We start from the raw sequence: 144,179 nt of genomic DNA, 5'->3' as shown, positions 1-144,179 counted from the left end.
GTTTAGCATTTTCTTAATTTGATTAGATTAAATTTACGGTAAAAGTTTTTTCTATGCAAATACACTAGTATAATGAAACACAACGCTGTTGTGACATTGTCTTATTACAATTTTTATTGGATTATAAAATACTTATTTATGACAAAACAACTTGTTCCATAAAATCACTAAAGATTAAAAATAACCAATTGTTGAACGTCAGTTATTAAATTCCAAATATAAATTATAATTTTAGTCGTTTTACATTTATACCAATGTATAATATAATATGAAGCTTTAAGTTTTAAATATAAGAATATATAATCTCCTTGGTAGTTTTTCAATTCTATAACTGGATTGCAATCATTCCTTCTTATGAAATCCAAATATCCTTGGTATTTATATTGACTTAATATAAATTATTAACTATAAGGTAAAAATAATGTAACTGTATACCAAGTGTACTTTAGTTCTGTGATCGACTAAGCTGCATTATAATTACATGTTACTTGCCATACTGTTAATCAGTAATTATCAATGACGAACCTCTACAGTAAGACGGACGTAAAGCATATAAAAATCAACCAGGAATATACAGTAAGGTATACTTACCTATTTAAAATAAGATATGCAAGGATATTTATAATAACACCTATACGTTAAATCAACATTGTACAATAGGGTGTGATAACATAATTTTATTAATTATATATTTTTTTTAAATTGATATTTTTTGATTTATGACATAACTATGAACAATTAATTAATAATAAATGTAGTAAATATAGTGTTTTAAAATGTTACCATATGTTACTTATATATTATTGTGTATCATTTTATTAAATAATTACCAACGATGTAGTATACTTTTATATCCATATTATGTATAGCTCTCTATGCAGATAATTACATATAACATAAAATATTAGTATCATAACTCAAGAGCTAATATAGTAATTTGTTAAGAATTAAGAATTAAAAATTACAATACATACTAGCTATACGTAGTTTACAAGGTGATTATTTTATACCTGATCGCCTTATTTTTATGCTGAAATTATGCATTTATTCAAATTCTGATTTATGGAATTTTAATTACAGACCATATTTTCTAATACTTGAGATCTTTGTACCACTCATAAAAAACTTCTGTTTTTCAAATAAAAACCCTCCTTTTTCACTCTTGGTTATTTAGAAGATATTTTTCTAAAAAATTTTTATAAATCGAAATCTGAACTAGGGTTTTTGAGTTGTATAATTTTGTGTACTAAAGAGAATATGTCTATGGTATTGGGTTAAGTACACATAGGGCTTAAATTATTTGAATATGTTAGTAATTACTAATCCATTTATAAAAGTATAATGAATGCTACAAATAGTTCTTAGTTTTGGAAAACCATTTTTAAAGATTACTATCCTTATTATAAGCACTGTAATAACTCGGAAATACTCATAAGAATTTTATCTTTCGATTATAATGCATAAAAATTATTCATATTCGGAGGTGGGAGTACCTGGAAATGCAATTATTATTAAATAATAAAAACTGCAATGCACTCCCCCTCCCCCGAGTGATTTTTATTGTTATGCTAAACCTCAGAACCAATAGTAAAATGTTATTTTATTTTATTTAAACAAAACGATTCATTTTTCACAATTTGGGAAAATAGTTGATATTAAGTTCATTTGCCTAACACCAACAGTGAAAAAAAGTTATATTTTATAATATGATAAATTTAAAAAAAATCATTTATTGAACTTTACTTGTGTTCTTATTTCACATGTATAATTATTGTGTTTTATACTTTATAGATAATACACTCTAATGAAAATCATTTTAATGAGCTTTGATTTTTGCAACCTCTTCAGTATTATTCAATAGGCCTCTAACAACGGCTTGTTAATAGTTGCTATTTTATTTTTATCATTTCTGATAACACCACTAAATCCGTGTACAATATTAATAACCTGTAATTTGCATATAATTGATACTGTGTGCAGCACAAACATTATCACGAGTGTATATACCATACAATGTATTAAGAATTTCTTATCCGACAAGTAGGCGGCGCATTGCACGGTTTCCATCAGCGATTGTTCTTGAAACCGATGTGAAAACTTTACCGGACCGTTAAGTCGGGTGTATGGGAAATACAATCCCCACGACAGTCGTGGCATGCAAACCGTGAACTGAAATAATATTAAATGACGGTGGACTGGAGTCCGGTGGCCGTGGCGAGGGGTAGCTATTGAATGGATTTTTCATATTTTTCTTATCTTTGTATATTATTATTTTAGAGGCTGTGACATTATAAATTTGCGTTTAGTACAATCAATGCGGTTTTGTTATTTTTTTATATTAGAGTCTTAAATTGACCTATATATCAAACATAAAGATAAGATATGCGAGATCTGTGTTCTCTTGTCGGTTATATTTATTTTAAATCAAATTTTATGAGTACTTAAATAGATACAATATTACAATTTTACAACATTTAAATCCCATATTGAGATAATATTTTTTTTTTTAAACACGAGAGGACACTGAAAGTGTTTTAATTTTTGAGTTCAGTTTTATAGGTGTACTAACTTAATAAATATAATAATAAAAATATCAACATTGAAACTAAATATACATTTATTTTATTATTTTAAATAAATTAGTAGTGGACCCCAAATTCGTACAGAGCACAATGAGCACAAAGTATATTTATAGTCTATATACTACTCTTCACTGCTCATCAAATCTTTCTTCTTCTATTTTCTTCTTCTTGCTTGTTTTCGACCATTCAAGACCATACCACCAAATACTGTTACTGCCATCAGTCTCTATCCTTTGCTAATTCTTACCAATGACTAATTGGTTCCACTGTTCTATCATAATCTTCCCATCTTAATCTCCCAAAGGATCTCTTTAAATCTTTACAAAATGTACACATAAGAATAATATTATTTCTAAATATTCTTGTTGTAATGGACGTGTTTAATTTGAAAAACACTTATAAAAGAATTGCAACAGTGTATTTTGGATATTTTTGATTTGGGTAAGATCAACTTATGAGGGATTTTGTATTAAATTCCCAAGCTTTTTTTCCCTCAAAAATAAAAATGTTATCATGCATTAACTACAAAAATAAAGAGCCAAATTATTTTAAAAATTATATGAATTGAGATTCGTTTTTAAATAACAACAAAAAAATACAATCGATTTTGTCAAAGACTGGTTAAAATTCTCGGGTTTCAATAATTGTCCCAAAATATTTTTAAAAGTACTAAGAATTGTTTACTTTTGTGCCCTTTCTCCCACCAAGAAACAACTAGATCTAATTGACAAACGGAATCCAAAAAAACACATAACATCGTAAAACCAACACATTCATCGCTCCCGGCTTCGCTCAGAAACTAAAATTGTTGTTTTGCAACCATTCAACTTATGTAAAAAAAGTTAAAACTTTTCGAAATAATACGAGTGTATAAACACATTAAATGGATTACCTTGTACCTATAACTGCCATAACTATTTTATGTAGATACATTTATACATTATTAATACATGTAGTATATAATATGTAAAATATATTTTAATGTAAGATCCTAAAAATAAAGAAAAGAAAAACATTTTTATGAGTGTTTCGAACAGTTCTTATTGAAGGTTACATAATGCACAATTTGTAAACAGAGCTTATTTTTTATGATATAAGCATCACTTTGGGCGCAGACCGAGATCCAATAAATGTACACCGAACATGAATCTATAGATCAGACAATCAGTGACATTGAATTTTGCTATTGCAAAATCTTAATCGCATCATACGCTCGAGTTTTAAGTCATTTTCATAATAATAATAGTAATACATGCAAACTTTCGACATTTTATACCCGCTTCGCAATTGTATTTTGTCTGTAACGTACGCTCGGATGAGATATATTTTTTCCGATATTGAAAACATTTTCAGGAGTCATTTGAAGATACTAAAAAGAAAAATTATTTATTTATTATTCTCGTTTTCAATTATTTAACTAATTTTGTGATAAACAAATAAAATACATAACATAGTTTGATTACAAATAATAATAGTAGTTTAACATATATTTTGCTTATAACTTAATAATTACTAGACGTAGTATAAAGGTAATATATCTAAGTGTAAAAGACAAGTTTAAATTTTTATAAAATAGCACTTGTCATAAATATCGCAAGTAATACATTTATTATGCAATAATTAACATTAATTTATTATATTACATATTCTGAAATAAAGAAAGTCTTAATTACAACTTTTAATAAGTTCTTAAAAATATTTTTTGTTGATAATTTGTTTGTAACAATTGTAAGAAATATTATTTAAATAGAATACAGTTGTTTTTATTAATTATTATTGACAAACTTAAGGCAAATTTAAAATTGATGATTCTTTCTAAAATGTCATGACAATATAGTATAAGCTTATTTAATAGTTTTAGTACAAATTTGTTGGTTAGGTTAAGGGACTCTTGAAGTAAAACTTCTATTTTATGAGAAATGTATGTTTTTAATTTCACAAATGAGGTTCTATTATATAAATAATATGATAACCATATGGGTAAAGAATCCCTTAAACCAAATCTAAAAAGTTTCAGTAATAGAAATGTATGGTTGATTTATACTTTCTTAAAATCTGTGTTTATTTTATCCATTTATAGGCTTACTAATTAACGAATTAACTATAGATTGTTAAATATAGTTAAATTCGTAATTGTATAATAATGGGTCCACTTCTTAACACATCATATGTTGGATCTTAGAACATACTCAGGAAAAATCTATTGTTAATTTATAACTTAAGAACTAAGAAACTATTTTGGTAAAATCAAAATAGGCTCTTTTTTAAATAATAAATACACTTTATAAATTAATACTTCCAGATGTTAAGAAAGATGTCAGATTTCAGTGATTTATCAAACAGATATGAAATAATTATTAATATGTGTGTAAAAATACATTTTCTTAAAAATATTAAAAATATTATATTGTAAGGTGCTGAAACTAAATCAATACAGTTTTCGTTTTCATTTATTTAGTAATTTAAAATATACTATTGCTCCGAAAAATTTAAGGGGGGGGGGGGGGTTCAATTTTTTGATTAAAAATAATTTACAGTTAACGAACGAATAAGAAAAATTGTAGGTAAAAACAAATAAGAAACTTTCATTTGCATATTTTAAAAATATATTAACACTACTATACTATTTACGTATATGCATTTGGAACATACATATTAAGTTTAAACTTCAATGAGCTTAATTAATTTTAATTTAAAAAGAAAACAAGTTTTATATAATGTTGGCAATCAGCCATTTGGCTTAAGATTAAATAAGTAATAACTATTAAATGCAACTGTTTATGTAGCTCACCTTTCATTTTCCATAATGCAAATGAAACACGATTCATTATTTACGCTTTACACAGGTTCGAAATAAGAAACATGATAACAATTATATGATGTAAATACCATCATTTTCTTACAAAATATAGATATTTTACATTTTGAGTCAAGTGATAAACAATGATATTTTAGATATTTTTTTCATCTTAATTTTTGTGAACCACTTATTTGGAATTTTTCATTTTTTAAATGATTTTGACTTTTCAAGTTTCGGTTGTATACATTATAAATCTTATGTAGATAACAGAACGTAAAGAAAAACGGCGATAGTATCTGTAGTCTTTCTAAGACAAAGAAAAATGTATTCACATCAGTAAATATATTTGAAAACATATAATTTAAAATTAAAATAATTAATAACTTTTATTGTACCTATAGGTAATATTACACATGTCAATTAATTGTTATTATATCATGCACATAGTATAATTATTTGAAATGCCTTATAAGTTGTAAGTATGGAAAAATATAATTACATTAGAATATTTGTAATAAACATAATAATATACCAATAATTACCTATTTTTCTGTGTCGTATAAATTATTGAATAGATTTGAAATTAATCTATTTTTACTTTAAAATTATATACTCATATCAATTAGATATTACAGTGAGAATCGAAAAATAAATTACTTCACCATTATTTGTCATAATAAAATTTAAACATAATTCAAAATTATAGTAAATTACGTATGTGCCGTAGGTGGTAGGTGTATTGATAAAAGACGTTGAATTAATTATTGATTTTATAGATGCTTGCTAATACTAAATACTAATTATGCATAATTATACAGTAAACTCGATATACTTAAAAAATCATAAAATGCAAAATGTATTAAAATAAAAATAAAATAGTATTTCCTATTACACTTCAAAATTATTTTCGAGACTTAATAACACTAGTCATTACCGGGATTTGATTTTGCCATACCACAATTAAATGATGAAATATATGAAATAATCTATTATAAAATCCACCGTATGTAAAACATAATTTGTGCTTTAGTTCACGATTATTATATTTATTTGGGATTAAAAAAATGGCACATTATGCATACCCAGAACTCACTCACACGGTTTAAGGTGAACTAAATATTAAAAAAAAATTTGAAAAATTAGTTTACGAATAAACAAAGTATTATATTTCAAACGATTTATCATTTTTGACCGTATAGTTATGGTTGTGAATATAAATCGTCCTCATATTCGGTGTATTCGACTGTAATTTAATACGTTGATGACCCTCAACGCGTATTAAAAGAGCCGAAAAATGAATATAAATATATTACTTGTATATAAATTGCTCATAAAAAATAATAATAATAACGACAACCGAAAAAGTAAAAAAAAAAAATAATAATAATAATCACAATCGTAAATCGTATATTATGAAGAAACACTTTGAACCTACAACCGCGATCAGATCTGTCGCATAAATAATACTCAATTTATTATGACGATAATAATTTAAGAGATCGTTTATACTAGTCGCAGAATTGTCGTCGTGGTACGCAGTTTAATACTATAATGTAATGTTAATTAAGATAACACCTTCGTCTGTGCGTAGTGTATATTTTTATTTAGCATATTATTATTATATAATATAGTATATACCGTTCAGGGTACAGCGTCTAAATAACCTTTCTATAAATCGTCTTCAGAACGACTTGACACTTGTCTGGCGCCGTAACTTTAGTCTTTACAACGCATAATATATTATTGTATTATTGTGCAGTGTAAGTTATTAGTGGTGGCTTTTATTGTATTCCATTTCGGTGCATATTATCATCGATGACATTCCCGGTCCAAACCCATAGGTGTAACTAGAGGGGGAAAGCTTGGGGCAGCTAATCCCCAGCCCCCCTGTCATAATTTCTATACTCCTACCAAAGGTAATTACATTAATACTTTTTAATTTAAAATATCGTTTTATTTTTTTATTTAAACTATACCATATCATTTGTATGTGATGAGCCTGTGTAGTTGTCAATAAAGTAAAATAGTCTTCATCCAGAAGAATGGATTCAAGGTCTTATTTTTGTAACATTAATGAATAAACGGTGGTACGACTAACGAGTAACGATGATCTGACGCCGATCGCTGATCGGCAGCTTTAGGGGTGTTTTGCTAAAAACAAAATCGGATTTTATAATATTTTATTATATTATAATTTATCTTCGTCTTTTGATCTTCATAACTATGCAACGGTTGTGTGCTTGTCTCTGATAGTTAGTATTCTGGTCAACGTCATTATATTTTTGTAATAATAAATTAGTCAAATTTTGTTTTCTTATGTATTCAGGATTTAATAAATATAAAATAAATGAAACCGAATAAAAATCAAAAATGTTGGTGACTAGTCGAATAATCAATTGTTAATCATTTAACAGTATTTATTTACAATATTTGCTAGACACAGTAAAATAGGCTATCACACGTCGATCCTGTAGTGCCAAACCTCCTTCATCGTCGTAACCGTATATTGCGGCTAACGCGTGGTTGTGTACATACACAGTGATAATTATATATTAAATATAATATGTTGTAGGTACACTGGCCACTAGCACATTGCAGATAGATATTACTCGTATATGCGACGACGTAATAACTTAAGATAATGTTGCAGTATTTATACACCGTGTGAATCGTAATGTTCATAAATCATAACAAGCGCGCATTTTGGGGATGTTTCATCTTCACTTCACCTCCTCTTGGTACACCATAGCTGGGTAATGCCAAATGAACTGGGACGCACATGGTCTATAAAAATATTATTTTTATGTTGAACCGTGATCGAGATAATATAGGTACCTACATATATTTTATGGACATAATTGGAAAATTATAAAAAGGTTATATTTCGGTGGACTCAGTCGACTCGGGTGTTGCCAGTACCATTATAATAGAATAATTAATGGCCAATAGCTTGGGCTTTCTCTATCTATTTCTGATGTAATTGGTCATACATAGGTCTTCGACTGTACTACCTATGAGGTTTTGCCGTTAAAGTTAAAACTGATTCGAAACACGTCAGCCATATAAAATAATATTAATTAGACGACCGAAAATACGTGGCCACGCAGCAACCCACAACAAAAATAATATTATAGAATACACTCGTATACACTCGTATACGTCATAGTAATAATATAATCGTTTCGCAACACAATATAATCGGGTATCAGTTATTGTTGTGGATATGAATATTAGTTCACGATCCGGAGAGAAAACCGCGTAAGTTAAATCGGATTTCTGTCTTTTTGGTCTTTATTATGACGTCTCGTTCCGAAAATCCGTACACACGAGTCTCGCAAATATTATTTATTAATGTACTTGTCACCTGTGTGTCAAATGTCGATAATATATTTTACTCTAGTCAAATGCCACAGACGATACAAAATAGCACAGGTACATCAACAAGTCCAAGGAATTTGAACTAATCTATTTACGTATTTTTGCAAAACGTATGGCACTGTTCCCCATAGTTAATTCCTTTAAGCTCCAATGCAAATGCTCGCTCAAGCAAATAATAAAATTGTTTTATATATAGCATGCATATACTTGTTATTTTAAAATACAATTTTCAAACTTTAGTAAAACGCAAATACTTATCAGCATTTTAGTCCAGGAATACGGAAAATATAAATTATAAATGAAAAGCGATACATTTCAGATTTAATAAAACAACAACTTATTTATATTAATGCACCTAATGTTATAGAGGTGCATTATTCGCATTAGTTGATTTTTCCGAACTAGTTTTTATTACCTATGATGGAAAGTGATAAAATGATAAACATTTTCACTTTAAAATGTATAATTTTCAACATGTTTCTTATGACCAGTTAATATAAATTACGAGTCAATAATACTATTAAAATATAGTAATTATTAATTACATAAGGTAGGTAATATACATATTATATATGTAAATTAAATTAATCATTAATCAATTATCAATACTGAAAGAAAATGTTTTTAAATTATGTATTATTAAAGAAGCAAAATCTGTATGAATATAATATGTATACATGTAGTTTAATAGTAATATAAGTTATAAAAATTATAACCAGTTTAACCAGTAGTATGAAATAGAATACCTAACGGAATTCAAATAAATGTTTATAAAAATATGTAAAATTATATTTTATGTGTCTCAAAAAAAAAAATTGTTTGTTTTGAATAGTTAGAAATGAAATTATAGACTAATGTATTTATTTTATACACTAATTTCTTAAAAACATAACTTATAAGTCATCAAGAATAGGGTTATTATCAACAATCTCTAACTCCGGCAATATATGACTAATATATCATAATATATGACGTAGAACAAAATTATCAAAGTGTTTTAAAAGGTTAAGAGGTTTTTTTATTCACATTTATTACCTATTTGTATGTAGGTATAAGGAAGAAATGTCATAGTTATAAAATTAAAACTTTTTAAAACTATAAATCTTTAGTATAATTTCGATTAAACGTATACCTAATATTACTGTTCAAAAATTTTCCCATAACTATTTTACATACCTACATGTTTATGAAGATAGTTATGAGTTTATGACTTATGAATCGTTAATATTTTAAATCGTAACTTGATGAAAAAAATAATTTAAACCCATGCGAAATACTAAAACATATAATATATAGTAGGTACGTACATATAATATGTGTCTATATTACTATATATATTTGTGAAGAAATCATTACACATCGAAGGAATGAAGCCTAGCTACTATTGAGCTATATTACGAGTTCATACATTGCATATTTTTAACACGAACTCATTACACAAACTTTTATTTAAAATATGTAGTCTATAATGCACAATAACTGACTCCGTTTGATCGCACACTTATATAAAAAGTGTATGCATAGTAAAACCAGTAAATATTTTATTTTTCTCTGTATATGACGTCATGTGTATATAATATTTGGATCAACGAACGCACAAAAACACAACGTTTTCGGTAAAAGTCTCAGTGTTTTTCCTATATTATACTTATGTCTGTGTGAGGAAAACGAAGTTATCTATTACGTACATGCACTGAGATAATATTTATACGTTTATCTGGAATAAACGCAGTTCAGTGAACACTGTCATTTTTGCTCGCTTTTAAGACATAGACATAATACACGTAAGGCGACTGCAGCTGGCGAGACTGTATTATAGCCGTGCCATACCCAGACTCTTATCGGGTAAAATATTTACTATTTTACCGACAATCCGAACGTTTACATGCTCGTGATAAATGTCGTGTCTCGGCCAATCGAAACCAATAACATAACAGTATTATAATACGTAAAAACATTTACGCAGACACGTTCCGGAGGAACGCAATAGACTTGCGAGTGAGTCGACGACGCGCGGACGACTGATTGCACCACCGGGACGTGCCCACTCTCCGAGTGTACCTACATAATAATAATATTATATCCAGCACGTCTGACGTCCCTGATGATTATCCAGCAGCGCAGCTCGGTATAAACAACAGCAGACTCGAAGACGTTCGTTAATGATTTCGACGCACAGTGGATTATAGTCTGAGGAAGATTCGTCTCATCGGTTTCTCTCACACTCACCATAATACGTGTGCGCGTGTGGGTAGGTAGAGGCACATCCATTATATTTTATACACCCTCCGAAAAACACCTGTTCGTATAATCATATCATTGACCTACGCCATTAATTTTCGGGAAACTAATAATGGCTTATGGCAATATAGCAAGATGCGAGGTACGTATTTATAATATCGAAGGATGGAATATTTCGTCTTATGGAAGCTACGTTATACATGTACCTATACAAAATTGATGATTAATTTTTCTGAAAATATCGTGTGTAGGTACGTTTATACAAAAACGTATATGGTACCTACCTAGTACATTTGTTTATACTTTATACACTCAAGAATATCGCATAAGATTCATAATTTATGTTTGCACAACGTACGCATTATTTGTTTTGTACAGCTTATATTTCTTTACCTATTCTCTTAGTATATAATAAATTCATAATTATTATATTTTACTTTAATAATAATGACAAATCGTTTAGTTTTTTTTAATCTTTTCGTTTTTCATAACTAATTGAAATAAATAGTATTCAAATATTTGGCACGAGTCCAATAATGTTAGTAACATTAGTATGCAGCATTAAAATTAAAATAATAAACGTTTAGTCATAAACTAAACTTAAAAAGGTATAAAATAATTTTTTCAATTTATTTTCATTTGTGTACTAAAATCGTATCCATATTCAGACGCCCGTAATTAATAATATCAACCTCGATTACAAAACAAATGTTTTAAAATGAATACTGAATCATTATAACTCAATTAAATATAACTCATTTAATTTGTATTATAAATTAAAATGTACGTTAATTAACGGAAATTATAAATACAACACGGTTTCTATAAAATGTATAAGCACTGGCGTTTGATATTAAGGACACAATTTTATACTAATAAGCATGCAAATTAATATGGGCACAAAAAAAAATCAAAAAAAATCGAAAAATATACAAACTTAAAATTTTAATACGATACGGTATAGGTATATAAATATAGTACATATTACACAGCTAGCAGCGTATTTTATCACCAGTGTATAGTATAAAAGCACCTGCCTGCTTATCGTCAAACTGAATTCTATGAAATAATATTGGTTTTTTGTGAAAAAAAATCAGTTAACGGCAATCACTTTGTGGAAAACAAATTCGTAAACACGGTTACAAGATGGTAGTATGTCGAAAGTGTCTGTGCAGAACAAAATATCTCTAGCTGGCACAACTCTTGGACTTGGCAACTGACCGTACCAGCGTCGACAAATTTATTGGATAGGTCACGGGTATAATACGAGTATAATATAAGTACATGAGCTACGATTAAACGCGAGTGGTGCACCGTGTCGTGTGTTCGTGAAATCAATACCAACTGCACGTTTCGACGTTTCAACGCTGTCTTGAGTATTATAATAACGCAAAAAAAAAAAATCAAAGACGTTATATTATTTTCTCCGTATATTATGATCCACCGCAATATTCACAATGCAACACAACACACATACCCTATATTACACAGTCGGACTCGGACAACTGGACGCGTTGTTGTCCGGTAGATGAAAAAAAAAATAACCTATACTCATAGGTACTCTGAAATGTTTACAACTGCTATCATCTTGTCTGTTCATTAATCATTGTTGGTATCGCATGAAAATAAAATACAATGCGTTAGGTGCCTAATCATATAGAGTGATACCTATGATAAGTACTATAAGTCTATAACTAATACATTACAAGTAGGTATCGATTTATTACAAGAGGCGAAGTACGATGTTTAATTATACAATTTTTTTTTATTTTCCCGATTTTTTAAAAATTAGCATGAACTGTATACTTATATTTTACATATTAATCCCACACTCATTTCTTGTTATTATACAGTAAATACCTATTCGTATGTATACATTATAATTTATACTTAACATTTATCACTTACTTTTTATGTACATAAAAAATAGATTTATGTATTTTGTAGCTATGGCAGAAGTTGGCTACTAGAAGTTTGAAACAAACGAGATCAACGAGTATATTAGAAACTATAATAATAATAAATATAAAATATAATAATTTATATAACAATTATATGAATAATACTAATTATTATTTATTATAGTTTACCTACGAATTACCAACAACTTATTACCAATTAAATCTTATCAAAAAGTGAAAAATATAATATACAATAAATTATTATCACTTTCTTATATTAAATCTAAAAATGATGATTAACTGTATGTACAATCGGGTACCAAAATCAGTCCATCTAAATAAAATATTGTTTCGCATAAATTTGAAGGGATAAAAAAAAGGTATGAGAAGTTCTTTTTTCATTCGTACAGATGACTATAATTATTTATATAATATACAAATATCTTATAATAAAAACATTATTTCATTTAAAACTGTTCTATTTCCTTAATTTAAATGCTTATAAAACATTATATATACGACTTTCGAAATGACGTATCACGTATCACGTATTATATATAGTTGTTAAAATAATGTATGAATAACCTTGTATTAAAATTTAAGATATTACCTACTTCAACAGTTCAACACTGTATGATTAATGTAACAGATTATCTACAGATTAATTTGAGATACAAACCGAGGCGGTCAGATGAGAGTTATTCAACCCACTACTCTATGACTGTGAAGTAAAGCCCATCGTCCCTAAAATACATCATAGTCCATTAGGCAGTAAATGTTACTGCAATAATTAAAAACTCTGATATTTAATTTTTCTTTTTTTTATACATCGATTTTACATTAATAATATACTTAAAAATATTTTTTTTATAGTTAGTAAATGAAAAAATAGGAAGTAATTAAATAAATAAATTGGAAAAAATCAACTATACGTTTATGCAAAATATTAATAATAAACATCGTATATTAATTTACACAATAATATGTAAAAAACACTTGAAAAAAAAAGAAATTTAAATAAAACGCTATAAATATAACACTAACTATAATAACTGTTCGATTTATTTTTATGTACAAAAAAAAATAGAAAAAACTGTCGTTGTGTCATTACAAAAATAATAACAAATTACCTTGCTTATGGGAATGTATGTAGTTCGCTATGACGCTATATTATAATATATTTATGTACCAACATTATTATTTTACACATACATATTAATATATTATACGGAATGAAATTGATTCGATGGTGTCGACTTGAGAATATTACCGACTTGGCGGCGGAGTGTAATTTCTTATCTACAAATTTATTTACAAGAATAAGGTAAATTTTTCTCAACCAACATTATATTTCATTACTTTTGACACTGTTTGTTAACATGAAACTAAAAGTAAAACGGTTTATATTATCCGTCAGTTGAAATATATTTTACAAACGATTAATAATGCATAAAGTAGGCAGGGGGACTTTGGGAAATGACGGCAGTGGGTATAATACAAGTCAGTGATGTATCTAATGAAATCTGATAGCTAAATTTTAGATTTTCGAGTTATTTGATAAATGTTATTATCAAAAACTAATACCAGATATCTCAAAATAAAAGTCAAAAATGTTCCCTCAAAACGTTTGCTATCAATTTTATTTATTATTCATTTATTTATTTACAAAATTTAAGCCATGAGGTACATTTTAAGCCATGTACATTTATTATTATTTTTGATCTAATATTTTTCGAAACGGAAAATCATTTTAAGGTAAGAACTTTTTTAACATTAACAGTTTTATTCATCTCTAAATATTACGAGAGTTGCAATAATGTACTCATCATTCACCTAAATATTATAGTTTTTATGTTGATGTGTGTATTTAAAAAGTGTAATAGGGGTAGAACCGATCAAAACTGATAACGGACTTGTACAATTAAATATTTTTTTACTATTTTTTTTCTTATAATGTGACAAGAATACAAACAAATAGTATACAGCGCATGCGCTCGTGTTTGTGTAAACTCTAATTAAACAGAAAAACTAACCATTGCACGGCCGTTTTCGCGACCAACCCCGGTAGACTGGTGAGTGGGCACACGGCTGGCAGATAACATTGTTTTGTCAACTTGGACGACCAAGATAGCCGATCTCCGGCGGCGGGAAAACACGTGACCCCGAGTAGAGAGAGATGGAGTGAGAGAGACGTATAACATAGTTTACGGTATAAGACGTCTGAGACTTAGGCATACGAGTCCGCAAACAAACATACGGTGTGTGTAACTGCGTAGTTAAAAATTAAATCGACGAAAGATCGAAAACTGTGATGCCCAACCCTCCCAAAAATGTTTCAATTAAACCTGTTAATAAAAATAACAATTACAAGGGCGTTAAAGTCACTTTTTGAAAAAATTTCTCCTTTACTATAGACATGGCAATTGACGAGTGAGTATAGGTATTCAAATTGTAATCGATATACTTAATATTATCAATGGTGGTTCGGTATAAATGTATAGTATTTTTAAGATTAGGTTTGAATAGGCTACATAAAATAATAATATATTTTGTGAAAAATGCTTTTATTTGATTTATTAACATTGTGAACGCATTTAATTTCTGTATTTTGATTTATTAAAAATGATAAAAAAAAAATAGCTATACAATACAATACCTATACACATCAAAATGATTTTTTTGTTATATGGACTAGTAGTAACATATAAAACATATTTAATTCTCTCTTCAAATTGCTGGAAAAATGTAAAAAACATTTGAATGCATTAAAAATTTAAAAAATAAGTTCATAGTTATAAATATTTCAATATATTCACGCTACGGCAGTATGGACTAACTCCAAAGATATCTAGTGTATTTATATTATAACTTGTGTACACTGAACATGCAAAATTGTTTACAATAATTATTTCCCACGTATGAACAATATAAATAGGAGCACCCGTTTAAAAAAAATACGTATTATTTGGATCAATTTTTTGGAACTCGTTTAGACCAAATACTAATGAAATACTATTACGTGACATTTCACTCGTTACAACCAAACTTGTTAACATGATATATATTTCGAACTATCAGTAGATAACGTATTATTGTTTGGACATGCTATATTATATATTTATATACTAGCACATTTTTTTAAAATTGACTCTTGGGAACAAATATTTTTACATGCATAAAATGACCTAAGAAATATACTAACAAGTCGGTGTACAAATAGTTTATACATTAATTTAGAAAAATAAATGTTGTGAACTCATTATATTGTAAATACTAATTTTCCAGATATTACACTTTTAACTTACATGTTATTGACTACGCAATTAAACAAAAAGTATATAAATTCAAACTCTCGAAAGTTTGAAAAATTGAACACATCTTGGTAATGATGTATGCCATAACCTTAAAATAAAAGATACATTTTTAAAAAGGACCAAATGTACCACACGAAACAAAAAAAAAAATAAAATAAAAAAAAAATATGGACTATTAAATATAGTATAGATATACCTTCTTATTATAAGTAATTATAATAGGTATTAAATATTAAATGTTTTATCAGTATATAATTATTTTAATAAGATCCCATTCTGCACATTCTCAAAAATAATCTAATTTCAAATAAAAAACACGAATATAATTATATAATACTTGGACTTATACTACGATGTCAAACGCTTGAAGGAAAAGGAATACCTCATCGGAGACTTAAACCCAAACATGTTCATTGTTCACGTTTACATAATATATACATATTTGTATATTTGTATATTATTTATTGATTATCATGTATACACCCATTAAGTATTGTTGTGTTTATAAAGATTTCTGGTCATTTAAATAAATATGCCTCTGGGCAGTGTAAAAAAAAAATAGCAATATAAGTATAGGTATAATAAAATATACTTAGAATACAGACTGACAGACAGCTTCCTCCCAGAATCTTTTTTCGTACCTATACACTATTATTTATTGTTAAATTTAAATTTAATACATTAATAATTATTACAGCAACCTATTCAATGTCGAAATACCACTCGACACATACCTGCTATACAGCAGACTGAATACCTCGGCTTTATTTCTAACGTTACTATACTTACTTTTGTAATTAAGATTTAAAAAAAGGTTATTTTCTTAAATATTATCTTTTTTTCACAATTTCACATACTGGCCAAGGAAACAATTTTAATTTATATTTTATTGATAATTTCTTACCGATACAATAATTACAAGCAATATTCATAAATCATTACAGATCCTAAAAAAATGGTAGGTATTATGATGATATTTTTACTAATTCTAACACCTTCTTCGGTGTTAAGTTGAAAATTTGAAATAGTTGGACACTAAAAATGTCATAATACCTCATCACTTTACGATTATATTATAATAAATGTAAAGAGGGAATGGAAACTTGCACTTGTTGTATGCTCGATAAAAATCCTAGAAACAAATCGATGAGGTATTATAGATAATGTACTCCATTTTATTTTTAGAATTAAAACATATTGTTTTATATCAACAGGTACTTTTAATTTTTTGATATGTTATATAATATATATTTTCTGTACTCGTCTGTAATGAAATCGTGCGGTTTGCATTCTGCGCCGCAACAAATGTATAATTATATGTACCTATTCATAGTTGAACACAGCAGAGTTTAACAATTCAATATCAATTACATTAAAACATGTTTAAACAATAAAATATGTAAAATACGGTTGAAAATGGTTTTTATTGAAATAATATGTGTACCTATCTAATAGGTATAGTAATATTGTCAACACTCTATTGAGCATTAAGTCTGTATTACTCTTTTAACTAATTCTCCCAAGTACATAAACAAGTGTTCTTAGTAAGCAATTAATTTCTTTCGTTAATTATTGGGAATAAAGTTATAGCAAAAAGTTAAAAGCAAAACAAACACGTATGAAACACAAACATTTGAGACGTGATCTTACCTTAAATTAAATCCTATACAAAAACTAAAAGTGCCTACAAACAATCGGGTTATGACCTCGATTTTGGATCACTGCAGTAGGTATAGTGTATCCAAGTAATAAGCAAATTTGATTGTTTTGACAATCCCCTCGTCGTGGTAACACTGAATTATCACGTACACCTTAAGATTCGTATTTTGGACAGTTTAGGTGTGTGAGGAAAACAGTCCACGAGCTTGGCCCGGCGTGTCAAGACCCAGAGAATGAGACTTTAGACGAAGAGCTAGGCCGTCATCATTGAGTTATTGTATTAATATTATTTAATAGTTAATATCATCGACACAGGCCGTAACCGCACAACACGTTAATAAATTACGACCGTAACGAATTTCCGATGAAAACTGTGTAATAGTTCTTTTGTGTATACACATCCGCTAGATAACCATGGTGCACATGCATAGCACACGTACATAATTGAAACGATCGAGCGTCAATATCATATTATGTTGTTCCATGTTCATAAATCTTTTCGTACATCGATCATAGTCCAGGCAAATTAGACTCATTTTTGACAAATAGCGGAAAAAAAAGCTGGAAAGCTGCATTTTGGTATACACCTTTATTGAAGGGTACTAAGTAACATACTAAAAGTCCCCTAAGATTTGATGACCGCTACCTCCGCTAGAGCGCGCTTTGTGCAAGAAAAATCAGTTTTTCTCAAATAACTCGGTTGTTATTAAGATTATAAGAAAAATACCTATATACTATATTATAGAAGAGGTAATTACCTATAAAAAATGTACTTACAATATATTTCGTGGGATTAATATTTACCTTGATAATCGGACATCCAATATTATAGAATTGGTAATTTCTGTCTTACGGCGTCCGTAATTGTGACTAACACAGTTTTTTTTTTGTATTAATTTTGTATAAATGAGCGGTTTATTGTTTTATAATTATTATCTTAACATAAAATAACTATTACATATAGAGGTAACCGGTAGGTATATAATAATAAAAATTAATATTGGTTAATATCGCGATGACACAATTGCGGTTACTGCTTGACAAACAAAATATTATTTATTTATTAACTTAAACAAAACTTTATTTATAACATAATCATCTTAATTTTTATGTAATTTTGGTTGTTTTTGAACACTAGTAGTAGGTGTATCATCATCACTGCAATGTACCTATTTGAATAACACGACATCGAAATAATTTATATAGAAAAATAATCTATTATTTTGTTTAAAATATATAATTATTATCTTGTTATGTTAAATGCAGTTTATCAATTTTGACTGATTTGTGTTACTATTGGTTATAAATAGTATATATTTGTATGTCCTGTTATAATAACTACCATCATAAAACCTATTACTCTTACTATAGGAATACTCCATAGTGGCCCGTACATAGTATTTCTTTAAAAATAACTTTGACTATCGCGAATCAGTTCGTGTCGCGCTAATCTACTTCAGTAGTTCAGTCGTGTGTCTGTAATGTAATAGAGCTTATCGTGTCAATACGTCGCTATATACGACGCGTATTTTTGATTATATTGTTTTCGATCATGTATTATATCATTTTAATTATTATTCATCGATTATTTTTTATTTGAAATTAGTTAATAGAAGTAGATAGGTATGTCTTTAAGTAAGTTCTGCATTTGTGAAAATCTAATTAACTTGGAAAGTGAGGTGGTAACTTTAAAATCTAAAGGTTTAGATTCATTAATAAGTTCAAGTAAACAAAGATTTGACGACAAGTGGTTAAAATTTAACGAAAATATAAAAGTGCACCCAAAATGTCGTAAGGATTACACCCTACCGCAAAGTATCAAAGCTGCAATCAATGCAGTAAATGCAGCGAAGGATTTACGCGGTACCAGTTACACCTCACCAACAAAAGGAAAATTAAGGTCAGCTATACCAGAATTTAATTTTAAGTTGCAATGTTTGTTTTGTGATGAAGTTATAGATGACGAGTTTTTTAAAAAAGAGAAAAAAAAGAAAATTGAAAATAGGAGGTCTGTTCATGATTTCCAGAGTTTAGAAATAAAGATTTCAACTTTAGTCATTGCGATTAAGAGGGGTGATGATTGGGGTAAAAAGATTGTTAATCGTATTACTAATGTGTTCGATTTAGTAGCGGTTGAGGCTAAATACCACGGAGACTGTCATAAAAAGTTTTTTGCTCTGCCTAAACAAGGTACAAAACGTGGTAGACCCGCAAGTGAAGAACTAAATATTGCGATGGAAAAAATATACAACATTTTGGAAAGTAGTGATGAATGTCAATATGCAATTGAAGATTTGATAAAAGAGGTTCAATGTGATGGTTATGAGCTCGAAATAAAGTCTGTTGTCGCTCGTTTGAAAATAAAATATAAAGATGACGTTATAGTGTCAACTTCTAAAAAACAAAAAACTACTATTTGTTTTCGTGATACAGGTTATAAAATTTTAACTAATCAATGGTATACTGAAAAAAAAAGTGACGAAAATGAAGAAAAGTTACGGATTGTAGAGACTGCAGCTAAAATTATTAGGGAAGAAATTAGATCTCAAGTTTATGAGCTAGATACTTATCCTTCATCTGACAATTTTTTATGTGATTTGCAAAATCAAATTCCTGAAGCTTTCAACTTATTTCTTAAAACGCTTATTAAAGAAAAAAATGAAAAAAATGAAAAAAAATTAAATAGGAAACGTACCGCTGCGGCTCATATTATAATAGCTGCAACTAGACCTAGGTCATTTAATTCTCCATTACTAATTGGAACCTCCATTTACTTACATAGAAAATTTGGGTCTAAGGATTTAATATCAATGATGTCAAGTATGGGACTTTGTGCAACATACAATGAAGTAATGATTTTTGAATCGTCAGTCCTAATTAGTGCACAACCAACTTTTATTTCGGGCGCATTTTGTCAGTATGTTTTCGATAATGCGGATCATAATACTAATACATTAGATGGTTTAAATACGTTTCATTCTATGGGTGGTATACGTTGTATTACACCAAAACAGTTTGTAAAATCGAATGGTCCGATAAATCGATTAAAATCAATTATACCATCAAGTAAAATAGGTACAATACATCAAATTGCATTTCAAACATTTGAGAAAGAAGGAAAAATGGGTTTTACAAAAATTATTTTAGAAGATTTATCAAGACTAGGAAAAATTAGTGATTATAATTCATTAACACAAACCTGGGATTTAATTTGGATGTGTGGTAAACACTTGACATTAATTAATATTCCTAATTGGAGTGGTTTTATGGATAGAATAACACAAAACGGACGCCGTAAGACAGAAATTACCAATTCTATAATATTGGATGTCCGATTATCAAGGTAAATATTAATCCCACGAAATATATTGTAAGTACATTTTTTATAGGTAATTACCTCTTCTATAATATAGTATATAGGTATTTTTCTTATAATCTTAATAACAACCGAGTTATTTGAGAAAAACTGATTTTTCTTGCACAAAGCGCGCTCTAGCGGAGGTAGCGGTCATCAAATCTTAGGGGACTTTTAGTATGTTACTTAGTACCCTTCAATAAAGGTGTATACCAAAATGCAGCTTTCCAGCTTTTTTTTCCGCTATTTTATTTAATTTGCCTGGACTATCAGTCTTTATTTCGATTGACACCAACGATAGGTACGAAAAGTACAGATTTACGAAATTTAAGTTTTAATGTTTTTCGTTTGGTCTTAAATCTCTTTTTGATAATTTATTATACCATCAAATCATATTTATTATTTAGTATACGTAAGTCTATTAAGTATAAATACATTATATAATTGATTTTCATAACGAATTTGAAGTCTATATTTCTCGAAAATGTACATCGTCATTATAGTTTAAAAAAAAAAGCTAACAATTTGATTTTATCTTCCTAGTACCTACATAGAACGTACATTTATTAAATATTTATCAGTCTATAATTATATATATATATATATACATAAATAGAACGGCACTTTTATAGGTCGCTTCTTTAGTGAATATAATTTAATGTAAAAATTGTAATATTTTTTTTTTTGTTTTATAGGCCGGCGACGTAACCTTAAATTTTAAATTTTAAAATACGATGTTTGTTCTGTAGAAAATATGATTTACTTGTGACTTGTGAGCAGAGCCATTTGTGAGAGAACTCTGGGCGAAACGGAAATCATATAAAAACAAAATTTGGGCAAAGCGGGTACCCGGGCGAAACGGATCCCGCGCTTTCTGACCTGTGCCTATTTTTTTTTGTTTTTTTTTTTGTTTGAACAATTCATCAAAAACTAATAAAAATCAATAAACTCAGTATCTGTGTTATAACAAAGAAACTTCTAGTATCTATAGGTATGTTACTAAAGATATTATCGTGACGTGACATAAGCACGTTGCACGTATCTATACTGTTGAGGGTTGAAAATAAGTTTATAATTCATATAAAACTTACAGAGACCAATGAAATTCAATTGATCATAATTTATAAATATTATAATCTTTGTAAAATCTAACTCGAATAATTTAATCATCCTGAATCTTGAGTGCACCAGTCATGTTATAAATGTATTTTCAAGGTGTTAGGTGTCCTCTGGATATTTCCAAAAACTATCAGAACTAGGTTAAAGTAATACGAATATTTGAAGATAAAGATATCAAAATAATGTATAGTACAAAGTACCTATAGAAATAGAATAGAAGATATAGGCTAAAATATATTATACAATTTAGTATTGCATATATATTTAGTAACAACTAATCAATGCAGTTAGCAAACAAATATATTTAAAAAATGGAAAATAAACAGATGTTTCTTGGCTGGAACATAAGTAATTTAACTAACCCGTGTCATATCATAAACGAGTTACATATTGATAATTAATTAGATTGCAATTATTTGTGTCAGATGTATTTTAGGTTCAAGGTTGGGTCAATGAGTTCCATAAAAATAATAATATACTTATGTAGACATGTAGTGTAAATAATCACACCACAAAGACTTCCAAATAATTGTAAATAGATGTTTAAAATATGTCACATTAATTACAAAGAATCATACGAACTCGTTTATCCGAGGTATATTTTTTCAAATAGCCCATTTGATTTTTGAATCTAATAGCTGTAGATTCTAGTAGGTAACTAATAAGTAATAATTTATATTCAAGTTTTGGAATTCAAATAATTATTATATTGTTATTAATAATAAATTAATAAATATACTAGATGATAGTGAACCGAAGATGGAAGAACAATGTTTTGATACTAAAATAAAATATTTTTTTATTATTGTCAACTGTCATACTTTTCAGAAATAATATTCGAAATTCAGTATAAAGAAACTCCAAAGATCCAAGTATAAATGAATCCATAAATAAATGTTGTTTCCTGTTCTGCTATTTTCAGGTGCATGTTTGAAAAGAGGGGACTAAGAGCAGAAAGGTTAATAAAGTAAACAATTTACGATTGTACGGGGATATACGGGCATATGAAAAAATTAAATAAAAAAATATTAGTGATCGTAAAACGGATGTTTTAATGACAAGGTAATAATTTTATAATTCGGGGATGCTTTCAAATGTTAATCACCAAACAAATCTAAGGAAGATAATAAAAAATAAATAAAACGTATGCTGTAGGTACAAACCAACATCGTTTCAACGTTGATGACGAGTTAATAATTATGGAAAAGGATTAATGATCGCAATCTTTGTATTAGCATTTTATTGCAAAGTGAAAATGTAGGATTTCAATTTTAATAATCAAATTTTTAATTTTAAATAATTTACACAAACATTTGTATGCTAATTTTACATTAATATTCAGAAAATTTAGTAATGTAACCCTTCAAATACCATTTATCTACAAACCTATATAGGTACAATATGCATAATATATTATAATTATATTAATTTTCTTTATAAAATTATTATATACTTATAGGTTATAGCTATTAAATATACTTCTATTCACTGAGAAATCTGATTTTTCACTGAACAAAAGTATTAAGATTTAAGACTTACTAAGCTATTGAAATAAAATGCTAATAGTATTTTTATCGAAATTATAAGTCATTTAGCATAAACTTCATATTTTTCATAAATTTACCGAGAGTTGAAGAGAGTAACACTAGTTTCAGATCTATCCGCCTAGTTTCCATTATTGGTCATAATCTCAGTAATATCAGTATAATCAGTAATACAGTGACATCAGAATCAATCTCAAATTAGCTTACTGCCTACACGAAGCTCTAGTTCCTGATCCGGACAAAATCGAAAAAATGTTTATGACAATAGTAGATGTTAGAATAAATTTTAAGAATTATTGTAAAATCAATACAAATACATTCATTGCTTCACTCAGAATCTAAAATTAAAGAAAATTTTTAATTATAATTTTTAAATGTTAAAAAAACTTCATTTGTATGGCCTGCATAGCACATAGAGATAATATATTATACAATATTGATAAATGTATTTTATAAATAATATATATAATGTTTTTTATTATTATTTTTATTAGTCTTTTTTACAGTTGAAAAATATTTTTACTGTACTGCTATAACTAAAATACTAGCAAAACAATTGGGAAATTTATATTTATTCAACATAATATATCATTATGAAGCCAAGTAGATATAATTACTATAATACTAGATATCGACTGATTATAGTCTATTTCATCTACTAAACTTCGTGATATTAGTTAATAATTAATTAAATTGAAACATTAAATCGTTTAACGAAACAAATAGTACATAAGTATGCTGGAAACCGTAGACAATTTAAAAATGTTCAGCTGATTTATTGATAATTTGTTTAATTATATAAATCATGTGTATCAACTAGCGTGGAATTAATATTTACAATATGAACAAACGGTATTAAATCATGTATGTATTTATTATTATAAATTTATCTAATTTATTAATCTAATCATGGATTGTGATTTCTATTCATAAACCAATTATGCACTGTAATCTACTGTCAACTTTTCAATACCATGTTTACCTTTCTTTTATACTAATATTTATTATAATGAATTCCAAATAGAAGATAAATTATATCGATGAAAACGTTCACCTCCGAGAAAATTGTATATTAGAAACATAATGATGTAAAAATGTTTTATATAAATAATTGGTCGAAATTATCGTCGAGATTGTTGTAAAATATTTATTTTATCCCATTATCAAGCTATTTCGTTTAAGAAAACATGCAACATAATATAATGGTTTCAGTAATATATATATATATATATATATATGTATAGATATATGTATAGGTAATAACACGGTTATCCATTGCAGGAGTATAATATATAAAATAGGCCGTACGGCGCGGAGTACCTGTTGTATAAATTTTCTAGTAGACAGATTTTAATGATAAAATTTTCATAATGATTTATAATCCACTTTTTATGAATACCGAAAATAATAAATACTGATTAAATTTAAATACCAAAATAAACGAATAAATACAAAATATAACATGATATTAAAAGTTAAAACAATCAATTTAACATTATTTTTTGCGTTTTCAAAATTATACAACAATATACTATTTAGATTATTATAAAATATGATTGTACACTCTAATTGGTGAGTTTTTTTTTGGCTAAGGACACTTCTTGTAGTGGACGTAATGGTACGATAATCAACTTAAATATCATTTCCGGCAGGAAAATGAATCTAGTTAGCATTTTAGAGGGTCAAAAGTAAAAATTCCAAGTACTTTTCTTAATAATTATTAAAAACAAATTATGAAAAACGGGAATTTTTAAGTAAGCCCGTGTTTGACAAAATAGATTTTCTTATTTTAATGTAATTTAAAAACCAACAACCGTAGATACTTGAAATTGTCCAATTTATATTTAGGTATATTGGCATTTTCTATCCATGGTATGATTATAGGTACCAAATAACATGCTTGAGTAAAAATCTTCTGCAGAAAGTTCTGTTTACCAAAGTACTTTGCTAATAAATTACCAATGTATTTTTACTCATAAAACAAAGTATACAATCAATAGGTACATGTAAATTATAAATTCTCTTAAGTTATAAGTATCAGTGTGTTGGTACACATATTATTTAGTTTTCTCATACAGTCGTTCACTGATGTCATCAATTATTCAACATACTTACATCCAAGACTCAAACAAGTTTTTGTTTATCCAAAAATAAAGCACAATCAACACGGATGACGCTGTAAAGAAATTCTTTTCAAATCTGAAAATAACATAATATTATTATTCTGACTGATATGTGAACTGTGCCAGTGAATCGAATAACCATACACTATACAATCATTTTTAAATATCATTACCTGTATACCCCACATGGCACCATTGAACCAGCAGCTTATGTATCAGAGTAGAGATACCTGTGCCTAATACTCTCTAGTAGAAGTCTCACCGGCTACACTGATGACTGATCAATGACCATAGTGGAGTCCTACGTGGACATATTATATTATACAGGTAGTTTTCAGTTCTATAACAAACATAACATTATCTTATGTAATGTCCAACATAAACATAAAGGCTAAAGAGTAATATTTAGATGTATAATATATACTAGTATACCTATATTCATATACCTAGTATAGTAGCATATACCTACCTATAATACCTAAGGGTAAAATAAAATAAGTTCAATTATACTCATAACTCATGAGTTCATACCAAGTCAGAAAATTATCAGTCCTTTACAGTTCAAGAAATAATTTATTTAGGTACATATTCAATGATACTTATTTATTTATACACTTACGGTTTAAAAACCGATATTAGACTTTTCAATAAATTCATAAAGTAAGAACATAAAGAATTTAAAAAAAAAATGTTGTATCAAATTGTATTCATATTTCATGGAATTAGTTTGTAGGTATGTGGTAATTACATTTAAAAATGAAGGGATCTTAATATTTTATCTATATGGCGAAATATGTTCGATATGAATACATTTTTTCTGAAATCATTTAATTTATTAAATTATTTATTATAAGTTATTACAAATATTACAAATATTTACGTAAATATAAATTTTAGTATTTTTCACAATTCTAGAAATTTCATTAAAATCATCATTGTAATAAATGTAGTCTTAAAAATGTAAATACAACTCATATGAAATATATATTCGATACTATGGAATGACCAATGATAAGTTTTATTTTAGAAAATAAATATATAGTAATAAATTACCTAATGAATAATAAACTTAAGAACAAACTTTTAGATACATTTATTTTTTGAATGAAAACGTTATGCAACTACTGTATGGCTCTATGGATATATTTATGTGAAAAAAAAAATAATATGCATATAAGCATATTATAAAATTATATGAATTTAACATTTGCATTCAAAACGTTAAAACAGCTAACTTCTATTAATTCCTATTGCTTAACAGGTTATCGACTTATAGGACAATAATTAATTCTCATATTTTTGTAATTATATAAACGTACAAGAAAGAATTAATGCATTATTATTATTCGTATTTCTTACGAAGAGCTGAAGCTAAATATGAAAATATTTCTCATATATTTGTCAAAAACATAATCAATATTTGAATAGTTTTGACGAAATAGTTTTGACTAGACTTACTAATTAATAGGTTTCTCGTCAATCGTCATATATTTTTTGGTAGGCATGTATGAATTCACTTATGTCGCAATATCATACATTCATACTCGATCGATTCGGCCCTATGCCAGCATCCATCTTGTTTTTTTCTTCTGTATAAATAACGATGGTTAGCGGTCATGTATGAATACAGACGATTTGTGGTTTTTTTTTTCATCTCCGTCGTATAGTGGTGTTTTTTTGTTTTAGATAAAAATCGGGAGTTCCCTTCTCCCTACTTCTCTTGCTCACATCAAGAACCCATGTCCAAACACATCGTCCATTCTTTACCCGGGATTGATTTCTTATAAATTATCATCATCGTCGTCCGGATGATAATATACACACACACACACACACACACACACACACACATAGGTACAAAGAAGTATTTTTTAAGTCATCGAGATCTCGGCGTACACGCACATGCATTAATCGGCCGGTGCCCGGTTCTGGTGTGGGGATAAGAGCGGGGTGAAAAGACCGCCTGCCGGTGGTTTTTAAGAGGCGACGGAGACAGACGTACAACGCAGGTAGGATGGAGAGAAGGATTGTAAAAAGGTTTTGAGAGAAGAAAAAAAATATATATAATAATATATAGGTACAATATATATGCCGGTCGGCAATAAAACGAATACGTATATAATATTAAGTATATATATATATGGTAGTGTGTGCACGTTCTTGTGTGTGTGTGCATATAGATGTATGTACAAACGTTCAGGTGGAATAAGGCTGATCTCACACCAGACGAACCACAGGGTAATTTTTGAATTATTTGCGACACAACGCTTTACACACTATAGTGGAGTCTCGATTAAAATTAAAACATATAATATTATTGATTGTAAATTCAAAAGTTATGAGTGCATTTTCCACTATGACACAGCAGTGGTTATAAATAGATGTATTATTTTAATTTTCAATTTCTCAGCCAATATTAATGCTAGTCTAGGTTAAGTAATTAGTCATTTTTCAAAAATTACATAGGTATTTGTATAATATTAACACAATGCGCAAGGATAAATAAATAATGCGCATTAATTATAATTAGGTGCAATACCTACTGTTCGGTGAAATAATGAACAGTGAACGGACCCTAAATGCCAAATGGACCCCAATATGAATCCTTTACTTCGTGTTAAAGAAATAAAACGGCTTATATTATGTAAGGTCTTTACTCTTCGTTGTGCAATGAAACATTCTCCAATAATCATTTTTGCAAACTTTGTGTTCGACATTAGCTTTAATTTAAAAATTATACATTTTAATGCATGAGGTAGTCATAACTGTATCATTAAAAATTAGTGTTTAAGCTACCGTGAAATTAATCCCTGACCCAACGTACTCCATGATACTAAATGAGACACGAGTCTATTGTAGGAAGATATATAATTTTTAATTTAAAAATCAAACACCTAGTTAATTTACATTTCAGATAAATTGTCAATACTTACAATTTAATTTTTTTAAATAGTTACCCTATAGTAGGTATGTTGACCATTCCAATTTCCTTAACTCTCTTTAGTTTGCATATAAATATTTTTAATTAGCTCTAGATAATTTTGTAATGTCTATTGGTTAGGAACAAGTCAATAATGTGACATGATTACTACAATAAAATTAAAATAGTGTAACGTATTCCTTAAAGTTATTGGTTCACATAATACATAATTCATAAAATATTTATATTTGTATTATAAAAATTACAAAATATATTTTATTTCTATTTTGTATTAAATTCTACGAGAATAATAGAATTCGTGTTATATTATGTAGTGTGTATATCTGGCTATATTGATGATAATATTGCTATTTCAATAATTATCAAATCATTTAGATATTGAGATATATACCTACTATTTATATAATATGTACCTACTTATATGACTACTGTTCATGCAAAATGTTATAATATTATGACGTGGTCAATAGGTCGATACAGTAAAAAACGTGAACATAATATTACGATTTACGACGTATTAATGTATTGTTCTATTATGTATAATAATTGTAGAATATATAAGTAGTATAATACATTTTTTTAACAGTTATAATATTAAAAACAAATTTAATAAAACTTATTTAGGTCTTGATACTGTGGTTGTGGTATATTTTTTTATGTTTCATTTCAATCTTAAAATATTTATTTTTCGAAACTACTGACCAAATATCTATGTGTCTTTTATGGAATTAGGTATATGTTTATAAAATACCTATACGCTATGTCCGTCCATTAATCTTCATAATAACCAAAATGTAACCATACCAACCGACAAGTTAGAAATAATAAATTCATATAATTAAAAATATCAGAGTGTCCGTTGTGATAAAAATGTCAGTATTCAAATTTTTGACTGTGAAACATTTATCTTTACTCTAAATCTTTAAACTCTAGATCACGCGGAGTTACATATTATACACATTACTATAATAATAGTAGGTATGATGGTAGAGCAGTGTATTTTTTTTTCAAGTTTTATTTTGAGATATGGTGGAAACAAAATGATTTAAAACGTTGAAACGATTAGTTCGGGTCGGCTTTCGGCCTTTGTAGCTTTTTGAACATGCAAATGCGTTTATCGGCCATTATTTATTATTATAACTGATTTATTACCGACTTGTCATGTAATTTTTAACACAGAATACGGATCGTCGTATCATTTACTAACTCGATCAGATATCAACATCACCACCACAATCGTATGTATTTTTATCTTTAATGTAATGAAATTCCAAATTCATTTGTTTTTCACGACTGTGTAAATAAATAGTAAGCGTTATATTTTGAAACTGACATTTAAAACCAAAATAATAAATTATCGGACACAACCTCGCTTCCACTCGCCAAGATTCTGAAATATTTTTTAGACTTGACTATGGCTATTTTATCAAATACCTACTTATATGTACGTTGTCAGTTAAATTACTTATGATATAGAAAAATAAATGTATTGAATACATACATTAAATAAAAAAATGTTTGGTACACTCTCAAATCTGGTAAATAACTATACCTACTGCCTACTGATAGTAATCAGTTAAAGTATTATAAATTAAAACCTTTGGATATTCATGTTGATTCAAATTAATTTAGCTATTTGAAAATGAATAGAAATTGCAAATCCAAAACCAATAAATCAAAAATGACTTACACACATCTAATCTGAATATCTAATTTACCCATCGAATTCTCTTATCTTAGTGGTTTAATTATGTTCAAATCTCCTTTCGTTTTTAAAAATAATTCAAATGGCTTCCTCGGGCGATCTAAAGATATGACGTATGCTGCTGAGTGACAGCCAGATACCCGTAATTTTTGTTATCTATAATCGTTACACGTCGTCTGTGTTATGGTGGGCACATGAAGTTTCTGAAACTAGTGACCTAACAAAACGGTTTATCCCTTCTAGCGTTTTAAAACCCTATTATTTGTAAGTTTTTATTACTATATGGTGTATGCATTTTTTAATTAAATGTCTGTTTAACATTATGTAAGGCATTACCAAGATAATACTATATGAGATATTTAATTTTATTGTAGGTACCTCTTAAATTTATGGAATTCTTTGAAAATTTAAACATTTTTTTGTATCAAATTTTAATATGGCATGTTGATGGCCCATGGTATTATTATCGTACTTCGTATTGTTGTTAAAGATACGTTTTTATATAGAAGTTTTAATCCGCAGTTAATGTAGTACAAAAACTAAACAACTCAATATATGAATCACCAATTATTATAATATTATTTTTGTTTTCAAGGTAAACCGACAAATATTTCCTACCAATTAGAATTGAATTATTGGAGTATAGATAGTAGGTTCCCATAATAACAATATTGAAGGTTAATGATTTTTAAATTTAATTTAGGAGATAATGACTAATGGATGTGAAATAATTAAACTGATAAGCTACCGATACAGTGTATAAGAAGGTCAATTTTATCTTTTAAAGGTACATTTGAGGATTGAACATAAGACTTCTGTAAAAATGGATGTGTCGTAATATAATTGTAAATACAACGAATGATGTAAAGATCGAAATGGAAAAAATCCACCAAAATAAATAAGAATACCTATAACTAAATACAAATACCTAAGTAAAAAAATACGTACATTTAAATTTTGGACACACGCTAGTTAGGTATATATTTTTATTTTAGTTATAAATGTTTTTTTAATTCAAAATAATCAAATAATTTATTTTATATTTTACATCATGAATAATAATTATTATTAAAAATTATATGCGTTATCGGGATGAATTTTTTTGCTCAGAATAAATTGTATAACATTTTTTTACACGCGCATATCGGACTCGCAAAAATCTCAAAAAAAAACATTGTTATCTTTGTGCATCACACTGCTATTATAAGATTAGTTATAACAATATTTATTGCTAGAATCAAATATTGCTTACAAGTAAGATTCATACAGGTGTTAGATGAGATATATCTATTACCTATATTGAGCTCCACTTAGGTAATACGCATCTAATCCTGTGAATAATAATAATATTGTGTCTATAAACTTCTTTTAAAATTTAACTAAATATGCAATTAATACTATGATTTGTAGTTGGTGAAACAGTATAGAAAAATGGCTTTAATATACGGTTTTTGTAGCAATTGGACGTGGCTCTGCATCCGGAGCATACGAGTTGAGTAACAAATACTAGGAGGCGCTAATCGCAGGTATGTACGCATTAGTTAGATCACTTAGATCCCTAAAAGGCGTTTCCGATTGGCATTTTTACTGTTTTCACTAATCAGAAGACGTCAAAGTCTCCCATTCCGTTTTGCAAAGACATGAACAAAATTCCGTTTGTTGTGAATTTGTGATCATACCTATTTACTTCGTCATGGTTCTGTTGAACTTAGACATGGACGAAACAATTAATAAACATCAATAAATTAATTATACTGGCAGAATTTACAAATGTTTTGGATATTAATATATTTTAAAATTGTAACCAACAAATAAGTAATAACCTGGTGGCTGAATGAATAATATAAGTTATCCATTTATACTGAGTAGAATTCTTCTCAAAATAATTGGATAAACTATATTTGGCACATAATGATATGAGGTAATAATACATCATAATATTATAATCTCTATAATAGTACATAGTAATATAATTAAAAACAAAGTACCTATATAGTTAGTTTATCATATTATATAAATGCTTTTGTAAAATTATAACTTGCAAGTGTATTGGATTAAGGCCAATCGATAAGGCACGGTTGAACGCTTTAAAGTAGTTCATTCAAGCAAAGAAAATCTATCAAAGATTATTTATAAAGTCACGATACAAATTATAGAATACATGGTAATAAAAAGTATTTGATTAAGAAAATCACTATAAAAATCATATTATATTAAATTATAAATGAAACATGTTCGCATGACTTTTAAGTTTTGTTAATTTTTACATAGGATAATTATGTGGTTTTTAATGTATGCAGCATAATGAGGTATAATTCTCAAATTACAAGCGAACATATGGATTATGAGTGCAGATGGCATGAACTTGTTTTTGCTGTGTTGCAAGTGTAAAAGATAAAATATAACGAAATTTGTATGCGTTTTTTCCTTAATAATTATTCTAATTAACTTAAATACTGAATTATATAGTTTTAAAATTAGATTTATAACTTACTTTTTATAAATTATTAATATAAATAAATGTAGCATTTATTAAATAGGTATATAATTATGTAGCATCTTACTGTAAATTGCACAATATTTGAGTGTTGTGACATTTAAATTTTTTTCCGCTACCAAACGCTCAATTGTATATTATACTATCATTATTCATTAATCAATCTACCTATAACTCTAAGATATAATATTATGTTGGTATTGCAATGTTTTTAATTACTTTTGTGTATAGGATGTTGCCATGTTGGGTTAATTGTTTGAGTTTACTTCTCTAAAATTGCCTGCAGGGTTCAATGAAATACGTACACACATAAGTAAATGTATTGGTAATACACACTAATAACTAATAAGTAATAATATGTAATAAACTCAATGCCTTAATTAATAATATATACGTCACCGAAATGCGGTAGGCGTAGCCATCAAAATAAAAGTTCAAATACTGTCGAACTGACCGTTTTTCCTATTTCGTAATGTATTGAGCACTACATCAATGATACGATATAATATATGTATAGATACCTAATATCATGCTGAGGTTAATTCAGTATACAAATTAAAATATTATTAAACATTATATGTTTTGCGTACATTTTTTCATTACTTATACAACATAAACACAAATCTGTGCAGTATAAACTATTTACATTTTACACATAATATTATAATCGAATATTCCAAAAACATATAATAAGTACCTAGTACACATAAATACATACATAATAACGTAAACGCGTACCTAATAAATATTTTAACATGTTTATAATCACGAAAACCTAGGCGTCGCAGAAGTAACCTTCGCATAATCGCATAGTTTTCCGCCGTATGGTATATAATTTGTGGGTAGGTACATTGTACACAACTGTATGCACATATAACATATATAACATTATAAAATAGAATTAAGTGTGTAAAAAAACTGAATGTTTTTTTTTTCAAACTCATACTATCATTATTGTATCTTCAGACGATGCCAAGCTATAATATAGTACCGAGGTTCGCTGTTCGGAGAAATATACCTAATAAATATCAGTTTTTTTCATTTTTGCTAGGCAGAGTTTCACACTACTTCGAAGTCGTTTGCACACAAGCAATATAACAGAAATTTTGACGGCCCCAAACGGAGTGTATTATATAGTGTAGGTAACGACGATTATCGATCGCTAGTTTACAGGGTCGTGGAGAGGAGAGGGCAGCTTCCAAAGACGCAACAAAAATATGTTCTCACCTACACGGGGACAATAATCATAACAACAATAATATTATTATTGTTGGTACCTGGTTAGGCGGTGGTCACCCCATACCAGCGGCGGCGAGGAATCCGGCGCAGCGAGACCGCCGCGCGCACTTATCGCGTATGGCCCTCGGGGCTATAACATGGGTCCACCGCCGCCGCCGCCGCCGTCTCTGACGGTTAGTCTTGACCCCTCACCCCCTGACCCCCCACCAACGACAATCGACGACCATCCACCGCCACTGCGTCGCGGCCGCGTAGGAGTGTCTGAACGTGTGCGCGAGCGAGCGAGACGGCCTGGTCGGTTAACCGCCGGGCGCCCGACGGAGACAGCCGACCTGCACCGCGTCGGAGCGGCGGCCATCGCGCGCACACGCACACACGCGCGCGCGCGCGACAGCATACGATCACCGCAGAGTCCAAGACAACGGGCGAAGGAGGCGGCGGCGGCGTCGGCTGCTGCTGTTGCTCAGGTGCGCGGCGGTGGTGGGGGTCGTGTTGCGAGGCGCAGAGTGCGCGCCGCACTCACACGCACGCACACGTACACGGACACACGTATAATAATCGTACACGCAAACGCACACAATAAGACCATAGACGTTGCTGGCCAACTCGCGTGCGTGTGAGTAAAGGTGTGTGTGTATGTATGCGTGTGTGCGTGTGTGTGTACGTATGCGCGCGCGCGATTCCTAAATAAGAAATCCGACCAGTGCCATACGGACGTAGAATGCACCACACGTATTCGGCCGCCGCTGCCTGTTGCTCCGTGGTTACCGTGTAAACATAATAATAAAAGCCGATATTCTTTGTTGAAGAGTACGCGCACGTACATAACGATATTCTATTCTGTATATACATATAAATGTGATATTATTAATAGTATACACGTATACATAACATAGTATGTTATAAATCGTTTTTCGTTGGTATTGTATTAATTTTACGTTTTCACGGTGAAAAATCGTCAAAATAAAATTTCAGTCGTTTTCCGAGTGCATGTGTGTGTGCGTTTTTCGTCTGCGCGCCGAATCGATTTGCCCAAAAATTAAAAACGGATTATACACGTCCGAGACCCGAGGTAAGAGACAACTGTAATAATAAAATATCTGCTATATTACACCACAACGACTGCAGCCACTATTATAACTATGACATTATACATCGCTTCTAACTAAACTGCAACTATGTACCTACTAACGAGTAGCACGTCATGCACAACATAAAACAACAACGATCGATTTTATACGTATTTTAATATTAGATTGTAGACACTACACCGTACGGAATGACAGCCGAGACGTTACTATTGTGCACCGTGCAATATACCATACCGATGGTAAAACAATAATGCGACTGACTAGTAATATCATAAATTGGTGACCGTGCACGCCGTCCACTATATACAAAACAAGCCGCGATACTAGTTACTGTGCGGCACGCGCGCGTGTGTCGCCGCCGTCGTTACGAGTTATTAATTGAAAACCTCGACTAGGACTGGGCCGGCGGTGGCCCCCCAACAAATCCGAAACCTGTACTCTGTAGTAGTTTGTTGTTTCCGACGGAACCTGCCGGGCGCGGAGACCGGCCCTGCGCGGCGTCTACCGATAACGCGGCGCGTGCTCGCGTATATCATAATATCGTCGTCGTACACGAAAAACTGGTTCTCCGCGGAGACCGTGTGCGCAGTGGCATTTGTGCCGCCGCCGCCTCCGCGAAGGGGTTTCGGGTGGCAGCGCGTGGCGAAAAAACCCGGACCGGAACCGGAACCTAACCTGCAGGTTCGACCGGCCGGCCGGCCGGCAACCGTCGACTATCTCCTGGCCGGTGGGGGCGCACGGTCTTCGGCCCAACCGGAGGATTTCGTTTTTATTTATTTACTTTTCGTGTTCGGTCCAATCCGTTGCATAACCTGTTGTTCACGTCGTACGTACGCTACGTACTCGTTTTCGAGATCTTTTTGCCGCCCCCTCCTCCTCGTCATCTTCACCGTCCACAAACCAAACCCGACCGCGTGTCGATGGACCATCGTCCCGGTGTCGCGTAACTGTACCAATAATAATATTAAATTATTATTTACTTTTTTCTCGAAGACGCTAACTCGTTCGGCCGAAACGTGTCGGCGCGCGCTTTTGTCCATTGTTGTTTGTTGGCTCCACTGGTGCTGGGCCGAGACACTTCCGACACCGGCGGTGATGACCTTGAGCCCCGTCTCCCGCCGCCGCCGCCGGTCGCCCGGTCCGGTCTGTGCCGCAGACACAAATACACAATGCTCCGACCGCACAATAGCCACAGACAAGTGTATTTTCCGAACGGGTTGCTTGTCGCATAGACTTTGTGACTACGGTACATTCGATTCGCTATGAGTCACTGAATCGCGAAAGCTACTCGTGATCTTTGACTGACGGTGGAACCACGCGGTGTTCCGTCTTCGGATGACGGCCATAAGTCGTAGGGGTAATATATTATTTAATATTATTCTCGTTGCTATCAACAAGTGCGTTTATAACCTGATACGTGAAGTCCCAATTACATAACTTTGATTTCGTCCGGTACTCGACAAACGCACATTAAATAGTTTATATAATATAAATATAGAATGTTTAGATTATCGACTAATAGTTGTCATGAGCGTAACACAATAATTACGACGTAATTGAACCGCGCATCGCGACAACAATAATTGTCGTTAAATATTGCAAGTCGATAAGTATTACGCACAGTATAATATAGGTACCTACCGTTTGGTTTTCTATATTATAATATTATTATTATCTAATTCCAATTTAACGTAAAACGGAATGTTGTGTATAAAATATTATTATGTGTATTGTTATTAATATTATGATATCGCTGCCCGCATTTATATTGGACGTTTACCCATGACGGACTTGTGCAGTGTACCTGCACTAGCACAAATTTCGTCATGCATAGCGTTCGGGTCGCTTGTACATTTAATTATGGATTATCCATTTATCCAGAGGGATTTCAAGCGATTATTGCAGACATCTATAATAATAGAAAACGTCTAAATATATAATCATGCTTAAAAGTATTCATTTCATTATTGCCACATGTCACGTCATGTCACACTTGTTACTTATAAAGTTATAACTTACAAGTTGAGCTGGGTTTCCACTATACGCGTTTGCCGTATGCACGAAAAATATTCATCTAAGTCTGACAACACGGTAACGTGGTTTTGTGTGGTAACCTGACCTAACCAACCAATCACAGCAAAGGATTTAAGCAAACATGTATACTGGAAACCCTCCTTTATTAGGTAGGTAGGTGATACATAGAATTTACAGAGTTCCGATAACACTATAATAGAATATTTCGTTTATTGTTGTTATTATAATAGAGGGATGTATTTTGAAGAATTCCTTCCCCTCCTTACTACTTGACCATTATCGTGAAGGAAACCTTATTTATGCAGAGGTGTCCATAGTGTATCTAGTACCTACGCTCCGACAGGCTACAACACTGACAGTACACGAGCGTCGAGCGTTTTATACTTTTATTTTCATGCTACTAATGAAACGTTTGTGATCAAATCGATCGTAATAATGCGGATTCATTCCTATATATTATTAAAATACGTTTTAACCATTAGTACACGAAACAGTATTCTTCATCTTCATTTACTTTCTCTTGTCTGTAATCGTAAACAATTTTCGAATGGGGTGTAATTCGGACGAAGGTCGTTGTTTTACGGTTGCCGTGTGTGTGTAAATATTATCAAGTATATTATTCAGGATCTAGTTGAAAAATCCGTCAATTTTTCGACAGTCATCCGTTGTTAAGTGTACACGCATACCTTATGCCTAAAGTAGTTTCACTCCAAATCGAGTGTCATAATAACTGTAATATTGTAAAGTGAAAAATACTATTACTAGATTATAACTTTATAAGGTAGGTCCAAACACGGTAAACTAAGTGTCTCGGATTTAATATCATAAAGAAGAACATACGAGTATATGTTATTTTATTTGTGAGCATAAGTGAATCTATACACTCGCTGCTTTTTGGAAGGGAATTCCTATTATTACAGATTTAAAAAATATACAAACCTACCTACTTTCAACATATTTTTAAATATGGGAATCATAAATATTTAAGTTAAATAGTATGTGCCCCGATGACTGTCCGTGATGTGTATGATTATCATAGAATTATAAATTATAGTGCAATAGCGAAGTTTTAGTCCATTTTAATTTTGAGTAACAAAATTTGTTTGCGTTATTTCTTATTCAACGTTTGCAGATACTTATAACTCATATAAGTACTCAATACACGATTATTTTATCGTTCGTAAAGACCATGTGTTATTCGAAACACATTTAATTTTTAATTAATAGCTTGTCAACTTTTTACGATTTTAAGTCTATAATGAACTGGAGATTTTGTTTTTCAACAGTTGTAGATATAACTTATAATAAGTCAATGAGCCATAAAACATGGAAACAAATAATAAATATTTAGGCACTTTTTACGATCGTTCCCTTTTACTATTTTTTTTTTTTTTAGTATCATGTCAATTCATTGATAAACCAGCGTTGGAACAACGAAATCACGACATTCTTTGTTACGTACGAGTATATCTATATATAAATTTGAAAATAAATTATTTTACTGTCTACAATTTTGTCGCGAAAAGTCTATTAAAAATAAAATTCCTTTTCATAAGTGCAAATTTGTTTAATTGTTATAAATAGTAAATAATTGAAATAATATTTTTTTCTCCTGGTCAATTATGGTTTTCTTAATGCAAATTATGGCGAGAGGAAATTTTTATGTGCAATAGTCATATATGCATTATTTATAAAACTAACTAATAAAAAAATCATAATGTTCTATTGTATAATAATATTGATTGTTCATATTTTCATAATTTTTAAATGCATTCCGTGCATTTCAGATAATCGTCCGATAATAGTGAATTTCACAATTATTGTTGTTAATACATTTTTGAATGTAAAATAATCGTTGGATATTTTAATTGTGTGTTTTATTTATGCATTTAGAGTGACTATAACTATAACTTGACTAGCTAGAACCTGGTATTATTACAGCGTTTTGAAGAACACTTTTTAATTTTAGTTTTTTAATCATTATCGTTATGGGAATGTAATTTATATAATTAGGTTATAGACTTACAGACAAGCCTAAAAAATATAAATCTACCGGCTTGTGTGTTTACTTTTGTTTCAAATCCACTGTGGTCTCTTATAAACTTTTCCATGTTATTATTATTGAGGTACCCGACTCCTTTATTTAATATATTATATTACATCCTTGGTTTCTGTATCCGTTAATTATTCCAACCACAGCTTCGCTATGCAGTCGTACTATTCAGTATTAGAAATATTAATTTGTATAGTATCAAAATAATTTAACAATATACAATTAAAATTTACCATAATATTATGTTAAGATGTTTAAATATTATATAATATATTAACAATATATTCGTATGATGTTGTAAAGTTATATGCATTTATTATAGTATGCATTTTGTGTACGAGTTTTTTTTATTGATAATTTTATTTTTTTTAAATGTTTACAAAGCCAATTGTTAGTACTTTGATACCTACAACTTCGTTACTAACCATTCATGTAATTTTTAATTTGATAATTATTTTGATTGAGTCCACCCGAAATCCTGTGATCGAATGCATTTGTTTCATATTTACCAACAAATCGTCAAGTATGAATTCGATAGGCTAAAGAACACTTTTACAGTTCATATCGTTTATTGGTTCTGCATATATATCATTCCTCGTCCACTTTGGCTAACTTAACGTCCATACGTAGGTATACTACCAACGTCGATCTATTCTCATATATTATTTTGAATATGTATTTAATATGCAATTGTATATTGAATATCAGCCGAAGCTCAGTACCAACCCTCGTAATAATATAAAACAATCGAAAACGGTAAACATATGAAAATTGTTTGACAAATAATTTAATTACAATCAAATTATTTGATTACACCTTACTGTCTTAAGAATCATGTAGTAATATTATAGTATCATAGTAAGAATTAAATTAATATAACATATCTGGAGTATAGAATATTATTATTTAATTGTTGTCAGTCTCCACACTTAAATAAAAATATACTTTATTAATCTATTTATTTCTATAATAATTTATAAGTTATCAGAGTCTGCTCGTATAGTGATCGGGTCTTAAAACGAAGGTCGTTGTAAAATGTTATTCGAGATGTTATTACTTATTATAAAAATTGCGTTTTGGTAGGTTAGAACCCCAACGTTAACATGTGTCAGAAATTTTTTCGACCCTTATCGATTATCATTATATACGGCACCTGTAGTCGCGTTTCGATGGGATCGGTTGGTGGTGGCAGTGGCGTCGGCTGCAGAGAGCCAGTGACGGCGTTGGCTGTGTTGGGGTCATAAACTTGGCAACGTACGACTGACTACCTACCTACCTACCTGTGTGTATTTTTTTCAGACAGAAAAGGAGGAGAACAACAAAGAAGTATAATATATAAATGTGTGTGTTAGTGTGCGTATGATTGAAAAATCGCCCAAACACCACTGAAAGAAATTTGTCCGCACGCTCGTTTATATGCACACGATGCTCATAAGCACACTGTGCACATATTTCTGTATAAATTAATTTCTTCCATCGCCCCTATCGTTGCACCTTTTGGTTATCGTCGCTCTCGTTCTAAGTTTTATAGAATATTAGTTATTACTTGTAGATTATATAATGATATTATTATAATATACCATTTAAGTGATTTTTTTTCTTTCAAACTTAAAATAATGTATTTTTCTAATATATTTACATCTTCTATACTTACACACACACACACACTTATATATACATACATATACCTAATCTGGTCGGTTATGGTAATAATCTTCGGATTCCTTTCGTGCGGGCCATTAAATTTACATATTATTATTATTGCCCGGCAGGTCGTTTCACCGCTGCCAATCGCTGCCCAGCTTCAGCCGCTGTCGTTCTTGCGTGTGTTTTTGCGTGCGCATCCGTGAGAGAGTATAATATATGATATATATATGTATACCCATATATATTTATATATAATATATTATATATGTGTGTGTGTGTGTGTGTGTGTGTGCTTGTGTGCTTGTGTGCTTGTGTGTGTATACTATACTATATACTCGGGCAGATACATTATCGACGACAGCGGCTTAAGACCGTTATATTAAACGCGATCGACCTTGGCCCGTGCGTTTGAAGAAAAAAACAATTTTAATGTCAAATACGGATAACGACGATGGCGTTTCTTCTTTTCGGGTAGAAATCGAATAAGTGTTTTTTTTTCTATTCGTTTTCTTCGTGCGTTCAATAATTATGTGTGTAAAATAATAATAAAAACCACTCAGATTTTATTACCCCAGAGATTTGTTCTTTTTTAATTCGCACCTGTATAGCCAGCTGCTGCCTTTTTTATATTCACGAATTCGGAATACTTATTTTATTCCCTGTAATATTATTCTGTTTGGAATGTTTTTCTTTACACCAAATGCAATAATTGCATGTATTAAATATCTTATGCAAATAGGTTTCTTTTTTTTGTACGAATTATTATTTCTAAACATGTGGCTAACATACTACGCAGGACGAACAATATTTTAGTATATAATATTTTCAACAACATGGCCATAATAAATTACTCATTAAAACGAATTGTAAAACGCAAATAGTCTTTAGTAAATACCTAACTATAAATTTACCAAGTAAAATATATTTGGGAATCGTTCAATTGTAAATTATAATAGAATAATAGATACCTGGAGGACTTGTGCGAAATATGTATACTGCTCTGTGCTCATTATCCAAACATTAACACCTCGAAATTGTTTATAAACGTATACTATAACTATAACACCTATAACATCGTCAATCGACAATTATTATTTAATACGATTTAAATTTGATTAAAATAATATTTCACAAAAGTTCTCGATACCTGAATAACATACTATTCATAACTATTTTCTATTTATCTAACGCGTCATAGTCTCCAGTTCTGTAAACAAATACAAAACTATAGCAAATATCTGCTCATTTGAACAACTAACTGGATGCTATTGAAAATTTAAATTCAATTTCACCGACATATCATTAAGCTATTGATACGGTCAATCAGTTCTTTGAAGGTTTATGTCGATGACCAATTGTGCATTTATACGATCACGAAACACTTTGGTGTATCTATATCTATATTCTATGGAGAAGATTAAGATTTACGTATAATGATGTTTAATTGGTTTTGTTGTATGAATTGTATTAATCTCGGACAGATGTTGTATGACGTTGCTCTATTTCATATAACTACTGCCGTAAACCGCCGAAGACTGTGAGCGTATGGGTATATTGTTGTGGAAAAAAAATGAAATATAAATCTATTGTTTCTTTAATGGCTTCGGCTGTTTCAAATAACTCCAGTGTTTATTGCTCCTCAGAGTACACAATTTCGTCTCTTGAACTTGAAAGTCGTAAAATATCTTTTTTGAGAACTATTAATTAAGGCGACGCACTCTAAAAAAAGTATTTGTACCTGTAGTATTTTAGTAGTCGCCCTGGCGCCTATCATGTTTTGAGACTGTTACGGTCTAACGCGCGCAGATGCTTTCTGGCAATAAAAAACGTACGGCTAATAATAAAAAAAACATATTCTATTGTATATGAAAAAAATAACAATAATAAATAAATAACAACCGCAAGTAATTGTATTATACCGACATAGTACCTATATATGTACTTCTTCTTATACATTCTGAACCGATTTTTTTTACTTTCATGTCGTTACTAGGAAGTTACTATGTAATTCCTCAAATTTTCTGTTATTCTATTAAGAACTATAAATGCATTAGTCGTCCAGGACACATGAACAGCTACGTATTTATTTTAGGAATAAATATATTTTTCACTTAATGTCGGAACTCTAATATGAAGTTCTAATAGACTGTGTCTGCTAATAGGAGAAAAAATACCATATTGGTCTATCAAATTATATACACACGTAATCAATTTTAACACCGAAATCAAATAAGTTCGATTAATCGACAAGTAGGATGATTCTGCGTCTTATTGTTATAGTTTTTAATTTCAACACGGGCATTTACTAAGTTAATTACTACTATTCATAGCTGCAAACAAAAAGAGAACAAGTCAACTATACTAAGACATTTTCTTTCCCCCCATAGCTCCATATTATTTTCTTAAATAATCATGGGAATAATGGGATAACAAATTAATTTATACTGGGAAGTCCATTATACCTACAACTCTTGTTACAAAACAAGAACACTGTTAATTTATCAGACTACTCGCCATTTTATTCTTTTTTCTTATGTACGCCAGCCGCAGCAGTTAACAGGTTAATAGATATGTTTTACGACAATTGTCGTAAAAAAAAAATACATTTATATTAAGGATTAATGTAGGTTTATATAAGAGGCAGTCGCCCGGAGAGAAATGTCGGTGATTGTCTTTTATCGAAATCACTATTCGTTTTGACCATTCGGTTGTGTACCCACCGTTCTCCGGCGCTGTTGGTGACTATTTCCACAGCAGCTGTCTACTGAATAAAATCATAACGAACGGTTGTCATCGCTGTGACTACACAACCTTTTATGGCAGTTTTCTCGATCTCGGCAAGATTTATTGCTGCAGGACAAGCGCGACGTATCTATATATAAATATAAAAATAATAATAATAATGTGTATTTTATTCGAGAGCCTATGATACAACGATAATATGTAATTAAATGACTACATGACGACAGTATAAAAACGATATTTTAACTCCTTTATTGTTCACTGCCTATGATTTCGAACAAAGACTTCACTCTAACCCAGGTCTTAAGACAACACAGACGTATAATAACATTAAAAAAATATCAGATGGCTATGAAAATTGTGCGTCGGCCCTAATAATGATGATGATAATATTGTATCGTAAACGTTACAGGCAATATGTGGAACGGAGCACGGGAAGCAGAGACTCGGTGACTCAGTGATAGTTTCCGCGAACCAGCGGAAGAAACCGTCATCGACGGTTTACCGACACGACACACGGCAGAACCGGAACAGTACCGAACAGCGCTGTCTTAGCGACGGTGGTGTCGCCGTGTACACACACCACATAGCCAAGGGGATAGTCATACATGTCATCCGCGGTGGACGGACAGCAACAGCAACCGCTGGCCGGTGGTTCGCCGCCCATGTCAGTGGTGTTGGCTCGAGATTCACCGGGCGTATCGCCGCCGCACCCGCAGTCCGTCATGTCGCCGACGACCGTCCAAGACATGCCGCCCGAGAGCACGTCACCGGTGATGCTGGCCACCATGCAACCGGTGAGCGTGGACGAATTTCAAGCGTCCGATTACCACCATCAAAACCACCATCAGCAGCAGCAACAACAGCAACAGCAGCAGCATCACCACCACCAACAGCAGCAGCAACATCAACAACAACAACACCACCACCAGCAGCAACCGGACGATCCGTTGGACCAGAAGACCGTCATTTACATACCGGGCACCGATCCACAGCAGACCATCATCTACGATCCGCAGAACCCCGAAGGGTCGTTGCCTCCGGGCATCACGATCCAGCAGGATCCGGCCAACGGTTCAGCAGTGTCCGTGTTGGTCCAGGGACAAGGTGGACACCACCAGTACTTGGGAGCGCCGGGTACCACAGTGTTGGTCATGCAGGAACTGGTCGACGACATGGGTCACATATTGCACAGGTTAGTCTAGAATAATTGATAAAAATCAAATTAGTATCTATTATAGTATAGTGTATAGTCTGATATTAGGTTTTGTTTATTCTGCGAGCAATTATATACCGGACCGGTTATATATAGGTTAGACAGGTATTGTATTAGGGTACATCGTATTGCACGAGGTTTCCCAGGCACTTTTTATTAAATTCAAATGTTTCCAGTATATTATAAATCTATAATTTATAATTATATAATATATTAATATGTGTGTGTGTGTGTGTGTGTGTGTTACGGCAATGCCAAAAGTATCTTATGCCGGAGTAGCCGTGAGGTCGTTGAACGCGTCGCGCGCGCGAAACGAGCATTGCGAGTGTGTTGAACCGACGTTGCCGCCGCGTTCACAAATGTCAATCTCGCGTCGATCGTTTGAAAGTTCTGCATATAATAGTGATATAAATCGTCGCTTAAGAATAATACAATTTGGCGAAGGTCTTTAAGAAGATGGCACACCCGCATGTGCTATCATCTCTGTCTTACAAACCTACAACATACCAATTTTGTGTTCAACAGATCCTATTGTGTGTTTTTAGACGTAATATTAGAATTAATTGACCAAAGTCAAAAAATATTTCCTGTTTTCGATCAGTCAAAATATATCATAGGCTTGATTTGCAGTGTTCATTGCTATAGATTTCGATCAGCAATAGAAATATTGTATTATGTGAGTATGTAAGAATAATGTGTATCGCTCGCTCGTTTAATAGTAATTATAATACAATAATACATAATATTATACTAATCAGCTTGTGCGTGCTGCAGTGCGGCATGTGTGATGTGTGTGAGATTTTCACTGTGTTTTTCCACGGCATTCGTATAAACACACGCTTATAATATTATATAGATGTTTGTGTGTGTTAAAAAGAATTAAACGTAATCATTCCCAAGGTCGCGTTACCGCCGCTCAAGAAAGTTCAACATAATATTCCTATATAAACTACATGGCAATAAGGCGACCGCGGCGGCAACAATATAATAATAATATATATTATAATATGTACAGACAAGTACGAGCGCTTGTTACGATGCATTTATGTGTATGTATGTATGTAATATAATATATATTGTTATGTACATGCGCACTGCGCACGTACGAAATACGACAGCGACTATTTATATTATAATATTAACGCTCCATTTGGCTTATCGTCCCTCCAACACCTCACTATAGCTTTAAAGTGTTTAATATATCCCTGATATAATACGACATCCAATATATTTAACGATGATAAAAAATGTGACTTAACGATTAGGATCAATATTTTCGTTGATTATACTAAAGTAAAATAAACACATACTCACACATATATTATACTTATAATACGCTGAGTCTCCGGCGTAAGTTTCACTTTAATTCGAGTTTAATACGATGCCCGGGGAAATCTAGTGTTTTGTTAAATGCGCGGTCGATATATAAATATATTATACATATATATAGGACAATTTGAAGTGTAGTTATAAGCCAACACAATGGCTTGTACGCCGACGGTTGACAATGTATAAATATATTATACCTGTAGGTAGTAGGTACCAAAGATCCACTGCGATTATCATTTAAACACAAAACACGCCGTCGGAATCGAATAGGCAGACAATCAAACGTTTTTTAAATTTATTAACAATATTCGGTAATCATAAAAGAAAACGAACGCGTTTTCGTACCAAACTCGTCTAACGAAAAGGAAATTTCGCCGATTGTACAATTTGCACTGAACTCGTGCACAAATCTATGTTTACTTACATATACGTCTTGTAGGGATGTGTGATATATTTTAACTGTGTTACTCAGCTTCCCACCTTATCGAAGGATGCGGGTAACATTCATTAATCAGATAACGCATATATTTTTTATCGTGATTCGTATATTGATATCGGCGTGGGTTGTCGTGTCGTATACGTTCATATATATAATATGTATATATTGAGTTAAGTGCACCTGCCGAAAACGTCTTACCTGCAGCTCTCTGTACGTATATAATATAGAGGCTGTCATTTTTCAACAAATATATTTACTCCCCCTGATAACGAATTGCTGATAAACATGTTCAAATAAAATATATCGATTATCATGCTGCAGGAGCTGTCATGACTTGCTAAATAATTTTCCCATATTTAATAGTCTGATACACCTATCGACCAAGATACCTATATATTAAATGTACCTATAAATGCATACATCACGCACTGGTATTTGTGTGTAATATATTTATTGTATTTGTTGATATACTTTTTACTTTGAATTACAAGAACAAAACTAACTGATAATTGTTTTTGAAATGTTAATTTTTTGTAAATCAACCATCTTATTTTTGATAAATTATACGAAGTTTATCTACAGAAATAATGTCTAGAGCAATAACGATAAGTGACCTATACTTTTATCTATAACACTCTATGTATTTATATCTATAGAAAGCATTTGTTTTGGGAAATTGACTTCTAGTGAGGGTATATAATTATATTCCTGAAGATATTGATGTAATTATGCGATGACTAAGTGGCTCGATACAAAATAAGTAATGGTGGTCCGTTCAAGACTTCAAGGTGACGTCAAATGTTATACTGATGGTTTTTTATTTTAGTCAGTTTGGGAGATGACGTAACGAGAACGACGGGCATCGAGTTGTCAGACAAAAAGGGTAGATCGTATTAGTAATAATTACATGTAATTGATTATTGTCAGGCCTTAATTCGTTAATAAATGTACCTACATGTAAAATTTGAAAATATGTGATTTCTCATACCTGCATACAACAATGAGTAATAACAAAAGAGATATTTGTCATGTTAGACAAATTTTAAGGTTTGCTGCATATTGTATATTATATATTTATAAAAACATTAACCAGCTAAAAATAAATATGGGGACGGGTGCCGTAGCCGCTCTTATTTTTTAAACGAGACCCGAACGAACGAACATAGTCGTGATATTAAGGTTGACCTCAATAATATGGTAAACATTTATAACGACATTGATCCTTCGTAGGCGGCAGCCAATGTATTTCGTACAAAATTATGCGCAGAAATCGTTGATGAATGTGTACATACATAATATGATAGAGATTGCAAGGTTACTTAATTGATATCATCGAACGTATACACGGAAGGGGGGGGGGCAACCTCACCCAGATCTGTTAAAAATATAGAAATTATGTTTTCGTATATTTTTGTTGAGAGTTTAATTACAAAGAAAATTATTTGCTCTATACGCGCTATAATATTCTCAATTGTTAGAACTTCGAGCGTTGAAGTCCCCGATGACGGCGGCACTATCATACGAATAAAAGCGTTTTCACACCATCGTCCCCGTGCTGCAGTATTGTGGCATTACGCATTGTATAGGTTTGTAAACGACCGTTATCTCATCAACCCTTTGCGATTAAAATTATCTTTTGTTTTTCGTTCGTTCCCCTAGGGTGCAGCGTGCAGAATTAACATCACGTGTCAATATGATTAATACCTGGTAAATACCGCTAGGTACGTGGGTTTTTTACTTTTAATCTCTCCTCGACCTTTCCTTAATATATCGCCTGTTACGCGTAACCCACGACAACTTGCAACAGCCCCACCAGCTATTCTTGCAGGAACGATGAATACCTACGAACATCGTCGAGTGACTTTACTCGTCGTAAATACAATATAATAATACATTTATAAGCATTTTTTTCTTCCCAAGCCAGTGCGACGACGAGGTCGTATTCATTCGGTCGTCGTCGCACGCACATTGTCCAATGTTCTATTGTGTTTTAAATTAATATATATATATATATAGATGAGCGTGGTTCCGATATAATCACAATAATGCGTGCACTCCGCCGGTGCAATATCTGTTATCGATTAAATCGTTTTTCTTTCGAACACGGCATCACGTAAAATATATTATAATTATTGTTCCCTTGAAACACTTATGATGCGCCCATATGGCATTCAGATATATTATAGTACATACATCTACTTTATTGTAATTAGGTATAGTGTGTATGTTGCAAAAACCTTGGCCGATTATGTTGATAATGAAATTAATATTTTCGTCAGTTTTTATGTTTCTTATATTTTAATGTGAACAACATGACCGTCGTCATGAACAATAGCTGTGTATAATAATCATTACGAAACCCCTGAAATACTTGGTCTGGCGCCGTCAAGACTGCGCTCCCGATACGTGATGCTAGGTAACAGGTATGCTGGAGTCGAATTGAAGGGCCCAGACAGGAAGTCTCCCGCACTCCCGCCCACCATAGTCCCATACCATATTGACAAATGCAGACGATAATATTATAATAATGTAACATATTGTTGTTGCGTTCACATAATAATATGAAGAGGTGTATAATCATATGCTGCGGCGTCCGCGTGATTAAAATGTCATATTATCACGGCGGGTCCCGTGTCACGATCAATTTGGCAGCATAAATCGCACACGTTTTTGTCGTGTTCGCGCCAATCGCCAAAAGAAGGGGAATTGTGTGGCGTACTGGCGTGTGTATATCGTTGTATATAGGTACATATTGCATATTTTACTACCTTGACATTGACAAATTGAAATTTTTACACCGATGTGCCGTTATATACCTATGTACGATCGCCTAGGACGGACGGCCGTCCCTATAATATTATATTATAATACGCAAATCATCGGTCGTCTATAATATTATTATCATATAGTCGAAACTTGCGGTCGAAGTACCTCGAACAGTCGACGGAGCATGATCACTATACAATATATTATAATGTCTGTGAACGATGTACGGTAGACGATATTATATTAAATAGGTACGAGTGTTATTAGATTTGTGTTTATATTTTGAAAATCGTCCATTGCGTATCGTTCGATATGATTTAAGCGTATAGTATTACGTTCGTGAACGAGTAGACGATGAGCTAATAAAAATATATCTTGGACGCGGGGTTGTTGGTAGCGAACCGCGTGGTTTGTTAACCGGCGTCTAATCGCTGCATGTGCGATGTATACAATATGTGTACATAATATTATATCGTTTGATAAACTAAATGTGTGTGTGACCAGCCTGCAGCTGTCCATACGTGCACAATGGCGACACGACTGTACAATAGTAATGTGTAATGTTATTACGACCCGAACATTTTGGGAACCCCTCTGCCGTTGCGTTGCAGTCCAGTGAGTCTCAGAATCCGCGGCAATCGGCAATTAATAAATCCCCCGGTGGCCCCATCGGTCCCACTCGAAGATTCCTCGCCGTCGTCGAACATTCGTGACCGCTGCGCCGCTGCCATAAAGATTTCATGTACAAGGTCGTCGTCGTCGACGAGGATCGCCGCTGCGTGCATTATTTTTAAAAGCGCGAAAATCAAAAACGTTTTGTTCTCTCATTTCCATAAGCATACGTCCTCGTAGTTTTGCAGTGATTTTATTTATATACTGTACGAGTCGCGCCGACATAACAAAAACATTCGCCAATAACCATACCGTAGCACGTCATCATGTATATAGTTATATATTATTATTTATATTAACGTATACAATATGTATATAGATACACAATATACTTAAACATACAGTGGGATACTAAATGGCAATCATTTTCGCAAATCCACTTTATCGACGTCGTATTACATATTATAACTCGACGGTGGACAAACAAATACCGTAACTATTCGTTTGCAATACATTCCGATCGCATATTTCCACAATAACTACAATAATCATAATTCCTTACAAAGAAATCTACTAGTCATCAGCATCATCATCATCATCATCATCATCATCATCAACGTCGTCATCCGATGGAGTGTACTTAATGTATATGGGAAATCGTTATTTTATTAATCATCGCACACCATATTGCTGTCACATATACTGAACACTATATAAGTGTATAATATAAATTTCTCGTTTCGAACAGAAAATACCTTCGAGTAGATGTTGTGACTTGTGGGGCCGCTCTTTAGCAAACCTTTTTTGTTCAGTGTCGTTGACGCGTTTAATTATTTGAAAAGTCGTCAAGATTAACCTAAACACGCGTGTTTTACTATATTTAATATATTAAACGCATTTAAAACGCTAACATGATTTTAGGTACAAGGTTATTTTATACCTATCTATCATTTATTATAGCGTGTGACTTTGAGTGCCAAAAATATAATAAAAACTATTTTAAAATTGCTGTACAATTGTAATTTTATTTAGTATAAGTATACAGTTTCGTGGATTGTAAGTAAAACTTTATCTTTGTTTTCATCACTGCGCTCCGCATGCAACAAAGAATAAAATTAGCATCCTTCTATAATGACATTATTATATTATTAAACATTGGTATTTTGTTCTTTTGTGCAGTGTAGGGTGCCTAAACGGTTAAATGCACCTGTTATAGTTGCTTCTTCTATACATTACAATATACAATTTTAAATAGAGATTAAATTTCAAAACCTGCACAGATACGTTGCCAACATAGGTGGTTAACAATATTCTATTATATTCGATGTGCGAGAAAAAAATTGCCGAATTTCGAAGGAGCGATTATTACAATTCACATATTATGTTTAAACCAATACATGGGCTATATGCAATATGCATATACAGTCACGATGTGCGTATTATAATACGTTTGCAGTGAGGTCATATTATTATGATGTGATGGTGGATTCGGCGAAATGTACGAAAATATACACGGCCCGCCGCAATGTAAATTATTTTATTTTACAACCTATTATACAACAAATATTGCCGCGTATGGGTTTTGCATTATTATTTTTTGTTTTTACCGTGTTCGTCACGATCGTAGTTGGTTGAAATGATGAAGTGAAGTATTACCGAACATTGCGGCGCGGGGGCCAACGATCTCCAGCGATAATAATATATAGATAGATAGATGTGTGTACAATAATGATGATAATAATAACAATAATAGTAATAATAGTAATAATAATAATAATAATGGTAATTATTATTATTATTTTAAACGCGTGTGTATAATATTTTCGAATGGCTTATGTATCATTTCCACCGAAACTGTTTCGCCTACGCCGCCAACGACGACATGATGTAAATTCTTGGGTATATAGACATATAGTATTATATACGGTCCATTGTGGTGACTCGGCGGGATGGTGGACGGAAGGGGGCAGGCAGGACCACGCCTGGTTTAAAAGTATGTCCGTGTTTTAAAAAATATATTTATAGCAGACATAACACCATAATAATAATAGTAGTAATAATCATATCTCGATTGTTCTCGCGCACTCTAATACGCGCCTTTTATTCGGTGGCGGTGATTTAACACTAGAAGCGAATAAAAAACCGCTTCGAAAACACTGAAACACATAATTTATACAATAAAATACGCGTACCTATACCTAATATATAATTATCATGTACCGTCGTATAGGTATATGCCATATGCGTGTGCACACTGCATACGTCATATACATACTAACTGTTGCGGGTATGGCGCAATGGGAACGCTTTATTATTATTTTATATTATAATTTTTTTGTTTTTAATATTTCTAATAATTTTTCTGTTTTGTGAAAGTGACCGACGGCGGCGGCGGCGGCAGCGCGCGTATGGAAATGCGTCCGTCGCACGTACCTCTTATATTATACACGTGTTATACCTATATATGTATGAGGCGATTTAGTTCACGGTGGAGATACATCCGCCGCCAACCCGATAACAACATATAGAATATAATATATACCAACGATCGAAATACTTTCTCTGTAATATACGCGAGTATGTGAAGTGTATAATATGTTGTGCACCGGATCATTGGGGAATATTATAACGACACTGCAGCACCGCTCTCAGTTCAAATGCAAAACACCTAATTTCCCCGCGAGTCGTTTTCGTTTCCATCGTGTATCGTTCGAGTCTCCGTGACGTCTCGTTTAATTTATATTTTATATTTGTGTTTGTGTGTATGTGTGTGTGTATCGTACAATTTATTATATTTAAATATATGTAACACGTATATTATTATTATCATGTATGAACAGAAAATGAGGTGGTCGCGGGCCATAAATTTTCTCAGCTTCTGTCACGAATGTTACGACCCCGAGATACGTATATTATTAAACTATAGTGTGCGGTGTCGCAGTTTGCGCACTCCTCGTTTCCAATCATATACGCCACTTATATATAATAAATATTATAGTATACGATAGCCTACGAAATTCGAACCTTTTCGCACGCGGCAGAGAAATTTTCGATGTGTCTCGTTCGTTGGTAACGCGATCCTAGAACCACAATACGTATATCCATCGAATATTTTTACAGATATTATACTATATTAATAATATAATACGTACACCGCCACCACCACCATCACCCACGCCCATACGGCTGGTTTTTATCGAGTTTCGCGTGTTTGACACATGGCCTATATGTATTTGATTACGAGTTTAGAAGTCGTATAATCCTGTAGTGTGTTTTATATTGTGCTTTAAACATATTATTATTATCATCATTATTATGTTATAATATAGTCGTTGTCATCATTACTCGTTGCCATAGTTGCGTTGCAGTACACACGGATTACGAGCAATTAACTGCGACTTGCAGTCACGCTGTTAATTGGTCGTATTGTACATACCTCGCGGCTCGCGGTTCGTGAGACTTTCGTATGAAGCGATAAAAATATTCTATTAAAGTTATTATGTATATTATTATTATTACAATTGAATTATAAACCGTTTGGAAGCTGGTGTGCATTGGTTATATATAACCATATAAGTGAATATGCATTCCTCGCCGACGACCCGCATAAACCTTGTTTATATAATAATATATTTGCGCATGAGATCAAAACGTTTCCGAGCCCACGTATATCGGGGCCTCATGCGTATGTGTGGTGCGGATTAATCGCGCAAGTTCATCTGGCAAAAATATGAGTTCTCAATTTGCCCACAAGTCCTTTGCCGCCGGGTCGAATCGAAATAACGACATCGTATCCACCTTCCGCCCGACTCATTGATAATAATAAAATAACAACAACAATATAGATAGTCGTAACCTCGGGACGTAATAACATTATATATGAGTAGATAGTGTTATAGGGATATAGACGCAAAGCCCTAAAAAAAAAGAATTTAAAACAATAATAATTGTCGGTTACGAAAGGATCGTATGTATAGATTTTGGATAGAGATCGGAAAGCTTGGTGGCACCGCCATCACCCCCCCCCGCCCCAACCCAAACACACGCAAACATAACCCGGAGGGTTCCCGGCGTGCATCGGTTTCACGATAACGACGGTTTACGTTACACCGCTGCCCGAGGGGTTACCGTCGACGATGACGATGACTGCGGCGGCCAACATAATCGCTAGCGCAGCAACGACAAAAAAACAATGAATGTATCTTTCGGGTTATTATATTATTATTTTCGTTCAGCCGATTATCGACCGTATATTATTTATATATACGGGTATAATGGGTAATATACGCACACGCGTTTAGTGCTCTCAGTATAATATATTAATAGACGTGTGTGTGTCTGCCTGGTGCATAGAACAATGGCCACAATCAGATGGCGGTGAATAATAAGAAACAATAAAACGGTCGTATGAAAAACTAAAGACACGACTTATTAATTTGTGGAATCTGCGTAAACTGATACTTATAAGTTATCTATATATTACGTATTATATACTTTTACGAGCTTCAGCGGAGGGGTACACAAACGGGTGTCCGGGACGGAACGGCGACGACGGCGACGACCTACTTTCGGATCGTTACAGGACTGACGCAGTTCGTAGTTCCGTACATGGACAAAACGATTTTGACGTAGATAACGCGTGTTTTTCCTAAATATGTGTGTAATGTGTATGTGTTAGGTTGAGTTTTAGTGTGCCGTTTAAAAGTCCAAAATTAATATTATATATTATTTATTATAATTTATTCGTCGTATAGTCCTAAAAAACAATGCGTTTGAGGTATTTCAGATTTTTATCCACTAGTTTTTCAGTTCTAACTACAGGTATCAGACATAAGCACGTCGCTGTTTCTATATACACGACATGACATTTTCTTTCTCGATAAAATTACACTACTATAAAAAACGCGTGGGTGATGTTAACGTTTTAGTCAAACTATACAATTAGATTGTAAAATGTTTATCACCGTCGTTATTTATGTGTGATGTTCAAAAAAAAACTATAACTATTAATATAATAATTTTACTGTAGGTCGTAAACTCATAACATAATATAGTAATATTATATACGATAATTGTTTTTGTTTTATCGAAAGATTTCGATCGTAAATTCAAATCGAAGCTGAATGTAGATTTTTCCGCTAATAAATAATATACAATTTCTATTTCATCGCTTGAAATTTTAACCGGAATTTATTAGTTGCGCAGGTATATATTATTATAATATGTGCTTTCTTTGGCTCGGTTAAAAATTCGATTCCAACTTTACCTGTTACTATTCACTATTATCGACTCTCTATTACGAGGGTAAATTGTTCGATTTTCGAAATTGAATGAGTTGTGCATAGTCTCTTGAGGCTCATTTCAAATGATCTAAAATTGTAAAACAAATTGTTGTCGAATGGCAAATTTTCTGCACACGGAGACTGTAACACTCATCTGAATATAATACGTATTTTATGCCATACCTACAATCGGATGTAATTCATTATCCCAATAACGGAATGACAATCTACTAATAACATCATGACACTTGAAATATTATATTATTATCTTTTGGAAATCCTCAGCGCAAGCTACGCCATGTTTTTTCCGATTGCACAAGAAAACATGACAATTACCAATTTCATTTTTATACATAAATATTTATTATTTATGTGAACGGATTTTTTTCTATACATATATTTTGTGGCAGTGTGTGCAAAATAGGACGTCATCAAATACACTTGTAAGATGTCTTTCCCTTACATACAACATGCATACGATGTTAGACATGCGTTCAGTGTACACTGCATATATATAATATATTATACGTACATTATACGTGTATGCAGTGGGTAGTTTTCGGACTACACGACTTTTAGTTTTCTACGATGAGGACCAACGTAACACACATTATAAACATAAATACCTAACCTAGGCTTATATTGTTATATTTGTAATATGTACGCACGCTTACATTTAATAATAATATATAGCAACCGGTTTTCTACCCGGCGCGCATTGTTGTAAATTCTCGTGCAACAGATAGAGTCATCTTTTTCCAAACGGGATAAAAAATAGTTCTCGTCGACTTTTTTGACGTCCGCATTGGACACGGGCAGTACATTATATTTGAGCGGATTTTTTTCCTCTCCAAAGTTTTTTCCTTTCATTTCTTTATATAAATGTATGTATGTAAAATGTACATCATGCAATACACATATCTGTATGTATAATGTATATACTACATAATATATATATATATATATATATATGCACACAATCTTCCCGAGTCTTTGTAACGCAGACCATAACTCATGCCATTTTTTTTTACTACTATAAATTATAATCCCAACATTCACGGATTTATATAAATAATGATGATAAAAAAATATTTCTCCCTCCCCGTGTATCTACCCATATTTATATTTATGTTGTCCTCTGCCTTTCCGCCTTTCCGTTTCTTATATACGCATATAATAATATATACGCTGCACAAGCAGTAATAAACATGTATAATACATACCTATATTTATATAATATATACGTACACAAAACTCTACCTATGTATTTTTTTTTGCTTCTTACAGATACTTTAATTTGAGATATCTAAAGTATACGGTTAAATATAAAATCACCCGCTGTTAAATTCGCTGCAGCACTGTATATAGGTGTAACTTTTAGTGACATTAACTTCGCGCTATACTCACGCCAGTTGTTTTCGCATTATTCGCTTGCAACATAATATATAATAATATGTATTATAATAGATTTTGCTAAAACATTTTTGACGTTTCGGAAAATGTTGTCAATCCCCACTTTCAAAACATAATAATATCATACTTCTCAAACACCACGGTTGCTTGTTGCTTATAATTCGTTTGGACTGCCTTAATGAAGAGGTTTTTTGGCACGTGGGACGCGTATAATATAAGGAACGCCATCGATGATCTCATTATCGGACGTCCCACAGTGTATAATTATGGTAAAATTTGTGTACTCTCTGTCGTTTTCTCGATACCACGCGGCACACAATTTTCGTGATTTATTTTAGAATCCTACACTGTTGTAACTGTAAAGCGAATAACGTATTTGCGTTTAAAAATTGTAATTGACCGTGTAGTTGGAATATTTTGTAAGCTGTATATATTATTATATAGATTTCGGTTTGTTTAAGTTGAACGAAAATTATACCATTTAAAACCAATGGTTGTACATGCTACCTGTGACCATTACGAAAATCTGTTATGTTTTTTATGTGAATGAATAGATAAGTGCATAATGTTATAAATATATATATTATGTATGACATGTAGAGAGAAAGAGATTTGTGTTTGGGCGTTTGGCTATCCATCGCGTGATGTAATTATATTTTTTTGCAAACTAATAGCAAATCACTGGCCTCGAATCAGGGATTCTGATGACTCTCTAAACAAATATTATAATAAAGATCGGCATTGATGACTTAACATTAATTCCGTTAAAAAAACTAGTTTAATATCATATTTCATGGCGTTTATGCAATACAGTATCTGAAAACAGGATTAAATTGAACCGTTGAACTAGGTATACTGAGTAATAACTAGTACTATATGTAAACAATAATAATAAATACTTAAGTGTGATATTAATTATTAACGTATAACTCATACATAATAACCATTAGGTAACTATTCGGTATACATTGTGTTATATTTTTTAATATTTATTTTATCCGGGAAATTTTGAAAATTGAGTTTGGTTTATATAACAAATATACCACGAGAGGCCACATCCCCGCTCCTGTCTTAATATTTTTACAAATGTAAAAGGTAATAGGCATTATTTATTTTTTGTTCTTCGTATTATTTTTCTTTATAATAAGCTGCCGACTTTTATAGCTGGCCACCCGTGTATATATAGTCATACAGAAACTAGGAGAAGTGTTATTAGTTTTATAATAATAATATATTCTCATTGAAGGAAAATAGTTAAGTCAGATAAACAAACTTAGTTTGGGTAATTGCTTATAGCCTATAGGTATACACTATAGGTCATGTAATTTACACTACGTCGAGTCAATCAGTCATTTGATTTTTTTTTTAATTGGACCGGTGAAAGTTTTACAACTCCGGCTACTGAGCCAGTAATAGTACACATCTCCCTTATCACCGTTTTCCGAGAAAACTTATTGGACAAAGTAATCAAATCATATTTAATAGTTTTAGACTGTAAAAACTGTATAATTAATAGATAAATAATGACTCATTATATTCGGCATTCGATTTTTACATATATATCTATAAGAAATATTAAATAAAATAATTGCACACCAAAAAATGTGCATATAAATATAGGTGTATCAATAATTACAGCATACTTTCATGATATTAATAATATTATGTTAAAATATCTTAACCCATATTTTGTCTAATTAATATTTATGAGTTAATTCTAGATTAATGAGGGATATACCTATTAGATAACATGTAATTGGTATATACAAATAATGTTTACCAATCTCACTTGGCAAATACTAACATATTATACACCCTAGGGTACACTTCCATGCCCTCCCAAATCTCGCCTATGTACGCATATATTATGCATTTAAATAAATAAAAATATTCTAAGACATTACATTAAATTAAACTGAACGTACAAAACAGTTATTGACCAGTTTATCAACATAGTTTGTTGTTTAAGAGATTGCAAATAATAACCATAATAATGTCATGTAAAAGGTGTTTAATTTAGGTAAATTTATTTAATTATGTTAGGAAGTGTATATTAGAGATATAAAATTAAATTTATAAATTACTGCTCAACAGTACACGTTTCGTATACCACAGCTATACATTGGCACAGCTTTAAGTATTAAAGCTCTATGTCTATCTTTCATTTAATAAATGCTTGTTCGTCTTTTCATGTAGATAATAATATGATATCGTACATGATTCCGGTTAGAATACGATTATTATACATAATACTTTCTCCAATATTAAGACAATAACTTCTACTGACATTCGACATTATATTATTGTATAGTTGTTGATTTTTATCTGAAAAATGTTAACAATATTTAGTACTTAAGTTTTTGTGCGATAAAGCGTGTAACTTATACTAACATGCATATTTACACGACGTATACAGTTGCTCAAGGGACGGTAGATATATATCAATCATTTAGACGATTCATAGTATGTATTTTTCGTGTTGACTAACAGAAAAAAAATCACAAGCACGCACGTCAACCTCACGTCCTTGCTGGTATATATTAATAACAATAATCATTATAAGTATTATAATAGTACCTAATAGTAAAGCACATCCGTTTTAAGTTATAACATAGCGGTCTAGTTTTGACAACGGCGGCCTAAATGTATACTATTATTATTGCTGTAGTTCATAATACCACCAGTGTGATATGTATATTATGCATGGGCGACAGATGCCTCGGGTGGCATCTGTACTCTACAGATAGAGTTTTTGTGATGTACACAATATAATATACATCGATATCGGGCAGAATAGACTACAAATCAGTGCTAATTGAACGACGGAATATAGGTACGTCACGACGATGACTCGTGTATATTATTAAACTCGTGTGTGCTCGTGTGCGTGTGTGTTTTAGACGGAGAGTTTTAATCCTTACGTGTTACATCTATTATATTATTATTAGGTATATGCTTCATAGTTCATGTGCCTACGTGTTGTCCGTCTTATATAGATGTTTCACGGACAATTAGATTTAATTACAATTATTAAGTGTTATATTCGCGTGGTAGGTATGTATATAGTATTGTAGCCTACTGTATAAATTAGAGAAATAGACACAGTCTCGAGTAGTGACCTAAGATCAAGAAACTTTTCTTTTTTTTATCGGGCTGCTCTTATTTCTTTTTCATGTACAACCGAATTTGACATTTATTAGTCGTAATAAAATAGCATTTTCTATTAATAAACAAACTCTGATTATAAAGTACATATAAGTAACCAAACCTCACATTACAAACAAGTACGAGTTTTTACAGATAGCATATTTCGCCCTTATATATTTGTATAAGAAATACGCAAACGCATATAGTCTACAAAACTATTTGACAATGTCGATGAAAAGTGTTGGGGTAATGGGGTGGTGTAGGCGGAGTGTCGGTTGGTCCTACCTCAACTCGGCTCGTCTTCGTGCGACGTTTTGTATTAAGTATCTATTTTGTTTTCGGAGATGATTTCGCGCCGGCGCTACAGGAACAAAAAGAAACTCGAAGTCAATTAACTTCCGCCGACGATAACAACAATGACCGCAGTGTTTACGACGGACGCCCTCGCGCTCGTGATGTCTGTGCGCGCTTGTATGATATTATGTTTACGGCGTTTAAGCATAGTACTCGGATACTGTAGTATAATAGAGTGTTGTGGTATTATCGACCGTGACTTGACCGAAACGTCTTTACGATGACGAAACGCCATCACGGCGGTACAATTATTTATTACGCAATCGCGTGAAAACCGTTTGTGGGCTGTGACAGTACATATAAGTATAAAATATATATTCGATGTGTTATATATATTCACTATATTACTATTTTTTAGGAGTTAAGTGATGAAAATTCCAGATTTTTCTCCCTCCCTATCTACAACACCCACTAGCGGGCGCACTATTTTTTCGTCATAACGGTGATTTTTTGAAATTAGCCAAATAAAAAATAATAACTAATTATATAACTACAGTTGTAGATTTGTATAAACAACAAGCATGAGTACTTATCAAATTGACTGGAAAGAGTTATGTTGCTTCAATGGATAACCTTTTTTTTAATAGTTTAATTAGGTATTAAGTTATTTAGAAAATTAAGTAGGTAACTAATTAAGTTGATGCCATCCTTTTTGGAGTACAATTAATAGTAAGACGGCAGTAATGACACTGTTTCTCCTAATTATTATATTTCGGTAAATACGAATTGTAATCGAAGAATCGTGAAAAACAGTATATACAACAATACTTTCATTATTCACAATAACAACAATATGAATTGTGCGTGCACGGAGCACATCATAATAGTATAATATAGGTTGTTGGCCGCCGACACACTACACTGACACACAGACAATAATACGTCAGTGCATAATAACAGTGCAATTGTGCGTCACTTGGTCGTCCTGATAAACGTGTTGGTGCATTATGATTATGACGGCAGTAGTTGTACGCGTATACAAGAGTGCCTTGTGAAGGTAAACTTGTTGCGGGCAGCCCATCGCGCGCCCGGACTAGACGGCGGCGGCGCCGGCGTCGGTGGTCGCTAGCAACAGGTACCTAATCGCCGACGCTATTGTCATCGTCGAATCCGCGCCCTTGTGGCGGTCGCCGCCGCGCGGGTGGCTGACCCGCGATATCGCGCTCGCATATTTGACCCGATCCCGAGGGCGGTTTATTAACAGGTGCCACCAAACCGGCTCGGTCACTTCGTCGACGACCGCGCTCTCGTTATAATAATAGTAATAATAGTGATATCATACTTCCTCGTTTCGGTGCACTTTAATGCAGCTGCATCTATTGTATCTACTAGGGAAATGTAACTCGTTGTGGGTTGGAACATTTCAATATCAGCTGTATCAGTTTGAAAGTAGTACACCCAACCCCCGGTATTTAAGTTGTTCGTGTTATGTTTATAATTCTTCAATGTTGCTAAAATTAAACTAACATATTTGATAACGAATCTGAACCCAAACGAAATAAAGAAAATATTATATAGAAGATATAGTAATAGATTTTTAACGCAATAATTTACCTAATATAATAATATTCATGGACGGTGCTTGTGACAAATTCATTATTTTTAGTGAGGGTGAACCAAACAAGTCGTTTAGGGATCGTTGTAGCACCTATAGGATATTTACAATAATTGACGTGTTGACACGATATGCATCGGAATATTAAGAATCATCAGGGATCGTGTACTCTTAGTGACTGCGACATGATCCAAAACTCGAGGTTTGCACGTGTCTCGCAAGATATTATTTATTATAATATAATGTTTTAAGCACCCTTGACGATTATGCCGGTGTCGTGTGGCACGTGTACGGACAATCGGGACAAATTATGAATAATATGGTACTAGTATGAGGAAACACACGTGTACAGTGTATAAATAATATAGGAATTACGTTATTATATTTTATAGGTCTATACATTCAATACTATTTTCAGTATAAAGTAATAATAAGCATACGTATGTAAGGATTGCAACTAATGTCTGAAGATGATTGTAAACAATAATTACTATTACGCTAGGTATATTAATTGCCAACAACAACGACGATCGTGTGTGTGGGACTCACGTAGCTATTCGCCGTCTCCGCCGTATACTTTACCTATGGACCCCGCCTAAAACATAAACCTTTAGCATAAATCCAAGGATTGCGCGCTATTTCGACGGCCCTATTACACGTAACGCGTCATTAAAATAATATAATATTATTACTTGTTGTTTTTTTACGAACACGTGCGGAAAAGTAATACATTCTGTGTACAATAATATCAATGTATATCGTTTTGCAATACGATTATCTATGACTACAGCACTATTGTATGAAAATATTTATCATGCGATTTTCATCCGCAATCGTCCATTTTTGTTAGTTTTTGTTGATTTATAATTATGCACTATTACTTGCACGCGTACAGCTTACCTGCTAATGTCAGATACAGTGTAACCTCTAAGTACCGGACACTGTCGGTCACTGAAATTTTGTCCGCTATTCGGTGGTGTCTATTATTCAACAGTGTTCACTATTCAGAGGTTTCAGTTTGTAGAAAGTTTGTTGTTGGTTCTCAAGAAGATGTCCGTTATTTGAGGATGTTTAGAGTTGTCATTTAGGAGAGGTTTCTCTGTATTAAGCTAGGTAAATAAATTTAATATGTAAAGCGTACCCTTGTATATGATAATGTACGATAATAAGCATAACGAAAATTATACTAAACTAAACCATCGTGTGCACATATCGCGCGACATGCTTAATATATATTTTTTATCTGATCCGGGACGCACTATTAGACGTGTTAAAAATAATAATAATTAGCCGTTAATTATTCAAAAGCGTTCTAATAACTGTCTTTCGTAAACCCTTAAATTTACCCTTTTTCTCGACCGTTTCGTCTTTATCCCGAGAATCGTCTAAAATAATGCAGTTATGCTGAGGCGCCGCACCTTTAAACACTATATACATATTTATATTATAACATATGTAATACAATATGTATGTATAGATAAATTTATTCCTCATAACGCCGCAGCGTCACACGTGTATACTACAGAAAGAAAAAAAAACGTGCTGTTATTTTTGCGCGCGCACAGATCAAACGAACTGAAAGATTTACGTTTTCCTCCTCCGATCAACGTGCAACGTATAATATTATGTATATTTATATTTTCTCTGTCTGGTGTCGATTCATTATGACGTGTTGAGCTTAAATATATGAACATGTAACCTGCTATTTTGCTTACGCGAAAATGAAAATCCTCAATAGTGTTTATCCACGATTGTAATATTTTCTCGGCGTATTCAACTCCAAATATTTTATTTATAATCATTAATAACCATGTTTAGTTTTACGTCGTTTCAACTATGGCCGCGATGTTAATTATGTTATTATATATTTTAAAATGTTGAGCAATGATAGAATTTAATATTTTGGTCTATATCATAATATCATGTACCTTAAATATGGCTGTATACCTGGTATATAAAGTATAAACACGCAGTGGTATAATGCATACGAACTATTATAATATTATGTTTTATATAGGTACCTATGTTTATATTATATGTCATGCTGCATGTCGGCGCCGAGATATAATTTAGGTTTAGGCTCGTGATTTATGTAAATTGCTTTTGTTTAACCACTTAAATGATTCTTGGGCGCCACTATATGTAAATAGGTGAGTGACCCAATCGCATGATTGTAATTTGTATTCGTGCGTACATAATTTGTGGTGGAAGTGGTCTGAGGTCATCTATAAAATACAACTTTGGGGTTTTATAGTTTGTATGTACCAAATTAAAAATACAACGAAATTATTTTATTACTAAATACTAATAAATAGTGTTTCTTTAATTTTGTATTGCTAGATATATTTTATTATTTTTTTCGATATCGATATTATATAATCGTTAATTTCCTATCATTTAAAAATGCATATAGATATTATAATAATTCTTATTTTCAATCAAATAAACTGGTTGTCTTATAGCTTTATTATAATAATATAAAAATTACATATTAAAACTTCTTTTCAAAGCAAAAACACATTTTTTTTTACACGGTGTACAGTAGATAGACAAATGATATATTATGTACAATCGGCAGTACTTACTACTTATATATTCAAACACATAAAACATAAAATCGTGACGTATTAAATATTTTGTATACAGGAGTACGATTAGTATAATATGATATCTTTCTATATATTTGTTAAGTACAAACCTAAACGATGAGAAAAACTTATCCTGCGCCCCTGGACCCTGGCACTAATCGCGTGATGTAGAAGTTTGCCTTTGCAGACTTCGCGTCTATGACCTTATATAATAAATATATTTCAATAACAATAATAATAATAATAATCTGACGTACATCACATGCGATGTCACTTGATCGGTCGCTGCTCGCGTACCGTTATTAATGCGGAGGGTAAAAGGTTAAGGCGTTTCGCTGGCCCGGTTCCAGCGCAGCGTCCGCGACGGTGACTGCCAATTCATATCTTTGCCTATAAATATAATATATAATATCATATAATATTATAATCCCCATGTATATGTTATAGGTATATCGTATATTATGAATATGTAAGTTCTGTGCTCCTATATGGCCGGTGCGCGCTTACAACAGTCCGCTCGGATATATACAACATTATATTTATACTCACGGACAGACGCGATTTGTTATCTAGCGCCCGGACGGTTAATTACAAAACGTGACCGCGGGTCTCACTCTCTTTCTCTCTCTCGTGAATCCATCGATTACTAAAGTAGCGTGAATTTTAATTAACTGTTTTTTTTTACGATTATTATTACTTTTTATTCCTTTCTTCGGATATTTTATACATATTATATATGTTTATAACGTGGCCGTTGTCGTGTACGGCCCGGCCCGCCTATATAATATTATATATGTATTGTGAGCTGGACAACCGGGCAATCCTTATACACACACATGCACACATGCTCACATGTACACGCACGCACGCACGCACGCTAAACGAAGACTATATAATATAATACGCGGCGGTAAAGAGTAAAAAAATTATTAACGCATGTTTATCTCGGGCTAAGGTTAAGAAGAAAAAAAAATAATAATAATAGCGTGCCTTCGGGTGGTTCGGCCCCCTGTTATTATATCCAGGGCGGAGGGTTGGAGAAGAACATAACACTCGATATCCCATAGTCATAATACATATATATATATATATATATATATTATAACGCGTGTGTGTGTGTGTGTGTGTGTGCGAGCGCATATTTATTATGCGTGCGAGAGTGAGTGTAAACCAATTAACATAACTCGATCGTTTTTCCGCCGCCCGATAACACACCGAAATATGATTTTCGTCAATTAATAATGCGTGTTTGTGTGAGTATAAATTATGTACCCGCAGCTGTACTATTATTATTATATATGCGCGCAAATATCTACAGGTGCTTTATAACGCCCCGTTATATATATATATATATATTTATTAATACGCTATTTCGTATATTATTATATGATACGATTTATAATGCGAGTAGTAATAAGAGTATTATGTACACCATACTGCATACAGTATGCTGTATGCACGATGTGGATATCTAATATTATTATTTATAATGCATCGCGTATGTAATAAGTAATAATATATATATACAGTATAATATAAACAACTGATTTTTGCCACTGACGTAGTGACGCGACAATATTCAATGTTTTTCCACGATCGAAATCATTTTCCCCTCTTTTTAAAATTGTTTTTAACGCGTCACGCAACCCGACGTCGAGCTGATGGACCTTGATCGCTCCTGTGTTACCTACCATGTATAATAAATATATACTATATTATATTGTACGGATTTGCTCCTTCGTCGCGTACCAGTCTCCCCCCCCCCCCTATGTACCGTCTGCATTATCGTCTGGTCGACGTCTCGGCGTGGCCTAATCTGCAGGATCAGGGTGACATCTTCAGGTCGGTAAGTCGATTTAAAATAAAAACATTCGATTGAATACCTACGGACGAAACTACTTCATTCAAATTATTATTACTTTGCACTTGGCAGTACTTGTATTCCTTAACAACTCGATATTTGTTTAATACGGGATCGCTATGACTGATGGTGATGATTATTACGCCATGTGTCATATTTTTTAACAAAAATAAGATAAGAGTGTTTTTAATATACTTGTACGTTTCATATTTTATTTTGAATATGTTATAATTTTACGGTACACTTTATATAGCTAGTTTCCAATACATGATACCTTATGAAAAAAATTCATAATCTTTAAAACTGCGCGTGACATGTTTGTGTATCGTAAATGCGTGTGCAACGTCAGATCGCAGAACTGTGCACTTTTAACAAATGACTTATTTTTGTTTTGTTTTATCATCAAATACAATATATTATTATAATATTATATATATAATCGTGGATAAGTTGAAGAAAGAATGTCTCTAGTTCAAAAGTAGATATTATATTATATAATATATATAAATATTTAACAATATAAATGTCCTTATCATGTCAACATTATGGTGTCTTAATACGTTAATAATAGATACTTAGGTATAATTCCTCAATATATTATATCTTATTTAAATAATTAAATGCATCATGTCGATACAATATACCTATTATTCTTGATATTTTCTCTTTGGTTTTGTAACAAGTGAATGATGTTTGTTAATAGCATGATAATTTATAATATAATTTTATTATAAATGAATAGTAAACTTAACGTGCATAATATTTTATTGAAATGAATGAATGAATGAATGAATGCTTATCAAATTATCATCGAATATATCACCATGTTTTTCTTATATAATAATATATATATATTATACCACTTTGCAATTATTCTTAAAAGCAAATATGCAGAACGCGTCAGAATAACTGTGAAATTATGTGCGTGTGATATAGAAATATATAAACTGTTCGAATCGTGGGCGTTCCATTATTGAAAGTCACCACATTTCTTCTAAATTTCAGTTTTTTTGAACATACAATATACATGTCTGCAAATAACACAATGAATGCACATCCGCTGTTTAGGTTTTTGAGTATGACTTTTTAATTAGTCATTTTAAACTTTAAAGTCATTGTACTATCTTTAAGACATTATAATATTTCGGATGATTGCATTAGATTTAGATACCTATTAAAAGCAGAAAACTCAATTCCGAAAAAAAATTACTCCGCGGTTATATCTTTTAATTATCTACTTCCAATATGTAAATTATATAATATTACGCTTATAATATACGAAAACCGGAGTATAATTGTTATTATTACTATTATTATTATTATTATTATTTATACTGTAATGGTGTGGAACAGCATTACAGTATCTATATATAATAAACACACTAGTCGTTGACGCCACGATATACATTTAATACAATGCATATGTACAGTGCACAGTATACACTATATACGTTAACGTTATCTGAAGATTCGGAAGTGCAAAATGCCTGGCTAATGTTGACTTCCGGTGTTGTAGAAGTCCGAAAAGCTATGATCGCTAAAGTCACGTTCAGCGACACGAAACCACAGCCACAACCTTCACCGGTTGTCGAGAACGCATTGCGTGCCCGCCGCCAAAAATGCACTTCAAGCACGTGGTGAAGTTCACGGCCAAGTCCAACCGGACCGAACCAGGTATTTCGAAATCGCGCTGGTACGACTTGGCAAACTTTGGCGACCAAACTTTCCTTTAAACTTCGTATAATCGCATGTGACCTGACGTGTACCCAACGACAATTCAATAATATTAATTATCATTATTGTGGAATTTTAGATTCTATTAGTTTTATTTTAGAAAACGTTCTGTTTAATTCTGTCTTAGGATACATTTATCGTATGGGTTGATCGCGCAAATTGCAGGTGCCTACATGTAATTGGACATTAAAGTACATCGACGAGGACTTATATTCTAAAATAATATTACCAGTCGATCGCTGATTTAATTCAGATTTAACATATTATAAAAAATATTATAATATGAGCGTATAGGGCGTATAGCGTAGTGGCTGCAGGTGACGGTGCCCATTGCTGCATCCAAATATGCATAAATTAAATAGATTATACATAATAATATTGTTACAATGTACATAGTTTAATAATATTCTCCCTCACCCGTCACCGAGTGGGACCAATTACGGTTTTATATTACGACTTTATCCAAACCCCAGCGCGTAGTAATTTATTTTTGTGGCTTGAAATTGCGTTGTTTAACGATTTAAAACCTCGTCCGCGTTTACTGATATGTATTTTTTTTCTTAATGGACAATTTATGGACTAATCATAACCTAACTATAATAATATATACTCTATGCTGCCCGCGGTCTAATCGACGGGACTACTGCGGCTATATATGAATATCATATTATATTATTATATTATACACGCCACTTCACTGTAAACAACATCACACGCATACATGATAATATTAGTAGAATCTAGCACATTTTACTAAATCGCATTCTGTATAAACACAAATATTATAAGTTTTGGAATTTGTTTTCACTTACTTATCAGTTATTGTCATAATAACTGCACGGTGCATTCGAACCTCCTTCTCAGAGCTTATTATTAAAGACAATAACAATATAGCATTGTATAATGTGAAAGTCGGCTTTTAACTCGAGCACATGGCTTGTCGTTTTCTGGCAACAAGTGTCAGCCCATAAGTAGCCAAACATCTACGCACAAGTCCACTGTCTGGCCGGCTAGGTATCGCTCGTATTCACTGTAAGTCGTAACCATTTCCGCTATCCGACTGTCAACGCAGTCGTCCGCTGGAGAGCTCCAACCATATCGCAGGGCATCCGTTAGTGTCTTGTACTCAACCATCAGCTGGTTGAACGTGGTCAAAGACAGCATCAGGTCGAGTCGGTGGCCAACTTTTTATTGGCTTCCGAGTTCCGATGTAAATTCGGCCCACGCGAACAGCCAACGATACGTGTCTAGGTCCTGGTTGGCCATATTCTAGTAATCCGTTATCCGTTTATTTTGATTTCCTTCCCACCATCACCGTTCACCCATAGTCACCGAGACTGGTTACCAGCATGGTAAATAACGTTTAGTAGTTTTTTGTAAAATAAAATATAGGTAATAACATCGTAAACCTAAACTCGAATATTTTATGACAAAATACGACAATAGCCCGACATGATTATTATTCATACGTCATTGTAATGTATGTGTTAAATTTGAATTCAATGATAAATCATTGCATACCTACGAAAAGCCAAGACGGTCTGTCAAGTTTATATAACTAAGTACCTATATTTCACTATTAGTAATACGGTAGGTTGAATTAATTTTTCCGAAAAATAATTTATATATATTTCATTTATTATTATTAACTTTTGAGTCAATATACCGACTTATCGCAGAAATGGTTCATGGTAGTTAATACTTAATAGTGCATATGTCTAAAATCAATCTAAATGTTTTAAAAATGTCATCGTGTATATACAATCATATGTAAATATTTCGAATCTCATATTTTTGAATAACAACAAAATGAAAAAATCAATATTGTCAAAAACTCCCTTAAATTTGGTTTGTGTCTTTAAATTAGATAGACATGTATAATGTAGAAATAAATGATATTTATAACCATTCAAACTTATAATGATGTATGTTTCAATAAGTTAAATTATTACTAATTATATTTTATGGCTGTATATAATAGGTTTCCACAAAATATTTATATGTCACATAAAAAAACAGCTTAATATGAATGTCATTTGATAATATAAATGTGCGTATGTAATTATGCAAAATATTAAAAACCTAATGGTATATTTGAACATTTCCACAAAATTTATTGATGATTTGGATTTTCATTTGAAACCTGTTTTGGTCGTTTTAAGCTCTCGACCATTCGAAACCGTTCGTAAACCGAGCGAAATGGTATTAAAAATAAATCATTAACGCACGAGTTTATTATTCTGTAAAACTGTGTCATACGCACACGCAAGTGGTAGGTGTATACTGTATAATATATTATATCAGACTAATAAATAACCGAACATATAAATGTCTGTGATTCGAATTCCTACGCACATAACGTCAATATAATAATACTATAATATATACGTATGTATGTACGCGCTTAATTTACCGATCGTAACCCATCCGAACGACGCGTTTTTACACATTTGCGGAAAGGACACACTTTAAACGCATGATGACGTATACATATTAGTATATTACCTACATATACAATATAATATGGTATAGGTTGTGTAGAAGAACGTCGAAGAATTTCACACGCGGCGTGCATTGTAATTTATAATAAAAAGTAGCCATATAGCCTGCCCAAAGATTGGGTATCTCGGTATACCGTCGGAGACTATTGGATTATGTTTTTTCATTTTATTTTTTCGTTTAATTTGATCGCTTCGTCCGATAACCTTTCGCTGTCGACCAGGGGTCGTCGTTTATTTTACGCAGCCGGTATACCTGATACGTGCATGGACGTCACTTATAGACATTTAATAATAATAATAATAATAATAATAATATAATATAATATAATACTATATACATGTAAAGTACTATCGGCGGTCGCGAATCTCCCGCTCCAGGTATATGCGCTTATTCGTCATCGTGTGTGCGTGGTAAAGGCGTCGCAAGACTCACGGGTCGAATCAAGCAACCGTTAAGTCTCGCAATTAAATACAAATATACGGTATCCTCACACCATCCCCCGACTTAGGGGCACGCAAGCGATAACCCCGCATCTAGAATTGGCGGCGAAAAAGAAAAATACATAACGACACGCACCCCATAAATCTCTATCTCTCTCGTCGCCGTCTCCTCCCGCCACCGCCGTCCCCGGGACGACCTGTTGCTGTCGCGGCTGCTGTGCGGACGTTTTACGCATTGGTAGCGTTGCAGCGGTGCAGGACGTGCGCCTAGCCGGTTTAGGTGGCGGACGGCGCGCGTAATCGTCGCGGGATCTGACGCTGCGGCACGGCGTGGCTCGTACTCGAGCTTATAACAATATAATAATAATATAATATAATACGCGGTTGCAACATTGATCGTGAAACACTAAATAAATTCCCATTCCTTGCATCGATTTAATACACGACGAATGTAAAAATCGACAATAAAACCGTGTGCGATAATATTATTATAATGTCTCAATTAAATTATACAATGCATAAAATAATGGTGTACGATTTACTATGTGTATAATAATTGCAGCGCTACATATATATACTGCAGTACTATGTATACTGTATATAGAGGTACCAGGTATGTAGTATCTACATTAATGTAGTTTGTACAGATGCGTATTAGGAATAAGTAGGTATTTGTGTAATAACGTAGGCTGCAGATCAACAGAAGCGAGATCGTATAAATATTGATCCAACGAATTATAGATATTTAGCTGTCCACTTTTATATAAAAAACAAGTTCACTGAGATCTGTCGTAAGCGATTCGAAAGTGATTTAAGACGTTAATTTAAAAATTTAAAGGAGACTTTATTTTCTAGTGGATTTTGTAGGCTTTGATTTATTAAGTATATTAAAAACGTATCTCTCATCATAAATTGTTTTTATTGATTTTTTTTCGGATTATATTACTTATACATTTTTAGAAAACAAGTGTACAGTTCAATTTTTCTTCTAAGATATTATTTTTAATATTTAATGTTTTATACTGAATGATTTTAAAAATTATTCACTTTCCAATATTTTTTTGACGGACATCTTGTTTTTGCAATTTTCAAAGTATTTAATAACAAACATTCTAGTGACGTCCCTTTTAATTGGTATACATATTATGAAATAGGTTGTGTATTCTTCTAATTGTATCAAGTATTGCTGTATTGCCTTGTTAAAATTGGCTGAATGAAATTAATAATGCGTTTTCGTCTGAACGCGACGGTTGGAGAAGACGTCTTGGTAAAATGAATAACGGATAAGCCAAAGGACAAAAAACGCAATCATATTTTTGTGAATACAAGACGAATAATAATAATATTATATAACCACCCTACGACAGCTATTATATTATATTCTCTGCATAATATAGCTCGTATAATATATAATAAAATAATAATAATAATGGTCGAACGATTTTCTTTTTGCCACGGATGCCGAACAGTACGTTACACGACACCCTCCGACTTCGGGTTACATAACAATATTTCATCATAGTCATCGTGTACCTATATAGTTACTATATGAGCGTTGCGCAGTGGTCTTTGACGTGGGTGGAGGTAAAAAGACCTGCAACAGCAGCAGCTTCAGGATAATACACCTCAGCAGGAACCCCTTGATCGTACATAATTTATTCATTGGCTCTTTTTCTCCCCCTGCGTACACGATACGAGGAATATTCTCCCTCGCGATCTTTTTGTATTTCTTCAGCCATGCATTGTATCGTAAGCGCGCAAAGTCGATTAGTAGACAATGCATGCCACACTACACACCACCTAAGATTTTCGTTTTATTCCTTATATTATTACACATTTATATTTATATACACACTGTATACGGTAGGTATCTACAAGACATTGTACATAAGAAAAGATAACTGTGCGTGAACCCCAGACCCAGACAAAAAATAATAACAATAATCGTTTTTCTGTTTTCTCATAAATAATATAATACAGCTCGGCTATACAATACATACATATTGTAACATAATAATATTGCACTACACGTCATAGGACAATAGTGCCGCGTACAATCACTAATAATAAGATAATAAGATATTTGAAATATTTGGATAGTGTTATTGTTGCTGTAGGTAGGACTATTGATATTTGCAACGATTAGCTTAACCAGAATATGTTTACATTATTGTTTTGGAATAGTTATATAACGCATATACCACTGCAGTACTCTTCGATGTATATAATAATATATTCTCTAGTGGTCTAGTGAGCGAGTAATGTTTGTACGAATGACTGCTTAGGTCGAGCCGATTATATAGGCACAAAATTATTTTAACAAATCTCATATAACAATAACATAGCTTTAACTATTAAGTGATAATATTTCGTTTGAAAAGAATTCGGAATAAATTGTATACTATGGTTTTCTGCCATAACTGGCGTTACGCAATAATAAAACTCGTGGCTGTATTTTAGTTTATGGTCTTGTTGTTTCAAATACTGTACTGTTGATCATCACGAACGTTTTTTAGGTAAAGGATTTTAGAATCCTAATTTAACATCCTAGCGTTCGTCTTGACTTTTTACGAGCACTTGGTTCGGCGGTGCATTGTTTATGACTATGCCTTAGTCACGGTGAAAAATGATGGAAGGGTTCATGTAGGTTTGGAGTGTTTGTTCAGGACGCGGTTGCTGTTTAAAAATTATAATAATAATAATAATAATAATAATAATAAATAGTGATTTAAAAGGTCTCCCGCGTGCACATGCATGAGTAATAGGGGAAAATTATGTGTTTAATGAATAAATAATATCTCAGAATATATTTTCAAAGGACTCGAACCAGAATTATTCGTAAACAGAATGATTGATGAACCGCAAATGACAATGACACGAGCAGGCTGATGTCTATATACCTATACTGTTTTCTACAAATACCGTTTTGTACAACGGACTTTTTTTTGCCTCTCCCGATAGAATCGATTTTTCTTCTTCTACGGTGGGAACGAGAGATGTATTTTTACATGCTCCGTTAATGTCTTTATAGGCTGTGTGTGAACTGTGAACTATTTACTACTTACGCGTTTGCATTGGATGGTAAAAAATATAAATACAGTTCTTATATCGCTTATGAATCATCTGTATGGCGTATAGTCCGAAGATCGGCTCCGTTGATCTCGGCTCTCGAATGAGCTACCTACATAGGAATGTAATATTGTGTGACGTACTCTCGTGTTTAATATTTATATGCTACATGTGAGTTATAAATTTTGAATTAAAAATTAAACGAGGTTATAGTAATAATATATCATGCACACAAAAAGGGGTCATCGTAAGTTTTTATCTATAACCAAGTAGCCGTCCGGCGTTGCTCAACGTTTATGATAGTATAAAAATTTAAACCTAGCTGTCTCTTTGAATTATTATACTAATAATTATTGTTTTTTGTGTGTTTCAGGTAAATACGTTATTACAATCGTTATATTATAAGGACGGCCAAGAAACATGTATGCGTGATTTATTCTACGGCTTGGTAAATTATTTTATTTTTTTCATTACCCACACCTCGTGCTATATAGTTTTCTAGCTATCTGTCCTGCACGGCGAGGCGCTATTTCGGTCATTAATTTTTTTCTGCGTACGTTCTGTGTTTCGTAGTTGTGTGCATTATTGTTATTATTATTATTTAGCTTCGTGATTCGGGGACAAAGCACGTCAAACTATAAAAACGTATACTACCATAATATGGACATCATTGAACCGAGTATATTATTTTCTAATATCGCTGTATAGTGTATATGAATTAAAAGTAGGTACCTATGTATGCCTATAATAGTACCTTTAATACTCAGTTAGTACTAAATAATATAATATGTCCTTATGAATTATTTATTTTGGCCAGTGAGATGACGTTTTGCAGCGGATTTTCGAATTTTCTTTTACGACTCAGTTGATCGGTCCACATTATTGTAAGTTCCGCGTAATATGTCGACTTCACAATACATTTTTATAGTTGACATGCAATAATATTAATTAATTAGATGTAATAGAGCTGCAGTGAGTAGGCTAACACGACAATACACACGAAAAAACATATTATTGATATTTTTTTTTCGATAAAAATCTGCCGTGAAATTGTGTGTATCTACTGTGTATACAACAACTCTTCTGATTCTTAACTGAAATCTCCAACACACAACGTCGAACTGTAGCTCTATTCTCAAGTATGATTAAAATTATTTATTTATACTTTATGTATGAATAAAAGAAAAAAACTATGTCATGACGTTGACACTTGAAAATAATAGTCCAGTAAATGACGACGTACAAATTGTTATCCATTCTATAATAATATAATACGTACGTCATAATAATATTATGTGCACTGACTACAACTGGGTAGTTATAATATAATATTATTATTTATTACAATAAATTTTAAAGTAGCGACCGCTCGTAATCCTAGCATATATCGTGCACCATATACCTGTATAGTGGCTTCATGGGAAAACTATTAAACCCGGAGCCCGGAGGTACCTATCTTTAAAATGACTTAATAGCTTTGCGCCCAGTACGTATAATATAAACCATAATATTATAATAGAGCCTACATTAAAATAATAAATTAATAAAACTATAAAATACGAGACCTGCTGCAGACGTCGTACTAAATACAGTCTGAGGTTGTCCAATTCTATAGAATATGAAGTGAATTTGTTGTTCTGCATACGTCATAATATTATACAAATGCAATAACAGTGAATAATAACAATATTATAATATCAAATTAACCTACACGTAATAGCATAAGGAAATTTTTTACCAGCAGTCGTAAAAACCGAGTGGACAATAATGTTATTATTGCGGTAATATATTATTATTATATTATTATGAGTTATGGGTATGTTTATGACGAAGTTGTTTCAACTCGACAGTCGACCGCGAAACGTCACAGGGTGGCGATTATAATAATTGTTGTCGGTAGGCACTCACTGAAATCCGGTCCGATAAGTTCGTAATGTAGTGCTCTTGTTTTTTGATTTCCGTTCTAGTCAAACATATTAACATCAACGACAATGTCCATTACTCATCATTAGTTACATTTTTTTTTTTTTTGTTAAATTATGTTAGTATGTCACACAATTTAGTTTTGTTTAAGAGCTTTAAAATGTGTATGGTGATGTCCGGGTCAGGTCTGATTGCTGTGTCTTGGGTGTTGGGTATGTTCAGGCTGCTGAGTTCAGTTTCACATGAATTGCACCTTTGCACCTTGTTTTTTCTTCTTTTACCATATGCAGATGAGTGTGGTCGATGTGGAGTCTATTGATAATAACCTTATCCCTTCTGTCCATAGGGAGGTTAGGCTAGCCGAAAAAAGTTTTGAGAATTTTTCTTAATTTAGTGTTCTGGGTGAGCCAGTGTGTCTGCCAACTGATTTATATGAGTTCTTTGATGATATGGTTTTTTAAATTTGCATATGTTGTATTAAGTTTTGAGGTATCTGTGAATTTGACTGCTTCTTTGACTTCTAGGTTTGCCTTTTCGAGATATGTTTATTCCTCTGCTTCTTGATTGGCTCATTTTATGTTGTATAATATTAGCTTTGCTATATCTGTTGTGTTAGATGTATTTTTAAACTTTTGGGTGTGCTCAGTGAGCCCGAGAGAATTATATTGTTTTTGTGATTACTCTCATGGTCGAGTATGTGTTACACTGACTTAAGGATTGCTATGGCTTCTGCTGTGTAAATAGAACAACTTTCAGGAAGTTTAGTAGGTACATTTGTTTATATAATATGATATTGTTTTGAATGTTTTCACTAGAAAATTATTTTAGGCCTATAAAATAAATACCGATGTCGCAGATCATTTCTTATGAACGCCACTTATATTTTAAATATTGTAATAAAACATTACATACATGTTTAATGCATATGTCACGTATTATTAATTACTATAATATATATTTTGTAGTGATCTTCCGAGTTCCAGTCGATCAGTGTCTCTTAATTGGATTTATATTTTATACTCGATACTTATTTTAGTTGTTTATACGATATATCAAGCATAATTGTTCGTTAAAAAATAGACCTAATGTGTATAATATACAAAATAATATATCAACCGATTGGTTAATGGTTTTACAGTATTTTCGTTGGTTGGTCCCCTGAGTGATTATTGTTTTTTTTTACACTAATATTTTGTATTCCTGAAGCCCGTGCACTTGTCGGTGGCGGCCATTGAGGCATTGACTTGATTACCATACAAATTATAAATATTTATAATATGTATAAAGATACTAATAATAAGTAATAATAACATTCTATTGCAGAGAGGATTCGGCCGTTAAATTTTTCGCGAGTTTTCCTACCTACACAACAAAACTAGAACGTAACCGCAATATCGTGCAACAGTCGCGAGTATTGCTTCTATGCATTATTCTATGATGTAATCGGCTTTACTCATGTATAATATAAATTATATTATTTACATTATTTTATAAAGTATACAATGTGCCCGTCGGTACATATTGTATGAAAAATCTAGCGCCTTGAGACTTTACGCAAAACGCTAATAAATTTACCGTTCGAGGCTGCCAGTGTGCCTCGAATAGTTATTTTTCTCCTCTATGGAATCATAATAATAATTAAGTAGTATAATATACTAATAAAAATACGTATACGTGTATGTATGTTTGAGTTTGTGATATTATAATTTATACGCATAAAAATGTATTCATACGATGTGAAGTCCTTCGGCCATTTAAATAATATCGTTACACCTAATACCATTGATTATACATAGTATAATATAATATTATACTATATAAAATCAATGCTAATACGCATACAAAGAGAAAAAGAGCATGCGTTATTTTTTCGTATAACAACATAAATATTACAATATACCTATCGATACTCTATAATAATAATAATAATAATATAACATAATGATGTATTGCAGGACGCTGTGGTCGGTAGTGTGGATTTATAATATGGAAACTTAAACCCGCGTGCATATTACGAAGTATATTATAAATTATAATATAATGTATATACATTATTGGGTATAGCATATACTTACACAACATAACGAGTCGAGATTTACATTAATTATCGTGGGCAATTTCTATAGCATTATTGGATTCAAAAAATAAAATAAATAAAAAATCTTTGGGAAATTACGAATATCCACCTAAAAAAACACTTACGAATGATTAACGACTTAACGACGACGATGCATGTACCAAAGCGCGTGTACGATCTTGCTTAATTGCCTTTTCATGTAAACCAATCTTGTACATCGTCGTTGTCGCCGCCGCCGCCGTTCAGCCGTCGATATACTCAGCTGCTGCAGTCATTTCGTAGGCTATTATTATTTATATTTTTCTGATATCGTTTTCGTTTATAAAACATTGTTCGTTTATTTTATAGCACTATCATCCACTCGACACTCAGTAATCCGTATAATTATCCAGAAAATATTGGTGCGCTCAATGCGGAAAAATAAAATATTGGGTACCTAAAACGTATTGAAAAATTCATTATATCGTTCCTCTATACTATAATATATAAATTATTATTATGCCATACAATTTTCAGATTTAGTTCTTTTTATTATTGTGTTTATATTTTAAAAGGTAGTTAAACCTAGATCATATAATTACCACGATTATTCTTCTACCAATTCCATTCGTTGTTTAATTATTTTGTTTATTTTATCGCGTTATTACAACATTTGTATCGGGCAGCTAGTCAGGCGTACCCGGGCAGGCAACTACTAATACATGGTTTCAGTTTTAATCATGCGGTTCGTCGTGATTCATCGTATACACGTTCCTCCGGTTCATAATCCGAAACATCACATCGTTTGCAGGCCCATGTTATATACCTACTTATTTTCTGTACCCAGGAGTAGCTGAATTAATTGTGTTTCGTATTAACAATTTTGAAATTAATCGAAACAATTTACAAAAATGTTTGAACTGAATTTAAAAAAAAAACGGCCATTATCTTACGCAGACGTTACATTATATCTAAATTAATATTCGAAAAAAACAACGCTAACGAAATTAATATCATAATTCTTGTATCAAATTCGTGTTTTAAATTACGAGTATAATAATATTTTTTCATTTAATAATCGAAAATGGGATCTTGAAATATAAATAGATACCAATAAATAATTATACTTATTCTCGAAGAACCAATTTGATTTGATTCCTGTGTATATACGGATAATTCAATTTAAATTGCCGATTCGAGTTGCTCGGGCTGGCATATTATGCTTAAATATTATTATGATTAAATTGTAACGAATAACGATATTGAAAAAAATAATGATTTCGATAATTCTGAGATCGTGCGCCGAATAATTGTAATGTGCACGAGTACATACAGCTTGCATTTAATAATTATAATAATAACGTATAGATAACGTATTTTATGATATGCTGTGCAGTGTACTACCGGTATTACACGCAAGTATTTCGTTAAATAATTACTAATTAGCGAATGTAATATAAAACATACAGATAGGTTTGTTATATGGATAAAAACAATAACGTTTTACGCTTGATAAATAATCCGCGCTTTGTATGCATCGATCACATACAAAATAAAAATAATAAATATTTTATCTCTAAGGCTCTAAGTCTATACCCCAGGAGGTGGGAGCAAAATAGAGAGAGATAGCAAGAGGGACTGTTTAAAAGAAAAAACAACAACCGCTTGAACAGATGCACCTTTTAAAAACAATGTTAAAACTATAGAATGTACAAGACATAATCCCCCGGCCATTGTCTATACTCTATATTATAATATAGTTGCAGTCCATAACGTGGCGACGTGTCTTGAGTCCATGAGAATTCTCCGGACATGCGCGTTCCGTTATTATTTTGTATATATTTCGTGTGCTAGTACACAGGTATATTAGGTATACATACTATATGTCTTATATTATGACTAATAATAATAGGCTTGAGAGACGTCGGTGGGTTTTTGTTTTTGGGGGGAAATCGACCGTTTCCGACGTGATCATTGCTCCCGGTTTATATTGTCTGAAAGCGTTATTCGCGTTTATTTACATAATTACATATATATATATATGTATGATTCGTTTGTAAGTTTGTTGTATATATAGGAAGCGATAAAATACAAAACAAAAATCGTTTTCATTACCACACCCGAGTCCGAATGGTACCGCAGTTCTGTGCGACGAGTTCTGTGGGTACTCCCTACCTCTAATATTAAACAGTGATATTTTTTTGTATTTATTTTTATGCATTAAATTTTTCATTTGGCTGTCAAGACTGATTTCAGCGGACGAAACGCGGGAAAGAGACATTTGTCCATTATTATATACTATTACTGTTATTTATATTATTATCCAGTTTGTTCCCAGTGTATTAAAATAATATATTCACTGAATATTTTATATTAAACTGTATTATATGCTAAAACCTACTCGGAGCCAATACCAATTTAGTTAAAATATGTCGTCTGATGCATGGAGATAATATTCCTTGTATTATACCTACAGCTATTTTATTATACAAATAATACTTTTTTTTATATTTAGTTTCCTTCAAATTACGTTTGGTTGACCATTTATATGTCTTGTGCAATTTAATTTAATTTAAAACTATATTATTCAGGTTTGTACACAACATATATAAATATTTGGGAAATTAGACGATATGGTACTACAATATCATTTACGAATCATATAATAATAGTATAATATGACTTAAAAATATATTTTATATGCATATACCTACAATAACTTATCGGGTACCTACAATATATCTGTATAAATAGGTATTACTCGAATTAATAATAGTTGTTTGGGGGGCCTAGAGTAGCTTGGTGGTTGGTCTCAGCCACTAACCTGAGGCCACGCATCGGCCTGCATCGCTAGTTCCCAGATGGGTAACCACCGGGGTTTTTAGTGATGAATCCTCGTCTCTCATTCACGTGTTACTCAACAACCGTTACCCCCTTCAAAATTCTAATGGTCATAGTTGCCGCAATATACAAAATCCATAAAAAATAATAATAATAATTGTTGGAATTTATATAAAAACATTCAACGTTGATCTGTTTAATATTATATATTTCGTATTTTATAATTTCGTTGGCGAAACTTTTGATTTTCGGAGACACTTGGCGATTATTACCTATACATTTATTTGTACAACATTTTATTGCCTATATTTATTTTTCCAAAGACATTGCGAAAAAGTCTTATCAGCACAAAAGAATCGACATTCCGATAGTCAAACAACTGGTATGATCTAATGTGTAGATTGTGGGTATAAATATACACTTATTAAAAAAATAATAACTCTGTGGTATAATTATATATACGAATATTAGATTGCATCTAAATATATATTTGACTCGGTTTAATTACGGTGAATATAAAAACGATATGTATATCTCTCCAGAAGTGACGGCGGAAGTATTATTATTAGTAGTATTATTTATTACGTATATAATGTAATATGAATAATACCTGCGTCAGCGACCACAGACATTCTGAGTGATTCACCTACCAACCATGGTCGCTGCCATTTTATATTTTATAGTGGAGCAAAGAATGTATTGGTTTTACAATGGTGTTTTTTATTTGTGTCTGTCTAGTCACTTAATATAAGAAAAAAAATATTTGACCTCGAAGTTTCAACTTAATCTATAGCAAATTGGATCGAGTTTTTAGGTACTTTGAGGGTGTCAAATGAATAGACATGTTCGAGTTAGTAAAAATCGGGAAACACAAACAATTTTTACCATGTGTGTATTTTTCTGTCTTATGGCACATTTAGGATGGTAAAAAGTTATTCAATGTACTAATTAAAAACCTATTTTTGGTTAAAAATCAAGTAAAACAAAAAAATAAATTATGAAAATCTAAAATATTTATGCTAAACCGATAATCTAAATAGATATTGGTTTTTTGCTGTAATTCAAAAACGAATAACCGCAAAGCTGCAATACCCATAAACTGAAGATTTTTGATAAATAATATTTGTCGTCTTTCAAATTTGACTTTTATAATACTGCATTAGTGTACAGGAGGCTTATAACATAATATCGAGTGTAAATAATCGAGGTTAGGTTCCGTTTTTCAGTTCTCTTAGAACTACCCTTATACTCCACCGCCATAAAGGGTTTTTACACACTATCCGCTATTTAGGGCGAAGTATAAACATCCGTATTCGAGATAAAACACCAGTTATATATTATAGAACCTATTGACTATTATATAAATTATATAAACCAGTTGAAAGTACAATATATAGGTATACTTGTCGGCATTTTTATTTGTAGTTTCTATGCACTTGTACTGCTGGTGTCTTAGGTTCTAATTGGACTTCGCTATGTGCCTGAACGATAACCTGAGATTTTATTTCCTGAAAGGAAAATCGGAAACTCGCCCAACAGTTATTATTTGGACCGGTATAATATGTTTAGTACCGTACGGCGTACACATAAGATAACAAACAAGTAGCGGCGATAATAGCTTGTGTGCTGGTTGTAGTAGTAGTAGTAGTAGTAGTAGTAGTAGTAGTAGTAGTAGTGTAGTAGCAGTAGTAGTAAAAAGTAGTAAGTATTATAGTAGGGTGAATAAAAAAATTGTAAAAAACCAAACCTGATTTTCGGTGCCCGTATTTAATACATTATTATCATCGTTATTATCGTATGTGTAAGCTCGCGGTAATTTAATGGTGGGGAGGTTGATGTAGTGAGTAACATGTGACCGTCACGTCTTTGTAGGTGGGGGTCTCATCTTGGTCGGGGGAGGGAGTTGGCGACCAACGGGAGCTACGCGTGACGCGCCCCTCCAAGTCGTCGCTCTCAACCCTTACAACGCTCGAAAGCAAATCACGGGGCGGGCGAAAGGGCCGGACCGCGAGTCCCACTTGGTGGGTGTCGGGCGGGGAGGAATCGGTGGTGGGGAGAAAAGTAACGAACGGCGACGACGGTGATGATAACGAAATCGTATCGATTAGGTATGCGCGCGCGCGCTTTTCACCGATATCCGCCGCCGTCACTCGTTGACGCATTATGACTGGGGGACAACCGAATGCGTGCGCTACTTTAATATAATTTTATAATAATAATAATAATAATAATAATAATAATAATAATATAATATAATGTTGGAAAACGCCGCAGCGTAAAAAAAATAAATACCAAATAATAACAATAATAACGACCAGAACCCAAGGGCGGTGGTCTTACTTCGTCGCGCGCACGCGGTCAGTAATAATATCGGCCGGCCGCCACCGAGAGCAGTAGTGGCAGCAGAAGCACCACCACCACCCTTCGACGACGGTGACGTTCCGAGCGTTACACAGACACGCACGCGCGCACGCACACACACGCATACGGACGACCCACCGACCGCAGATCGCCGTCGGCCGCCGACGTGTTCGTGTTCGATTTTTACTATTATTATTATTATTATTATTACTATTTTTTTCCATTCCGCCGCCGCCGTAGTTTACGCGGGACCGACTGACACCGCGCCGGGCGCACGCACACACTTGTTGCTGGGACACCCGCGAGTGCGACGACGCCGCGGCCGCACAGTAGTTGTTAGTCGTTGCATACAACGCCGACCAGTCGCACCGACACGCGTGCGTTTTTCCGCCGTCGACACACCGCCCCGCCGGGCACACGCCGTGTGATACTAGTGCGTTTTTGATTTATTAAATTTTTTTTAAATTTTTCTCGCTTCCGACGAAAATTACCGTTCGTTCGTGCTTTATACATCTCGATTCGACTTTATTACATTCATATTATACGTTTTTTTTCGTGTCAATACAATTTTTTATTTCGTTTAAAAACGCAGTTCGTGTACGTGAACTTTTAACAGTTATTGTGAGTTTCCTCAAAGAGGAATTATAAATAACCGACGCACGTGCACCCTTATACGCCATCCCTGTCTAAAGGTAAATTTTTATTTTTGCACTTTTTTTTGGACTTTTCGGTAGTTTCATTTCATTTCATTTTTCTTTTTACTTAATCTTTGGGAAATCTCTTAATAACGTGATAGTCTTTCTCACGCCAATAATATTCAATCGTAAAAAATAATTTGCCCAATTATTTTCAAAACCAAATAAATATTTAATAACTGCGTTCTTCGTGTATAACCTACACCATATAATTTTGAGTTTTATACAAAGTCTGTATTTTAATGTAGTCCAAATAGGTTATTATTATTCCTTATAAAATTATATTTTATTTTCTTATCTTTTGAACTTATCCTTGAGCCAAAGAAAATAACATATATATATTTTTAATTGTGTACTATTTTTTAATTATCACAACATTGTTGCGTTAATTATGATTTTATGTAAATTTACGTTATACTCGAGAGATTTCCCCACTATATAGTTTCCGCCACTAAGTATTAACGAGAGCCTTCTGTGTGAATCAAAAATCATTGGGAAAAATTAAATAGGTAATGATTATTATTCTTATCATCTCAAGGTACCCGCGCGATTATTGTTAATTTTCCCGTAAAAATCATCGTGTTTAAAATATAAAATAATATATTACGCATGCATATTAATTTTCCTTTAATCGAAAAAAATTGAATCGATAATTCATAAATCTTTTAGGGGGAATATTGATTATTATATGCGTGAAAATATGGAAAACTAATATAGGATCTTATACCTACGCGTCTAAAATCGAATGAGGTAATTTAAAATAGGTACCTTTTATAACAGGTCACCAACCTTTTCCAACAATTGAGTTGGTAAAAATGTTAAGTATCTGGTGATCGACCACTATTTATTTATTATTAGGTACCTATATGAATATTATTTATATTATTAGATGCTGCACAATAATAAATTTTATATTTTATTTTTCTTATATTCCCATCGGAAAATTATATTTTTTCTTCGATAATAAATACTTTACTTTGTATGTAAAGAAGAAAAGCGTGTTTAAGGTTACGTACGTAATCAACCGATGTTTTTATACATCATTTGTACGGTCGACTAATATTTCTCTAAAGATCAACTCCTGTTCTATAGAATATTTATATATAAAAATGTGCATACCTACATTTTATAATAAAACCGAATGATATTAATCGTCACCACATGTCAAACGAAATCAGTTTGACTGCTGACATATACCTATAATATTTCAATGAATATTGTAATACATGGATTATGTTTTTCTAAATATATTTATAAGTTCTTATCGGAATTTTGCATTCGTGTGTAGTGAAATATTATTAAAATACGGACGCAATAATCATTATTTTACAAATACATCATGGATCCAATAGTTCAACGGGCTCGATGATAAAAAATAAAAATAAAATAAACCGTGAAATAATTTATTCCGTGGGCTATAGGTCCAAGACTGCGATACAGGTGAGAGTTAGGATATATAGAGAGAATCGCGCGAGGGGTCTTTTCGCTGCTCGACGAATACGATTTAATTTTTGGCCGTTAAAACAAAAACTTCAGCCCGTCTACTCGTTATTATTATTATTTTATTCGCATAATACAACACGGCAGTGTCTCCGTTGTCCACGGCGAATTATCATATACATTAAATGCACAATGGAATTAGTTGGGTGTGCAGCGTGCGAATGGCCGGCCGGTGGTGGTAGTGAAGACGCGTACATCTCCTCCGTGTATATAAGTACACACACACACACACACACACGAATACACATTTAATATATATGTATGTAAATGTGTGTGTGTATGACACGGACACAAAAGGGCCAAAGGGGGAGCTCCGACCGACCTTTGTCCAGCCGCGATTTCTGCCGCAGGGACATCGTATATATACGTGTGTGTAGTTGCTAGCTGCAAGGACATAAGAACATATCATGGGAAAATACTCTCTAGGCGGACTCACACTCGCTCTATACCTATATAACGATGTACATTATATTTACGCGTACGGGGTCCGTTACCCCAATGTTATATACATAAACGTTGTGCTCGCATAGGGAAGAAACGGCGACTATATATAATATTATCTGCGTGTGCATGGATATTGTCCGCTGAGCGTGACCCTTCTGTATGTAAAATATTAATATGTAGGTTTCGAGAGTCGATCAAAAATTTTGTACCTAGCATATTCACGTGTGTTGGCTAATTATTATTTATTATGTTGCCGGTATTGCGCAAGATTGATGACGAATTTTTATACTGCCGTGGATTTATAATATATTCTCGACCTCAAATAAATCGGTAAAAATGTTTAGCTGAACAAACGCCAATGTATGTTGTGTCATTATTATTAATATTATGTGTAAATATGCTTAAGAATTAGCCAAACCGCAGTGTCTAATTATATTATTATATTAACTATCATTATGTTAATAAAACACGAGTAATCTCGTCGGTAACGCACGCGTTTCGGTCGATATTTTTTGTATTTATTTTAATTATAACTCACCACCATGCGAAACGGATATTTTTTAAAATCTTATATGTACTATTACACATAAACTATTTAAATCGTTACGAAATCCCAAATGTATGCACATGTGTTAACATATAAATTTCAAAAAGGTACATTATTTTATAATATATTCTAAAATATATTATTTACTTATTATTATTAGGCGAGTATTAGGTATACTATTTTTAATAAGTACTTAATGTTAAAAAAAATATATATATGTATAACTAATATTAAAAAAATCTATAGGTTGGTACATATCAATATTATACAGTGTGATCGCAATGCCACAGGCTACATTAACTGTCTCAACCAATTTATAATTACTGATAATATGTGGGTTCCGCTTGAGTTATATAATACATGAATATGTGGTGTTTCGAAACGTTCTCATAATATTATATTAATTTATTGTAGCATTTTATAATTACTATAGGTGCCATAAAACATTTAAGAAGTATATGTTTATAACTGGTGTTGTTGGTCCTATGTGTAAAATTGAGAGTTTTCGAAAATTAATATATTTATATCTGGATATGGTATGGGTATGAGGAAACGATAAGTGATTACTGATTAGTGATTACTATATTAATCTATTTAGCCTATGGTGTTTACAATGCGATTCGAGTAATAAAAAAAAATTAGGTTTTCCCGACTTAGTTGATAGATAGGTATATCACATGTTATAAATCATTTATCGCATTCGATTTTGTTTTTAATTAAAACATATCTATTTGTTATTTTAAAAGCATCACGATAATGACGTGAGGCTAGTAAAAAAATATAAAACGTTCATTGTCGTTCGTCTTACTCTTGGCTGTGCAGACGATCGTTAGAAACACGCATCTCATCGCGTACGATACATACGCCAATACGCCATCACAATATACATATATAATATTATACTTTCGACCATTAATCAACGGGAGGGAAGAAGAAAAAATAAATACTTAGTGCTCTTTATTAATGAATGCTTTCCGATTCGACGATCGACATGCGTCTATCAATCATCTTACAACGTATATAATAATAAAACTTACATAGAAAGAAACATATCTATAATATTAGGTACATGTAGTATATACTATGCTCACGTTTAGTCTAAAAGAAAATAAATCGACGACGGGAGAACGGACGGATATCATTATTATTATTACTATCCTTATTTTGTTTATAGTACTCTGCGTGCGTAATATTATTATATTATATCATATCATACATATATATATATCGATAACACGTTCTTAACTCCACCTTGTTCCCTTGACTCCGTATGTTTTCCCTTAGATAAAAACGTAATATCTATATAATGTGTAGTCGACATAATAAGCTCACTGTTCAAATCATGCATGGCTATCGTTTATTATTATCTATTATTTTTTTGAAGTGTGCAATTCTCGTTTGAAGCACACATGACACTTATTATATGATAAATGTGTACGTCGATGTAGAAACGTTATTATAGTAGCCTTAAAGTTATAACGTATTATTTATTTTATAGTAAATTAATAATATGTTGTAATTAATATTGACGTTTGTTGTTCGTGTGGGCGCTCGTCCGCTTTCCGAGGTGGCGATAAACACGATCAGAAAATAAAGTGCACCTCGCACACTATATATATGTATACATTGTAATTTATCATTTAATAGGAAGTATACCTAAATGATAACATAAGTATTTCAATCGATTCGTCAGTATACTACTAGGTACTAGATTTGTTGTAACACCGGGTCGGTAATTATATTATTAGATTCACTTGAAATTCCCTCGTTTGTAGGTATTATTCTTGTCCGTGGCATAATTACTCTCGATTGCCCCTTTGTACGATTATTTATATAATACATCCATATAAAAATAATAATACATTTTTAATTAAAATAAATAATTGTAGTTGATAGTGTTGAAAATAAATTATAATATTCTAGGGGACCGTGGTTAGGCAACCCAATATGCGCGCGTGGCTGTGTGCGGTATACTCGTTAAACCGTGTATTTATTTCGGTTTGTGAAATAATTGTGTCTCTTCCAATCGTTTGAAACTCGCCTGTTACGTTCGAATCGTTGAGAGTGATTTTTGTTTGCCCTTATAATTATTACTTATCTAAAAACAATTCGGTATTTATTCTCGTTACGATAAAAGTACGATGTCGTAACGTTATTTTCGACGTGAATAAGATTATTCTCGTATCGGTGAGTTGCAGAAATATCATCGAGAATATACGTACGTAATATTATATTAGATTGTCATCGTGCACTTATAAATTAATTTATAATTAGTTATTTACTAATTTACCGTCATATATATTACGATTGTGTACACACACACAATGATTGTACAATCACTTGAATTGGTTATTGATTTCTATAATTTATAGCACACATACCTACGTATGCATCGATCTTTCGAAAAATCTCAGTGATACAAAAATCCTATACTACACTATCCTTGAAATCATTTTTCATTGAAAGTCGGTGTCCCCCATGAAATCTTTGATTTTAAAGCTGAAGGCATATTTTATTTTAATATTATTATCACTGCGCATGTTGCAGTAATAGAATCGCGTGGCGTTGATTTACGATTTGAACCCAATAGTATTATATTATATAGACATAGTCTACCTAACGCGCGTGACGAACGAATTTGTGTAGATATCGAACCATACATGCACGTGCCCGTATATTTTCTGAATGTTTGTCTGAAAAGCAATAAATAATGACGTAGGTAATTTATAATATATTTATATGGGGGCAAAATAATCGACTTTAATTGCAAGTTATTTACTTATTTACCTACAGGTCTAAAGAATTAAAATATTAAATTATCGATACAAACAATTAGTTGCTGTAACGCGTATTATGCAGCGTCAAAAAATAAAAAAAATAAAAATGGAAAATATTTTCGTTAACACTATTAAATTTTATTTGTTTTTTTTTTAACCACATTGTCCACATTAGACGTAGAACGTACGCTTATGCAGGTAATAATAAATAATAATATATTATAATGCCTTAAAAATAATCACCTTTATTAGAGATCGTTTCCATATTTAATTTTTATTTGTTTATTATATGCGCTTGTTCGTGAAAAAAAATCGTTGTCGTAAAATTACATTTTTATAACTTTCGTGAGCGCGTTGAAATTATACTTACATAAATGTTTAATAATATATTGTATTATACTATAAATTGGCATTATAATACATTGCGCGGTATATGTGTGTACCTACTTATAACGTATATGGGTAATAATATGTAGTTATAATACATAAAATGAAGAAATTTTTTACAAGTTTATTATTCAGAGGCACTATATTTTAAACGTATTTATACCTACCAGCTATAATAACGTTATATAGCCACACGTAAAAAATTCAACTGGACCGAATGTATTGTAAAGAAATAAAAAAAATTCCTATAGGTTCCTATGATATTCGTATATTAAAGTATTAAAGTGCACTTGTATTATACCTATATTATATTATTATATTGCCATACGACTGGATCTAATATTCTGATATTATGCACTATAATATCTAGGTATATACCTACCTTGGTAGGGACTTTATATAATATTATTTTATCGTTGTGGTTTCGTGTGCCCGCATTATTTTCTATCGTTTTTATTACGTTGTCATAATATAGGAGGCATATACTTCCATATTAAACGATCATAATATAGCTGTAAAACTATTCCTAAAATAATATTTCAGATTGTGTACATAAGGCATGACGATAAAACCAATGGGTAGCTTTGTCGTGATAAATTATAATAGAATCGATAATTTTTTTCTGCCTACAGTGATGTACGATGTAGAATTCGTTCACAGATCGTCGTCTTCCTCAGTCTATAATAATGATAATATCTATATACGATACCAATACCGAACACGTTTTGCACTATACTGATAATGGTACAAAACGATAGTGCCGTGTACATGGTACATGATGGGTACTCTTTATATACCATATAACTCATAAACGCTATGTATAGTATATTAATATACCTAGGTAGTAGTTATGATCTGCAGTTGTACACCTATATACAATCGCGAAACGCAGGTACAATATATTATTATTGAATATGTACCTACGTCGCGTAATTTATAATACGTACCTATATTATTTTATTATTATTATACAAATAATATATTAAATATAAGTACTCTTAATATAGATAAAAATCGGCGCCAGGACGGCGGCGGATGGCCGCTACCGCCGCGCCTTATAGATAATTTAATCGGCAACACGCGCGTGACGTATATAATATATACATATGTACGTGCGCGCGCATTCGTGATAATATATTATATTGTATCATATTATGTGTTTGTGTGTGTGTGCGTAGATTTGATTATGTATCATTATCTATTAGCCTAGCACAGCGCACTTGTCGTAAAAAAAAATTAAAAAATAAATAACGCGATAGCACGCCGACGCCGCGCCGCCCGGTTAATGGTCGCCGCCCGCTCAGGACGGACCCGACCAATCGGGAGACGTCTGGTCGAGAGCGCGCGCACACACGAATTTATTCAGCTCCATCGATCCGGCCGCCCGCAACATATTTTCGCGCGCAATGCACTCGTCGTCGCCAGTTCGTTTTTTTTTTCGTGTACGATGAAACGATTTCATTTCATGTACCTTCATCGTACGCAGCACATAATATGTACTATATATTATATTTTATTATATTTATTGGCATGTGACTATTTTTTTTTCTTTTATTATATATTATACCTACCTATAATAATATATAAGTACCTACGATCGTTTTTTTTTCATTTTATTATTATATTATTCTCATAAAACCCTTCCCGAGCACAATGCGAATAAAGTTCCGAGTTTAGAATTCTATGTGCGCGAGCCAAACTCCACCGACCCTCTCTCACCCTCCTTCTCAAACTATATCTCTCTCTCGCAGTCTTATATATTTTGCCGCATATATATATATGTACCAACCGCCGCGGGCCCCGCCGACACTGCACCAGCAGCATTAGCTATATTTATATGTAGGTACTTTAATTGGCCATCACTACCCGGGACGGGATACAGGAAGGAATGAGTAGAGTAAACGTATAGAGAGAAGAAAAAAAACGGCAGATATATCAGACCAATTTTGTTTTACGACCGACATCAATCGTCGGCCATTGTCGTCGTCCCGGCTACTGCAGAAAACAGAGAGAAAAAAAATTATATACATATATTCTGTTGGTATATATAGAGACGACGGGTTTATAAACTGCTCGCAAAATGTTTTATTGAAGGCGTATGAAAAGAATGAAAAAAGACCGAAGAATAATAATAAATGTAGTTGAGAAATCGTCGTCGACGCAACAGATATTTCGAAACGACTACCTGTAGGCTGCAGATAATATATGTATATTTCTACTTTATAGGTATGCACGAAAAAATAAATAAAAGGGGACGCATACTACGATATAATAATTGTTAAACGGACCGTGTTCCGTGTTTGCGTATACACCGTTTTCCGGTCGTAGGTATATATATAGGTACACCACATGTACATACAGTGCGATAATAATATAATTAATAACGATATACGCATATATAATATCACTCATAATAGGTATTATTGTGTGTAAATATGTTTAAGTATACCGAAAACGACGATCGTCCATCGTTTAAACCATGTGCGTTTCGTGTACATGGCCAAACACCCGTTAAATATTATTATTATTATTATTAACATTACTTTTATGAATGGAAACGGCTTACTGCACCATTTGACGTGGGTGTCGTGCTTGTGAACCTATATATAGTAGTCGTAGTACTGTTGTAGGTAGTAGTAGTAGTAGTAGTAGTAGTAGTATAAGCGAGCAGAAGCAGTCCTAACTATATAGTAATTGAACAATATAGTAGAAGTAGTAGTAAATATTAATACTAGTAGTATTATAGTAGTAGTAGTAGATACTTAGTAGTATCTTTCGCCTCTCTTGCCGCCAAACTAGTATGCAACAACCTGTATGCACACATACCTATAATATACACTCGGAACAAGTTCGAGGGTCCGGTATTTCAAGAAATTACCCTCGGCGTGTGGCGTATACTACCTACATAGGAACTACTACAACCACGTGCCACATGGGATGTAATAATAATATTATTATGTTTACCTACCTAATATACCGGTTTAAGACCCCGAGCGCAGTTAACGGACATTACATTATTGTCATCTTCATCATCTTAATCATCGTCATCATTATACACTGTAAACACGCGTACCTCTATATTATGCTCACTGCAGCTTCGTGTATACATGATATGTCGTACACACAATGAGCATACTGCAATAACTTGTCGAATAAAATTCATTTTGCATCTGTACAGTACTACAGCGAACGACAAAAGTTTTTCTTAGCAGATATTAAACCCGCGATGTCCCGATTGAACATGTCACGATTGGAAAAACATCGTCAGCAGCGTCTAGATTACGGCTACCGCAGTCGCAGTATATAATATATAATACCTATAACGATTCAATAATATAATAAAACCTAGGCATATGATTAAGAGTATAATAGCCGTCCTTGCAGCAGGCACCGCACGCGAGCTAAAGCGATCATCGTCGTTGTCTTCGTTGGTTTCGAGCACGGCATTTCGACCATCACGATCTTAATCGCACGCGCGTGGTTCTTGCGTGTCTGATACTTGCCTGTTGTACGCGTGTAGACATAAATCCCGAACGAGAATATATGTATATATAATTTATTAAACACGAACAATTAACCGCGACAGCCATCGATCGGTTCGATTGCAGTGAGCGCCGACTGAAACGATTCCTGTTGAAGCAGCATCGCGATCGATGTTTATATCGCGAATATGTAGTATAATACTTATATTGATGTGGTGGGTTGTGACGTGTACAAAAATTACTTCATCCGAATAATACGAAGATGCGGTTCATGACGGGGTGTAATCCATTCACTGAAAATAATATTGAAGTTCGAGATTACCTCGTACCGAGTTCGGTCGTGGACGAAACTGATACCTCCCTCGTACCTATATATGTATTTATTCGATCCGACGAAACTGATACCTATAATATTATGTACGACGCGATATTACTTCAATATAATATATTATTACCAACTACTCCTGTATCGCGGTCGTTCGCCGTGTCTTGGTCGGGGAAAGATCGGGCAGTCGATGTTTTTTTTTCCTAGTAAGGAACGATTTGGCCCGTACGTGATATGAATGCGCGAATAGAAGAATCATCGTCCAACGTACCTGCATGTAGCGTCGAGTACCTATATAGTAACAATATAATGTTATAAGAAGAAAAAAATAGCAATAATAATGTATAAAAGTATGAGAATTTTCCCCGCGATTCGCCTAGCCGATGACGTGCTTATAGCAATGCCGCCATGGCATGCCTCCGCCACCGACGACTGATCAAAATTCTTTGCGCGACACGTTATTATTATTATAATCGTCGACGTCGTCGTACACACCGATCGATAAATATGCCCACACACATATATGTATAGTATGTTACCCCAGCCCGAGTATTTCAATTTATTTATTTTCCAATGAGCTATGTATTATTATTTTTTAAGAATGCTGCCATCAAAAATAAGTTTAAACGAAAAATTCTATGTACGCGGCCTGCCTATTACTTCAACTCTTAATTAATATACATTGTATAATAATATATATATTATCGAGTCTCGCCCCAAGGATCTATTAAAACATCAAAAACAATTCCGTCGCCGCGTGCTGTAGTTGACGGTTTTGTCATTTTTCCAGTGAACATTGTTGTTTGCATATTATATTATATACGATCATGCATTCATGGTAATACATATATATTTACAAGTACCTGTCGCGTATAATAATATTATTACACTCGTATTATAAAATATAATATTATATACCAACTCGCGTTATTATTTACGTGCTGCTGACAGTCTTTCCCTGCACGTGACCACGTTCCGTCCGGGTGTTAAAACGTTCGCATAATGTATAATATTTTCCTCTCGTTCTGCATACCTAGGTATACCATGCGCACGCGAGAGCCTGCACAATGCACATCTTACCTCGTTTATGGTTTACCCATAATATACCTCTGTTCTTTGTACGTACGTCATCGATATTATATACTTATATTTCATGCATATAAGCAATCGTACGCACACACACACATTCGCTGCACACATGAGTTGTATGAGTCAGATACGCGATGATATTATTATTATATGAGATAGACCGACGGCCTTTCACCTGCCGCTCGACCTCTGCGGTGTTCCCACAGCATATTACACGCGTGTAGGTACCCATACATAGGTTTATATACATATGTAAAAACCGTATGCATTCAGATAGATTATGACGTGTGTGTGTCCGCTGCAGAATCTTCGTCCTCCGCCCACATATTGTTGTTGTTGCGCCGCTCGCGAGGTCCTCGGGGTTAAATCGCCGCGAAAAATCTTTTTAAAAAATATTACATTAAATTTACGACCGTAATCATTACTACGATGATATTGTTCCTGTACCGACTATACGTATGATACCGTATGAATACAATATATTATTATAATCTATAGTGTTCAACGATACTACCGCTGCCGCATAATTATTATCATCGCTGTGGGCCAATAGAAAGCTTCGAAACATCGGTATATATTATAATAATATCGTTATTATATCGCACCTCGCTAATTTTAATAATAATAATAACAATAATAATAATCGTATTATAAGGATTTTTACTCTAACCTCTATATAATAATAAGTCTTAACTCTTTATCACATCACGCCTCCGCCCATCGACCGTCGAGTTATATTATTCGATTGCCTACGCATGAATGAAAATTTCTATCTCACCAAGCAACATCTTACTCTTTGTGTTTTCGTTTTTATTCCACTAATGTTGGACTGCCTATCGTGAACGAGCGCAATACCCTCTCTCACGTTAAGTATCTTGTTTAAATTCTCGCAGAATAAAATTTATAATGTAATTGTAAGGTATACAGGTATATTACAGGGTTATAGTTTTAATGTTAAACCATTCCTTAGAGCTCGCGTAGATTACCTATAAAATATTTTTTTGGCGTAGAGATTAGGGGATGGGGAATACAGGAATACATTACGTGACTTCCCTCTCCCGTTCGTACTAACGATCCTGATGTTTCCGACGATAACTATTTTTCGATTTGATCAGTAAAAAATAATGTTTACAACAATTACTATAAAATATGTGATTTGTGGCTAGATAGTGTACGATTTGGAGCACGAGTCGCTGTTAAACATAGGTACGTGCACGCAAAGCTCGCGTATTTGTCGCGGTCCGAGTTGACGAGTTAAGTCGCTTGCACACGGCACACTCCTTATACATGGTTTAAGTACAATTATTTTATTATATATAAAACTCACTCCTCTGGGTACCCTTGAACGACGCAAATGGCGATATCTTTAGTATAATATATAATATCGTCTCGTCGAGGCATCCCGGACGCACGCGCGTGCGCTCGTCACCGGACTCGGAATTTCGTTTCTAATTTACCGTCTCAATGTTATCTAGTTTGTTGCCTATATACACACTATTGTAAGTTCGTAAGCATATACATATTTATGTTGAACACAGTTATGCGGCCGAATCGATTACATACACGTCCGACACGATGTAAAATGACATACCTATGTCCTATATATCGGTATCATTATCATCGTAGTTACTGCAATTTATGTGTGCAATACGTAATTATATTTTACCGGACTATGTGTCGATGTGTATATACAATTCAATATTACACATAGTAATATACGACTCCGATTCGTATGGAGGCAGCGGCGAAAATATAAAGAATAATAATTGATAATGATGTTGGAATCAGCGACAAATCCTCAACGACTCCTTCGTGGACTTTAAACCGTATACATAGTTATCTAAATGCATTACATACAACATCATAGTATTATTATAGATTATCATGTGCACGGAGATACGGGATAATATTAGTCTACGACTAGGAACCGCGTACTTACCCGCAATATCTAGGCGCGTATCTACGAGTGTATATAATAATGATGTATTACAATATTATGTGCAGCCCGCCGTGTGCGGGGCACAGGTTTTTGTGGTCAGCCAGTACTATAATATAATATATGCGTATTATATACATTATATTATTTATATGCATATAGCCACGGTATAGGTATATAATATTATGTTAGCTGGTTATGTATAGGTACTCCCGAAGTCCCGAAGCAATTTACCGGAGCAATAATCCATCTCGCGGATACACCCATTTCGGCTTACCTATTCGTATATATAATATATATTGTACACATTACACACACACACACACACACACACACATTTACACACAATAAATATTATATTTTGGTACGTGCAGTCGTAAAACCGACGTGTACATATTGTAATATACTTTCGGCTGTTGTTCATTTTCCTCGTCAACATCCAAGGTATATTATACCTGTATAATATAAACTCGCGCTTTAATATTGTGTGCGTTATTTTTCTTCCGATATCGAATACCCGATGATTTTCTTACATTTATACCTACCCTCCTGCCTGCCTGCCATGTATAATAATATTATAGTTTATGTACCGGCGAGAGATCGAATAAGTTTTCTATCGATTTGGCAATCGAATCGTTGCGGTAAAATCTTCTCACGAGGTGATGATGCCACACGGAATGCGTGTTATGTATAGTATTCTCATATATTATGTAAAATGTACCTATACGGGTGCCGCCACGTGCATTCCGATTTGATTTTTAACACTAACATAATACTAGTGACGATGATAACATTTCATTATGATTTCCAATGACTCAGAATACATAATATGCCGACTATTCCTTTCAGTCTCATATTTTGATCATTTATTTAGTTCAGTGGGTGATGTACAATTTTTATTTTATTTATATTATATAACACGTATTTAGACAATCGTTGTAAATACATATATCGTATTCCAGTGTTTCACTCCGACGTGCCGTCCTTGTCGTTTTCCGTCGCTAAATTCGTGCTGCGCGCCTGAGACAATTCGGTCGCGGTCTCTCTTGGCGTACAACATAATATAATATAATATAGGTACATGTCTCTGCTGCACTCCGGACATAAATAATATTAATTACGGGTGAGCGTGCATTGTGGCGTATAAAACGCGTTCGATATCAATACAAATGTGCTCACATTATATAATATACGTATATAACAACAATTGACCGTTGAGGGCTAACCGCTTCTCCGGACTCGGGTGTCGTGCTGCGCTATCGGCAGAGATATCTATCGTCATGTGTATATATTATTTTATTAAATGTTATGTTGCAGGTATCATAATATATCCATAATAATAATATTGTACGTATTGGCATCGGCTTGGGCGCGGGCGGGCGGACGTCCTTTTTGTTTTTGACACTGCATTCGCGGTGGCGGCAACCTTACACAAAACAGGAATATCCGGTCCAAATACCCTATATCGCATACGATATTATTTTAATAAGCACATATTGTGTGTGTGTGTATGTGTGTAATCGGTCGATTTGATCGATCGATGGATTAGTAGCTATGGGGGATAACGCACACACGTGCACGTTTAAAAGAATTATGCAATTGTACGATATATTTTATTATTATTGTGCACGGACAGAAAAACGTTATTGCTCTCTAGGTCGATGGCACGCTACTTTGCCCAGCCCGCGTTAATTTATAAATCAACATTTCTCGTTGACGCGTTTTCACAGCATCTGAGTACCTACTCGTGTATAGGTACATAATATAACCTTCCCCGGTACCTATATATTATAACTGGGTTAAGTTGAACGGGTCTACTCGCAATGTTTTATGGCATTTTTCGCGTTTGCGAGGAAAACATATAACATAATAAAAACACACACGACGCACATGATATTATTGCTTTGTATTCCGCGGGTCGCCAGTCTTTTAGTACCTTTACCTATATATCAAACATTTGTGTCCCTTTTTTCGTCCCGTAGTCCCCCAGATAAAGTGTAGGTACGGTATATAATATGTCTGCGATCATATTATACATTATATACATATACAAGGTTTAAGCCGAACAACAATGGCTTCACGACGAATCATATATTTATGGTCGAGGTACCTACCTATGTATATATATATGTACATATATGGGATTTACATTTTTATCGACTTCCATCTCGTTTGGGGGTAGATATCGTATTATATTGTTATTATATACTATATTCACGTATGTGTGTGACGGGGCGACTACGGTCCCGAGGCGCAATCATCGTGATTACAGTCATTTGCATATATGTGTAATGTGTATGGTCTGTTCAACGGCGTGCATGTATAGTATTATAACTCTTCGGATAACTCCGTGTACCAAATTAACGGTGTTATTTCCCTTCTGTCCGTGTATAATATTAATATATACTACGGACACGCCGTCTTGTCGCTATATATACAATATGTATGTAGTTATTACTTAGGTAGGTAATTTTTTTTTTATTATCTCCCACAAATCATTTGCTCGGCGACGGCGACTGTGGGTACTTATATCCATGTGTATTTATGTGTGCATGTGTATATGTTTATGTGTGTGTGTGTGTGTGTGTGTGTGTGCATTACACCTATACTATATTAAGAACACCTATGTATAATAGTATACATACAGTACACATTCGAGTAGGTATACTACACGAATGGCGACGACGAAGAAATTCCCATGAGATTGGTTGCTGACAAACGACGAAAAACCAGTAATCAAAAAATATATCGTCCGTAAAAACTGACATTGTTGGTTACCTATGTAATAATAACATTATATATTTAATTTTCGTGCGTACCATATACATACACAAGGTATATGTAGGTATATATGGTGTAATGGTGTAAGGTATATATGGTGCCGTCTGGGATCAAAAAAATCCAAAAAAATCGTTACTTGGTTCACGCCCGCGGATAGTTCGAAAATTACATTGTTTGTTTTCTTAAGTATAATTATGGTAGTTGTCCTTTTTCTGTCCTACGGATAATGTACCTTCGCATTTCGTGCTTCTTGTGTATTATTTCCTTTTTTTTACTTGAAAAACCCTTAGATTCCACTTCCGAAAATATCTGTTGGGGGAACTCGTAAATGGTGACCTATTTATTATCGAATATATACCGCATCTGTATAGACAGAACTCTACTACGGGAAGGGCGTACGGGTATAGGTACCCACGTAGTAAACAAACCGTGAACATATTTGTCGAAATCATGAGAATTTCAAGCATCGTGGTGGTGAAAATAACAATAATAAAAAAAACCGTTACTCTGTGCACACACAATATGACCTTTTTCGTTTATTATTATTTTTTTAATCGCAATATTTAAATCGTACGACACGACTTCTAATCCGCGCGTACGGATCATATATTATATCTCCTTCAGACACACAAGCATTATAATACCAGCTCTTGAAAAAAAAAACAAATATCGAAACTGTGATAAACGCGCGACATGCGCTCGCACTCGGCGCGCTCCTCATTTGTCAATGTCGACCTTTAAATCCTTTTCGCATCAAATAGCCCCGGGCCCGGCGTACCTATAGGTATTATTATACATATATATCGCGTGCAGTGTTTGTATAGGCTCGGTTACCCATTGTCGTCGGTGAGGAGAACGTCGTCGCATGAATAGATCGCGAAAAAAAATCACTCGTTGCGCAAGACCGCCGCTGTTTCGTAAATGATTTTCAAAAGGGTTGTGTAAACACGGACCGGGAGGAAGCCACGCATCGCGGGGTGCAGTATATACCATATATATCTGCGTATAATATGTACCCGTCGGCGCAAAACGCAGTTCTCATGCCCTCCGATCACTGTCTCATCCCTCCCTCCGAGCACATTGTGTGGTGCGCGCGCTATATTTATTCGGAAATCTTATAAAACAATTAATCACCCGGGGGGGTCGTGCGTCTTCCGACCCGACATCCGATTCGTAGGCAGTCCCTCGATTTTTTTTCAATTTTTTTTTTGAGATCGCTTCATCGTCGATGCGATGACTTTTTTGCCACTTCATACACGCAATCCGCTGCACACAACGTACATCTCCGACTCACCCTTATCATCACCACGTCGAAACTAAGAACGCGGAACAATTCGCCTGATTCGCAAACATAATATTATAAGCTATGATCTAAGTATAGTATTCGAGTAGAATATGTGGCTAAAAAACACCGTGTAACGAAGGCCAATAGAATACGATTTGGGTCTATTACGAGAGCGTAATAATAATAACACGATTATGATTACTATGTAGGTACCGGTGTGTTCTAACATCACTACCGACAATCAACCGAAATATACAATAATAATAACAATATGATATTACACGTGGTCGCGGCGTTTACACGGCAGCGTGGAGCGGAAAACGAGAAAACGACGACGACGACGACACTTGTTAATGAAATCGTATTTGGGGAACCGTTGTCGTGGTCGGCCGAGTCGGTGTAGCGCGTGTGCAGTGGCACAACAGGTTCAGTTTTTTTTTTAACGAGACCAAAGGTCATGGCGGTAAACGTAATATACTATTTATACAAACAATATAACACGCACACAACAACAACAACAACAACTATAATAACTACACCAATATAATAACAATAATAACTGGTTATCATCGTACACCCGTATATTTATTCTGTGCGGTGCGGCTCGCGTCGATAGGTTAGTGTTGTGATGCTAGGCGGCGGGCGGGCGGGCGCAGAACGAGTTTTTCGCAGCCCCGGTCTCCCGGGCGCACTTGGGTCCAGTTCTTCGGACGAGTGACGACTGATTCACGTGACGGGGTGACCCCCCAAAAAACAACAACCCGGCACCGCCGTTATAGACAATAGACGACGAGTGCCGAACGGGTGACCCTTGTTTTCGGAACAGTTTTTCGTAAATCACCTCGTCGAGTGGAAGAGATTTCGTCGTGTTCGTCTGTTTCGCAGTGTAATACGTATGTACTACTGTAGGAAGCCACCGCCGCCGCCGAGAACCGGTCGATCGAACCGAACCGGTCCGGTCTGGCGCGCGCACAAACGTGAGCCCCTCGGCGCCGGATATCGCTCCGTCTACCGCATAATAATAGTAATAATAATAATGCAACAACAATGCGCTGTCATTCATCCGCGGTCCGCGCGATTCATTCACGAAACGCGTGCGCCGCTCGTGATCTCGTCCGTTGTCTCGTTTACTGTATAGGTAGCGGGCATCATGTTGTTGTACCTGCGTAGTGATCTCCAGCAGATCTCTTCTTTCAGTATTTAACATCATCGTCGTCGTCATTATCATACGACGTCTCGCGTTAATTATTTACTATTGTCGGATGCGATCGGTTGGCGGATTTCACTGGAAAAAGAGTGAACTTTCGTCGGCCGATTTGTGTTGCGACGCCGTAGTGTGTATCGCTCGGACACGTATTCGATACAACACATACCTAAACGTACCAATACGCACGTATATAGCGATAATGCGGTGAAAGTCGGCTGCAATAGTCGTTTGAAATCTATAACATATTTTCACCATTTAGACGCCTGCCTCCCCTCCCCCCTCCCCACGAGATCGTTATAGGTATATGTGTGTATTATGTTCGCAAGTATGTTACAATAATAATAAAATAAGCGATCGTTTTCCGTTTGAATAGAGATTTCTCGACAAAAACGCGGCGAAGACTGTAAACAACACTATTATATAGGACTCACGTAGTTTTTGATTCGCAAAGGCTCTGTGTGGCGAGGGCGCGCTGGGTGGGCATTGACTAATGGAAAATATATAGGAATGAAACTGGCCATAATTTAAATTCTGTGCGTGTCCCTTAAAACTTAAGTCTCCCCCACATACCTACCTGTGCGATAGTGATACCTGAACGGAGGACGTTTTTTTTTTCGCGGGCTGTTTTTGTAGGAGACGGCGGGGTAGCTGCAGCGAGGACGACGAGGTCACCGGCGCCGTTGTCGACGGCGACGGACAGCATCACCACCGCCGGCGACACGATCATCACCGCGACGACGGCATGGCCGATTCGGACACGAACGGTGGTGGTGGCGCCGGGGGCGGAGGAGGCGGTGGCGGGGGTGGCGGCGTGGCCGAACAACCCGCCGAGCCGAGCGGCTGGAGACAGTCGTACTACGAGCATCCGCTGACCGCCGCCACGTCAGCCATGCTCAACATTTCGGGCGGTCCCACCGGAGACGAACAGGGCCAACAGTCGGGCCAGGGACAGGGCCAGGGCGGAGCTCCACTCAGTTTCGTCTACGAGTATTACAAGCTGCCTCACCTTTCCGACTCCGTCAAGGACAAGCATCTTGCCGACATATGGCCGTAAGTGTCATAGCGCGCGCGCGCGTCTAATCTGCGTGACCGCTGCCGCTGCTACCTCCGCCGCCGCCGCCGCTTGTCTTTTTATTCATATATATTTTTTATCGCATATAACTCGTACTCCTCTAATACAATATACTACGCACATGTTTGTCTTGGCCGTTTGTCGTGTTTCAAAAATAACACAATAACCAAAAAAAAAAATAATAATAAACGAATACGACGATGCATCGTTGATATCGTTATAAGACATATATTATAATATAACATAATAATAATCATAAACCTAACACCGTTATTTTGATGTATATATATATATATATTATGTGTGTATAACATTTTTGCGTATACTTAAGGTCTGCTTTTTTAACAATACGCTTATATTACTATATATGATGAGAGAACTGTCTCAGCCGTTCGGCCGCCGTATTGTCGTCGCATGTGTCGCACGGCAAAAACAAGTTTTCGAGTTGTCGTCGATTGGGAAGTCATTGTATGGCCATGTAATCTCGCAACAGTGCACTGCAATAATAAAAGAAAACGACATTTTCGAGGGCATCTTGTACAGGCGCCTCGTTTTATTTTGTTACGCCCGACACTAATTATATTGACCATAACGACATCTCGCCGATTTATGGTCAGCGATTGTTTGAAATGTTGCTATTCAAATCGTGCCGACGTCGTTAATGACAAATATTTAGGATTATAAATTATTTGCGTAATGCCCACAAATCTATTATACGTAATATTGTTTTCTTTTAAATGTTAAATAATATTGTTTACGATGAAAATAATATTTTATTATGCCTACGGTCGCCTGCAAAAACGTATAATTTTAAATCCACGTGAACTTGGTTTTGCAGTTGTCTGGTACAATAACAACAAAATATCTATTGGTATATAATCTGTCCTCTCAGACGCGTAATCGGTGTTTTTATAATTTCGTCATTTTTCGTTATACGTACCCTTGTGTATTATTGTTATCCACCGTCACCCAGGCTCTTTTAAAGATTATATGTTTTAGATGAAAATGTATGAAGTTTGCGTACCTACCTACTCGTTTGAGACGATTTGCGCATTTAAAATAGTTTAATCTCAAGTTACATTAAAATAATATCATGCTCGCCTATAATTTTTATAATAACAATATTAACGTACCATGTGGCTGACTTGGGTAATGACAATAACGACCATCGTTTATCTATGTAACAAAACGACAAAATCGATAAAATTATTATCTTAATAATCGTCCATAAAGCTCGACTTAGTAATAATATAACACGCATAGAACGTAGAACGTACCGATATCATATTATTATGTGGATCACTTTTATCTGCGGTAATATGTAATATTTGGGCTCTGATATGATATAATCTGTTATTGTAAATCGTTCACCATAACACACTATAAGTTACAATATGTAGGTAGGCACAGCTATATAATTTTTGGTACATTAAGAAATCCACAAATAAAAATACACCGGGTTGCGGTACACACTCTGCGGACAACATATTATGACACTGTTGCGATAGTTTTATTCACAGCGAGTACTATAAACTAAAATATTTAATAATATAAATATACGTAATGCGCAAATAATACCGTATCTTGCGTGATAAAAATTCAAACGCATTTTCTGAGCGAAATGTGAAATCTTTAATTTCTGAATAAATGATGAAAACGTCCGTCAACGATTACAATGGCTCCACGACCTATTATATAAAACTTATTAGTTATTACTATATACTCTTCTATAGACCATAACAGCCTTTGAAGCTGCAGCAATGGGGTTCTTCCACATTGCGTAGTCTATATTTTATTATAAAAGGTAGAAACGCCTTTTACATGCCTAACATAATAAAGTATTGTTCTTTGCTCTACCTTATATAATACTACAGAATATGTCGTAACTTATGGCGTAGTTGGAAAAAAATAATACTTTTTGGTCATTATTCTAGTAATGATATTTTATACACAATAATATGAAAATATTCAACTGAACAATTAATCCACGAGGTAGATTGTAACTTGTATGTATAGGTACGCGTGTTTCTAATATTTCTAAATTACATTTTTCAACTATTATAACCATAATTGTATTGCTTAGAACTACAGGTGCCACAAACAGTGGTATAGCGTAAATTTTAAACACACCCATAAGCATTTTTTTAATATTTGTTTGAAAACCCACATTTCATTGAATTGTAAATACGTACAAATTGATGAATAACAATAGGTACAATTTTATCAAATCAATAAATGGCCTATAACATATGATATGCTTATGTACTTAATATAATATAGTTTTATGAATTATGCATGCAACGTTAGTACGAATAATCGTACCGTAATTTAATCACATTGCCGGCAACATATTGTGTACTTGCATATTATACTTGCACAATCGTGCCTAATATCAATTACTGTTTTTTATCAATAAAAAAAATATGCATGCAGCATTATCTACTAATCGGGCGAATGCACGTTTCGAGAATCGATTTAACGACTAATTTCTCTATACCTCTGGAAGCTCTTGTTGTAATGTGTATGTATGTACATAAACATTATATTATACTAGGTATATATTGCCATATAGGTATAAAGATGCGTTACATATTATATTTGCACATTTCACTCGAAAATATTTTATACGCAGACGGTGAAATGTATTTTTAACGAGTGCACGCAGACGTTTATTGTAAAACTTGATATTCAGTCGTGCCCGGAGAGCACTTATTTTTATTATATATATTGTAATAATGATAATAATATTATACGCTATTGTTTTAAAAATATAACACTGCGACACCGACACTATACCTACACGGCTATCACGGCTGTACACGATATATCTGGTTTGCGGCTGGTCGCAAAAATATTATGTTCGGTTTTTTTCCTTCTTTCTTATAATTGGTTAGAAACAATAGAGATACGTCTTTTGCCTCTTTAAATCAGAAACCACCGCTACTTTTATATAATATATTATGTTTTTTTTTGTCGTTACACAGAAATGTGATGCGCATATTTCAGTCGCGTGAGAGGGTTACCCGTACGGCTTCGTCATTAACTCTAAAGTCGGCGCGATGGCGGTTTGTCGCGTATTTTACAATATATTATGTATATAGACTATAGACGATATTATATTATTTTATAAAATAAACTACCTATATATACTATATAAAATATCTTCGCGATGGGCTACCCGCTCGCGGGACCTTTGATACTAATAATATCGAATTACGAGATGAGATCGGGCGCGCGCGTACACATAAAAATTAGGCCCTCCGGGTTCCTTTGTGCGCAGGTATTTATAATATTATTATTGCGGGACGTGATCTATAATTTATAGCCTCGGCAAGGCACACACACACACACACACACACACACACACACACACACCTAAATACCTTACCTAGTATACGGTGTATAATATAATAATATATAAAGCGTAGTTATGCGCTCGCAATTATAACCCATTGTCGTAACGTATTCGGCCGTCGTAATATTTCATAGCACGCGGGCGCGAGCAACCCTTTTTTTGTGTACGTTCCTATATAATATTTTACGTGTTCCTGCCGCACATTATAATAATATAATGTACGCTCGTTCGTATACTAAAATAAAACGTACGGGAGGTCTCATATAAGCGCGTGCAGTTGTGTATATGATAATATCTGCCGCGGCTGCAGCGTCTCCGAAATCTGATATTCGGCATCGTCTAATTGTCGACATTTAACGGACGAATAAATCCGAAGATTATCTCGCTCGCGGACCACTCCCCTCGAGAGCGCATCCCGTGCATACAGCGTGGTTGCAATACTCTCATAATATACATACATTTATACACGTCGTATTATACACATACTATTATAATACACTTCTGATCGTAAATAGCAGCTTTTTCCAACCTTTTTTCCTCTCGACACACTAATCCCAACCTATATTCAGCCGTGGCGCACTGACATATATGTATACATATTTTTCGTATAGTAAAGTTGTTGTATATCAGCATATTATTACTTGTGAACAATTTAAAATGGTGCGTTTATTTAAGTTAGGAAAAAAATATTATTATAATTGTTTAATCTATCGAAATAGAAAAACAATATACATTACAATTTCATTCCTAGTGAAAAATTTGGGACTGGTTTTCATCCATTGTGAGCTTCCTTCGTTGTCGAATAGTTGACAAGCACACCCTCATGTCGTCTTCCAAGTCCTTCAATTGTGATAGATTTTTATTAGTTTTGATGGCATTCATTGAAGAGAATACTGCTTCACAAAATATAATATAGGATATAGAAAAAGGCAGTTTAGCAATCATAACTTTTCTTGAAATCTTCGGATACCTACTCATTTAATAGATTAATTCAAGTCAATTCAAATCAAGAAATCCTCAACTATAGAGAATCATTAAAAGTATTTTTAGGTTAAAATACCTATTGCCGACGTTATACACAAACGTTGATTAATAATCATGACATTTTGCGGCACACCTATGGAGGCCTCACGGTACACCGGTTAGAAAACTCTGATGTATAGGGTTGAGGCGCACGTAGTCGACCAATCGGCGGAGACTGCAGCAGCAGCATTCCCGGACGTGACTCGAGTTATATATATTATAAGACTTTGAGACGTGAGAAAAAAAACATAGCCTATGCGTATACGAGATGTACGTCAAACTCATTTAACGTAATGGCTACTTAGTGTATAATATTATTTTGGTATGTTTTCGAAACGTAATTTTTTTTAATTTCCATATAATATATACGAGAGCCCACCGCCGGAGACCCGTAGTAGTCGTTAAACGGTGCGAGGTGTCATCCTCAGTTTCCAGTCCATTTAATTCGGCATTGGCTCGCGTTCGTCCGGATGGGCGTGGTGCCCACCCGATTTCTGTGTACGTTCGCGTACGTGGGGCTGGGAGGGGCGCCCGACGCCTGCTGCAGCATAATCGACCGATATGTCGTGTATGTGACGATAACACGAATAAGAATATACATATATATATATATTAACATTATATTATTACACTATTATATATGCACGGCGTGATGGACAGTCGTAGCGCCGTATTTAAATGCACGATAATACGATGTATTATGTACGAGTTCAGAGCTGTGCTGTAAATCGTTATTGGGATAAAGATCTAAAATCAATCGGCGCGAATACACCGAATGGACGTTTATAGTACGCTGCCCATATTATGGTTTTAATGTTATAACGGTTTAGTTTTTTTTTTTTTTTCATACAATATAATATAGCTCGCCGATATCTCCGCCAGTTTCGGCCGCAGTCTTTTCAACGGATCCGATCAGTAAAACCTACGCGCGTATATTATTATATTATTACAGATATAGATAATCGCGGTGGCCGGTCGTGCGTTAAAGTTTCCTCTGTATAGACCGCAGCCGCCTATCGTCTCCGCAGTCGTTTTCCCATTTCGCCGATCCGATAGCCGCAATAATATTATATAGGCAGGTAATCCGTGTCGCGGCTGTTCGTATCGCACAACGATCGCAATCTCTGTGGCGTATTATATTATATTTATACGATAATATAAAACATCGTCCTCTTTATATATGTATGCATGTATATCGTATCATGTGCCCTCCGGAGGCTCGTCCGACAGCATTAAATTTCGCACAATATAAACACATATTACTATAAATATATATCGTTGTACGCAGCAATGACGCAATGTGTAAATATAAATCAATACGTATTGACACGCGCAGTCCTAAATTATGATTGAAGATCTCAATGTTTACATTGCGATAGATTTTTACGGCCGTCCGTAAAATAACGTAAACGCCGTGTATTCGCTCGCCGATTGTTTTTTTATTGGCCAATATCGTCATCGACAATAAGCGTTATCGGCTCACGATCGCGTGCTCACATATTATGACGTGCCGCTGCGGCAGATGACGTCCGCCATTATATTATGATTGTATGTCCAGCGACAATAAATATTATATTTTATTGCTTATTTCATCGGCCACGTCTGATATTATAAGCTGAAGAATAGTTTATTATACGCTATATAATATTATTATTATTATTATTATTATAGCTGGTGTGTATATGAGAAAAAAATCGGAAAGAAAAACCCGATTATTTGCATCCAGCGCCGCGTCGCTGGAACAAGCGTTATTATAATATAAATCGGCATAATTATCGAGAGTGGCTTAGAAAGTTATCTATACGGAAAAAAAAACTGTTATCGGTTAGGTTTTTTATAAAATATGCTCTGAGCGGCGGCGGTGGCGGCGCAGGAGTGCGTTATAGCAGCAGGACTGATTAAATCGGTCTCCCTCGCCGCGGCGGCTGTGTGTACCTATATTATATAGGTATAAAGTGTTATATTCAAATATAATATATTACACACACATGCACACGCGATCGCGGATGACCGAAACAACTTTCTAATTAGACTTGTGCAATGACATTTGGGAAGAACTAGCGCGCGCGCCTGCGTCTTGATGGTGAAAACCAGACGTATAAAATGGGTACATTAATTTTGGCGTTTTTGACAAGTTTAAGCCGGTGCTGCGGCGAGGCGAGTTTTCTGATTTTTTTTTCTTTCGTTTCGTCCTTTTTTTTTCACTTACCTATATATTTCGTTTTATATGTGTTTGTGTGTGTGTGTGTTCTTCAGCTTATGGCCAAAACCCGTTTTTTCTAATATATTATATTTTCGTCGTCGGTCGCGCGCGCTCGATCGCTCACCACCGCCGCCGCCGCAAAGATAGACGATCCGACACGCAAGTCCCGCGTGTAACATTACGACGTATACCGCGGTATCAAATGTCCAGATCCGGTTCTGCGCATGTGTCCGTGTTTATAATGAATATTATATGTATATTATATGTGTGTGTAGATATGTGTCGCAGTGCGTATTTATGTGTACGCGTGCAGTTAGCCGCTGTACCTTTTAGAGGAGAGGTCTTTCACACCGTTTGAACTCGATTTTTTTATTTCTAACACGCGTACGTACAAGCTTTAATTTCGCGCTCATTACACTATCAATGGAATAAATCGTTACACGGGGACAATCATATATATTATTTTATAAACATTATACTCGCGTTGTATGTTATAACATAATATCGTATCGCCGCAGTGTGCAGCGTATACATATATCTATTTTATAATATGTGTATAATATTATATATGTACCCACCTATATACAACACTCTAATGACCCGATGTCGGGTCGTGTGACGAACGTTTTTTAAACAAACGTGGTGGTGTTTGGTTGTAAATTGACACGTACCGAAAAAACAGCAGTGGCGTTGAGTGAACGAGTGAGTGATGCCGTGACGAGTTCATTATGACAAGCTCAATGAAGTGATGGGAAATCGGGTATTCGGAAAGGGTGCCGGAGCAAACGCACTTGGACGCCGCCGCCGCCACCGTCGGCTGCCGTTCGTCTCCCTCATTTTTTTTTTATCATATTATTTATTATTAAAATAAACTAACTAGAAGAATCCGTTGGTGCGTAATGTTTTCCAAAGGGGTTGCCGCCGCCGCTAACCCTTATACCATATATCGGTATGCACACGCACACACACACACACACACACACACAATAGTACTGTTATATAGTATTATTGTGTAAGAATACGGCTAAAAAGGGGTTGTCGTGCGTGTTGTAAAACGAAACCGATCCCAACACCTGTCTGGAGCGGTGTATATATGCAGTCGCAATCCTATTTATTTATATTTATATATATGTATATAACAATTATGTGAGTAGTGTATGTATACCATATATTTCGGTGCAACAGTTTCCTGCGATGACCTTGTCGAAAACCGATAAATGGTTAATACGCCGCTTCCTCGTCTATTATATGCATCGTATAATGGGTTTAAATATACAATATAATATAGGTGTTATACTACACGTACTATATACGAATCCATATTGGATACACCAAAAAATCAGAACCCACAGCCTGCACAGTGCAATTACCATATTGCGTCGTTGTTATTACTGAGAAGACCGTGTGAAGCCATAATAATAAACGAAAAATATATGACCACGTGCAAACCTACGCCGTAACAATATTATAATATCGTAATATACGTAGTACGAGTTTAGCCAAGAAGTGTGTGTGTGTGTATGGTTGTATATGTATTGTAAGATTTTTGTTATTTTTTATTTCCTCGTTTCGAGGTTGTGCCACTAGTACTGCAGCTCAAACACCGTTCTGTTTGAACGGAAACAATTTTTTCCTCGCACAATTTCTACACATTCCATCGCATTAATACATACATCGGTATTAATTAAAATGAAATCCACTTGCAAGTTGTTGCACGTGCACGCTGCAACCGAACAACCGTCGTGACAACGCGTACATCAGATTTTGGCAAAACCTTATACCACTTTATTATAAATTATAATTTATATTTATGTATATGATATCGATAAGTATATAGGTACCATATTATACACGTCATATATATATACGTATATATTATGTAAATAGTGACGGCGTGTTATTAAAATCTTGGTAAATAGCTTCGGGACGGGGATTGGATTATTATTATAATTATTATTACGACGGCGTTATTGCTTTTTAAAAAACCATTAAGTGTCCGGTAGTCGCGTCGATCGATTAACTAGAATGATAATTAAAATACATACGCGTATAATATAGGTACCTATACTAATAATATATAGAAGTAGCTGCTACTTTATATGGGTGGGAAAAAAAATTATACGTCCTAAGTATATTAAGTGGTCCATATAGTTGTCGTGTACCTATATATAATATTATACGATCGTCCACATTGTTACCATACGGTTGCGATCAAATATTATAATATTAATAATATTTCGATATAATATTATGGGAGTGGGATCGACGGGGGTTCGGACGGGTCTATCGGATCGATCGAAGAGGCTGCATCACTTCCATTTACCTGCACGTCGATCGAAAAACGGGGCCCACGTGGACACAATAATATAGTTGGTATAGATCTCGTGCGTGTAGCTGTGATATATTATATATTATACGTATGAATCATCTTCGGTCCGGGAAACGATACCCATCACGTCATTGTAATTATTATTTCTCGCGGAAACCTCGTCCGCCTGCGCCGTCTCTAATTATTAATCACCTCGTTGAGTGCAGATGTACCTATATATTATTATTATATTATTATGATGACGGGTTGTGTACTTGTATGTGTGTGTAGCCGACGAGGCGAGCGGTTAACGGATAAACGCTGCACGAGTTTCGTCCGAGAAAAACGATGCGTTTAAAAACGCATTACACGTCGTCGACGGTACTTATATCGCGTTCACTTGTAATAATCATATCGTCATGACTCGTGATGTATAATAATAAAATATGTATAAAATTATGCGCGTTAAACAGACCGCTTTGGCTGTAAAAAAATACTGATAATAATAATCGTGCCCGGTGGAGATCCTGTGTATAGTAATGTGATGTTATAATATCGTAGTAATAATATAATAATAATAATACAGACAATTGAAAAAATTAATTCGTCTCGCTATAGACGGACATTAAAACGCGATTATACATTCGATGACCTCCTCTGTCAGGCGGGTCAACTATTATTATTAGCGCGGCTATATTATTTTATCGTGATTTTCGATAATAATTCACCAATCCTTTTGCGGGCCGTATGAGTCCTATAACGGAGGAGGCGCGTGAACGAGACGAAACGGCGCGGCCTTTTTTTTACGGTTGAAATAAAAAACATTATTTTAATAACTCGCGGGCGTCGTTGAAATCGCTGAATTGAAATCTTCGCCGCGTAAATCATATTATAATTGGCCACTGTTCGGAGGAGGAGCCGACAACGGCAGCAACAACTGCAGTTTGGTGCGGTTATATATTATGTACCTACTCTATAGGTATAATATCATTATATATAGGCGTTGTAGAGTATACCCGAACTTCTTCTCGCGTGTGTGGGAATATGTTTTATTACAACGGATTTATACTATCAAGATTAATTAAAAAATGCCTTACAGTTATATTTAAATGAACGTTTCGTAACAATGGCCCTGCTGTTAACATATATTACTCGCTGTATACGCGTATAATGTTATATTATATATGTATTATTATTATTAATATTATGTATCCCTTAACAATGCGCTAAAAAATTCTTATCTCGCAAACCGGTTTGTGCGCATAATTTCTCGGGAGACGTCGCGATATTGGGTGCGTATACAGGTAGGAGCAGCCCGTAGTTAGGTAATAATAATAATAAATATGTACCAGAATGGCGGCTAGAGCCCTGCTTGCACAGAAGGGATCTCGCGCCGGTCCGCGTGTGTCGTCGTCACCGTCTCTCTTCTTCGTCGCCGCCGTTTACGCTCGTTCTCCCTCTCCGCAAGCTCGTTTACTAGATAATGAAAATATTATGTCTAACCGTCAACGAAGTGCGTAACAATTAATGTTTAAACCGTAATCACAATCGTAAAATTTGAAGTGACATCGTGATCGAAAAATATACCGGTAACAGTGTCGCGTCGTGATTGAATAACCAAAATATTATTATGATTTAGTATTTGCGAGAGTTGCTGCACGGTTCCGGGTCTCTCGGCATGCTTTGATTATAATATTATTATATTGTGGAGCATGGTCGTCCGGGCTTTCTAATTTCTAGTGACGTCGGAATTAACAAAAACATGTTTTCGACCTGGTACTTATACGAGTGCCCGGAATCCGACGGGACGCAACACAACGTCCACTAGCACGATTTATCGTTTTATTATAATGTTCGTATACTTTTTTACCGATCGCGTGCATATATTATATTTATTAACTCTAAGCGACAGAATAATAATTTGCGTTAATACGAATAACCGCCATGTCGCGTCTATACGCATAATATAATAATATGCTAGGTATATGATGTTTATTATAGTGGCCGATGATTTTATTTTATTTCTCGTCATAATTAGCGACCGAGACTTTATTCTGATTTTTTTTTTGGTTATTTATGTTCTATGCGTCGATTAAATTTGCATAATACAACGACTAGATGACGAGACGAGATCATAGTTTTACGAGCTGCATGTTTTTTTCTTCTTTGAGTTTAACGGCTTTGCGCAATCGGCAGTTTAAATGGAAAACTAACGAAATAATTTCGAAAATAAAAACCGTATTTTATTATAACTGCAATTTATTTTTATATGACATTTTTTAATAATTTTTTTTGTCTCTTCGCAGAACGACATCTTCGCCGAATGGTTCGCTCTTACCATCGCAGCTGAAATCTTCCAACGGACTTATCGGCACGGGCCCAGGAGGACTAGAAATCGGCGCTGGACACCTGAGCGATTTGCAGGGACTTTTCTTGCATCAGCAACCGCTCAAGCGCGAGCCAGAGGACCTGAGCCATCACCGCGGTGGCGGACCACCAAACAAGGGCAGCAACAATGCGGACGGTCTGAAAACAATCGGTGGACGTCCCAAAGTGGTGTTGGTCGCGCCCGGTAACAACGGCGGTCAGCAGGACCAACAGCAACAGCAATTGGTCGTGGACGTCGTAAACAACAATAATAATCAACAGGCGAACAATAACAACGCTGTGGGCGGCGTGAAAGAAGAGTACGGTGGTGGACACCATTCACCGCAGCACAACAGCCGGTCGATAAACGGCACGCCGTCGTCCACGTCGTCCCTAATCACCGAGATGAACCCGCCGCCGCCGGCCATAGAGTTAATCGCTACGCCGGACGGCTTGAAGCCCATGTACGGCACTCACATATTCACCACCATGACGGGACAGCACGCCGACAGCGGTACGCCGTCGCCCAACTCGTACGAGCACCAGCAGTACACCACGTCGTCCGTGCTGTCGGGCGGCGGTGGTGCCGGCAACCCGGGTGGCTACATCACCACGTCTGGTGGCCGGGCCCCGTTCGCCGATCCATACACTTACCGCGAGTACTTTGGCGGCGCCGGTGGTGGCCCCGAACCGGGTCCATACGGCTCACAGATCGTTGCTGGTGGTGGTGGCCGGCAGACCGCGTCCTCCTACGGCGGCGATGCCTCCGACCCTGGCGCCGTGTCCAACGCCGCGGCCACCGCGTCGTTCGTCGAACGTTACGTCCGACAAAGCTCGTACCACAACAAAGGCGTCATCGCAGCCGCCGGGCTCACCGTCGACCTGCCGTCGCCCGACAGCGGCATCGGCGCAGACGCCATCACACCACGTGACCAAAACGCCATCCAACAGGTACACTATTGTATACTATTATACTTGTGACGATCAATCATTATTATAGTGGTATAGATTCCCAGAATATCGGAACAATTCTTTTCAAAAGCAAACCTCCTCCCAAGAATAACTGTCTATTTCATCAAAATCATCATCTCCATCAATTAAGTTAACCAAATTATCTTTTCGCTAAAAACATAAACTGTTTTCTTTGAACTTCTTTAGTCTTGCTATCATTAACTTGACAGGTAAAGAACATAAAAAAAAAATTAAATATTTTAAAACATATTATTATCTCTTTTAATATTTTGGGCGCAGTCTTCTTATACTATACCTACGTATAATTAATGCAGAAGGATTCGAGATCAAACATTTTGTTTTTAATAATACTTAAAGCTACTTTTCCTGAGTCAAAAGAACTTCATTTTTAACGATATAATATCTAATAATGTTGGTAATTTGTGTATAGTCTTTCGACTACAACGAGATGTGCCAAACACCCAGCATGTTGGGCGAACACCAAGCACAACGGACGCCCACCGGAGGACGGTCGAGACCGTGGCACGACTTCGGCAGGCAAAACGATGCGGACAAGATACAAATACCAAAAGTGTAAGAATACATTTTTTTTAAGGGAAATAAAATTGGAAAGTCCGGTGACAAAAAACAAAAATAAATAAATAAATAGTTATGATCGATGGAGGAGTAGAGATACTTTCGCAACTTGTTTCTGACGGTATTTTTTTTTTTTTTAATTATAATTTAACATACTTTCCGCGGTGTTTCCGAGAGAGCGTTTGTCAACGTATGTATACGAAAATAATATATACATATACGGTAATAAATTCAGACTTCGACATTTTCGTCTACATCGTTAAAATTTTCAAACCAGTTTCCCGTCGCGTGGATTTTTTTTTCTGTTTTAGATTTATTTATACGCTTTTAGTCTGCCCCCCGGTCCGCGTGTGCCAGATATCCGACGACCCACTTTGCACGCTAATTTTAATCAAACGCCTCCGGATGTGTCCAGTGTCCACTGTTGTTGGGAATTTAGTGTGTTTCTTTTTTTCAACCTAAAATATTTAGGCGTGGCTGAGAGACATAATATTTTATTGTAAACTGCCGCTCTTGGGCACTATATCTGTTTGTTAATGTCATCATTATTAAAAGAATAATAAAGAACGCCCTAGAAATGTTAAATTTTTTTCCATACGAAGCAAACTGTAGTCAACAGTTTTAGCCATTGTAGGTGTATGCATGTGTATAATGTAGTATAGTACGTATACTATACAAAAATACGATATAAATAATAGATATTATTATTGTTGATGAAATAGACCAATATAATTTATAAAATAATCGTCGTATTTAGATTCTCCAACTATGGATTCCGCTATTATTTGGAATCCCCGATCTCCACCAACCAGAGGCGTGAAGACGACCGGGTGACGTACATTAACAAAGGCCAGTTTTATGGCATTACCATGGAGTACATACCAGACCCGGATAAACCGTTGACCAGTCAAACAGTCAAGGTAAGGCGCTTTGACAATTATATATTATCAATTTTGCTAGGGTGGTGATTATACCAAGACATGGATTGGGTTATAATGTATTATATACGTACTCTAAAAAAGGAGTGATAAAATTCTTAAAGTTTCATATGTTATGCTTTTGATTTCACTCAATATTATAAAGGCATATCATTTATAAGTTCGCAGGCCACAATTTTATGTTATTGTAAATAGTACAGCTAAGAATCTCGATAATGGTTTAATTTACTATAGATAAAAGTAGTACAACATTTTTCAGGTCTCTCGATTTGTTGTATAAAGATATTTTTTGCATAGATATTCGACAAAGATATTGGCTCGATAGTATATTATAATTTATAATTGCTTATAGTACATTGAATTATGTTATATCGGTTGCCACCGCACGTGTTTCATACATATATATGTATATTTATAAACATGTCGTGTTGCAATGGATTTCATCGAAATAACATAAAAACGATCGTAAATTAAGCGCTGATATATTATACATCATATTATAAGCACGTATTTACAAAAAAGTATTATTTATCCTGTCGATTTATCAGAACTATCTCGGCGCTAATCGGCGTGGACGTCGTGAAAGTTCCGCTGAGCGTATATAATATTATCGAGCTAAGGCCGTTTGCGTTGATATCTGAGCCCGATATAATATGTCACATAAGTATATACCTTTTTGTTGTAACTTTATACAAATGTGCCAACAATCTTACACGGGGGAGCCTGCAGTCGTCGATCGCCGAAGAGAGCGAAAGGAAAAAAAAGACCTATTTATTATCTATATAATATAATTCCACTGCCGTTGCATAAAATACGTTATGTGCATATTATAATTTATAGGGATATAGTATGAGCTGCGTGTGTCTATAAACTATGGCGGCTATAACTTCTTATGGTCTGTAGGGTGTAGGGATGGGATGGAGTTTGCTTTGAGGTGGAAAAGTTTGTATTTTTTTTTTGGTCTAGAGCAGAGGTGGTAACCCAGTGACTGTCGTGTTTGTGTTTTCTCAGTGATAGAGAAAAATCGTTGGAAAAAACTGTCCGTTTGTAGGACGCATTTTTCGTTATTATTATAACATGTATTATCATATGTGTTTAACCGCTCCTAACACGCACGCCGCAGCACCACTATATTATATGTATACATGCGAGTAGACCGTGTGTGGATAATCATAATAATAATAGCGCCAATCGGCGGTCCATATTTATATTCATATATATAATATGTCGAGGCACTAAAGATAATATATAATAATATATTTATCTTCCGGCAACGGTCAATGGGTAAAATCTCGCTCAAGGTGATTATTAGACGCGCGTGTGTGTGTGTGTGTGAGTGTGTATATCTATTTATATCTATGAATATATATATATGAGCTAAATGGTTGCAGGGTAGATTGTGTTGTTGTGATTGGTATATTCAGGAGGAACTGAGGAAGAGGAGGTGGGTACAACACACACACACGCACGCGGGACGGTGAGGCGGCGGGTCGATGACCAGTATCTGGAGAGCATGGTTTTGGGCACTTAACGTGTTATTATATTATATACATATTCCATATACATAAATAGACGACTGTATATGTATGTATATTTTTTTCGTTCGAAAGAAAGTAATTGGACCGTCTTCTTGTAATGATCGCCTGCCGCCGACCGTACGCACTGGCCTACCTACGCTCTTGTCTCCTATATATAATATATATCTAGTCGAGATTTTCATCTATATAAGAGCATTCAGTCTTTTTTTTTTTTTACTTCACTCGCTGCACACTTCTGACGTCTCGACTGCCGGCCGTGTGCTGACTTATACTGCCTTACCCCCGCCGACCTCTTCGAGCCCCGTTTCCATTTAAAATTACGACTTAATAGCGATATAGCCTATACTTAAGACGTAATCGCACTTGTTACAATCGGTCTGTGTGTGTGTGTGTGTGTGTGTGTGTGTGTGTGTTTGTGTTCGAATGTATATATTATATAGCATGTATAATATATATTAATTCCGATGGTTGGGACGTGTTTACGCATTTGCGCGAGCACACACACACTTGCAATAATATACTATAATGGAGCCCTCCATTATGTATATGACGTATAAATTTGCATACTATGTAAAACGCGATCTCTGCGGTCATCGTTTGACGGCGAATTCATCACCGAAGAGCCCGATGTCGGTGTATTATATATATATATGAGGATAACGCCTGATGCCCACTCGCGGAAATAATTATGGTTTGGCCGCCTGATCGAGTATAATAAATTATCGTTTATTTCTTTGCACCAAATTATAATATATTGTGTTTTATGACTACCGTGGAAGGATTTATTTTAGAACGTATTTTTTTTTTATAGTGAATCGTGACCTCTAAAGCTCTCTTTTCGTAATGCACTTATTGATTCAATCCAAAAACACTGCCGTCGTTATTTCCTCTATATATGCACCCGATACTTGTACCCCGGGTAAATAATGTATAAGTGCACAGTGGGAATGGCTTGCGTTCGCCGCGATACATAAATCATCCTCACCTCACCCCACCATCGGCAATAATTTAATAATAATTCTATATGTTTTAATGTAATTGATATCCACATGTAGCCATTTCCGATATGAGTAGATTGCTGTTGAATCTTGTATGCATATAAATATGGTCTCACTGAAGTCCATATAATTATACATCCACCTGCGGGGGGAACGTCTGTGGTGCGCTACATCATATAATGTCCGATTCGGTAAGTTCGACTGCGCGCGTGTACACGTGTATGTATATTGTATGTGTACACAGCTGTACAAGTACGCGTGCTGTATGTATGTCCGACTGATAAAGTAGATACCTATACTTATATACATATATATATATATATATATATATAAATAGCTATTGCCCCGTAGGTAGCGGCGATTGTACGCCGCAGAAGTCAACTGACGGCCCAATGATTTATAGAATTTGTCCGAGGAATAAAATATAAAAACGCACAATCCGCCGCCATGTACATACCTATATGTAATGCGCTGTGTATTTATAAAATGGTAATACGAGTATAATAGTCCCAGACAGATTGGTAATAACTCTGAAATCCGCTGCGACAGTCGGCGATTCAATAATTCATAAGTTCCACTACCGTGGTATGGTGGTATGCCTCCCGCCCAGATCCACATATAATATGTATATTGTATATATGTATAATGTATATATTGATATCTGGTAAATATGTACGGCGGAAACGGTTTGCAGACCGCCATTGTCCGGGTTGATGATTAAGGGGGGAGGGGATGTTTAAACACCGGGTGTGCCTCTGTGTGCACTGTTTTTCATTTTTTTTGCCAGCTTGCATGCCGCGGGGGCGGGTAAATCGGACGACTCACGTGTAGCGATATAATATATATATAACTGAGAAACACGATGCAGCTTAAGTGGTGGACCGCATATGAATTTTCGACTCCTACGCGCTTGGCGGTGCAGCAGTTTCGCACCTGTGTATAGTCGACTGCGACGAGTAGTTTGTGCTTATTATCTAAAAAATTCGATTCTGCACGGTCGAGTGATGTATTATTATGTATTATTATAATATACACTCTCGCCGGAGTACAGCATAATATGCTTCGTATTGTATAGTGTATACACTATGCAGACATAAAAGCAATAAGGAATATATTTTGAGAAAAAATACTCATAAAAAAAACACATTGAAAACACAGTATATTATAATATACTGTAATGAAATATATTCTTCGGTGAAGGAAGATAAAGGGTAAAGGAGGCAATAACGAAAACGAAACTTGACGGGCGTTAAAATCTCCACTCAGTTACCATACACTTATAATATAGGCACAACTACCACACATCAACGATTTCGCTCTTTATACACACACATACACACACATGAAGACGACTCTAAAAGGAAATTCTTGTTTTGTGAGATTAGGCGACGGCGTTGAATATATAATGTTTTTTTTCTTCTTTATACATACACACGTATATATATATATTATATTATTACTTTTTTATGCGTTTATAACATTGGATGAACATATCGTATTCTTAGGGTCAATTGTCAACTCACAGCTATATTGGATTTCATGATGCCTTCTCCACTCACACACACACACACACACATACATACACAAACGGATAATGTATTATGCGCGCACTGCAGTTCTCACGGGACACCTGTCTTACGAATTTATCTTTTATTTTTCCGCTGGATCGTCGTTGCAGCAGCGGATTCCGATGGAAATTATCTCTTTTTCGTATCTGTCAGATCGGTGTCGCGCACATAATATATGCATATTCCAAAGCGGCGGCTTCGTCCGTAACACATTTCATATTTTTTTCTTCTCATTCTACTACGGTTATATCCTATAAATTATATATACGCCGCAATACTATGCATGCGTACTTATAGGTATTTGTATGTAAAGACGATCGAATGAGAAATAATAATTTGAATATTCCTTGTACTTATACCTTTTTATTGCCCCGAAGCTTACAGACAGAAGCTATTATACAAAAATTACATTTTTATCGTGTGAAATTTGAGGCTTTGTCCTCTCGGATTTTTTTATGAAATATGTGTGCCTATAAGCGTTGTAGTCGTTGTATACATTATTTTTCCAAGTAGATAATTACTTTTGTTCTTTTCAAGACAATTTTCAACCTTAGTTTATACGCATGACTTTTTTATACATATATTACGTCGACTGTCAAGTTGATCGGTCGACATTTTTGATCCGATAATGTAATATTATCGAGTGGGTAAGAAGTTATAATTGGGGGAACAATATAATAATAAATAATAATAATCCACGTACTCGTCGGACATTTTAAGTCTCTCTCTGCTCTCTTCTGATGTAGGTATACATAAATACTTGGCAGGTGGTGTACGATGTTATACCTACTGTTGATTATTGTTATTGAAATTGTACGTGGAGTGCGCATACACAGCGGGCTAAAAGCACACTCACAACTCACTTCTCGCTGTATAGAGTGAAACACACAAATATAAAATAAAAATTATAACTTGTACAGAGCACAACGACGTTGTTAGAACCTAACCCACGTTTTCTCAAGGCCATGATTGTAAAAATAACACACGTATACCGAATCTCATTACTGATTGTTATTACCCATAGATTGCTCTGTTCAATTAATTCGAACGATTTTATTTTACTCATTCGTTTTTTATACGTATTTTTTTTTTTATACACACACACATAATGCCCGTGTGTTTTTATTGCTTTTCCATAGAAACTATATATACGAAAAAAACTACCAGCTTCTAAAATGGTCCGGAGATTAAAAATTAATAGCGCGTCTTGTGGCCAGCAAAACACGCATGTGTTTTTCTTGGTATAATACTACCGGCCATGTAGTCATTTAATTTCATCGGGAATCCGAAGGTAATAACAGTAAATTATATCAAAACATGCGAACGTCCGATATTAAGTGTAGTCGAGTTACTTATATTTTGTTAGTTTTTTTCACTCAAACATTTATAAAATACATGTATAAAAAAAAAGGCCAGGAGATAAACCATTATAATATGTTATGGATTACTATATAATATGATAATAGTTTGTATATAATACATTATAATTATATTAGTCATATATATTTTATTATCTACCCATAAATTGTATAATATTATGACTCATTGGAGCGATCGAGTGTTGTCGCGTGCGTATAAAATGAGTCACATTTGTCTGACGAAATTTTTTTTGTTGCACTTGCAGAGCGTGGTCATGCTGATGTTCAGAGAGGAGAAGAGTCCGGATGACGAGATCAAAGCGTGGCAATTTTGGCACGGCAGACAGCACAGCGTCAAACAACGAATACTCGACGCCGGTAAGTCGCGCATATATGATATAGTCTATTTTTAATTTCCTAGCGAATGTATACGTTGGGAAAACGACACGGCTGACTGTACTCCTCGTGCTCGGTTGAACAGAAAAAAAAACTCTGAAAATTTCAAGTCGCTTAATTTTTTTGTTCGTACGGCGTTCGCTTTCGATTCCCCTCTCGAAGAACTGATACGTTGAAATCCTACACCGCCGCTGTAAACGTTAATACTTTAATGGAAAGACGCGCGTTGCTGAGAAATCAACGGACCGTGTACCGCAATCCGCGTTCTCGTGTTACAATTCGTGCGACGTCGGGTTGACAAGTTTCTCCAGCCACTCGTGGCCGAGACGGAGACGAGAGAGACAGAGAGTCGAAAAAAACGGATTGCGCCGAGACTATAATAATAATAATATTATTATATGTATCCGTTTCCCATTACGTGTCGTTTCTCGACCATATACGTACATCGTATATATATCCTACACATAGTATCGGTAGTTAATAACGATTGTCATTTATTCATCTCACCGTGGCGGTAAAAATATTATAACAATAATTATTATTATTGACGTGGTCCGAGCGAGCGTCGTTGGGTAGGTATAAGACGGTTTTAATCCGCGGGATACTCGATGGGCCATTTCGTGTGCATGTGTGTGTATTATAGAGGTACGTGTAGAAAAACTACGAGCGGCGGCAGTGATGGCCGGCGAGGATAACGTGTGGGCACACTCGTATAATCTATACGTATGTGCACACACACACCTATACTCGAGAGATTATATACTTCGACGAACACGATTCGTTACTTCGCGCGTGCGTGCGTGTGTGATTTTGTCTTGTACGCGCATATGATTAGTGCCTGTATGACACGGTGGAGTAAAGTGTAAGCACCGTCGAGTGTGTGTGTGTCTGTAATATTTCTCCCCCCCCCCTCATTTTCCGAGTGCGTTTGTGTAGCAGTCGAGGCGTAGTATAGTAGATACGTATATACGTTTCCGACGATGTTTTCGACGTTAAAGAAGTTTTTTTTTCTCTTCAAATCGTACCTATACAATATTATAAATAAATCGTCATCATATGCGTTATTTATGGTACGTTTAAAACGACGTGCCGCCCAGCGATTATAGCCCGAACGAATAATAAAATGACGATTCCATTTAACGCTCGGTCGTACGTTATTTTTTTCGCGCCATCAGGGTCTCTCGCCAGTCGCCATACGCTTTTACCTATATATACGATATAATATATAATGGGACATTTCGAATGATATACGTCTATATCGCAATTGCCAAGGATTTCAAACCTGTTATCGACTACCTGTGTATATGAATATGTGTTTATTATTATAAATTTATATACCTATAGTGCCTACTATATAGGTATTTGCGCATTTTTTAGTTCAATGATTTTTTTTTTGTTTTCCGTCGAACCATTACACACCGCCGCCATTTAATATTATAATATCCACGTACTCGTACACTTTGACTCTATATATAGGTACACGCATAAAAGTCCACCGAGTTTTGCGAATACAAATTTACATTCGGTAAAACCTAATAAAGTATATTGTACGACCACATTACCGATACGCAGCTGGACCGTATTGACCGTATAATATTAATGAATATCATATCGTAGTATAATATGAATATTACATATCCTACAATATCGCATGTTTATATCATCGCTAAGCATATGATGTATAAAAGATTTCTATTTGAAATCGTCGGTTGAATGATGCAACGATATGTGTCACGTGTGTATATTATATTATTATGTAGGTACTAGGTACCTGAATGTTTATATAGTGCCTGTGGTTCAACTCCCTTTATTTGTACAACTTGTATTTTTTAAAACACTACTGTATTGACCTTTTAAGCCTTATATTAATTGTTCGTTCCCTTAAAAGCGTCTCGTATATATTTCCCTCTGCTCTTATACGGCGGACGGCGTAAAGCTGCGCATACAAAAATGCGACTTCCCTATTCCGTTTCCGTCGGCGCAGTCGGAGAAAAAAATCGTTTCCATCCGTATTTGTCACACACAGAATCCGAAAATGGTCACACATCGCCGCGCTGTGTACGTGAATTGCAATCCGTCGGTGGAATACGCGCAATCGGAATGTCGTTTTACACGCGTATAATGTATACCATAGGATATTACTTGAAAAAAAAAAATTGTGAAAAAATCAGATAAATTAATTCCGACGACTGCGTGCCGTCTCTCTCGCCACTCGCCAGGGATATCTATGGAGCTAGGTTCCATTGTAGTCGGTTTTATCGATCCGTAGATTATCCAATTATTATTATAATATATTATAATAAACATGCACATGGTACACTTTTTCGTATAAAATTATCGTCGTTCACATTATACCGTCAGAATTAAATATGTATAGTTAATTAAGATGAAAGAGTGGAAGGACGTTGTTATATAATACATATAGAATCTGAAGTCTAAATCTCCTTTATATATATATTCAAGTCAGCCGTGTTTTAATTACATCACTTTTTTCCTCCGTACACATTATACCTATATTCATATATTATTATCTTAATGTGATATTTTTTCCATCTGTGTTCCCGCAACGACCAATAATTATTATTCTAATGGATTCTGATGTCAAACACTGCAGCGTAGTCGGGTCTGCGTGTAGTCAAGCTTAAAAACACTCGAAAATATATTACCTCCGTTCTGAGGTCAACATCGATCGGTGAACCTTATATAATATAATAATTTATATAAACGAAAAAAATATAATATGTATAAAATGTATCCCGCGATGTGAAATACGACCGACGAAAATAAATTAAATAACACCGACGAAGAAGCATTTCCCTAATTGACGTTATCGGTTTGCTATCTTCAATTTGGGTTTTTTTTTTTAGAAAACTCGTCACGATGTATTTTTCGTAAGTAAAAAAAAATCGCGTGCGCACACTAAAATCTACATTGTTCTCTTTGGATGATATTTATAGTTTTTGTCCACGACACTTACGGAAACTGAAAAACAAAAACCAACAACAATGGCCTACTGTGTTTTCGAGATCGTAAATTTTTTCATCCTCCTGTATCACGTGAGCGTGTACGAATGTCCCATTGTTTCGCGTTTTTCTTCGGATTGTTCTCGTTTATTTTATTTTTATTATTTATTTATTATTTTTTTTTTACACACATACATGTTTTTAGTTATAGTTTATTGTATTTTCAAAATTCACCTCGGCCGCGTTTTGTAATGTACCGATATATTATATTATTTTTCAGTATTATATTCGACAACCCCACGCGTATGAGCCGAACCCGTCATCCTGATATCGTATATTCTTATACCTAAAATTATACATAGGTATATGTATATTACATTATTTTTTTTTTAAATAAATTTGTATGTTTATAAAAATTCTAGTGGCGAGCTCGTATATCTTTAAGATATCATTTTTATAATGAAACGCGTAACGTCGTAACTCGTAATTAACCGGCATAAATTCGCACGGTCCCGAAAAAAAAGAGGGTGGGGTAAATAATATGTATGCGTGTAATCATAATCATCAGAACTCCATTATTTATAGTAATAGCGCTTTTAAACTGGTTATTATACAGCCGCGATCTGTTCGGGTCTATATTAAACCATACCGAGATAACCCTTAGGTTGTGCGGAGGCTGCATTAATATTTCAATGCGTTGGGTGTAAGAAAATGTTTTTTTTTTTGACATGGGGGAGGGGGTACCACTGTTTCGCTTCGAGGAAATCGTGAGCACTGGACTCTCTCTAGTAGCCTGTAATTATTATTATTATTTTTTTTTATTTCCATTTTAGACACACGCGTATACACTGACCCAAATCGTATACAAATAAGGATTAGTTCGATCCAGTATTAATAATAATGCGGGCGCGCACGATGAGAAACGGATGGTTGCCAGTTACAGGAGAAAGAGACGAGGGGGCTATGGCGTTTAAAAAGATTTACATTTTATGTGTATTATATATACCCACTGCTCGTGTATACTTTTTTTTAGTTTTACTAATTTATGTAAATTCTCCCTTCACAAATATAATACGTCTATCGTAGTAAAAAATTAAGTCGCGTGCGTCTACAACACTCACATGTATAGCACGAGCTCGTGTGTCTATATAATGCCTTTACTAAATAATATACACGACATTGCTTTTAGACGATATCTGACAAACTTGCAAAAAAAAAAACACGAAAAAACCCATATAATTCACATAAAACCAAAAACAACACGTCTTGTATTATATAATATATATAAAAATATGTGCCTTATAGTCGGGATTCTGTTTCGAGACATCTGTCAGGTATACAATATGCAAATTCGCCGATAGAGTCAAGTGACGTGTCGTTTCTCATTAGGTATTATAATTGGATATCGGCCAGCCCGTGTGAGCGCATCGTCGTCCATATAATAGTGAATCTCATTTGTTTTCCGTCGTCGTCTTACATGGTACAATATAATATATATTCATTTATTACTATAATGATAATATTATGTACATCGTATGGCATTTCTCTCTTTGTTTATTTGCGCTCTTTCCCGAAATCGTTTCGACGACCGCTTATGTTAATCGAGCATCAGGTTTAATATGATTCGTGTACTAAACAATGTTGTCATGATATTATTATAATAATCTCATATTTGAAATGCGTTAAGATTAGATATAATAATAATAATACGTAAAAGCACGTCTCCTCTAGGTCGATTCATATGTGTATTTATTGGTTTTCATCGTAAACTTACCACTAACCTGCGTGTAATTTATAACACTGTGACACGTGCTCGGCCGAAATTGGTACTTGTGTGTGTGGGGATGGGGGGGGCTGATGGAAGCCCAGAAAATAATCGACTCTGATTTCCGGTTAGTCGGCGTTCTTACGATTCGTAAATAGTAAATATACTGCACAACGCGTGGGCGGGTGTCTACAGGTGTGTATATATTATATTATTACAACGCGTGTCGGCGGGACCGGAAAAACCTGATAACGAACGCTGCACTGACCCATTTGTTCTTCAACCGCGTGCAGTGGTGCAGTGTACACCAATGCAGTCGCACGGAGCAAAGGCCACTGGCTATATATATAATATACAATCAGGTTCCTCTTCCTCAGCTGCACACACATAATAATATATATATTTACCCGCTTAAGTAGATGCTACTCGTCGTCGTAGCGCATAATATATATATATACATAAATAGTCGGTAGTAGCGTCGGGACCTGTTATTGAAATCAAGTTATATTATATCTTTGACGTATAGCTAGTTACTATTGTAGTACTGCTATTATTATTATTATACGAGCGCCACTTCATTCATAAAAATCGAAACCGCCTCCGACGATGTTGTGCCGCTGCACGGTGCGATATCCAATCCAGTTCTCCGTGCAACATCTCGCCGCACAGCTTCAGCTACATTAACGATGATATAATATTATGTGCACAGAAGGTGTTACACTCTTCTCACGCCGCCGTATACTAAATCAATTTTCACATATCACCTGTACATAGGTATACAATTTATTTTTAATCATTCGATTGATTTGTATTGGCTGTACAATTAATTCACCTATAATCAATGTTCAATATTATTTGCCATGTGCGGTTTTTGTGTGTTTTGCTGCTGGTCAGAACTTGGAGGATTACTGTAATTCACCAGTGCTGCGCGAGAGGAGTTTACATCGTTAAGGATAGATTTAAATTACTTGGCGTGGTGCCGAGCAAAGAAACGAAAAAAAAAAATACGAAATTTGAATTTATGGTATACTGAAGCAAATTCCACGCCACGCACGTGTTTAAATTTATACAGTCCGTCCGTTTATAAATTTCCGTTAATTTTATTATTTTGTTTTTCGTATATAAATTGCTTTTATACCATTATAAAACGATACATATTGCAATAGTAATAAGTTTAATGGTGATTTTATTTATTTTTACAGACACGAAAAACAGTGCCGGCCTGGTGGGATGCATCGAAGAAGTATCACACAACGCCATCGCCATTTATTGGAACCCTCTGGAGAGTCCGGCAAAGGTAAGTTTCATGATTGTTTTTGATGCACATGAGCGTACGAGACGCATACACAAGTATATCGTACATATATAGGAGACAATAATTAAAGAGTAACGAGAACAATTTTATCTGTTTTTTAACCTGTCGTCCGAATTCCTAACCGTCTACGCATTTAATGACCGGTATTTTTTTCTTCTAAGGAAATCGCGCCGCGTATTTATCTTTTAATAATGGTAATTAATATCTACATCACGTAGTAGCCGCGGAGAAGTGAAACGAAAAGAGATTATTTTATATTATATATATAATATAATATATTGCTGAACTCCCGGCTTGTGCTAGTCTCAATATCTTAGAGAGAGAAAAAAAACAAATCGCCCGAGGGCCGTTTGTGTGTGTGCTAAACGAGGTTAAAAAACCCATTCGGAGATGCCACACGGCGAGCGATTTTGAAATCGAAATTTACACACAATAATCCGGATTACCCGCGGCTTCCAGGTCCAATCAAATATAATCACACGGTGTATTATAAATTATAATATATGCACAAGTTTTTTTTTTATTAAATATAAATAATATAAATTTTTTTCTTTCTATTTCAGATCAACGTCGCCGTGCAATGTCTGAGTACGGATTTCAGCAGCCAAAAAGGCGTAAAGGTGAGTTTCTGTATATTTTATTACTCAACGCACGCGAGAGCGTTCCCCCTTTTCGAAACGATAATAAAATTAAACAGAAAAATAAACTATTAAAAACGAACTCACGCTGTTTTCTTCTCTCTACGGGGGCGGCGGGGAACGTCTTAATTGGAGTCTCGGAGGTTTCTGTTTATGCTCGGTCCATTGGACCCCTCGGCCAGACGAAATACACTGGTTAAAATATGCGATTACTATAATAGGTATATTTTATATTGTGATATTCTTAAATCCATACCTACTTAAATAGATATCGCGTACAACCAAGGCCAACTGTATTTATAAGAATAATAATTAGCGTTACACTAAACCGATCACTGTTTTAAAATAATACAACAAAATAAAATACCGAATAATAAATGTATATAACGAACAGTGCTGCGGTGTTGTAGATACAACTATACAAGCGCAAAATCGCATATGCTAATAAAAACTCCACAGGTAATCCTGAATATTAAATTAACAGTTACATTATACTATTATTATACAATTACACCTCAGATAATTAATAAGAAGAGCAAAGCAGAACATACCGATGAAACCAATTTGCTTGGTGCATATATGTATACACGCGATATTATTAGGTTTATGTATAAAATATAATAAATATAAATGAATATAGTAATTATTATTTTCTCTCGAATAAACGCTCTGCTCACGGGATTTGCTTTTGCGTCTATCTCGATTTAATTATTGCACAGTCACTACTACCTTGGGCTAATTGGAACGGTATTCGATCTGTATAATATCGCAAAAACAACTATGCATTACTATATTAAACAGAATATTCTTATAAATTGTATGTAGGTAGGTAGATAGGTACGTGTGCAATTCTCGCGTATATAATTGTGATTGACATGGGTTTTTGCAATTAATTAAATTATTATCGGCCAGTTATAAAATATGTACGATAAATGTTTAATATGTATATAATATTATACCTACAGTTTCGAATTTGTTTTCAGGGTTTGCCACTGCACCTGCAAATCGACACCTACGAAGAACCGAGAGACGGACCTGTGTACCACAGGGGATATTGTCAAATCAAAGTTTTCTGTGATAAGGTAAGATTAATTAGATCGTATTTTTTTCTCAAATTGTTAATTCTCTATTCACGGGACTGGTCATTTTGGTGGCGGTTAATCTAACGGGAGAGATAAAAAAAAAAATACGTAGGTACCTATGCATAATTTTTGCACTGCCATTCCGAATAATATAATGTATAATATATATTTATATATGACTTGGGTATACGTACGCCGCCACATGCTTTATGGTCGAACACTATGGCAATTATACGACACGTATATGCATATGTTTACGTTTACAAATACAAGCCGCGTAAAATAATATAAGAATACCTATATGTATATATTACATTTATTATAATAAGGTTGTGTGTGTGTGTGTGTGTGTTAATGTGTTTGTGTGTAATGTACTCGTATATATAGTGTGCATGGCATCACACGTAGAAAACTATGCGCCTTGTCTATTAAACAGCGCTGAAGAGGTCATTTATTTTTTCGTCCCCCCAAAACTCTTAGCTGGTATCTTACCTGTAGATCAGACATGAACGACGACGCAGCTGGAAGGTATATGTGTGTCTTTTTATACACGTATAATATATTTCTTAATTTTTTTTCCTAGTCGTATACATGTACAAACGGTCAGAGGCTTCTAATTTACTGCACGCATCTCCTCTACGTGTGTGTATATAAATATATATGAACGCTGCAGTCGGACCACCGAAATTAACAACCTCCGTGTAACGTGTTCTTGTTTTCTAATATTTTGTCCAAAAAAAAAAAAATACCATGTTCCTTCAATCTCGTCGGGATACCTATATAGGAGGCAAACATTGCTCGTACGAGGAGTGCTGCCGAGCTGACTGATAACACCGCCGCCCGCTCGGCCGTATCGTGTCTTGATTCCTTGTGAGTTGTGACCCCCGCAGACAGACAAAGGATGTATTTAAAACACTATATATATTTATTCGATTCCCGCGGGGTATTAATGTTCGTATATAATGGGAAATAATAATAATAATAATAATAAAAAAAAAACCTAGGAAATAAAAGACTGCGTTCTGAGAGATTTCAAAGTCAGATTTGAAACAGTACCCGGAGACAGCGCAAGTGTGTACCGTGTTTTTGTTTTTGAAGTTCAACGCGGTCACCGGAGAGTATATAGAAATAATCGCCGTCCAGCCCATTGTACAGTTCGCGAGCGTTTGTCCCAAGTATATTGTAATATGAGTATAAAATACATAAGATACCTATATAGGTATACGAGCGATTGTCGCAAATGCTCGCCCGTGCCCGCGAACTATCGACCAAAGCGTACTTTCTGCCGTGTGCCGTACGATGCCAGCCACGCAGCAGATAACATCATTATAAAATCATATGAGTAATAAAGTATATTATATCGTGTGCGTTAGCGAGATCGATCGGACGTACATTATTATTAAGCGAGATATTGTGTATCGATGATCCGTCGAAAATAATCTTTGGATTAAAACTACACACGAGCTAGTTAACCGATATTGCGTTGTCCGATTCCACGTCCGTTTATTATAATATGTACTATATTCGTGTAGATTAGAGATAATATAATGTTATTTTTTCATCGGTTGCCTAATGAATTTTCTCGACATTTCGTAAGCGCCCGTAGATTTTTTTATTTTATCGACCGACACATTAGAATAAAATAATAAATAAAACTCTTACGGACACATTATTCATCGAGATAGCATGTTATAAATAATAGGATTCTCCGGGGTGCATTAGCTCCAATAAAAGTCATTAAAATTTAGTTGTAAAGCCATAAAACTAACAGCAGACGCATGTCGAAAGTGTCGGCAGCGGCGTCATACGAATTTCGGTTTTATTTTTTTATGTACATCTATACACAATACAGGCAAACAGCATCGATGTGCGTGCTTACATGTGCCCAGTGCGTGTCCCATTGGAATTCGGTTTCAGATTTATCTTGTATCTTCCATAATGGTATATACTATAATATGTTCGCGTACACGTCACACTTGCGCAATAATATAATATTAAAATGTCCGTGTGCTTTTCTCGTTGGTCGAATTTTAATATTATTTGTCGCTTGCCGCAACGTCGGACGTCGTCATTAATAACGATATAATAATATAATATCAAAAGAGCCGATAGCAGCCTTGAATTCTATATTAAATTTATATGGGTGAGCCTGTTCGGCTGCTCGGCTATAATGAATCCTATAATATATACAACAACATATAATATATTAGGACGTCACCTTAATATATTGTTACGTAAAAGTGTTATGGTGCTGGAGAACCTAATATGTTTTTTTAATTAGATCGGAATGGAAAAATAATAAAAATACAAATGTCAGTACATCGTCGTTGCTCAATAACCACGAGAATGGTTTCGTCCAGCCTAATGCATAGAGTAAAAATCGCGCAATAATTTTTTGAGGAGGCGATTTTTGACGAGTTCTCAAATACGCTTCTGCGTGGGTTGTCGTCAAGGGGGTGGGGGGGAGGCTTATGGGAACATATAGGTATTAGTAAATAATATAATCCTAGATAGATACATGATGCATATGCGAGAAATAAAAAGAACGAAAAAAGCCGTTATCGGTCGTCGTATAACATACATGCAGTGGTACCTATTATAATAGTGTATGTATGTATAATTTTTTTTTAATTACTACACGAGAAAAATATTATACCTACATGGCTGTTCATATACTCCCGTGTATAGACGTAACTAATAGTAGAGGTATACCTAGCATACATACACAATGTGTATGTATATATATATATATATATATAATGTTATATTATATTGTAGTGAAAACATAAATAGCATGTTATTTATCGATGTCGAAAAAAATAAAAATAAAATAAAGTTCAATTTATAATTGTGAGCTGCAGTTAAGAGACTGTTGTACGCAGCAACGGCCGTATAACCTGCGCGACTAATAAATTTGAACGCATGACAGGGTATAATATTTTCAAATCGCCTTCGTATGTAGATACCTATACATAATAGTATTATACCTATGTCTCACAATATACGTATATAATAATATATAATACGTTCTCGCTGCTTCAGTCGCCCGAGTACAAACTACAAAGATACATATAACGTGTATATATAAAATATACATGTATAATATTATATAGTTTCCACGCGCGCGCGTGTGTGTGTGTGTGTGTGTGTAGAGAAAACAAATCATAAATTATGATATTCATGTTACGCCATCAGAGTTTTCCTTGTGAGACAGTTGCGGGTACCTCCGTGTGTAAAAAAAAAAACTTTCCCGATTAATAAAATTATACTATACATCCGTTTGTTGGAAGAAAAAAACTGCATAAATTGAATGGTATAAAAAAATTCGTTTAATTACGGTTTTATTGATTTACTGGCTTACACCGGCCGGCCGACAGTTTATGATTTACTGACCGTGGAGAGAAAAAATATAGTAGGTATATATTATTATTATATAATCGTTTAAATTACCCGGCGGTGCACTCGGAACGTGTAATCTTTTTTTATTTGAGGATTTATAACGCCTGGACCCGCCGAGGTCCCAGAATATATAATAATAAATGCCATTATAACGCATTAATAATAATAAAAATTGTAGGTATATACATATATGGCGTACGTATACCATTTATAATATATATTATATTATGTGAAATTACCGGGTTTGCGACAAATTAATGACGGCACAAATTTCGGCGATTCCGAAATGTTTACTGTCTAATATTATAATTGGACGATCCAACAAATCGTACATCACGTTATAAAATTTTATGCGTTTTTTTTTGTGCTTTCATTTATTAACGACCGTTACCATTTTGTTTTTAGGGAGCCGAAAGGAAGACAAGAGACGAAGAGCGGAGGGCGGCCAAACGGAAAATGACTGCCACGGGCCGCAAGAAGATCGACGAACTCTATCACCCGCCGTGTGAACGGTCCGAGTTCTATTCGATGAGCGACCTCAACAAGCCGCCTGTGCTGTTCTCACCCGCCGAGGACATTGACAAGGTAAATATTTTAAGGGGCCCAAGTGTGTCTTTAATAAAGGGAAATGTTTGGGCAATATGCTTTGAAATAAACTAAATATACTTTAAAACATCATACTAACGATATTTTCCCGGTCGTTTCAGCTGACGTCCATGGAACTCCAAGGATTCTATGGACACGACACGGACACGTCCAGTCTGTCGAACGGCGAACCCGGTTCGCTGAAGCACTCGTCGCCTTTCCTGTTGCACTCTGGCGTGGCCAATAAGCCTGCCGGTACGACGACCACACAGACGCTCAAGTTCCACAATCACTTCCCGCCGGATACGCACAAGTGAGTTTAACGACGATCAATACTTCCCAATTATTTTAATAACATACCTAGTAAAAATAGTAATATATTGTGAGAATCCCTAAGGTATATGTATTATACAATACGACAGAGTGTATAGAAATGGATGAAGCTGACCAACTTAATAAACCAAGACTCAGTCTCCAAGACCTATAGTTTTTGGTTCGATTAAAGATAATCGGCAGGTTTGGCAAACGCCAATAGTTCCATCCGTTGCTATACGCTATGCCAGGGCTCTAGACTTATACATTTGCGTGTTTATTGAGAAAATATGATTCAAAACAAATCGTGTTTCGTTACGTCTGCAGGGTTTCAAATAAAAAAAAAATTATTCAGTGCATATTGTAAATAATTGTAAAGCTCGAGCGGCGCAGTATAAGTCCCGGCCTTGGTACTATTTTATGATATCATTCACATGACTAAAATACCCCTCCCCGTTTGCCGCGGTGGTAGATACCTATAGGCACTTGCCACCGTTTTAATTTTGTTCTCAATATTTTATTTTAACTATTTATACTCCTGCGAACGTTTGGTTGCGTATTCATTTATATATATGAGACATGTTTTTTACACATCAGCGTGTCTTATTACAACAGCGAGAAGAAAGAAGTGCTGGACCAGAGTGGACTGACCACGGACGGTACGGTGTTCTCGAGTCCGCCCAACAAGCGAACAAAGCTGCAGGTGCCGCCCATCAACGAGCGAGTGATGCTGTACGTGCGGCAGGACGCCGAGGACGTGTACACGCCCCTGCACGTCATACCGCCGACGACCCAGGGACTATTGAATGCTGTAAGCACAGACTTCATTTATTATTGAAGTACTTATTGACAAACAAGTATAAATTCTCTATTATTTTTTTTTTTTTTTAATATATATTTATATATATATATATATATACTGTACACGTATATTATTATATAATCGTTTAAATTTTAATTACATTTTTTAATCGAGAAAATATCCGTGCTGCTTTTGGATGATATTATTCTGTGCTCATCGCAATCGCCGCGCCTCCTTCCGTAGTCTTCCCGTTGCCCGCCCGACCCCTTTCCTTCTGATTCCTCTACAACGATGATGGCGTTCTACGCTGTTATTCCCGCTGCACCTGTTTTGGTGCAATCTTCTCTCATCCAACACAACTCATAACGATACGTTGTCGTCTAACAAAACAATTTTTGCTTTCTTATATCTCTTATTACACCAATTTATCAATACTGCATCATAATGTTATTTTCCAAAACACTAGCGCGTCCCCAACACCCCAAAGACAGAGTGACAACAATTATTTCCGTCCGATAAACATGATAAAGATAATGATGATGATAATTATTTCTACAATTTACTATAAAGGAAAATTGCATTATTCTTTTCATGTAACACTGGACTCTCTGTATGTATTCATTGCGCTCAGTACACAGTTCACCATCTCCCAACACGCAACTGCTAAACACATTTGTCACTAAAAAAATGATAAGGATCTTATTTTATTTTTTCTTATACATTCGTGAAGCTTTATTAGATTTATCGTCTATTTATATATATATTATATTGTATACTTTATGTCTTTATGGTCTTTATTTCTTAAAAACCAAAAATTTAATCACGCTTTATTTTATTGTTCGTTAAAACATTTTCGAAACCTATACCTATACTTATTCAATATATTAACCACCTAATTATTATTTTTTAATCACTTTTTCACAAGACCATGGTGTGTATTGAAAATTGTTGGTGGTATTTATCGCTCAAAGTAGTCAAACGTTTTCGCTAAAACCACAACTTTTATAATAAACTAGAGCTTAGAAATACACATTTTGTCTGCCATCATTTTTGTGCAAAATGTTTTAGTCAAAATCGTGCACCGGACTCTAAACACAATAACCATTACTTCTAGAGCATTAAAATAACCATAATGATAATATATTCTCATTATATGTCATATTGCTTGTTTTTTTAATGCAGCATGGCTTATTCTCGGATATTTTCACCTTCTCTCTGGTAAGTGGTACATCTTTTTATCTCTTAAGTATGTTCTTACCCGCTTTGCATGGCTACTAACATAATTTTCCAGTGATCCTTTTTCGTCCAAACCATCACGATTATTTTTATATACTATACAAATTTAAACTTTCAAATCAAAATATAACTTAAAATTGAAAAACTGAGGAAAAAAAATACTAGAGATGTTTGTCCATTTTTACTTTTTACTTTTTTTTTAACTTAGGAGTATATACATACTCCATGTTAATTTTTATTTCCCATTATTTTTCCAGATTGAGGCTAAGTACAAAATTTCTGCTTCCAGCATTAGTAACATGTATCGAAAAAACAAAAAAGGGTAAGTGGAAACGTTTGATTTTTTTTTATAAGTTCTATTTAAATGCTTTTCCAATTTTTAAAGATACTGGGTCAATGTTGACAGACATATTGCTTTCCTGAAAATACATTTTATAATTTAACAATTCTTAACAACACCGCTTTAGCAACTAATTTACTTTCGAGTTCATAAAGCTCTTATTTACCTATATTATGTGAAAATAACCAAATTTAAAATTAATTTTCTGAAACTTGGGTCTGTGGAAGTTCTTCTGCAGTGTAGAACCAATAGGTGAACCTTAAAATACTGAGTTTTTGAAATACCGTGTCCCGGCTAACGTTTTCAAAATTCTCTCATATTAATTGACTAACTAATCAAGATACATTTCTGTGAATGCTCATATTATATCCATCATAAAATTGCATTCAAATACAAAATTAAATACAAATATTATTATGATAACACATAACCAATATTGTATACAAATATTAAACATAATATTAGTTTTAAAAACTAGTTGATAATCCTAGTTTTGATTATTAATTTTTTTTTGTTTATAGGATTACGGCCAAAATTGATAATGATATGCTCAAATATTATTGTAATGAAGATTCATTTCTATTGGAAGTCAGACATGCCGAAGAAAATGAGAACTTGCTTGATATTATACTGATTGAATTTATGGACCACTAACAACCAATCATATTGTTTTTAAAATGAAAAAAAAACCTTAAAAATTCCTATCAATTTACCAAGCTATGCTCATTTCTTTACTCAACAACATATTTTGTTTAAGAAATATGTGAAATTATTCAAGTTGATTACATTAATATTATGTAGTTTTAAAATAGAGATTAGATCTTGATAAAACAGTGTACATAATTATAATATTATAGACTATGTTTACGTTTAATTGCCATATGAACATCCATGACATCATATTTATTGTACTTAAGTGTTAAATTGATGACTCTATTATATAACAAAAGTTCTGAAATTTGTGCACGCCTTATGCTCAGTCAATTTATTTTTAAGTTGTTTCATGAAACAGTATTTTAGAGATTTATTTAAATGGTCTAATAAATTAAGCTTATATATAGATAAATAATTTTATATCTATACATATATTTTTTATTAAGTAGTGATTACTATTTTGAAGGCATCAAAAATTAATTTAATGTGATACACAAAAATAGTTTTACACTTATTTAACTTTTGAATTGTATTATAGCATTATATATTTAAATTTGATCAATTATGATTTACAAATTTTGACTGTAAAGTATTCAAAACAAACTCTTTTGCTCAATTTTTATTTGAGGAACAATTTAGTTTTAAATCATCATGACAATACATTTTATCAATATTGTTTAATCGTTTATATTTTTGCTCATAAAACGTTGTCAATGGTATATCTTTTTGTTTTGTTTATTTTTTTTTTTTTATCGAGGGACGAGGATACTATTATTATTATAAGTAAACGTAGATCAAAACATATTTTGCCATGTTACTTCGAAATTAATATTTTCAAAACGTTTTTTGTATTTATCTTTTTTTTTTGTAAATACATTTATTTTTAATTATTACGAAATAAAATATATTAATGTAGAGTTAATTAGTTTTATGTACTTAAAAGTATTATGTTTTGTTTTTTATTTATCTATTGTAATTATAAGTTCAAGTTAATTCGTGTTATATTTTAATTTTACCCAAATTTATATCAAATAATTATGTTAAATGTAAATAATATAAAATGTAACGTAAAACATTCCAGTTAACTTTGAATTGTTGCTCTATTTATTAGTAAAACGATATATTTCTTGCCATTTATGTTTAATTTTATTATTTTCAATCAATACAAAATGTATCTATCTTGAGATCTGTTAATTAATAATGTAAAGTGGTCTAAACATCTGAAATTGCCAAAATTAGTATCATTTATAGTAACGTTGATCTCATGTTGCTGGTTGTTCAATATAAGGCATTTTTTTTTTTTTTATCAAAATTAATTTTTACAAGTACTAAAGTATTTAGTTAGTATTGAATTAAATTAAGGCTAAACCCAGCACGCATGACAATTTTTGTGCAATTTTTAAGCTACAAACATTTCCATTATCTAATAAAATTGTAAACAAATGTAGCCCAGACAGAGTGCCATTTTTATTTATTTTTTTATCCCGAATGATTATATGATTTTGAAAGACACATATGTTGCCACTTATTAAACCGACACAGTTTATTATTGTAATAATCATACTATTTATTTTTATTTTTATTTTTTTTTGTCAATACTGCCAATACTGAATAGTAATTGAATAACATGTTTATTATTGTCTTAACCATATGATTGTCAGTAATATATATATATTTATGATATAATTATAATATATTTGTATGTTCAAGTGTTTGTCGCCTTTTATGGTCAATAAAATGGCATTTTTGCAATACTTTTGAAATTATAATTTTAGTTTTGAACTTATATCAAAATTATGTCGTTATGTTAAATATTGTATGTTGATTGCAAAATTTTAGTTTAAAGTCCAATTATTCTTTGGTATTTTATAAATAATATATATATTTATATAATTCATTTGAATTATTTATTTATTCCCACACTCATACTGATATAGTGCTGAAAGTTGCAAACTACTGATGGTACGCAGGGGTTGTAAGGAACCTCCAAGCTGCTGCTTATGACAATAATGGACAGAAAGCCAAACAATATTCGATAGTAATTTTTCCCCGAAATTATTATATTTACAATATAAAATCTTGACAGTCGTCATGTTATGATTTCATTTCATGGCGACAGGAGTTGGTAGGTGAAAGGAGTCACTATACATATACATACATTAAACCAATAACTCATATTTTATAGTGAAATTTAAGTGTATAACTTAGTTAAGTTAAGTTTATTCTCTTATAGGCTGTATTTACTTTTTATATAAAATATTTGTAACTTGAATCATTTACAACTATAATTTTGATTTATCACTGAAACGTTAATCAATAGATTCAAAAACTTATTCCCGGGAATTTACACATCACTAAACTGTCCGGCTAACAAATTCTGATTGCACCAAGGTTCTTAACGTATTGTATCTCATACATAAGTTTCCAAAAAAAAAACATACATATTCTTAAAGGTAGCAGCAAATTAGAATAATGCTCGAATGGGTAAAAATCTTAGGTAACTTCTTGAAAGCTCAAAATTGACCTGATACACTCCAATTTCTTCCAAAATCTTGACATATTTTTATTAGCATGCTCAGTCAGACATGTTATTAAGTTGTTCATTACATAATAATTTATTCTATGTTGTTCTTTTCAAATATTTGTAATCAGTTTCATCCTTTTGCATTCTTCGGTAAAATGACAACAATTTGTCTCTGTAGTCTACGAAACGGCGCATGTTAAATAAAAATGGTCTAGACAGTTGTCAGTCATTTATAGTTAATACTTGTGTAGTTGTGTATGTATGTTGCCTACAAAACGCCGCGCAATTATGTGCTTTACGCATATACTGCTATAACCTATGGAGTATAGAGTATAGAGAGTAGAGACATAGGTCATAGAGTAAGTATATATAGCCATACAGGTAGTTTGGAGGTACTACAAGATAATGTATTTTCTAGGTGTGAGGCAATAATAAACTCATCTTGTTTCGCTCATGTCTTGCAGAAGTGCAAGAAGTGTATTATTATCTTTTAATATTAATTTTAAATCTATTCACCTCAAGATTATTCTTGATTTATTATAGTGTGTTTGAACTTTGAATAGGTACTGTTTGACAGATGATTTTTAAATGTTTAGTTACCTAATTTTAACCTAACCCAACAATTTATGAAAATTACTAACGTGTATCAATCAGATAATCTTTTGTGATAATAAATTTAAATTATAATTTTTATGCCCAGAATAATTAAAAAATTAAAATCCAAACAAATTTTTTTATAGGTGCCTTGAATATCAATACATTTATTAAATTTATCAGTAGAGCTTCTCCTTTCAGAGGTATACTTTTTATTAACAATTTCTGTGAAAATCAAAAAAATATCTATTTAAGTATAGCCACAAAATAAACGTTTAATTGTTTTGTACTGCTGCTACAGTGCTGCATAAAGGTATAAAACGATTAAACGAAGGTGTAAAAATAATACAATGACATTAAACTTGAAAGTATCAAGTATTATAAAGACTCACACTGAGATCCAAGTTCATTTCTGCCATAGTTCGAAGACTAGATAATGACTAGATAAAACTAGTTTCTAAATGCTTATTGTATAGCCACCAACAACAACTTTGTTAACATGGCCAGGAATGGATCGACTCTTCCGGGGACCATAGGGCATAGAGACTAGAAGAAATAAAAATAACCAGGTTAAAGTTAACCCACCGTCGATTTTTTTCACTCCATATTGGTCTAATACTAATACTTATGTGAATTATTCACTCCAACAAAGTAGTCATTCCACCCACCAACTAACAATTTTTACGTTTTATAAAAGACGAACAACTTGAAAAATAGAAACGCCAACAAACAATTTTGACTAATTGTAAATTAATTTTTTCACAATATAATGTCAAATATAATAAAATACCTCGTATTATGTCCGTTTTTTATGTCTTAGTGACAAATTTATTATTATTATTAATTATTACATATTTTTATATAAAGACTATAGTATTACCGACAAAATGACAATGACTTTCCCAGAACTCAACTATTATTGTTATGTAGATTCAATAATCATATCGAAAGTTAGACACGCCAAAAAAAATAAGAACATGATAATTTAGGTTTTTTCGGATTTTAAATCGTTAATATTTTATTTTTTATCTACATAACCGTAGTGGTAACTGTCAAGTGATATAATATTCAAATGTATTTGGTACAACATGTGATTTCCAAAACATATAAGAATCTAATTACCTTATTCTTTTATTTTTTTTGTATTAAGTCTTCAACTACTAAGATCATTAGCCTGGTACTGTGTGGGGGGAGACGGTTGATGGTTTTATATTGTATATTTTGGGATGGCAGGGGGGAACACGTGTGTGTTTGTTTTGGCAGAATTTCGAATGGGGCGCCCGTAGGTTTCTGCCATGCCCCGGTTACCTTAATTATTTTGTTTTGGAACTCTCTATAAATAATATTGTTGTAATTACATAGGTACTTACATACTATAAGCTTATTTTAGATCTTGAAGATAATTTTCTACTTTCTAGTTTACCTATATAGTTTCTTTGTTTGGGTGAACACTAAAACTCCTCCATAAATTGTCTATAGATAGACAATAAGATATTAACCATTTAATTTGATGTCACATTTTTTTTTTTTTTATTGTTTAGCACAATATTGTTCTATAATATTGTGTAATCTGCATTTGCCCCCGAAACCAAATCTTTAAAATATTTTTGATTGTTTACAGTTTTATAAGTAAATTCAACGATATTTTGAACAGTCATATGCTTTCCAATCGTCAATAGATTGTGGAACTATGTTTTGATAGTAGAAACTAGAAAGTAGTATTTCTCTGTCACGTTTATCAATGATAAAATCTGCGTTTTATACAATTGTCATGACGTCAACAAATCGAATACCCCACAGTCTCTGCGTATATTTTCCATATTTCATTTTGTCAATAGCTGTTTTTAAATAATCATTTTCTTCTTTACTGTCTGAACTTAAAGCTGAGGTCTCTGAGATTTCTTTAGGTTGACCTGGTTAGTTGATGAGTGATGATGTCAGTGGTACCTACCTACTTTCTTTTCCTTTGTAAAGTGACTCCACTATTTCAATTATGAACCCAAACTAAATAGGTAACGCCGATTTTGTATTTTGATCAAATGTATAAACTACAAAGTCCCAGCATACATTTAATTAGTCTGTAATCGTATATTTATTCCTTTTTATAAACCGAGCTGTTTGAGTGATAGACCCTCGATGAATCCAACGGCATTATATTATATCAGTTTTATGTAACACTTCTCACAGACACTCGAATACGGTTGACAAAAACGAAGTATTTACTATTTAATATGTATTTGTGGTTGAGTATACGTAATACCACTATCAAATACCATTGATTATAAATATAGCAATGTGACAATGATAATGATATTATCTATCTGATATTCAAATATAGGTATCACTCAGGGATGGAATGGCTCAGTATTCTACAACAATAAATTTATTTTATTCTAGACTTTATGTCTATGAATTTTATAAAGATAAGTTATTTCAATGACTACGGATCACTAGTTTTTCGGGAGTATATCTAATAAATAATCAGTGATATTTTTTAATTTTTATAAACAAAATAAAACTTGTTCATACATAATATCTTTTTTATAAAAAAATTAATAATTACAAATAGTTAGCACTATAGTATAAACTAATTAGTAATTACTATAATATATTTAATATATTTAAATACCTATACAAATTACAGACTATAGGTTTGGCTCTCCTAAAGTTTTCCAAAAACGACTCTAAGATGGAATGTTTTTGGGAATACAAAAACCCGTAAAAGAATACAATTTTTCAGTTATTGTCTTTTTTGGTATAGCTTATCTTTTTTTTTTTTTTTAAATTTTTATTGTTTCAACATAATCTTTGTTTTTACAATTTTTTCTTTTTATATAATCTAGAGTAAAAGAGTGTTATAATAGTGTATAAGATAATTTATAAATTGTTTTATAGCTTATCTTGATTTATGTACTTTTTACAAAGTATAATAGTATTATTTTATATAGGTATTCAAATAATTTAAAATTCATTATAAAATCCTTTAAACTATATAGTGCAGCATAGTAGTGATTGATCATTAAGTTCAGATAATATTTTAGCAAACAAATGTTACAAATCGAAATGCGTGTAATCGAAAAAAATATCAATTTGCAATAAGTAATCACAACAATTTTATGTGGTAATGTGGAAACAATATGAACGTATTTATAAATTATTGTCGTCACCAAGCTGGAAAAATAATTATAATTTACAAAATATAGTTCGTTATTCCATCAAGATGATTATCAACTTACTACCTAGGTAATTGATCATTTGTCGAATCAATATTGTTTTTTCACTAGAAATGTTTAGTGAAAGACTAAGGTTTGGATCCATGTTAACGTAAATTATTGAAGTTTGAATCCAGAAAAATTGGCTTTCCCGAAACACTATCGGACAACGGGACGC

The 144,179-nt window shown here is 33.7% G+C and overlaps 1 protein-coding gene and 1 long non-coding RNA gene across 9 annotated transcripts; one reads left to right on the top strand and one right to left on the bottom strand.

Annotated features, from left to right (window-relative positions):
- Positions 1-25,786: 25,786 nt before the first annotated feature.
- On the bottom strand, positions 25,787-28,019 carry LOC111032481. Its single transcript, XR_002604312.1, has 3 exons — positions 27,475-28,019; positions 26,190-26,356; positions 25,787-26,092 (listed from the first exon to the last, which is right to left on the bottom strand). It is a non-coding gene; the product is annotated as an uncharacterized LOC111032481 (long non-coding RNA).
- A 16,446-nt stretch (positions 28,020-44,465) lies between these two features.
- LOC111032473 (protein grainyhead-like) lies at positions 44,466-138,471 on the top strand. 8 transcript variants are annotated; one of them, XM_022312824.1, is made up of 14 exons: positions 44,466-45,160; positions 102,542-102,958; positions 114,176-115,187; positions 115,639-115,781; positions 116,542-116,704; positions 122,451-122,562; positions 128,511-128,605; positions 129,187-129,243; positions 130,245-130,343; positions 134,148-134,327; positions 134,450-134,640; positions 135,255-135,450; positions 136,935-136,999; positions 137,539-138,471. In XM_022312824.1, exons 1-14 carry the CDS (start codon positions 44,574-44,576, stop codon positions 137,669-137,671), a joined length of 3,450 nt encoding a protein of 1,149 aa, XP_022168516.1. In that variant the 5' UTR covers positions 44,466-44,573; the 3' UTR covers positions 137,672-138,471. The 8 variants fall into 8 exon arrangements, with proteins under 8 accessions (XP_022168516.1, XP_022168514.1, XP_022168521.1 ...); XM_022312822.1 differs by having other exon boundaries at positions 135,237-135,450; XM_022312830.1 differs by lacking the exon at positions 44,466-45,160 and adding an exon at positions 83,597-84,145 and having other exon boundaries at positions 135,237-135,450.
- The last annotated feature ends 5,708 nt before the right edge of the window (positions 138,472-144,179 follow it).

This window comes from Myzus persicae, unplaced genomic scaffold (assembly GCF_001856785.1).
Source record: "Myzus persicae strain clone G006 unplaced genomic scaffold, MPER_G0061.0, whole genome shotgun sequence".
In the NCBI taxonomy this organism is placed as follows: domain Eukaryota; kingdom Metazoa; phylum Arthropoda; class Insecta; order Hemiptera; family Aphididae; genus Myzus; species Myzus persicae.
The sequence above is the reverse complement of the archived record's forward strand: the minus strand, read 5'-3'. Positions and strand labels throughout refer to the sequence as shown.

Excerpts from the sequence above, each read along its gene's own strand:
- LOC111032473 (XM_022312822.1), top strand. The coding sequence starts at position 44,574 with ATGTCATCCGCGGTGGACGGACAGCAACAGCAACCGCTGGCCGGTGGT. Across the intron at positions 116,705-122,450 it reads TGACCAGTCAAACAGTCAAG|AGCGTGGTCATGCTGATGTT; the intron begins GTAAGGCGCTTT and ends TTGCACTTGCAG. Across the intron at positions 122,563-128,510 it reads ACAACGAATACTCGACGCCG|ACACGAAAAACAGTGCCGGC; the intron begins GTAAGTCGCGCA and ends TTATTTTTACAG.